Genomic DNA, 144179 nt, shown 5'->3' with positions numbered 1-144179 from the left:
TCTATGAGTCTGCTGAGTATCTCACTTCCCATGTTGGATCACTCTCCCCTTTATTTATTCTATCGGTTAGTGTTAGCAGGTACTAGACTTGTTTATGTGCTCCCTTTGACTCTTAGTCCTTTCATTATGATCAATTGTGAACTGAAATTGATCACTTGGACTAGTGAGATGGCATTGGTACATGCCACCTTGATGGGATTGAATTGGAATCCCCTGGTATGTTTTTAACTACCATTTCGGGCAAGTCAGCTTGAGCATGTCCCAAATTATACATCTCTTCCCTCTCTTATCCCCACTCATATGTTTAACAGGGATCACATTTCAGTTAATTTTTAACACTTAAGAATAACTGTGTATTAATTACAAAAGTTACTAGAGAACATTGGAGAAACCCTTCAAGATATTGGCACAGGCAAAGACTTTATGGAAAAGACCTGGGAGGCACAGGCAGTCAAAGCCAAAATTAACTATTGGGATTGCATCACATTGAGAAGTTTCTGTACTGCAAAAGAAACAGTCAGGAGAGTGAAGAGACAACCGACAGAATGGGAAAAAATATTTGCAAACTATACAACAGATAAAGGGTTAATAACCAGAATCTACAAAGAGATCAAGAAACTCCACAAAAACAAAACCAACAACCCACTTAAGAGATGGGCCAAGGACCTCAATAGACATTTTTCAAAAGAGGAAATCCAAATGGCCAACAGGCACATGAAAAAATGTTCAAGGTCATTAGCAATCAGGGAAATGCAAATCAAAACCACAATGAGGTTTCACCTCACCCCGGTTAGCATGGCTCACATGCAGAAATCTACCAACAACAGATGCTGGCGAGGATGTGGGGAAAAAGGGACACTAACCCACTGTTGGTGGGAATGCAAACTGGTCAAGCCACTATGGAAGTCAGTCTGGAGATTCCTCAGAAACCTGAAGATAACCCTACCTTTCGACCCAGCCATCCCACTCCTTGGAATTTACCCAAAGGAATTTAAATTGGCAAACAAAAAAGCGGTCTGCAGCCTAATGTTTATTGCAGCTCAATTCACAATAGCTAAGACCTGGAACCAACCTAAATGCCCATCAATGGTAGACTGGATAAAGAAATTATGGGATAAGCCGGCGCCGTGGCTCAATAGGCTAATCCTCCACCTTGCGGCGCCGGCACACCGGGTTCTAGTCCCGGTTGGGGCGCCGGATTCTGTCCCGGTTGCCCCTCTTCCAGGCCAGCTCTCTGCTATGGCCAGGGAGTGCAGTGGAGGATGGCCCAGGTGCTTGGGCCCTGCACCCCATGGGAGACCAGGAAAAAGCACCTGGCTCCTGGCTCCTGCCAGGATCAGCGCGGTGCGCCGGCTGCAGCGGCGGCCATTGGAGGGTGAACCAACGGCAAAAGGAAGACCTTTCTCTCTCTGTCTCTCTCTCTCTCACTGTCCACTCTGCCTGTCAAAAAAAAAAAAAAAAAAGAAATTATGGGATATGTACTCTTTAGAATACTAAACCTCAGTAAGAAACAATGAAATCCGGTCATTTGCAACAAAATGGAGGAATCTGGAACACATCATGCTGAGTGAAATAAGCCAGTCCCAAAGGGACAAATACCATAGGTTCGCCCTGATCGGTGACAACTGACTGAACACCAAAAAGGAAACCTGTTGAAGTGAAATGGACACTATGGGAAACGATGACTTGATCAGCATAGCCCTGACTGTTAATGAACAACTTAATACATTATCCCTCTTAGTAGTTTTTTTGTCTGTTCTACTTAATATGACTGGTTTAATTCTGTAATTAATACTCAGTTAAATATTTTTCACTTTTGCAAACAAATGTATGGGGCCAGCACTATGAAGTAGTAGGCTAACCCTCTGCCTACAGCTCTAACATCCCATATGGGCACCGGTTCTAGTCCCAGCTTCTCCTTTTCTGATCCAACTCTCTGCTTATGGCCTGAGAAAGTAGTAAAAGATGGCCCAAGTGCTTCAGCCCCTGCTGAAGAGGACACTCAGAGAAAACTCCTGGCTCCTGGCTTCAGATCAGCCCAGCTCTGACTATTGTAGCCATGTGGGAGAGAACCAGGAGGTGAAAGACCGATCTCTCTGCCTCTCCCTCTATCTGTAACTGTGTCTCACAAATAAATAAATTAAATATTAAAAAATATTTATTTTAATTTTGTCATCAATTCAGTAATTATTTAAATTGTAAAAATGTTACTTCTTGTGTTCTTTTTTCACCTGTTATGTTTGAGCTCCAATATTCCCCTCTGAATTCTTCTATAAAAACCATATCATTGCATATGTATATATGGGTATAAATATGCATATACATGTATGTAAACATATAGTTGTATATGTATATGTGTGTATATATGCATCAAAACTATATCATTATATATCATAACTTATTTTTTGCTTTCATGTAAAATATTTCTGTAGGCATCTTTTACAGCATTTTCTTAGGAATCTTATTCAATATTAAATTTAATTCCTTAAAATTCTTCTGGACAATTAAGATATTATTTATCGACCCATCACTTGGGAGAAGCTTATTTTTCAACTCAAATTTGAGTACCAAATTTGAGTTATTATTGAATTATTATTTGATAAATCTGTTGTAAGAATATTGCATTTTTCTGTCTTGCAGAAATCTCCCCTGGATAGTAAATAATAATCTATTGCAGTGTGTCATTTATTTATTACAGGGACTATGTAAAGTCTTTTTCATTAAGATGTTTTCAGTCCTCATGGTTCCAGTTGCAATATAAAATTATATTTTAGTTGATTATAAGTTGATATATAAGTTCCATTATAGTGTATCAATCTTTATAAATGACTAATGCACAAAAACAAATTTAAATTTGCAATATTACTATCATTCTTTTATTTTCTTTAAAAATCTGAGCATGTGCTGGTGCCGTGGCTCACTAGGCTAATCCTCCGCCTTGCGGCGCCGGCACACCGGGTTCTAGTCCTGGACGGGGCGCCAGATTCTGTCCCAGTTGCCCCTCTTCCAGGCCAGCTCTCTGCTGTGGCCCGGGAGTGCAGTGGAGGATGGCCCAAGTGCTTGGGCCCTGCACCCCATGGGAGACCAGGAGAAGCACCTGGCTCCTGGCTCCTGCCTTTGGATCAGCTCGATGCCCCCGGCGCAGTGCACCAGCCACAGCGGCCATTGGAGGGTGAACCAACGGCAAAAGGAAGACCTTTCTCTCTCTCTTTCACTGTCCACTCTGCCTGTAAAAAAAATAAAAAATAAAAATAAAAAATAAAAATAAAAAATAAAAATCTGAGCATGTAATCATATTCCTATTTCATTTGATAAATGGTCTAAGTCAAAATAAATGTTTAATTATTTCATAGATAATATATGCTTAGAACCATTGTTCACAGTTGGATATATTTTTCCTTCATATAAACTTCTGGATTCCTCAGAATGACTGAAAGCAGTAAAATATAGTGTTTGTTAAATTGGAGAAGCACTTACAGTCCCAATTTTTTTTTTTTTTGATTTATTATATATATTTGAAAGACAAAGTTACAAAGAGAGACAGAGACAGAGAGAGGGGTCTTCCATCTGCTGGTTCACTCCCCAGATGGCCGCAAGGGCTGGAGGTGCGCCAATCTGAAGCCAGGAGCCAGGAGATTCCTCCTGGTCTCCCACATGGATGCAGTGGCCCAAGGGCTTGGGCCATCTTCTACTGCTATCCCAGACCATAGCAGAGAGCTGGATTGGAAGTGGAGCACCCGGGACTAGAACCGGCACCCCCATGGGATGCGGGAGCTTCAGGCCAGTGCTTTAACCTGCTGCACCACAGCACCTGCCCCTAGTCCTAATCTTTAATTATAAATGGGCATCTAATGAAAGTAGCAAGTTTGTACAAGTCTAAACAAGGAATGAAAGATTTCATGAAATTAATAATTTGATGCCATTTCTTAAATAGTTGTTCAACCCATATTTCCTAATGAAGAAAGGGAAATACAGAGGACCACGGGCAGAAGGACTCTCCTTTCTTATGTTGGCATTGCTATGTATGGGATTGTGTCTCCCCAAAATTCACATTTGCAAACCCTGATGCCCATGTGTCTGTATTTGGAGACAGAGCATTTAAGAAGTAATTATAATTAAATGAGGCCGTAAAGGTAGGGTCCTTACCAGCAGTGTTAGTGTTTGCATTACAAGATACACCAGAATGCTCTGGATCTCCTGGTTTGCCTTCTCTCCCCACCCCATACCCTCCCCCTCCTCTCTCCTCCCCTCCCCTCCCTTCTCTCTACTCTCCTCTTTCTTCTCTCTCCTCTTCTCTGTCTCCTCTTCTCCCCTTCTTCCCCTGCCTCTCTGCAGCTTAGCAGAAACAGGAAGAGACTGCTTCTCACAATCTGACCATGCTAGGAGCCTGATCTTGGGCTTTCAGCCTCCAGCATTATGGGTGAATCAGTTTCTATTGTAAGCCAGGTAGATGAAGATATTTTGTTGTGACGGTCCATGCTCATTCATAAAGGCATAAGCAGTTAAGTTCTTGCAAAGGGACTGGCTTTTCTGTCTTCAGATAGGCAATGCTAGAGCATTTGTAGCTTGAGCATGTTGTGTACATGAAAGGATTTCTGTTTGTATGTCTTCTGACTCTATACTGTGTTTTCCTTGTACTCTCTTGTCTGAAACTCCATACCAGTCTAATGACGTTTTAGCACTGCCATATTTTGTTATTAACTCTGGCACTATAGACTCGTAGTTCAGAAACTCAGCTTGCTGACGCAAGCATCTACTGGACCAACCATACCAAATTTAATATTAAAATAAGGGACTCCTAAGCATAAGACATGTCAATAACAAATAATACAATTACCAATTAATGAAAGCATACTTAACAGCACTAAACTTTTTTTCTCAATTTGGGTTTCGTTAGATTTCACACTTCAAATCTTTTAAACTGACTTACTTAACAATGAGTCAAATTGTCTTTAAGAGACAACCAAAAGTGGCAACGCCTTTGATAATTCCCCAATTTCATCTCTGATTACCTTTCCTTTTTTTATATTGTGTCCGAAGCACACTATTTTCTGAGTGTGGAATATTTAAAAAATGAGTACAATTATGTACAGCCCCTCTCAAAGAGGCAGAATCTGTGTCCTTTTCACTTGAATCTGAGTTGGTCTTTTGTCTTACTTTGACTGTGGAATGCTACACAAACAACAACTGGGAGTACCTGAAATTGGACCCAAAATATCTGTGCACCCCTGTTCTCTTGTCTTTTCAACTCTGAAAGCCTCTTGTGAGGAACTCCTGACCAGGCTAGCCTGCGTGGTGAGCAATTACACAGAGAGGGACCCAGTTGTTTCAGATTTCTCAAAGGCAGCCCTCAGAGAGTTAGCCTCAGTCCATCCACCGGTAACCACAGGTGTGTAATTGAATGTAGACAAGGACAGTGAAACAAAGCTGACTCCAGCCCAAATTATTCACCATCTCAATTCAGAATTTTAAATGGATGAGAAATGAAGTCCAATATTTCACCCTTAAAACTTTCAGGGAGGTAGTGTCATTTGAGTTACTTGTCTAACAGTGTAACAATCTCAGCATGGAAATGAAACACTCTGATTGGTTAGGCCTATACCATTTTGCTCCATCCATTCGTAGAACTTAGTGTACGGTGACTGACAAAATAACAAGAACCGTGTAAGATACAGGAAGAACAGTTTTCCCAAAGAAATAAAGGAAAAATCTTTCTAGAGGGTGGAAGTTTTAGATTAATCTGAGCTATATAAACCAGGAGGATCAACAGTCTGCTTTGTCTTCTCTATGTTCGTGTCTATCAGCTCGGGCATGTTTATATATGTAACACTCATGGTTATTTCTATATATCACATATTATCTGCTTCTTACTGTTATTTTACTTTGTTTTCAAAGATTGTTACTGATTTATTTGAAAGGCAGAGTTACAGAGGAAGAAAGGGAGAGACAGAGAACAAGATCTTCCATCTCCTGAGTCACTCCCCAAATGGCCGCAACAGCTGAAGATGGGCTAATCCTAGCCAGGAGCCAGGAGCTTCACCTGGATTTCTGACAGGAGGGGCCCAAGCACTTGAATGTAAATGTCAGTACCCTCTCTTTCCCAATCTGTAAGCATCCATTAATGGTGACCTGTATGGAAATGATACATTTAACATGACAGATAATAGTGTCAATCTCATTAGAATATTTGTAAATTGAATTGAAGAATGAAGGTGAAATTTCCATTCCAGTGTCTGAAAGTGCTAATAATAAAGTACCATCCTCAGTTTTTTTTAAATGTGTACTGATTTCCCTGTAATCACACTTGACAATGAAATCTAGAAATATTTTATGTTCTGAAGTATTTCTCTTAAAAATGAGCTGGATTGAACAAAATCATTCAGTTCAACTGATTTTCATCCTCGACTGTTGAACACAATCACAGAACAATTCTTACATGGACTTGAGACTACTGAGTTGCTGAAATGCTAATTCAAAAGTTCTTGAGAAAATGTAATATGCATTGCCAATTTGTACAATACTTTCGAACTTAAAAGTTCTAAGTCCACTAGCTCTGTCGTGCTGAGGGAGATAATTGTTTTTAAATAAAATCAAATTCTTGATGTTTTTATGCATAGAATAATAAGTCATTAAAAGCAACTTGAAGTTCATCCAATTATAGTTCCATTTCAATGCATTCTTGCCTGAAACTCCTTCAACCACCCATTAACACAAACTGCTTTTTAAAACATTTATACAAATATCAAACATACAAAATATAACAATGAAAATCCATAAGCCATTACTTATTTTTAGGTTAACGTTTTTTCCCTAGCTGCTTTCTGACATAACCCTTCTATTCATTCTCCTAATGTTTCGGACGAGAAACTAAAGAAACCGAGATGCGCACAAGACTCTTGGGAGGAAAGGCACACACTTCATTATGCATGCTGGCTTGACAAGTGTCGAGCCCCAACTTCTGGCTCTCCTTTGTTTTTGTACCCCCAAATCAGGAAATTGCAGTGACATGGTTGTTCCATGAGGCACCTAAGCACATCGAGAAAACTGTCTCAAGAATGTAGCTGGGCTTTTTGCAGAAGCAACCTATTTCGGGAATTGCTGACAGGTGTGTGTAGAACAGCGAAGCCAAAAAAAGACCCTGAAAAGCTCCTGAGCAGACAGTCCTTGGCCACATCCTGTCTGATGCCCTAGAAATAGGCATCATATGCTGTTAATGCTAACATGTAGGAGTCTATCAGAAAAAAAAAAAAACAACAACAACAAAAAAAACTATCGCGATGAACAACGCATAGCAAGCCTCCAGCACTAACAATCCACGGATTCTTTTAATCGTTAATATATTTTAAAATAATTTGCAAATAGTAGCATACTAAATCCTTTACTATGTTTATTATTAAGTAATTTATTCACATTGTATGATTGGCAATCTATAATGTATTTTTATTTCTGTTTCCCAAATGAGTTGAACATTCTTATAGACATTTGCCTACAAAAATGCTAACTTTTTTCGTTGAAAATCTCTAGTTATGAAAACAACTTTTCTTTCAATTGTCAGTTTAAATTTCAACTCTTCAGACATCTTCCTTATGTCTTGAGTTTATAATGTGTGCTTTATGTTATTTTCGGTCAAGGCAGTCTGCTTCTTTTTTTTTTTTAAACAATGTATTTAATGTTAGTTGTTTGTTACATGTAGGATAACTCGACAGACCATAAATTTAATTCTACTTTCCTATATTCTACACATAGCACAATGTGTAGCACTCATTCTTGAAATTTGTTTGCCAAATAAATATATGAAAAATGACAAAAATTATAAGAAATAAGGATTTAATACACTGAAAGATTATATGAAAAATAACAAGTGAGTATTATTATTGAGTAGAAAACTTCAATTGCCTTTCTTTTTTGGAAGATGTGTATGTCTGTTTGTATGTATGTGTCTGTCTGTGTGTCTGTGTAAGTCCCACGTTTCTATTTTATGATTTTTTTTCCCATTTTTGGTTAAGGCCAATTTCTCCTCTCCTCTTCTGTCTTCTCCTCATTCTCTATTTCTATCCATAATTCCTTCAAGTATATCTCTTACAGAGGTCTGAATTTATAATCAAAGGAAGGGAGAATTAACAAAACATAGCAAAAGAAAACCATCTCAAATCAGAAAAATTAGAAAAGCTCCCTGTGAACTGGCAGCACCTCATTTGTGAAATCTACTCCAAATATCCCAACAGAATTAATGTCAAATTAATTCATCTACTTTTGGAAAATAAAATCCTGAGTCAATGCTGGGACAATGTTTTAATTACTTTCCAAGTGTTCTTATTTCATTAAAAGTTCGGTTCAGATTTTAAATAAATAAGCAAGAGAAAAACAAGAAAGACTAATCCAAATCCCCTTCAATATAAATATGTTTCGTGGCTTTCTATTACGAATAGAGAATTCTGTAATAGTCTGGCATGCTGGTTTCCAATATTATCGAAAGATACCCCTTTAATTGAAATTCCAGAAAAGGAGAAAAGATAAACATTTGGGGAAATTGAAATGCAATGTATGTTTGTGATTTTGAGTGCAGGTTATAATTTCAAAATATTTTACAAGTTGTATTGGAAGAATCCTCTTAATCACTTCTAACATTGTCCCAGATTTTGAACAAATAATTCTGTCATATTTCATACTGTTAACTATTAATAGCCTGTATTTTTGGTTCATATTTATGGTTCTCAATTTTGTGAAATAATTTGAGAAATTCTGTACTTAAAAATTTTTATCTATTGCAACTGGAAACCATTATACTTAGTGAAATAAGCCAGTCCCAAAGACAAATGCCATAGTTTTCCGTGATCTGTGGCAACTAATACAGCATTAAAAATGTAATGTATGGAAGTGAGATTGACATTTTGAGATTTGATGATTGTTTACAACATGTCTCTACTATTGAGCGACAGTGCCTTTTCTTCTTACTATTTGTTGAATTCTTTACTTAGTATAGCGCTAATCTTATGAGTATAAAGTGAACTGAAAGTAGATCCTTGTAAAAATTAAGACAGGGAGTAGGAGAGGGAGGAGGAATAGGGTAGGAGCATGGGTGGGAGGGAGGATAGGGTGGCAAGTATCACTATATTCCCAAATGTGTATATATGAAAAACATGAAATGTGTTCACCTTAAAAAACTTAAAAAAAAAAAAAACCGGACAGTGGTTGGCACCAATGGGAAGCAAGAAAGCAGGTTACTTTTATGTCTCTAGTACTCAGCAGGCAAACTTAGTAGGAATCCAGCTTCCTACAGTTGATCCCAGTAACACCATCTTCTCCTTCTCCCTTTGTCTGCAAATTTGGGGATTATTTCCTGCTTTCCTTCTCTCAGGTTTGTACTCCTCTACCCTGTTTTTTTCTTTTGTTAGATTTCTGCCATATATAGCAAAGTCTATTTCCTGTACCGATTTCGATTTCCTGTGTTGTAACTACTTAGAGCAGTTTGTGTCTGTTTTTCTCTTCTTATCTCAGCTGATACAAAGGTTTCCTGAAAGAGGGAAATCTGAACTGAGACCTGCAGTGTACAGTGGTATTGTCTAAACAAATAGGTGGGACATTTGATCAACTCTAAGACAAGAAAAAAAAATCTGAATTTGTTGCAAAATTTTTTGGTGTAATTTTTGGTCATAAATCATGAAAATTTTATGGCGCAATAAGTTGAGCGTTTATATTTTATGGTGCAAAAATAACTCATACTTTCAAATCCCCCCCCCCCAAAATGACCCATGTGTATGAGGAGTATCAATCTTATAGTAATGGTACATTTACATACTCCTGTAAAACCTTAAATGCATTTTTGAAAGAATGAGTATGTTTTTGATATGAAGTCAATGAATTCATCGGATGTTTATTTGTTGTTTGTATTGAAAGTTGTTGTGAAAGTTGTAGTGAAAGTTGTTACAGTTATTTAGTATATTAATACTTTGGTAGTTTGAGAAAAATGCCTTATTTCAGGACTATATTGTCATTTTCCCTCCACCATATATTTTGCATTGGTACCTTACAGTGATATTTATGTTATAGACCTCTAGCACTTGGAAGCATAATGCACACTCTGAAAGAAAAGCACATTTCCTTTGTAAGAATAGTACAACTCAAGTTCGTTAGTGAAAACTATCTTAGCTCTAGTTGATATGGAATATTCTAGGACTAAATTTTTCATCTATCACATATCTACCAAAATATCTGTGTCCCTTTCAGTGTCTGAAGTGTATATGATAATTTAGATAACATATAATGATATAAGAAATCCCTGGGCTATTATTCTATATGATGAAGTCATCAATGTTTTTAAGAATCTTACCTAGCTCCTTTTATTTTTATTATAGGGAAGATTTCCTGACAATTATGAAACAAAATTTTCACGTAGCTATTATTAAATGTTTAGCCTATTTCTCAAAACTGGAATGATTTTGGGAAATATATAAGCTTTGTACAACAAGTAGTGTGCAATGTATTATAGCCATTTTGTTTGGATAGTTCCTGGAAAGGTATCAGAATTATGTTGGTTTTTAATAAAGTGTGAATGACTCTAAAACTGTCATTATTGAAAATTACCATTATTATTTTTCTCACCATTCACTACCTTGATGATATACAGCCTGTCAAAAGTTTTCAATTTAGGTTAAAATTAGTTGCATTCAATTGAAGAACTTTAAAGATATTAGGATAAATGCATCCCATTATATAAAAGCACAAATTGTGCTTTTTAGGTAATAAGGTATTTTTATTCTCTAGCTTGCCATAAAAATCTTATTTAAATAATGAGTATTTTAGAAGATGATATAACATAAAAATTGGGTTCCAATTCCATAAGGGAAAAGTTAGACAATTTAGTACTGAAAAACTAGATTTTTTCTTTTTCAATCATAAAACCCTTCCTGACATTGTAGGCACACATGGACACACACAGAGACACACACATCTGAAAAATGGGAATTTAAGAAGTTCTCTCAGCTGGCTGTAGGAGACCAATTGTCTTTTCAGAAAGAACCAGGCACAGACACAGACAAATTCTAATATGTCTTTTTTTTTTAAGATTTATTTATTTGGAGTTCTGGAATGAGGGAAGAAAAAGAGAGAGAGAGAGAGAGAGAGAGAGGAGATTTTGCATCTGCTGATTTAGCCCCTAGATGGTTGCAATGCCAGGGCTGGACCAGGCCAAAGCAGGGAGCCAAGAGCTGCATGTTGGTCTCCCACATGGTTGCAGGGGCCCAGGCACTTGGACCATGTTCCATTGCTTTCCCAGGTACATTAGCATGGAGCTGGACCAGAAGTGGAGCAGGTGGAACTTGAACAGGTGCCCACATGGGATGCCAGCATTGCAGGCAATGGATTTACCCACAGTACCACAGTGACGATCCCCAGATGTCTTGTTATTTGAAGAATACATAGAAATGCCCATAAACCATTTAATATGTTGATTTAAGAAATGAATTCTATAATTTTAATCCCAAATTATAATCTTTTCTTTATATGCATATATTTATGAATATCTTATAGTTTTGAAGATATTGAGGAACAAACTAATAATGAACTGGAAATGGGCCTTAGGAATGGCAGCAATTAACTTGAAATCATCTAAGTCCCTGATATTGGAATGAAGTTATCCCTGTTGACAAATACCTGTAAACCTCAAATATGAAACCTCTTTAGAGGAAGATAACTGGCGAATTTTTTCATTAAAGCGTATTTTTTCTTTATGAGTCCTGGCAAAGAAATCAGCCAAAACAAAATTGTTATGTGAAGAATCAAGGCAATATGAATGAAGGAGAAAAGGAGCAAAATTAATACAAAGAGATCTATTGGGATCTGCACAGTAGCTAATCAAATTTATTAGTCTTTTCCAAAGAACCAATATTGTATCTGCAATTAAAAGCATTTTATATGAAAACACCAAACCTGACTATCCACATCATTGGATTTTACTAACAAAGAACTTACACAGCCATTTCTAGAGTAAATAATAATAATAGTAATAATATAATTATTTCCCAACTTTGTGAAGCTAAATATATTCTTCAAACTAACAACCCAAAAAATATTTTAGGAGAATGGAAAATGACAGGTTTTCACACTTGGGACTATAGGTGCATAAACCCTTTTAAAAGTCACAAAAATCTATCTAGAATGGGTAGAAATGATGTCACAGAGTGTATTTAGTTTAGAAATTTTTAAAACATTATTTGTTTGTGTGAAAAACAGTTACAGAGAAAGAAGGAGAGAAAGAAAGAGATCTTCCATCTGCTGGCTTACTGCCCAAATGGCTGCAACAGCTGATGGTGGGTCAGATTGAAGCCAACAGACAGGAGTTCCTCTTTGTCTACCACGTGAGTGCAGGGGTCCAAGCACTTAGGCCATCTTTCATTGCTTTCCCAGGCCCATTAGCAGGGAGCTGGATCAGGTGTGGAGCAGCCACTACATGAACCGGCGGCACCTATTTGGGATGCCAGCATGTCAGGCAGTGGCATAAACCACTATGCCACAACGCTGAAAATTTAAGGTAGATTCTTTGTTAAACAACAAACCAACACAATACATGTAAACATAATAAAGGAGAATAGGGCATTTGATTACTTCACTTTATTCACAACTAGTATAAAATAAAACTAAAGGTTTATTTGTTTATTTGAAGGGCAGAGCATCAGAGAGAGAGGGAAGATGAGATGGGAAGAGAGAGAGATTTGGTTCACTCCCCAAATGGCCACAACAAGCCCATGTGAGTCAAGCTGAAGCCCAGAGCAAAGAACTCCATCTATGTGTGCAATATGGGTGGCAAGATGTTAAGCAATTGGAACACCATCCATTGCCCTTCTAGACAAATTAACAGGAAGCTGGACTAGAAGTAGAGTGGCAGGGACTTGAAATGGCACTCTGAAATGAGCTGAGCGTGGTGCAAGTAGGACTTAACTTGCTGAGCCACAACGCCAGCTCCTACAATGTGAAACTCAACACCATTTCATAATGAAACATTATTTAACTTCTTCAAATGAAAGTTTTGTGGAAACTTTATTTAATATTATAGCAGAAGCACGAAAATCATAGAAAAATTTTATTTATGTAAAAATAGTAAAAACTTTTAAGGACAAAAGCTGGACAAAATATATGCTTTTTTAATCAAATATATTGTTTTATAAGAAATGATTTATAAGCAATCCAACCAAATTAAATTTATGCTATTTCAATGGTTCATATAATATTAAGTGTGAACAACTGATGGCAGAAAAGACTAGGTACAGAATTAAATTTGTGAAAAAGGATACTATTTGCCCTTAGATTAAGAAAGAATTGATAAGATTCAATGTATTCTTGAGATTAGTGTCCTTGATTAATTTCATATTATGCTGCCAACCTTTTTGAAATTTATTATAGTTTATAATGTATTAAATAATGTTAAATTTCCTAAAACATTTATAATTATAAAACAGTGATTATTCTCCTAGTTTTGATATATATTTGATATATATAAATATATACATATATTTATATATATATATTTGATATATATTATACAATATAATTGACATTTAATTGAATAAAAAGAATCCATCTTGTTATCATGAGGCACACAAAACATTTTCATTTGTAACCTGATCAAGGCTTTCTCTATACCTATGTTTGTTGCTTGAACTGTACAAGTTATACTTATCCAATTAATAAATATTAATAAAATATGCTATGGATCATTGTCCTCTCACTTGAGGAGACTCCAGTCATAGTAGAAAATGTGAAAAAATATAAAATTATCAGCAGTGTACAATTTAAAATGAGAAGTGTTATTACAAAGGAAAAGAAAAAGCAGAACATATATTCAAAAAACGAGATTTCCTCATCAGTCAGCAATGGTTAAGGATTCTGTGCTCACTATTTATTTAGTATATCCTCCAAATTAGTGCCCTCTTTATTTAGTGGGAACAGGAAGCATTAAAACAGTAAATACAAAATACGTGTTTTCCTTGAGCTAGTGTATCGAAGGATTTCGTCTCTGTAGCAATTACAAGTGTACTAGGCACAATATATATATATTTCAGAGCATTTCTATATAAAATAGAATTTCATTACATTATAACTTAAGTGCTTTAAAAATTGTTCTCCTTGATAGGTGACAACTAACTGAGCACCAAAAAGGAAACCTGTTAAAGTGAAATGAACACTATGAGAAATGGTGACTTGATCAACCCTCAACCTGACTGTTGATGAGCAACTTGATATGTTATCCCTCTTATTATTTTTTTTGTTTGTTCTACTTAATACTTTTGGTTGAATACTGTAATCAACACACAATTCTTCTTAAGTGCTGAAACTTAACTGAAAAGTGATCACTGTTAAATATAAGAGTGGGAATAAGAGAGGGAAGAGATGTGCAGTTTGGGACATGCTCAAGCTGACTTACCTCAAACGGTAGAGTTAGAAACATACCAGGGGATTCCAGTTCAATCCCATCGAGGTGGCATGTACCAATGCCATCTCACTAGTCCCAGTGATCAATTTCTGTTCACAATTGATCATAATGATAGGACTAAGAACCAAAGGGATCACATAAACAAGAATAGTGTCAGCAAATACTAGCTGATAGAATCAAAAAGGGAGAGAATGATCCAACATGGGAAGTGAGATACACAGCAGACCCATAGAATGGCAAATGTCCTAACAGCACTCTGGCCTCATAATCAGCCTTTAAGGCATGCAGATCCGGCTGAAATGCCCATGAGAGTATTTCAGGCATGGAAAGCCAAAGCACTCTGGGGGGAAAAAAAAAACTAAATGAATTACGGCCGGCACCGCGGCTCACTAGGTTAATCCTCTGCCTTGCAGCACCAGCACACCGGGTTCTAGTCCCGGTCGGGGCACCGGATTCTGTCCTGGTTGCCCCTCTTCCAGGCCAGCTCTCTGCTATGGCCCGGGAGTGCAGTGGAGGATGGCCCAAGTACTTGGCCCCTGCACCCCATAGGAGACCAGGATAAGTACCTGGCTCCTGCCATTGGATCAGCACAGCGCGCTGGCCGTGGCGGCCATTGGAGGGTGAACCATCGGCAAAGGAAGACCTTTCTCTCTATCTCTCTCTCTCACTGTCCACTCTGCCTGTCAAAAAAAATAAAAATAAAAAAGACTAAATGAAAGATCTCCATGAGTGAGATCCCAGTGGAAAGAATGGGTCATCAAAGAAGGAGGTACCTTTCTCTGAAGGGAGGAGAGAACTTCCACTTTGACCATGGCCTTGTCTAAATATGATCAGAGTCGGTGAACTCAGGGGGCTTCCATAGCCTTGGCAGCTCATGACAAGAGCCTAGGGTGATTACTGAGGCCATAAACAAGAGTGTCAATTTGTTAAGTCAACAACAGGAGTCACTGTGCACTTACTCCTCATGTAGGATCTTTGTCCTTAGTGTGCTGTACATTGAGATTTAATGCTATAACTAGTACTCAAACAGTATTTTTCACTTGATGTTTCTGTGTGGGAGCAAACTGTTGAAATCTTGACTTAATGTATGCTAAACTGATCTTCTGTATATAAAGAGAATTGAAAATGAATCTTGATGTGAATGGAAGGGGAGAGGGAGTGGATGGGGGGGTTGTGGGTTGTAGGGATGTTATGGGGGGAAGCCATTGTAATCCATATTCTGTACTTTGGAAATTTATATTCATTAAATAAAAGTTAAAAAAAAATACCCTTAATGTTATTTCAGGAATGTTTGCTATCCCAGCAGGATGCCGCCACATCTCACCCTTCACAGAAGGGAATTACTCATTTGTCATCTCTTTTACCATTCCAAATAGAGAGGGGAAGAAGAAAAGAGAAGGAGGAAGAAGAGAGGGAGGGGCTGGGGACAGAGAACAGGGAGAGAAGACAGAGGGAGACAAATAGGCAAAGAGGAAAGGAGGGTAAAAAGAAAGCAGCTGCTGTCCATTAACTTTCTGTCTATAGGGGATGAAAGGAATACCTTAGGTGTGGAAAAATTGATACCTGTAATCCATGTGCTTTTTCATTTTGTTTTGTTTCCCAATATTGATGAAATATCTGAGAATGGCCAACCAAGCTCAGAACAAATTTTGTCTATGGACATATTTAGCTTCAATTCTGTATCTTATTTTCCTTTTTTTCTTGTTTTTATTTACTTTCACCCTCTCATTTCAGCCTTTCTCATTGCCCATGATTTAGACATTTTTGTGTGTTCTAGACAACAGAAATCTTATTGCTGTCATTTTTCTGAAGGTGTTTTAACTAGCCAAGCCTCTACCATCTCCCTTACAATGAGAGAAAGGGAGAGGGAGAGACATATCTTCCACCCACTAGTCTACTAGTTCACTCCCCAAAAGGCTGCAAGAACTGGGGCTGATCTGGGCTGAAGCCAGGTGCTCAGCTCCATCCAGCTCTCCCCTGTTAGTGACTGTGGCCCAAGCACTTGGGCTGTCTTCCATTGCTTTCCCAGGCACATTAGCAGAAAGCAGAGAAGTTAGGATCCAAACCTAAGATAATTCTTTGTTATAATTATCATGCATTGGCTGTGACCCTGAGAATCTACTGCATTACTTTCTGTTAAATTTTTAAAAAAAGTTTTTACAAGACATGTTGAGACTCTAGTTTTATTTTATTTTTTTTCTTTTTCCCATTCCAAGCCAGATGCCAGTAAATAAATCAATTTGGTCGAAACTTCTGGTCAAATTTGCCAATTACATCTTGGCAAATCCTCTAGTTACTAAGAATTTCTGGTATTAGATAACTTCTCGGCATTATTTTCAGTATACCACTTATTTTCTGTGGAGTCACTGTAATCTGCAAATGTTTTTCCCATCTCATCATCTACCTTCAGTGTCTTTTGCTGAGTGGATGTTCCTCAGTGTCTTACACTGGAGTGTCTCAGTGCTCAGTGATCTCCTCTAGTCCCATGGACTTAATAAATCTCCATGTTGATGACTCACAGATTTACTTCCAAGCTGTGACATTTCTGATCTATGGAGCTATCCGTCAGCTGAATGTCTCCTCGTAAACTGGCATCTATAACTTAGCACGTTTAAAGCAAACCTCTTGATTTGCTCATCTGCACTACACACACACACACACACACACACACACACAGACTGTCCTTTGTAGAAGTCTTGACTTGGATTAAGTCCTGCCTGATTAAACCAGATCTTGCAGTCATCCTTGATTCCTTTTTATTCATAATAAATGCATCCTAATATAACCCCTCTCCACTCATTTTTCTAATTTTTATAAATGTATTTATTTATTCATATAGAGAACAGATTTCATGTGTTTCTCCTTTTTAAGATTTATTTATTTATTTATTTGAAAGGCAGAGTTACAGAGAGGCAGAGGCCGAGAGAGAGAGAGAGAGAGAGAAAGAGAGAGGTCTTCCATCTGCTGGTTCACTTTCCAGTTGGCCCATATGGGATGCCAGCACTGCAGGCAGTGGCTTTACCCAATATGCCAGAGCACCGGGCCCTTACGTATTTCATATATACCATTTAAAGACCATAACGATAGTTCTTGCCCACCCTCCTAAGAAACCTCGCATCTGCTATTTCACTCTGCAATGGTCTTCAGCAAAAGGGCTGGGTGGGGACTGGAGCTAGGATCTAGGAATACAATCCATGTAGCAGAGATGAACCATCAGTGCTACTTTCCAGGGACTGGATTGGCAGGAAGATGGAGTCGGGGAAAAAAGCCAGGAATTAAACTCCGATATTCTGACATGAGACTTGGGCATTTTAACTTGCATTAACCTCTAGGCTAAACAGCTCGCTTCTCTACTCACATGTTTAAGTTTATTATTATGCATGGGTCATTATCTGAAATAATATATATTTAACAGTGTTTTAGCCCTTATTTCTGTTAACAGAATACAAGAACCAAAAGGGTGGAGGACAGGGGCCGGTGCTGAAGCACAGCAGGTTAAGCTGCCATCTGCAGCACCAGCGTCCCAGATGGGTGCTGGTTTGAGTTCCTGCTGCCCTGCTTCTGATCCAGTTCCCTGCTGATTTGCATGATAAAACCATGGAAGATGGCCCAAGTGTTTAGGCCCCTGTACCCACATGCGAGACCCAGAAGCCAGTTGAGGAGTGAACCACAGGATGGAAGATTTCTCTCTCTCTCTCTCTCTCTCTCTCTGACTCTCTCACTCTAGCTCTCTCTGTAATTCTGCCTTTAAAAAAAAAAGTGAGGACCTCATTGTCTTTATTTCTGAGAAATTCTGGCACATTATTTGCACTAAATAAATTATTTTTGAATGACTAAATGAGTATTAAGTGAGCAGTGAGTATTTGGCTATAATAGTAGGCACCATCACATTGATGGTAAAATATAAACCACAGTTTTTCATCTTTTCCCATCATTAAGGTAAACTGCTGCTCCATTTCCTGCTTGTACTAAGACTGCCTCTTCCGGTACTTTTCCTGCTGCCCCTTGAAGTTAAGGGGTTGCTCTGCCAGGCTCCTCTAGTTGCTTGTGTACATCTCCACTCCAGTGACGGGGTGTGTTGTAGATCGGTGCTTTCACCTCCTTTTTCAGCCCATGCATGTGCTTCCACCACAGTGTATGTTTTATTTTCCATCTTGCTAGCACACCAAAGGTATTCGCAGAAGTATATGTTAGAACAGATGCGATTTAAAATGTTTTTTTTTTATGAGGATTTATTAGAGAGGTTCTTCTGAAACTCATTTTGTATAGAGTTTACTTCTCAAAGAGCCTAAATAACTTCCTCTCAATAAACTCTGATGGATATATTTATTATTTTGCACTAAAATAAGGGCTCAATGTTCCCATAAATCCTGTCCTGTACTGTGATGATAGAGGGATACTTTCAGAGTTTCCACATGCTAATTTCTGTCTAGAGATGATTTCTAAATATGATACAGTGCTCTAGTATATTTTGGGAAAAGCGATATTCTGAGAATTTTCTCATGTCATGAAATAAGAATAGAGTTTTCCATTGCGTTGATCTATGTTCCATCAGGGAAAATTAAGTTACTTGCATTAACATTCATTGAGAATCTGTCTGTAGCTTAATGATATCTAATACTACAATAGAAACAATAGCAAGCATATCATTTCATGTAAAATTCCTATGAGTGAATTTTCTCACTATAAAATAAATCCTGTAGACTCTATACCATAGGGTATGACAATACCAGTTCTAGTGGTAAAGGAGGCAACTATCAAACAAGCTTTTAGGGAACAGATGACAAATATTACTTTATTCAGCATATTTAAAACAAGGGATGAATATTTTTTTGTGGTGGATCTTCTTTATCTATGACCTTTCTCCTAGAAAAAAGTTGTTTGTGAAACTGGTAGCACTGGGTATGAAAGGAAAAACTAAACAGTTCAAGTTTAGCTGCAATAGTTGAACAATCCTGTTTCCATTTTCTGTTGCAGTGATCAGTAGAGCTCTTGACCCCCACGTGGTACAAACAGTTGTGTCTGAGCCCTGATTCTTCATCTCAAAATAAGCCTGAAAAAGTACTTCTTGTAATTTTGTTTTTCATATCTGATAAGATTTTGTGGCTGTCAGTTGGTAGCGCATCATTTTCCAAAAGATTCTGAAATCCAGTTTCCCTTACATGTGAGAATCAAAATCTGTTTGGCGTGAAAAGTGAACAGGTTGCAGGAAAAGTTGAAGTATTTTTAATGATCTATACTGATTTCTCTATTCCAATTTTAATATAGATAAAGTTACTGCAGTATTTTCATCTTTATCTTGCTCATTCTGCATCTTCTTATTTAGCACAGTCCAAGAAACACATGCCAGGGTCATGATCTGATTTTTAAAAAAAGATTTATTTATTTATTTGAAAGAGTTACAGAAAGAGAGAGGAGAGACACACAGAGATCTTCCACCTATTGGTTCACTCCCCAAATGGACACAATAACTAAAGTTGGGCTGACCAAATGCCAGGAGCTAGAAGTTTCTTCCAGGTCTCCCTCATAGGTGCAGGGGCCCAAGGACTTGGGCCATCCCCCACTGCCTTCCCAGACACATTAACAGGGAACTGGATCAGAAGTGGAGTAGCCAAGAACCTAACTGGAGTCCTATGGGACGTCAGCACTGCAGATGGTGGTTTTTCCTGCTGAGCCACAGTGGGAGCCCTGATCTGATGTTATGATTGGCCACTGGAATTCTAAATTTAACAACAAGTCTAGTCACTGAATAGAGGTTACAGACATAGCCATAAAGTAAATAGTATTCCAGACAAAGGGCCAGGGTCCAGAAGCCAGAAATATGCCAAAACATCTTAGACCATATGATGCTGGAGTGTACAGTAACCATTTAATAAGGCGAACATTTATGTAAAGCATGCCTCCAACCAGGAACACAGTGCTAGGACAATTCCAGAACCTCTTCCAATGCACCCCTCCCCCAAAGTATAAGAATTTTTCTGCCTTTAACAGCAGAATAATTTTTATCTGTTTTAAATCATTTTCATGTGCACTTGTCCTTTTCTTTGGCATATTAAAAATGTTCAGTGGAAAGTGTCTAGTGTATGAAAACATCCCCTATTCTTTGTTTAAACTCATTCTATTCAATGAATACAGATTTATTATCTAGGCTGTTTTGCTTTGCAAAGCTTTCTCAGCTTCAGTGGAAAAGCAAGAAAAAATTTGAATAATATCAAAGTGATGCCTTCAAAAATACTAGATGTATACTTGAGGCATATTTGTCTAAAAATAATAGCATGGCATACTACGAAAGAAAGTTACATTTGGAGTCTACACAGAGACTATAAGATGTTGTTCAAATCACTGAATCTTTGAACTTCAGTTTCCCATCTGTAGAAAAGATCAAATAATACACAGAACATGGGACTATTATGGGAACTAAATGAGAAAACCTATGTGAAGTCCCTTGATTACCTGATTTATTCAGAGGATTTATTTGATCCTCAATGTTATTTGAATGATGTTAATGACTCTCATAAACTTTGTGATGCATATTAGTTGAACAGTTGTGGAATAAGTTACAATTTAATTTATGAAGGTGGTTGAATTTAACCATTTTCCTAAAATTTAAAACACTCTTTACTAAAGAAAGATTTTTGATGTTAAACTACACACCAGGCATTTTAAGTGTGATTTTCTTCATTTCTACAGAGTATAAATTTTAAAAGAATACATAACTCTCTGGGTATTTCATTTAAAGCTTTGTCCTCAGACGTCCTTTGATGAATATTGTATTTATCGCCTCTGATGCCAGCCCATTTAACATACCAGGCTTCTCTAGCCGCTCTTTCAACTGTTGCATTAGAAATGTTCAGAGGACAGGCAGCACAAAATAGCATGATTTGCATTCAATGCAGAATCAGCGCAGTTAAACTTTCAGGTCTTAATGAAAGGTCATAAAATCTTACAGTACTGACCAAATAGATTTCCTAGAACATTAAATCCCCCCATGAATCCTCCTGTACCACTTTAAACACAAGTTAAAATTGCAAATCATAAATACTGAATGCTTTCTTCCTTAATGTAGGTTCACCATTGTAACCTTGTCTGGCAGAGACACTCCACTGTAAGGCCTGTAACATTTTCATTATCAGCGCTATCTCTGAGGGGTTGGTGGTGCAGCTGCTTCTGTTTGTAATGGGCTGAAAATGCTTATGCAGATATTTTTCTAAAAGTCAGCTGCTTGTGTAGCTCTTTCCCATCCTGGTTAAGACAAATGGAATATCTTTAGTTTTCAATTGCCTTTTCTATTATTGTCCAGTTAAAACTACAGTCATGAAATGACGCATGTATGTTTATGAATATGTTATTTCTAGAGGCTTAGCATTCTTTTTTGTATCCAGTTTTTTTTTTTTATTTAATAAATGTGAATTTACAAAGTGCAACTTTTGTATTGTTGTGGCTCCCCCCCAACCTCCCTCCCTCCCGCGGCCCTCCCCTCTCCCACTCCCTCTCCCATCCCGCCCTTCATCGAGTTTCATTTTCAATTACCTTCATATACTGAAGATCAACTTAGTATACACTAAGCAAGGATTTCAACAGGCTGCACTCACACAACCACACAAGGTATAGGGTATTGTTCGACTAGTAGTGTTGTCTTTAAGTTTCATAGTAAAACACATTAAGGACAGAGATCCTACGTGGGGAGCCTGTACCCAGTGACTCCCGTTGTAGATTTAACAATTGGCACTCTTATTTATGATGTCAGCAATCCCCCGAGGCTCTTGCCATGAGCTGTCTAGGCTATGGAAGCCCCTTGAGTTCACCGACTCTGAACTTGTTTAGTCAAGGCCGTATCACAGTGGATAAAGGCGCCTCCTTCCTTGATGGTCTGTTCCTTCCGCTGGGGTCTTGTTCACCAGGATCTTTCATTTAGATTGTTTTTTGCCACCGTGTCATGGCTTTCCATGCCTGAGACTCTCATGGACCTTTTAGCCAGATGCGAATGTCCCAAGGGTTGATTCTGAGGCAGGAGTGCTGTTTTGGGCGTTTGCCATTCTATGAGTCTGCTGTGTGTCCTGCTTCCTCCGCAGGATCATTCTTTCCCTTTTAATTCTATCCTTCATTATTTGCTTGCACTGGTCTTATTTGTGAAATCTCTTCGACACTTACCCTATCTTTTTGATTGTTGTGTATTTATACTTATCACTTTACCAAGTGCACCGGCGTTGGTACTTGCCTCCTTGGTAAGATTGAGCTGAAGTCGCCTGGCACATTTCTAGTTCCACCATTGGAGGTAAGTCCGAGTGAGCATGTGCCGACCTATATATCTCCTCCCTGTCTTATTCCCACTCCTATGTTTAACAGAGATCAGTTTTCTGTTAATTTTAAACACCTAAGAATGATTGTGCATTGATTACAGAGTTCAACCAGTGGTCTTATGTAGAACAAACAGAGCAACAACAACAACAACAACAAAAATACTAAAAGGAATAAAATAGTAAGTTGTTCCTCAACAGTCTAGACAAGGGCTGATCATGTCGCTGTCTCTCATAGTGCCCATTTCACTTCAATGGGTATCATTTTAGATGCTCGTTTAGTTGCCATCAATCAGGGAGAACATATGATATTTGTCCCTTTTGGACTGGCTTATTTCACTCAGCATGATGTTTTCCAGCTTCCTCCATTTTGTTGTAAATGCCTGGATTTCATTGTTTTTTACTGCTGTATAGTGTTCCATGAGTACATATCCCATAGTTTCTTTATCCAGTCATCCGTTGATGGACATTTAGGTTGATTCCATGTCTTAGCTATTGTGAGTTGAGCTGCAACAAATATTGAGGTGCAAATGGCTGTTTTTTGCTCCCCTTTAATTCCATTTGGGTATATTCCAAGGAGTGGGATGGCTGGGTCCTGTGTTAGTGCTATATTCAGGTTTCTGAGGAATCTCCAAACTGTCTTCCATAGTGGCTTTACCAGTTTTTAGCATTCTTTTAATGTATTGATATTCTGTTCTCTCTGTGTGTATGAATACTGTATATGAATGTATATGTAAGAACAAATAGTTTTTTTTCTCAAAGTTTAAGTTTCTTTGTGATATAACAGGCACAAAATTAAAAACGAACGCATTAAGATGTATGAAAACACCTCTACAATTAAGTTCCCTACTTCAGTGGCAAGAGTAGACTATTACAAGGATGAAGTATGCTGGAAGCATACAAAAACTTAAATGTTCTGAACTATATTGCATTTTAACAAAAGCAGTGGTTTCACTTGTTGATGAGACTATATAAAGTATATTTTTTAATAAAATGAAAGGTTAATTGGAAATCAATTTACGTCTATGTTATGTATAGGTGTTTGCTAAAACATCTTTATTCTTAGTAATGGCGCAGGATCCCAGGCTAGAAACTACATTTATAAAAGCTAAACCATCATAGCTGTCAAGATCTTTTGAGGCATTTGTTAATGAATTGGAAGACATAAAAGGAAAGCGATGTTGAAAGTTGAGAAAAGGAGAAAGGGACTCACTGGATGGATGGATTGTCTGTAATATCAGCTCTGACTATTGCATGTTTATGTACATATACTTATTATGAACAAAATTCATCATCCAATTTTACCTGGACTCTTAAATTCCTGATTTAATTTACTAAAAGGAAAGATAATTTCACATTCAAAAAGTCAAAGGTTTTATTAGCTACTTCACATTTCCCAAGCTTTATGTGTCAGATAAAATGCAGACAATAAAATAAAGAAAATAAACCACAACAATATTATACTGCGTTCTCTAATCATCTCCCAGTGCCATTAACTGCCATCATGTATAACTTACAGGTTAGAGAAGTTTTCTCATCTTTGAAATTCAAAGATTTACATCAGCAAAAAATAAGCCATAGTCAGAAGACTTGGGGTACGATACAATATATTTTAATTTAGGCAAATTTTGTATGTTATATAAGAAGCCTCTAAAACATTTACTCTTGCCTAACTAATCCAAGCAAATATTTTTTCCTAGATTTAAGGAAATGTATTTTAAGTGATTATTTTGGAAAAGAAATATTAGAGTGCTTCAAAAAATCATGGAAAATGGAATTCAAAGATAAGCTTATTTTACAGTGAAAAATTGAAATACATGCTCTTTAGAGTCTTTGAGAAGCTCATGGAAAACGAATATGATGAAATAACAGTGCACTGATTTTTATACTAAGCTAAGTCAATTTTTTTTTAAATTAACTTTTTTGTTTTGAGTAGAAGAGTGAGGGGGGAGAGAGAAAGAGAGAGAGAGAGAGTGACAGACCTAGGTCATCTACTCAATAACTTACCAAATAACTGCAACAGCCAGGACCTAGGATTTCTTCAATTGGATTTCCTACCTGAGTGGCAGGGACCAAGGTACTTGAGCCATCACTTGGGCCTCCCAGGGTGTACATTAGCAGGAAGTTAGAATGGGTAGTGTGGCTGGGACTTTAACCAAGGCATTCCAACTTAGGATTTGTACATCCCAAATAGTAGTTCAACCCCTGTGTCAAATGCCTGTCCCAAAACATATCTTATAATCCATTTTTTACACAAGCTTTCTGTAGTACACTTGTATATGGTATCATAGTAAATATTATAGAAAACAAATTGATGCCTGCTTAGACTATTTCACTTTGAGAAGATAATGTCAGCTTTCTACTAATGTTGAATTTTGTGAAATTGAAAATTTCCTGTTCGAATGAATTGGCCTCAATTATATTTAAATATCTACTTACTATTCTAAGGCCTTTAATATGGCAGGCCTCAGTGTTTGTGTGTGTGTGTGTGTGTGTGTGTATGTGTGTCTGTTTTTGAACTTGCATCAAAAAATAAATAGCTCTTGAGTTTCCCTTGGAAGACATTCTGCATTCTGATGCCACTTGAAATCTTTCCCTTCATTTATCAAGTAACAACTTAATTATTCTTTTTATTTCTTCCTTTCACTGAAATACTTGAAACTCTAATAGACTCTGTCTTATCAATTCAGAGTGAATAGTAACTCTGATACTGAGTCAGAAAAGAAGCAACTGGATTTACCAGGAGCTTTTTGAAGATCTTTATGTATGTAGTAAGTAAATGAGAATGTCCTCCGTGTGTCCCTTTCATCCTGTCTTCTGCCCATACCTCTGTCACTAGGAGGGTCACTCTGTGACCCTGCAGTCCACGGATACAGTGAGGGTCACTTATTTCACTCATTTTCTCTTTTATCAAGTTGTCTTTGCTGGTCCTTGGTGTTGAGGTCAAGGGCTTGCCAGAGTCCTGTCTGTCTGAATTGCAAATGTGTGACAGTGGTAATCATTCCTGTCTTCACATTTAGGGTGATTTGCATTTTGGCTGGCCACACTGCCAGTCCTGAGGGTTAGCAATGTCTGGTCAAAGATAGAGTTAAAGATCACAAGAGTAATGCTAAAGTTTGGGTTTCCAGGAAGTAGCTTTGATCAGGAATACACAGTCATTTTCCTAATGTAAGTTTGGAATTTTTTTATCATAATAGGGTGTGTGTGTGTACATATGGCATGCCTTTCTTAATAACTTGCAAGCACCTAGTGAGTAAGACATATAAAAATAAATGTTGTTAAATTTCAACACTTAAGAATAACTGTGTATTAATTACAGAATTAAACCAGTCATATTAAGTAGAACAGACAAAAAAAGAAAACTACTAAGAGGGATAATGTATTAAGTTGTTCATTAACAGTCAGGGCTATGCTGATCAAGTCACTGTTTCCCATAGTGTCCATTTCACTTCAACAGGTTTCCTTTTTGGTGTTCAGTCAGTTGTCACCGATCAGGGCGAACCTATGGTATTTGTCCCTTTGGGACTGGCTTATTTCACTCAGCATGATGTGTTCCAGATTCCTCCATTTTGTTGCAAATGACTGGATTTCGTTGTTTCTTACTGAGGTTTTGTATTCTAAAGAGTACATACCCCATAATTTCTTTATCCAGTCTACCGTTGATGGGCATTTAGGTTAGTTCCAGGTCTTAGCTATTGTGAAGTGAGCTGCAATAAACATTAGGGTGCAGACCACTTTTTTGTTTGCCAATTTAAATTCCTTTGGGTAAATTCCAAGGAGTGGGATGGCTGGGTCGAATGGTAGGGTTATCTTCAGGTTTCTGAGGAATCTCCAGATCAACTTCCATAGTGGCTTGACCAGTTTGCATTCCCACCAACAGTGGGTTAGTGTCCCTTTTTCCCCACATCCTCGCCAGCATCTGTTGTTGGTAGATTTCTGCATGTGAGCCATTCTAACCGGGGTGAGGTGAAACCTCATTGTGGTTTTCATTTGCATTTCCCTGATTGCTAATGACCTTGAACATTTTTTTCATGTGCCTGTTGGCCCTTTGGATTTCCTCTTTTGAAAAATGTCTATTGAGGTCCTTGGCCCCTCTCTTAAGTGGGTTGTTGGTTTTGTTTTTGTGGAGTTTCTTGATCTCTTTGTAGATTCTGGTTATTAACCCTTTATCTGTTGTATAGTTTGCAAATATTTTTTCCCATTCTGTGGGTTGTCTCTTCACTCTCCTGACTGTTTCTTTTGCAGTACAGAAACTTCTCAATTTGATGCAATCCCAATAGTTGATTTTGGCTTTGACTGCCTGTGCCTCCCAGGTCTTTTCCAGAAATTCTTTGCCTGTGCCAATATCTTGAAGGGTTTCTCCAATGTTCTCTAGTAACTTGATGGTGTCAGGTCGTAGATTTAGGTCTTTAATCCATGTTGAGTGAATTTTTGTGTAAAGTGAAAGGTAGGGGTCTTGCTTCATGATTCTGCACGTGGTAATCCAGTTTTCCCAGCACCATTTATTGAATAGACTGTCCTTGCTCCAGGAATTAGTTTTAGATCCTTGATCAAATATAAGTTGGCTGTAGATGTTTGGGTTGATTTCTGGTGTTTCAGTTCTGTTCCATTGGTCTATCCATCTGTGATCCCTGTTAAACATAAGAGTAGGAATAAGAGAGGGAAGAGATGTACAATTTGGGACATGCTCAAGCTGACTTGCCCCAAATGGTACAGTTAGAAACATACCAGGGGACTCCAATTTAATCCCATCAAGGTGGCATGTACCAATGCCATCTCACCAGTCCAAGTGATCAATTTCAGTTCACAATTGATCATAATGAAAGGACTAAGAGTCAAAGGGAGCACATAAACAAGTCTAGTACCTGCTAATACTAACCGATGGAATAAATAAAGGGGAGAGTGATCCAACATGGGAAGCGAGATACTCAGCAGACTCATGGAATGGCGGATGTCCTAAACAGCACTCTGGCCTCAGAATCAGCCCTAAAGGCATTCCAATCTGGCTGAAAAGGCATTCCGATCTGGAAAGCCAAGACACTCTGGCAAAAAAAAAAAAAAATAAAACCTAAATGAAAGATCTCTGTGAGTGAGATCCCAGTGGAAAGAATAGGTCTTCAAAGAAGGAGGTACCTTTTTCTGAAGGGAGGAGAGAACCTCCACTTTGAATATGACCTTGTCTAAACAAGATAAGAGTCGGTGAACTCAACAGGCTTCCATAGCCTTGGAAACTCATGACTGGTGCATAGGGAGATTACTGATGCCATAAACAGGAGTGTCAATTTGTAAAGTCAACAACAGGAGTCACTGTGCACTTACTCCTCATGTAGGATCTCTGTCCTTAATGTGCTGTACATTGAGACTTAATGCTATAATAAGTATTCAAACAGTATATTTCGCTTTGTGTTTCTATGGGGGTGCAAACTGTTGAAATCTTTACTTAATGTATACTAAACTGATCTTCTGTAAAAAAAAAAAAAAAAAAAAAAGAAGAAGAAGAAATTATCAATTCCCAACTTGACTCTCGCTGGGATTAATCATGACAATAGGTCTGATCTGATTTCATCATCATTTAAAAAATCATCTATTATTTTTCACTTTATGTTTGTGTGGGAGCAAACTGTTGAAATCTTTACTTAATGTATGCTAAACTGATCTTCTGTAGATAAAGAGAATCGAAAATGAATCTTGATGTGAATGGAAGGGGAGAGGGAGTGGGAAAGGGGAGGGATGCGGGTGGGAGAGATGTTATGGGGGGGAAGCCATTGTAATCCATAAGTCGTACTTTGGAAATTTATATTCATTAAATAAAAGTTAAAAAATAATAAATGTTGTTTTTCTGGTCTTACTTTCCCCTTTGTCTGCTTTCTTTTTTTTTCAACTTTTATTTAATAAATACAAATTTCCAAAGTATAACTCTTGAATTATAGCAGCTTTTCCCTAATGACCTCTCTCCTGCCTGCAACAATCCCATCTCCCACTCCCTCTTCATTCCCCTTCTTCATCAAGATTCATTTTCAATTATCTTTATATAGAGAAGATCAACTTAGTATATATTAAGTAAAGATTTCAACAGACTGCACCCACAAAGACACACAAAGTATGGAGTACTGTTTGAGTAGTAGTTTTACCATGAAATCTCATAGTACAATGCATCAAGGACAGAGATCCTACATGGAGAGCAGGTGCACAGTGAATCCCATTGTTGATTTAACAATTGACACTTTTATTTATGACGTCAGTAATCACCCGAGGCTCTTGTCATGAGCTGCCAAGGCTATGGAAGCCTCTTGAGTTCACCAACTCTGATCTTATTTAGACAAGTCCATATTCAAAATGAAAGTTTTCTCCTCCTTTCAGAGAAAGGTACTGCCTTCTTTGATGGCCCCTTTAACCACTGGGATCTAACTTACAGAAATCTTTTTAGGACTTTTTTTTTTTTTTTTGGCCACAACGCCTCAATGTCTCGGCTTTCCATGCTTGTAAAATTCTCATGGGCTTTTTAGCCAGATCCGAATGCCTTAAGGGCTGATTCTGAGGCCAGCTTGCTGTTTAGGGCTTTTGCCATTCTATGAGTCTACTGCGTATCTTGCTTCCCATGTGGGATAATTCTTTCCTTTTTAATTCTATCAAATATTTGCAGACACTGGTCTTATTTATGTAATCCCTTTGACACTTAATCCTATCTTTTTGATCAATTATGATCTTAAATGGATCACTTTAGCAAGTAAGATAGCATTGGTACATGTCACCTTGATGGGATTGATTTGGAATCCCCTTGTACATTTCTAGCTCTACCATTAGGGGTAAGTCCAAGTGAGCATGTGCCAACTGTACATCTCCTCCCTCTCTTACTCCCACTCTTAAATTTAACAGGGATCACTTTTCAGTTAAATTTAAACACCTAAGAATAATTGTGTGTTAATTAAAGAGTTCAACCATTAGTATTAAGTAGAACAAAAAAAAATCTTAAAGGAATAAAATAGGGAGTTTTTTCTCAATTGTCAGGACAAGGGCTGATCAAGTCATTGTTTCTCATAGTTTTCATTTCCCTTCAACAGGTTTCCTTTTTGGCGCACAGTTAGTTGTCACCGATCAGGGAGAACATATGATATTTGTCCCTTTGGGGCTGGATTATTTCACTCAGCATGATGTTTTCAAGATTCATCCATTTTGTTGCAAATGATTGGATTTCATTTTTTTTTTACTGCTGAATAGTATTCTATAGAGTACATATCCCATAATTTCTTTATCCAGTCTTCTGTTGATGGGCATTTAGGTTGTTTCCAGGTCTTAGCTATTGTGAATGAAGCTACAAATAAACATTGAGGTGCAGACAGCTCTTCTATTTGCCAATTTAATTTCCTTTGGGTAAAATGCACGGAGTGGGATGGCTGGGTTATATTAGGGCTATATTCAGGTTTATAAGCAATCTCCAGACTGACTTCCATAGTGCCTTTACCAGTTTGCAATCCCAACAGTGGGATAGTGTCCCTTTTCCCCCAAATCCTCTCCAGCATCTGTTGTTAGTTGATTTCTGAATGTGAGCCATTCTAACTGGGGTGAGGTGAAACCTCATTGTGGTTTTGATTTGCATTTCGCTGATGGCTAATGATCCTGAACATTTTTTCATGTTTCTGTTGGCCATTTGGATTTCCTCTTTTGAAAAATGTCTATTGAGGTCCTTGGCCTATCTCTTAAGTGGGTTGTTTACTTTGTTGTTGTGGAGTTTCTTGATCTCTTTGTAGATTCTGGTTATTAATCCTTTAAAGATGTGTAATTTGCAAATATTTTCTGTTGGTTGCCTCTTCGCTTCCCTGACTGTTTCTTTTGCTGTAGAGAAACTTCTCAATTTGATATACTCACAATTATTAATTTTGGCTTTGACTGCCTGTGCCTCTGGGGTCTTTTCCAAGAAGCCTTTGCCTGTGCCTATATCTTGCAGGGTTTCTCTGATGTTCTCTAATAATTTGAGGTGTCTGGTCATAGATTTAGATCTTTAATCCATGTTGAGTGTATTTTTGTGTAAGGCGTAAGGTAGGGGTCTTGCTTTAAGCTTCTGCATGTTTTCCCAGCTCTATTTGTTGAATAGACTGTCCTTGCTCCAGGAATTAGTTTTAGATCCTTGATCAAATATAAGTTGGCTGTACATTTCTGGTGTTTCTATTTTGTTCCATTAGTCTATCCATCTGTTTCTGTACCAGTACCATGCTGTTTTGATTATAACTGCCCCATAGTATGTCCTGAAATCTGGTATTGTAATGCCTCCGGCTTTGTTTTTGTTGTACAAGATTGCTTTAGCTATTCGAGGTCTCTTGTGTCTCCATATAAATTTCAGCATCATTTTTTCCTGATCTGAGAAGAATATCTTTGGTCTTTTGATTGGTATATCATTGAATCTATAAATTGCTTCTGGGTGAATGGACTTTTTGATGATATTGATTCTTCCAATCCATGAGCATGGAAGATTTTTCCATTTTTTTTGGTATCCTCTTATTTCTTTCTTTAAGATTGTAATTCTCATAGTAGAGATCTTTGACGTCCTTCCTTAAGTTTATTCCAAGGTATTTGATTGTTTTTGTGGCCTTTGTGAATGGGATTCATCTTAGCAGTTCTTTCTCAGCCAAGGAATTGCCTGTGTATACAAAGGCTGTTGATTTTTGTGCACTGATTTTATATCCTGCTACTTTGCCAAACTCTTCTATGAGTTCCAATAGTCTCTAATCCCCTAAATAAAGAATCCCATCATCTGCAAAGAGGGATAGTTTGAGTTCTTCCTTCCCAATTTGTATCCCTTTAATTTCTTTTTCTTGCCTAATGGCTCTGGCTAAAACTTCCAGTACTATATTGAATAGCAGTGGTGAGAGTGGGCATCCCTGTCTGGTACCAGATCTCAGTGGAAATGCTTCCAACTTTTCCCCATTCAATAGGATGCTGGTCATGGGTTTTTCATAAATTGCTTTGATTGTATTGAGGAATATTCCTTCTATACCAAATTTGATTAGAGTTTTCATCATGAAAGGGTGTTGTATTTTATCAAATGTTTTCTCTGCATCAATTGAGATAATCATATGGTTTTTCTTCTGCAGTATGTTAATGTGGTGTATCACATTGATTGATTTGTGAACGCTGAATTTAATTATTTATTCCACTTGAATTATTTAATAAATTTTTAAATCAATGAGTTTTTAACTCAAGTGAAGTAAATCAAGAACAGAGATACAAAACGTCTTAAATTCATTGATATGTACAATGTAAACGGTGAACTCACAGAATTTTTGAGTAGAATGATCCTTTCCAGGGGCTGGTGAAGGCAGAGATTTGGGACACATTGGTCTGAAGCCACAAAATTTCAGTCAGAAGGGATAAATTCCAAAAATCCAGTGCAGAACATGATGACATTTAACAAATAAATAATTTGTCATATTGTTAAAAGTGCTAAGAGTAAATTTTAAGTGTTGTCAATATTAAAAAAATAAGTAAAGTCATGGATATGATAATTGGGCTTGATTTAATAATCATTTCAAAACACACAGATTTTTCAGGAGGTGGCTCAGGTAGTTGGGTCCCTGTAATCTGTAGAGGAGCCCAGGATCGGGTTCCAGCTCCCAGCTTTGGATGGGCCTTGCTCCTACTGTGGCAAGAATTTGGGGATCAATCTAGCAGATGGGCATTTCCTCTGTGTGGGTCTAATCTTTCTTTGTATTTCTCTCTATCTTTTAAAAAAGATATTTCAAAATGTAATGTTGTATATAATAAATACATATAATTTGATGATTAAATAAATAAGCCAATTTTAGTCACCTACCGCATTTTATGACATTTAATGTGGACTTTGAGAACAAACAAGATCCATAGACAAATACAGCAGTATAAGACCAAAAAGGTAAATAATGGGATTTGGTGATTGATTAGTCATTGGCCATCTTCCAGAACTTAGTATGAAGGGGTATAATGTGTGAATAGATCCTGAGTTAGGCAAGATTTCCACCAACTCACTAATGATAAAAAGGAGGCATAATCACAGTTTAGATCACTACCATTTCCAAGGGTATCTGCAGTTTTGAAGGTGTGATTTTAAGAACTTGGGGAAGTACGTTGATTGACAGATATTGACAACTTTCACTTTTAAAATTATACTTCATGGGCATTCTCTCAATTTCTATAGTATTTGTTATCAGTAACCTCTATCATTGTGGAACTAAAGCACATAAATAGCTTATTAAAACATAGATTGCTGTGATCCACCCACGGTGTTTATCATCATGAATGTTTAGTGAAGCATGAGAATTATGTTTTCTATTTCCTAAGTGATACCAGTCTGGTGCATGGACAATACTTTAAATATACTCAAAAATACTATTATAAAAAGAATATTTTATTCCATACTGTAGTAGGTAAAGTTACAGATCATGTTAAATTTTGTTCATCTAGGAACAGAAAGGGAAGGGAATATTATTCAAATTATCATGGGTATATAATGCACTGAGAATAAGCACCATCTCACTTAATATTGAAACATAACTGGCCATGCTAAAATAATTACTGAATAATGATTTATCTTTATGTGAGAAAGTGCTGACCTGAACAATATTCTTTTGCCAGATCTTGCTGGTAAAATTTGACTTTTCTACATAATAATATAATAATAATAATAGCAATAATTTAACTGTTAAAATATATAAATACATTATACAACTTTTCAAAGTTTAGAAAATAATTCATGCTTAAATAAATAATTATTTACATATCACAGTAGTGGCTTGCTCTTTGTTAATATCAAAGTTCTTTGTTCTGTGTATCATAATTCATGACTTCTTCACAAGTAACTGGTTTTAACATTTTGTGACATTAAAAAATGAAAGAGTATAGTAGATTTTTTTCATTATTAAAAAGAGAACTGTGCATATCTGGGGCCAAAAAAAAAAAAAAAAGATATCACTTAAGAAGCCTGCCTCCCATATCTCAGTACCTGGGTTTGAGTCGTGGCCATACTGATTCCAGCTTTCCGAAAATCTTCACACTAAGGTAGCAGGTGATGACTCAGGTACCAGAATCCCTTCAGACTGAATGCTGGGATCCTGACTTCCGGCTGACCTTGCCCTGTCTGTTATTGGCATTTGTCAAATTAACCAGCAGATGAAAGATTCCTCTCTGTCTATCCCTATCATTGTCCCTTTGTCTGTGTATTGCTGCTTTTAAAACAGATAAAAATAAATGAATTAACCAATGTAAAAAATCCTAAGTAAATCTGGTGATGTTAATGAATAATCATTTTATTGATCTTGAACTTTACATATATAAGATAATATTTTAGTATATATTCAGCATATGATAGAAATTAAGAATAAAATTTATCATGTTACTGCTTTCTGAAATGTTAAAAAGTAAAACAAAGCAGTCATTATGATCAGATCTTAGAAATGTAAATATTTGAATATTATTTCAATGCTCTTTCCTATCCACAGGTAATAAGACCATTTGATGTTTTGAGCTCACTTAGTGACCCTGGCTAAATCATTTGCATCTTTCCTTTGTAAAAATGAAGGTTTTGACTAAATGACCTTTAGATTCTTCTCAATGACAGCACATTTTGATTTTCTGATTTACTTGATTCTGAATTTGGTATGTTGTGACAAAGAAAAGCTGAAAATTTGGAGAACAGCATTTTAAAAATACCTGTATGATTTTGAAAATCACTAAGACAATTAAATCCTTACAGTTCTTTCTTTGGATTCAAATCCCTGAAACATTCTCTGCACCATTTATTTTCCTATTACATTTTTGTTTTCATGTTTATGTAGCTATATTTTTTAAACATGACACCTATTTGAAAAGCAGAGAAAAACTGACCCAATTGAAATAACATCCTGTGAAATTATCTGATTGTTCCTTCTTCAAATTTGAGCTGTGAACTAGGGAACTGTTAACAATAAGTTTCACATTCAATGTGAAACAAATAATGATATCTTGATAAATGTCTTTGTGGAAATAAATGTAAACAGAGGACGAAGATAACTAATATTTATCCTATATTGTTCTATTTTAGACATTGTGAAAGATACAATGATGACAAACTCTGAAGTTTATGTTCTGAGGATAGTTATTTTTATAGATACTTCTAACTTGCAAAATACGCAATTGGAAAATCAATCTAATGGATATGCCTTGTTTTAATCTTCAGAGCAACATTTTATTAAATATATGTATCCATAATACAATATAATTAACAAATTAACATATATTGATGATTACAGAAAGGAAGAAGTTTTTAAAACTAACACATAAAGAGCTTTAATGGACTTGGCCATGACTGGAGATGGAAGGCTTACTCTGCTCATATAATTCCTTTTCCATTAGTTCACATTGGAGCTTTCATGGCTGTGATTAAGAGTAATAGTTTTTATTAGACTGTAAACATCATGCAGGCATATGTTCTTAGGGTTATTGCTTAATTTTATGTATTGAATTATTCCTGTATGATGACATGAATGTGAGGATAGGACACAGGTGGGTCTCAGGAAAGCATGATACATTTACTTTTCACCACCTCTCCTTGCCTGACATACATCTTTATCCTAATTGTGTTGTCCTGCCTTTTCCAATGATACAAATAAATTAACAATGCTCAACATCTCAAACTTGATTTCACACTTCTTAGTGAGGTCTGTGAAATTTCCATGCTTCATCATTTACACTTACTCACAAAAACTATGTGTGAAATAACTGTGAAGGCAGAGGAGTTAAACATGAAGATATAATAATTCATCTACAAAAAATCTGTATGTGGGCTATGGGCACTGACAGTACTATTTTTGATGTTCAATTCCAACACTACAGAATTTTATATCTGTCTAAGAAATAGCAAAATTAATATTATAGGGCTGCCAAAATGAGGTGACACTGTAATTATCAGGCCTTTTCAAACTTCCCCATATTTTTCCATATATTGACAATGGCTTAGGCATAGTATAATAATGTCTTATCTGGGTGAATTATATGTTTTTCCTCCTTTAAGCTTTTTTAGAAATCTTTTGTTAAACTTTAGTTTCAAAGTAATTTAAAAATCATACAGTTTATCATATTCTACATCTTTAGACTTAACTTATTGAGAAATACTAGGTGTGAAACCATAGGCACAGTCTTCAAAAAAGCACACTTGGTACGGCTATTTATGAATTTACATTCTATAGAACTCATACTCACCTTAATGGAGCAAACATTTACGGAGGCAATGATTCCACTTTTTATATATATATATATATATATATACATATATATATATATTCTGCTTCTCATTTCTGTGTAAGCATGTTATCATACTGCAGGTACACTTACTGAATCATACTCACAAATAGAAAAAAAAGAAGTCTTATTCTATTAATACAATTTTTCTCCATTCTATTAATGAGATTTCAATTAATGAAGAACTAATCACATTTCATTTTGTACTTTTGATTTTTCCCCTGGTCAGCACACAGAAAACAGTTGAGGTGTATAATAATCAAATGATTGTTCATAGTTGAATAAACATAATGCTCTTGCTTCACTAGCTCAGTGTATTCATAAAATCCCCTGGCATATTTAGCTTAATTTTTTAAAACATTACATTGGATTTCTGATATTATAGATTTCAAATAGAATGTGGGTGCAATGAGAAACTGCTTTTTATCTATTTCTTATATGACATGAAAATTGGATAAAAATTATGTTCTTTTCATAAATAAACACAAATTAATAAACCTAGACTCCAATCTTCATCATCCTTGTGGAAAAACATTAGTTTTTTTTTTTTTTTTTTTGATAAGGATAGAGTTCCATACACATCTCAGATATATTTGGGACTACAAAAGTAATCCAGTATTCTTATAAAAGAGGAAGTAAATATTAGCTTTCCAAGCAATCTCCATATTTAAAAATCCAAAATATATGCCTAATTGCATATATAGTCAGTAACACAGTGCTTATTTCCATATCTTCTTAGAGAATTATGTAAACTCATGCTATGCTCATTTTTATTTCCTACACCTTCCAAAATGATTCATCTTTCTTCAGGTATCATTGTTAATGCATACACAGATATATGTTAAAATATTTTATTATCTTTTTAAAATTAAAATAACTAAAGATAAAACAACATGAATAGAAAATACTAATTATTTCATCTCTAAGCTAGTTACAAGTTTTTCCATACAGTTTACATTATCCCATTGATTCTACTTGCCATATGACACAGTGATCTCTTTTGTCAAAAGATATGAACACATTGTATCAAAGAGATACTTGCACTACCAAGTTTATAGCATCACTGTTCACAATTGCCTAAATATAAAATCAACCAAGTTATCCATCATTAAATGAATGGACAAAGAAAATGTGATATGTAATTACAATAGAATATTATTCAACTGCAAAAAAGAATGAAATTCTACCATTTGAATCAAAATGGATGCCACTGTAGGATATTATGCTGAGTGAAATAAGCTGGACTCAAAATGACAAATATCACATGTTCTCCCTTATATGTGGGAAATAAAATTATAAAAGAAAATCAAATTAAAAACAAAAGCAAGAAACCAAATAAATACATATATGTTTTAGTACAGCTACAAATATAATTTGGTCAAATTTTGTTTTATTTCTTTCTCAAATCGGTGCTTGAGAATGATATACAACTATTGTTTTAATGACCTCTGATTATATTAAAATTTACTGTATATGCATTGAATGGCTTTATTTTTATGTGGTTATTGTTTATAGCCCTTAGGTTTTTTTTTCCACTGATGAACTCTATTTTAGTGGAGCATTAAACCTTTAACTATAATGTTAAGTTAAAAATATGGTGTCTCAAAAATTAAGAAAAAAAGAGAAACAAAGGAAGGAAGGAAAGAAAGAGGGAAGGAGGATGGGAGTATCATTGTATTATTGGATTATGTCTATGAACCACAGTGAATCTATTCTCTTTGTAATAATATCACATTAACATGAGAATTCACCATTATTTGTTGTACTAATTATCATTCATTTGCTGTGACCCTGAGAATCTAGTGTAATAATAAATCCCTTAAATAAATAAAAAAGGAATTACTTTGGAAAAAGGAATTGAATATTTTGATTGTTTGATTTTCAGGGTTTACCATAGTCTAATGTAGAGCACACAGTAGCACAATAGAAGGACTTACTGTCTTTTAAAAATTATATTAAGAAAAGGAATATTTTGGAGTGCTAGGATTTGAGTCCTGGCTTCCTTCCAATTTCAGCTTCCCCTAATGCAGAGCCTGGGAGGCAGCACGTCATGGCTCAAGTACTTGTGTCTCTGTCATCTGTACGGGAAAACCAGAAGTTGTTCTGGACTTCTGGCTTTGGCACAGACTCCCCCCACAATACCCCCTTTTCATTATGGGCATTTAGAGAGCAAGCCAGAAAATGAACAAAATCTCTTTCTGTATCTGTATTTTTCTTTTGTACCTATTTCTCTGCCCTTCAAATAAATAAATATTTTAAAAATTTCTTTCTCCCCCCACCTTTTCTCCTCTTCTATTTTTCTCTTCCTTTGCCATGCTCTTCATTCTTTAACAAAATGGACTATGAAAATTAGTATAATTAAATCTTTAGAACAGAACTCTCAGCTGGTATTTGACATCTCCAACTAAAAGAAATACATAATCTAGTAAATATTTATCTTACTATCCACACAGATAAATGTCAAGAGCAGAACATGGCTTTGAACCAAACATCTTGTGTTTGGTATTGTAATGTAAAGTCAAACCAAGTAGCTTGTAGTTATTTTTGAGTAGTTAAGAAAAAGAAAAAAAATTTAGTAGTTTACTGTAAATATATAGCTATAAATTGTATTAAAATAAGCAGATGTACACATTTTCCCAGAGATTAGTGACATCCTGATAAAGTCTTTTATTTTCTGGAGATTTTTATTTGTTTGTTTGAAATACAGAGTTACAGAGAGGCAGAGGCACAGAGAGAGGGAGGGAGGAGGAGAGATAGAGAGAGAGAGAGAGGTCTTCCATCTGCTGTTTCACTTCCCAAATGACCAGAGATGAGCAGATCCAAATCCAAAGCCAGGAGCCAGGAGCTTCTTCTGGGTTTCCCAAGTGGCTACAAGGGCCCAAGAACTTTTTCTAGTGCTTTCCCAGGACTTAGCAGAGAGCAGGATAAAAAGTGGAGCAGCCAGGACTTGAACCAGCATCCATATGGGATGCCGGCACCGCAGGCAGCAGCTTTACCCGCTAGGCCACTGTGCCATTCCCTAGTGTCTTAAGATAACAACATATTTGATGTTTTAGAAACTTTGGACAAAAGAGAAAGATAAAGAAAATGAGTATAGATTTTATATTTGTTTTTCTATTTCGGTGGAATGAGATTAGTGTTTAAAATGTACATTGTAATTATAATTCATCTTAGGGCTCCAATTGGTAAATGCATCTTTCCCCTGTATCTAGAGTTTTATGAAACTGACTTTTCTGGCATATTTCTTAGGTAAATATAAAGGCGTTAAATGGCTTTTGAAATGTTAGCCACCAAGTGGTATTAAACTACTATATTTAAATATGATATTTAATACCTTAATCTTAAAAAGACAATCAGAGAAAATGAAATTTAATAATGTATAATCTGAGCAGCTAATTATAACAAGAACTTAGAAGTGCAGACTTAAATGTGTGCCTGATATTGATCAGTCACCTCAGGAATAGCTAATGCGATCACTCATACTTCCTTGGGAAATAAGCAAAGGGCACTTGAGAATGGATATAGCATTGGTTCAAACCCAATTTTATTACAGTTTGGACATTTAGAAGTAGTTAAAATGCTGTAGAAAGGCAACTGGAAATCATTTGACTCTTCTTCTCTAATTAAAACTGCCTGATATGGATTAGTGATCCATGAAATAGGGGCAAGTTTAGTCCTTCTGATATTATGAATCTTGGTCATTTAATTGGTCCCCAGCATCTTGTTAATGATGCTCTATTCCAAAAGATCACACATCTTTACCATGTGAGAAGGATTTTGTTTTTTCATTCTGGCTGATTCTTTATATTTTACTTTTTAAATCAAAACTAATTCTCTTATACCTAAAAAAATCTTCAAGATATATTCATGTCCTTGATTTCTCTCTATGAACTACCAAAGAATACTCACCATATTGTGCAATAATAGACTGACATTATGAAATTGCCAGTGTTCCAAGACTGAGCCCATAAAGGAGAGAAAAGACAAGATAGTGAACAGTGAAAACTTTGGAATTAGTCTGAATAGGGTCTGAATTTTGACTACCAGATTATAAAGTGCTTGATTTTTGTTTGATTTCATTAACTTATCTTGTTAAGTCTCAGTTTTTTTTTTTATTTATGAAGTGTAGATAGTAATAGCCATTTTGTGTGGATTAAATAATATGGGTAAAATATTTGGACTTATAACTATTAAATTAAATTAACTTATAGTATGTTCTATTGTTAATATGAATAATAACTAACTATTTGGAATCCCACATCGTTTACTTGCAATTTCAACCATAATTGTTCTACCAGTGGGAAATTTCCAAGTCCTACTTTTTTTTCCATAAAGATTTATTTAATTTCTTAAAAGTCAGAAGTACAGAAATTGAGGGGAGGGGGGGACAGAGAGAGAGACATAGTCCATTCACTGGTTTACTTCTCAAAAGGCTGCAATGGCTGGGGCAGGGGTAGGCTGAAGCAAGGAGCCAAGAGCTTCATCCAGGACTCCCAAATGAGTGCAGGGTTCTGAGCGCTAGGGCCATATTCTTCTCCTTTCCCAGGTGCATTATCAGGGAGCTGGATCAGAAGTAGAACAGCCAGGACTCCAAAAACCTCCCATATACGATGCTGGTGTCACAGGCAGCAGCTTTACACACTACCCCACAACACCCACCCTTATGTTGCAATTTTTAATTCTAAGATACATTTAGTCAGAAAAACAGAACAGGGAGTAGTACCTCCTACTGTTGTCTAGAACTTATTTTATTTTTTAATAAACATGTGGTGGTCAATATGTGTCATGTGTTATAGTAGCCACTTAAAACACTAGTTCATTTGATTTTCATGAAGCCCTTACTGGGTAGATCCTCTCCTTCTCCCATGTCATTGTGAGACATCTGGGACACTGTGAACTTATGTAACATGCCTGAGGACAGTTAGTAGCAGGAAATGGCAGAGCAGGGATTTTTATCCGGGCAGTCTTTGGTTTAAAAAACTGTCCTGTACTCTCTTACACAGCTCCACAGCACCAGGTTTTAATGAGACTGCTTCAGGCTCCACTTCCCTCCACAGTTGCTGATGGTGTTTTCAGAGCCAGACCTGCTGTCACCCTGGCGTTTGCTCCCTTTCACAGTCGCTGACAAACCAGTGGCCCCCACCCCCGCTGCTTCCAGTTGCCTATTGCTCTAAGGAAACCTTTAGTTCTTTTTGCCTTGAAAGACAGTAAAATTTCATTTTATGGGTGTTAGCAAAACTAAACACTGCTTTGTATACACCCTCTTCCCTTTATTTCCATCAGTCAGATTCCTAAATTTTGGATTAATAGATTCAAGAATATCTACATTTTGAATATTAATGATGTCAGATTATTTTACAAAATGGTAATGCCAAATTTTACCACCATCAATGACACATGAGAATGCCTTCTTCATTATAACTCACTAAAATATTCTCATTTTTCCCATTATATAGGCAGACTACTTGCTAGCTTATTTCTCCTGATGATAGTTTGTATTAAGGGGGCTATTGTGAGTTTACTGGAGATTTTATCTTTCCTAAATTAATACATGTACTTAAAAAAACATGGACTACATGATAGAATGCTTGTCCTGTGTCTGGTCCTGGGCTAAGAATGGTTTATCACCATTTACAGATGACTTATGGAAAGCTATGTAGCATGCTCCAAGCCACATCAACCAGTAAGGGCAAATGCTAGATACCAATTGTATTAATAACCCAGCAATATAAGCAACTATACTTTTCAAGTTCTAATCAAGTACTTTTATATACATTACCAATTTTCACATGGGGCTCTCATCCTCTGTTCTAAAGATGTTTTCTTCTTGTTTATTCAACAAAGGAGTGTTCTGGAAGGATATTTTAGTTAGAATTTTTCCTGCCATTCATTAATTCTACCTACTAGGAGCAGCAGGGACCACATAATTAATAATGAAATCATTACCTCTCTCATTTGTGAGGCAATAGAAAACTATAGCATGAGGACTCCAAGAATGTCTCTTCCATCCCTTCTTCATTACTTTTTAGCAATAAAAAAGGCATTCCAGAAAACTACCCCTCCATGAAGCTCAATACTCACAACTAATCGAATTATATATCCCTTATTGCTATGTGTACTGTAAGAATCCCACATCTCCAGGTCATTGCTCATCCCCATTGCTCTACTTTTTTCAAGCTTTCCAAAATATCATGAAATTTTTCCGCTCTGAATTTTCTTTTTTTTTTTTTTTTTTTTTTTTTTTTTTTTATTAACACAATTTTTAATAAAGGGATTCTTCAGAATAATCATAAATTAGAAACAATATACCTATCAGTCAACAGAAGAATATTAAGGTGAATTACGGTACAGTCTTAACATTTTTTTTTTTAAACTTTTATTTAATGCATATAATTTTCCAAAGTACGACTTATGGATTACAATGGCTTCCCCCCCATACCGTCCCTCCCACCCACAACCCTCCCCTTTCCCACTCCCTCTCCCCTTCCATTCACATCATGATTCATTTTCGATTATCTTAATATACAGAAGATCAGCTTAGTATACATTAAGTATGGATTTCAACAGTTTGCTCCCACACAGAAACATAAAGTGAAAAATAATAGATGATTTTTTTAAATGATGATGAAATCAGAGCAGACCTATTGTCATGTTTAATCCCAGTGAGAGTCAAGTTGGGAATTGATAATTTCTTTTTTTTCTTTTCTTTTTTTTTTTTTTTTACAGAGGATCAGTTTAGTATGCACAATAGCTAAGACCTGGAACCGACCTAAATGCCCATCAACGATAGACTGGATAAAGAAATTATGGGATATGTACTCTTTAGAATACTATACCGCAGTAAGAAACAACGAAATCCAGTCATTTGCAACAAAATGGAGGAATCTGGAACACATCATGCTGAGTGAAATAAGCCAGTCCCAAAGGGACAAATACCATATGTTCTCCCTGATCGGTGACGACTGACTGAACACCAAGAGGGAAACCTGTTGGAGTGAGGTGGACACTATGGGAAATGGTGGCTTGATCAGCATAGCCCTGACTGTTAATGAACAACTTAATACATTATCCCTCTTAGTAGTTTTTTTTATCTGTTCTACTTAATATGACTGGTTTAGATCTGTAATTGATGCACAGTTATTCTTAAGTGTTGAAAATTAACTGAAATGTGATCCCTGTTGAACATGGTGGTGGGAATGGGAGAGGGAAGAGATGTATAATTTGGGACATGCTCAGGCTGACTTGCCCCAAGTGGTGGAGTTGGAAGCATACCAGGGGATTCCAATTCAATCCCATCGAGGTGGCATGTACCAATGCCATCTCACTGTTCCAGGTGATCAGTTTCAGTTCACAGTTGGTCATGGTGAAGGGACTGGGAGTCAAAGGGAACACATAGACAAGTCTAGTACCTGCTAACGCTAACCGATGGAGTAAATAAAGGGGAGAGTGATCCAACATGGGAAGTGAGATACTCAGCAGACTCATAGAATGGCAGATGTCCTAAATAGCACTCTGGCCTCAGAATCAGCCCTAAAGGCATTCGGAGCTGGCTGAAAAGCTCATGAGAGTATTTCAGGCATGGAAAGCCAAGACACTCTGGCAAAAGATCTCTGCGAGTGAGATCCCAGTGGAAAGAACAGGTCGTCGAAGAAGGAGGTACCTTTCTCTGAAGGGAGGAGAGAACCTCCACTTTGACTATGACCTTGTCTAAACAAGATAAGAGTCGGAGAACTCAGAGGGCTTCCATAGCCTTGGAAACTCATGACTGGAGCATAGGGAGATTACTGATGCCATAGACAGGAGTGTCAATTGGTAAAGTCAACAACAGGAGTCACTGTGCACTTACTCCTCATGTAGGATCTCTATCCTTAATGTGCTGTACATTGAGATTTAATGCTATAACAAGTACTCAAACAATATATTTCACTTTGTGTTTCTATGGGGGTGCAAACTGTTGAAATCCTTACTTAATGCATACTAAACTGATCCGCTCTGAATTTTCCAATCCATCCATGGTTTATTGTCATGAATATCTTTGGCCTTCAAACTGTTTCTGAAAATTCTCATCATTGTTCTGTTCTTAAGGAAAACTAACCTGTAGCAAGTATAAAACACTTCTCCAACATCTTCTCAAGTGGTGTCCTTCTCTCTCCAGCCTTTCACTACTAGGCTTGTAGGATACAGATATGTTTGATCTTCTATTCTGCTCCCCTAATATCTATTAGCTTTGTGTCTCATGTCACAATGTTACATAATCCTCTACCTCTCATATTTGACATTGTCTGTTAACCCAGGTCTAGATGTTCCTCCATGATTCTCAATATTGCTGTCTATCTATTCATGATCATTTTTCTAATATTAAACATACGTGAATTCTTAGCAATTTCAGTCTAAATGCAAATTATTCTTTAGCATCTTAACCTTTAAATCTTTGAACTCCTTATATGCAGATCTTTTTCGTGCAATCTCAGGTGGAAATGCAATACTTTCAGAATATTAATTTAAAGCAGTCTGTCAGAGGACCGTATCCTCAGTATCAACATACTTTCAAAGAGCACTTCAATGAATCTGCTTAATCTCCAACCCCTTAGCTTTAACACTGCTGCATTGTTTCTCATTCCTAGATTCCCCACTCTCTTCCTTAGCCAGAGGAAATTCTGTGGTCAATCATTATAATGACTTGCGTTGTCTCTCAATTTTCTCATAACCTCTCTCATTTTGTTCTATTTGCTTGATAATGAAAATTTATCAGATTCTCATTCTTACATAGAAACAATTTTCAGCCTCTGTGTCCACACACTTCCCTTCCCTTTCTCTTATAGTAGTCAGGGTATCTCAACTTTGGCACTATTGACATTTTGGACTGCGTAATCTTTGTTGTGGGAGCTGCAGGCTGTTGAGCACCATTCCTGCCTTCTATCCACTAAATGCCAATAGAAACAACCTTCCAGTAGTGACTATCAAACATGTCCCTAGACATTGCAAAATGTTGCCTGGCAGGGATAAGTAGATTCTCTCTCTTGTTGAAAACTGTGGTCATAGATGAATAGATATAGACCTAACTAAAACCAATTGTGTCTCCTGTACCTTTAACCCTTTTTATCTAGTTAAGGACATGGTTCTAATAATTCAACTCTCCTTTTTTTCTCTTATTCAATCTTCTTTTGTTCTGTTTTCTTTCATTTTTATAAGTGTACAAATATGTCTATTTCTTCCCTTTAAAAAAGAAAAAAAAAAAAGATTCACTTGATAAGGGTTCCCTCTCCATTGATTTTTGCAATTCTTTGTTTTTTCTCTATTTGAAACTGTAGAAGAGAGAAAAGAAATTAAAAAAAAAAAACTATTATGCACTTACCATAGCAAAGAATATGTAAAATAGACAGACTTCAAACTGGTCTTAGATATGTTGGAAAAAGCAATCTTTGTTATTTAAAGTTCATAACAAACAATTAGTCTTAAGAAAACATTTGGGTCAACTTTGAGTAAAACATACTTCTGTTTAAAAAAAAAAACATTTTCTTTTTCTAAAAAAATAGTTTATTTTTCATAGGTTATCTCAGTGTGATATATTTTCAATGTCCCTGTTGTTTTTCTTTTTCTTTTTTTTTAAAGATTTATTTATTTATTTAAGAGGTAGAGCTACAGACAGTGAGAGGGAGAGGAAGAGAGAAAGGTCTTCCTTCCATTGGTTCATTCCCCAGATGGTTGCAATGGCCGGAGCTGCACCTAGCTGAAGCCAGGAGCCAGGCGCTTCTTCCTGGTCTCCCATACAGGGGCAGGGGCCCAAGCACTTGGGCCATCTTCCACTGCTTTCCCAAGCCACATCAGAGAGCTGGATGGGAAGAGAAGCAGCCGGGACTAGAACCAGCACCCATAGGGGATGCCGGTACCACAAGCGGAGGATTAACCTACTGTACCTTGGTGCTGGCCCCCAATCACTGTGGTTTTTAATGGATATCTAGCATGTAAAGCTTTCAGGAATGTAAACTCTCTCTGATATGCTGTATGCTACGTTGGTCACATTAACTGAGGATAGGGAAAGAAGCCAAACTTTCTTTCTTAAGAAACAAAAGTTCGTGGATGAGTTGCCTAAACTCAGTTAGGATTTGGTTGTCTAGTTTTCCTCATTTCTTGGACTCTGCAATCTTGTTTTGCTCCCATTAATCCACATAAACTACTGTTTTTACAGTCACAGATTATGTTCACAGGACCAAATTTCATTGTTAATTTTCAGGGCTTTCCTTACTACGCCCATGAGATTCAGTTACATTAGGCAAAATGAATTCCCTAATGGATTTTAGTTATGTATTTTTTTTGCCCAGGTTACATGATCCCCAGTTCACTAGATTCACATTCTTTTTTCACTGGTCACTCTCTAGCAGCCTCTTTTTTGGCTTTTCTCATTTTTCTGACTCTAAATATTAGAGTGCACAAAGCTGACCACTTGCTCTTTTTCTTCTCTTTCCTATTTATATCTACCATTTTAGTGATTTCATGAATTTAAATTTCAGCTCTCAGCTACTGATTTTCAAAAGCATTTTTCCGTCACAGATCTCTCAGAAATTCCAAAAGTGTGTGTCCTACTGTTTTCTTGCTGTCTTTACTTGAAAATCTGTTATACATTTTTTTATCTTATTACATCTAAAACCCAACTCTTAATTTCACAACACAGTTTTGAGATTATTATTTGAACTAGACCTGTCCATGTCATTGAAACTTGTGGTCAGGGCCCAGCTGTATGGGTGTGTAGCCTTTACTTCGTTTAATGATCTGCTCTAGTTATCTTGGAATCCCTAATGATTTTGAACAAGGGATCCTTATTTAATTTTGCAGTGAACTTCACAGATTATGTAGCCAATCCTGCTTATTGTATTAGCCCCTGTAGGACAACCATTGACTAAAGAATTGCATGAGTATGTTGGGTAGCATCTCCTGAGATAAGCCTAAAGAGCAATTTGGTGAAGGCCCTGTTTCTTTTCTTGTTTCTACTATGAGAATGACACACTCCAGAAATTAGCTTCCCCTTTTGTTGGATTCTAAAATGAAAGAGACTTCAGGGGCCGTCACTCTGGTGTAGCAGCTAAAGCCAATGCCTGCAATGCCGACATCCTATATGGGCACTGGTTCGAGTCTCAGCTGCTCCACTTCCGATCCAGCTCTCTGCTATTGCTTGGGAAAACAGGGGAAGATAGCCCAAGCCCTTGGGCTCCTGCACCCTCATTGAAGACTGTGGCTCTTGGCTTCAGATTGGTGCAGCTCCAGCTATTGCAATCATCTGGGGAGTGAACCAGCAAATGGAAGACCAATCTCTCTCTCTCTGTCTGTCTCTCTCTCGCTCTCTCTCTCTCCGCCACTCTGTAACTCTGCCTTTCAAATAAATAACTAAATAAATTAAAAAAAAAAAAAAACTTCAGAGAACAGAGCCATAGATGACTCCAGTCAACATCTAACATAAATGAATAATACATGTTTCTTCTATAATCCCTGACAAATAGGGGATTTGCTAATTTTTCTAGTCTATTGAAAGCTAATACATAGCATCTCTCCTTATCATTTATTATGCAACACACTAGTCAAAATTATCCTTTTAATATGAGAGTAAGTTACATTCCTCTTGTTAAAACTATGCAAAGAGTGTTCATTTAACTCAAATGAAAAGCTGACGTTATACAATGCTAAGCATGACTTTCTTGTCCAAGTTCCCTTAGTTCCTTGACCTCATCTCTTACAATGTCCTAATGTTGTCTGCACATATTTGGCATGATATCCTCCTTGCCATTACTTGAATATCTCAGATCATCACTTCAAGATTTTGAACCTTTGCTTTAGCAGCCACATCTGAAAATGTCCTTCCTGTAGATATTTTTCTATCTCCACTTCCTTCAAGCTGTTGCTCTAATATATTACTTTCCTATGGAGATAAAAACTGACACTCTAAATAACACTACATCCTCCCACCTAGCATATCTGATCCCTCTTTCATTCTTCCACTCTTTTATTTTTCTAGTAGCACTTCCTATATACTAACATGGCTTTTAAATGATTATAATTTTTTATTCACACACTATCTCCATCCCTTAGAATGTAAGCTTTCTAAAGGCTGGGCTCTCTCTTTTTTTCTTTTTTTAAAAATTTATTTGACAGGCAGAGTTAGACGGTGAGAGAGAGAGAGACCGAGGGAAAGGTCCTCCATCCGATGGTTCACCCCCCAAATGGCCACTACTGCCAGCGCTGCACTGATATGAAGCTAGGAGTCAGGTGCTTCTTCCCGATCTCCCATACGGATGTAGGGGCCCAAGCACTTGGGCCATCCTCCACTGCCCTCCCGGACCACAGCAGAGAGCTGGACTGCAAGAGGAGCGACCGGGACTAGAACCTGGTGTCCATATGGGATGCTGGTGCCGCAGGCAGAGGATTAACCTAGTGTGCCATGGCACCAGCCCCAGGGATCTCTGTTTCCACTGATGTTGCTAAAGTGCCAAATGCTGCATAGCTAAGACAAGATTATTGACTACATTGTTGAGGACTCAAAGTGGCCCATTCATGAAAATAAAACTTCCTAATCACGTGCTCTGAACTCTCTTGTTCTTCTCTTGCATCTTCATTCTTTGAGCAAATCCCTAACTCCAGTTAAATTGTGTCCTGTGGCGGCTCTGTGACTCTCTATACATAGCTGAAGGACCAGAGATGACATTAGAGGAGAAACCATCATGTTCAGTTGTCTCACTTTAAATGCAGTGGCACAGATAATTTTTGGGCCCTTGCATCTTCATGGCAGGCAAACTGCCTTTCTGTATTGCCCGTTTCCCACTTGAAAATCTCTTAATCTTTGCTTTTATTTGCACATCTAATCTGCCTCTATTTTTTTTTTCTTTTTTAACTTTTTGACAGGCAGAGTGGACAGTGAGAGAGAGAGAGAGACAGAGAGAAAGGTCTTCCTTTTGCCGTTGGTTCACCCTCCAATGGCCGCTGTGGCCCGTGCGCTGCGGCTGGCGCACCGCGCTGATCCAATGGCAGGAGCCAGGTGCTTCTCCTGGTCTCCCATGGGGTGCAGGGCCCAAGGACTTGGGCCATCCTCCACTGTACTCCCTGGCCACAGCAGAGAGCTGGCCTGGAAGAGGGGCAACCGGGACAGAATCCGGCGCCCTGATGGGGACTAGAACCTGGTGTGCCGCCACCGCAAGGCAGAGGATTAGCCTAGTAAGCTGCGGCGCCGGCCCTCTGCCTCTATTTTTAATTCTTACTTACACAGAAATTTCTTGCTTTCAAAATTGTATTTAAAAAAGCAAATAAACTCCAATAAGGGAATTTTCTACATTTCTAACAATTATGTAATTAATATGTTCAGAGGGAAACAGAAAGAACCAAAGGAAACTCAGATAAAGAACAAGGAATTTAATGAATCAACTTCAACAAAATAAAAGCCATATATAAAAACCCGACAAGTAAAATCATACTAAATAGTAGACAGAAAACTCAGTAAAGGTGCCCAGGCTCACCAATTTTATTTATCTAGTGGTCTACACTGTCTTTGAGTATAGCCCCCAGAACCCTGAGGGGAACAAGGTAACTGCTCACCCAGAGAGGGAAAAAATAAATGGCACATCTCTCTCTCTCTTCCCCCCTCCACACACACACTACACCTCCATGCCCTGCAGCCAGCTGTCTGAGGGCTAGCACCAGTTTGAACATAAGCAGGGGGCAGCTGCTCCAGCTTTTGTGTGCACATCCAGCAGCTAGGGAGGACAGCTCCATCTTGTTGGCAGCAGCAACCAAGCAATTAAAATGCAATTGGAAGAGACAGTCTGCACCTTGTTAGTGGGGCTACAGCAGCATCTGTACCCACCTGGATATTTGCCCCACACTAGAGGACTGACCAGAGCTCCTTGGTCACACCCACTACATACTTCTTGGTATTCACTAAAGTGCAGACATTCTGCTAAGCCACAGAGGAGTAGCTCAAAGATAAAAGCCATCACAGGTTAAAAACATAACTCCACAAATGCCTAAGAATAAATACAGCAATTCAAGAAACAAGAATAAGCATGACACCATGACTCCTCTCCACCACCACCAAGGGACACAATAACATTTCAATATTAGACTGTGAAGATAAAGAGACTGATGAAATGCTGAAAACAGAATTGAAAAAAAATCATAGAATTATTCAAAAGTAATCAGAAGCCATTCAACAAACTAAAGAAAACCATACATGACATGAATGAAAATATTCCCATGAAACTGAAATTTTAAAGAGAAATCACTTTGAAATATTAGAAATGAAAAATTCAATAGATCAAATAAAAATGTGGAAGAAAGCCTTAACAAAAGATTTGGTGAGGCAGAAGAAAGAATTTTGGAGCTATAAGACAAATCAGAAATCTTTTAGTCAGACCAAAAAACACGTGATTAAATTAGAGAACTCAGCTATGGGGTTGGAAATTTATGGGATATAATCAAACAACAACACATACAGGTTAAGAGTTCCTAAAGGTGTGGAAAGAGAGAATAGACTACCAGGTCTATTTAGTGAAATAATTATAGAAAACTTCCCCCAATTTGGAGAATGAAAGGGACATACAATACAAGAAGCACAAGAACTTCTAACAGACATGACCTAAAATATCTTCAGCACAACACATTGTACTCAACTTTCCATAGTAAAGCACAAAGAAAACATTCTAAAATGTGCATGGGAGAAATGCCAGAATACTTTCAGAGGATCTCTGATTAGACTCACTGTAATTCGTCCATCTCGCATCAAAACCCTACAGGATAGAAGAGAATGGGGAGATATTGTCCAAGATTTGGGAGAAAAAAAGCTGTCAACCCAGAAAACTATTCTGTGCAAAGCTCTCATTTATGAATTAAGAAGAAATAATGACCTTTCATAACAAACAGAATTTGAAAGAATTTTTCACCACTCATGCAGCCATACAAAAGATGCTTAAGTATGTGCTACACACAGAAATAAGAAAGGTAGCTATTATTATGAAAGAATGTGAAGGCAGAAAATCTTCCAGTAAAAGTACAAAAGAAATCCAAAGAGTAGGAACAATTATGGAAAAATTGCAGGGCACAGTTGTTATTTATCAATAGTTACCTTGAATGTAAATTTCCTCAACTCTCCAGTTAAAAGATACAAACTGGCCAAATGGATTAAAAAACAAGACCCATCTAGTTCCTACCTACAAAAACACATCTCACCAAAAAAGATATATGCAGAATGAAAATGAAAGAATGGAAAAAGATATCCCATGCTAATGGAAAGTAAAACAGGGCAGGTTTATCCACCCTAATATAAGACAAAATAGATTTTAACACAAAAACTGTTAAAAAAAAAAGACAGAGAAAGGCATATGTAATCATTAAAGAATCAATTCAACAGGAAGATGTGACTATAATAAATGCTAAAGTACCCAATTACAAAGCACCTGGATGTTGCAAAGAAATGTTAATGGATCTGAAGGGAGACATAGACTCCAATACACTAGTAAATGGGAATTTCAACTTCCCAATTTCATTCATGGATATATTAACCAAACAGAAAATCAATAAACAGCAGGCTAAAACTATAGGCTAAATGGACCTAACCAATATCTACCAAACTTTTCATCCTACAGTTGCAGAATGCACATTATTCTCATCAGTGCATGGAATTTTCTGTAGGATAGATCAAATACTAGGCCATAAAGCAAGTCTCAGCAAATTAAAAAAATCAAAATCATACCATGCATCTTCTCTAACCACAATGGAATGAAACTGGAAATCAATAACTCAATAATCTCTAGGACATATTCAAGCACATAGAAACTGAACAACACGCTCCTGAATGAATAGTAGGTCATAGGAGAAATCAAATATTTTCCGAAAATGAATGAAGTCAACAATACATCATATCAAAACTTATGTTACACAGCAAAAGCAGTGTCAAGAGGGAGGTCTATTGGGGCAATTGGGGCCTACATCAAAAAATTGGAAAGCCATCAAATACATTAGTTATCAATGTAATGCAAGGACTGAGAAAAACAACAAATCAAACCACAAATTAGTAGGAAGAAAGAAATAATTAAAATAAAAGAAGAAATAAACAAAATTGCAACAAAAATACAAAAGATCAGTGAAACGGAAAGCTGTTTTTTTTTGAGAAAATAAACAAAATTGACAACCATTTGCCTACTAACCAAAAAAAGGGAGAAGACCCAAATCAATCAGATGAAAAAGGGTATGCAACAAGCAGATACCACAGAAATACAAAGAATTCTCAGAAATTATTACAAAGAGCTGTATTCCAACAAATCAGGAAATTTAGAGGAAATGAATAGATTCCTGGACAAACATTATATACCAAAATTGAATCATGATGACATACAACACCTAAGCAGATCAATGATGAAGATGGAGACTGAATCAGCAATAAAGACACTTCCAAAAAAGAAAAGCCCAGATCCGGTGGCTTCACCACTGAATTCTGCCAGTCATTTAAAGAAGAACTAATTCCAGTTCTTCTCAAGTTATTCAAAACAATTTTAACAAAAGCTATCCTCCCAAACTCCTTCTATGAAACCAGTGTTACCTTAATTCCTAAACCAGAGAAACAGCGGAGAACAAGAACTACAGATCAATTTCCCTGATGAACATAGCAAAAATCCTTGATAAAATACTAACCAATTGAATCCAACAACACATTAGAAAGATCATCTACCTGGATCAAGTGGGATTTATCCCTGATGTGAAGAATGGTTCAACTTCCACACATCAATGAATGTGATATGATACACCGCATTAACAAAATGAACGAAAACCATATGATCATCTCAATAGATGCAGAGAAAGCATTTGATAAAATACAACATCCTTTCATGATGAAAACCTTAAACAAATTGGGTATAGAAGGAACACTCCTCAGCCCAGTCAAGACTATGCAAATCCACACTCAGCGTCCTATTGAATGAGGAAAAGTTGAAGGCATTCCCATTAAGACCCTAACTAGATAAGGAAGCTTACTCTCACTGTTGTTATTAAACATATTCCTTGCAGTTTTAGGCAGAGTCATTTGGCACAAAAAATATTTCAAAGTCACTCTCTAGAGAGAGTTGTAGTCGAGAAGAAATTAAAACCAGCACTTACGACTATTTCAAAGGAACAGACAGTTAGTCACACTTTTGCATTTTTCTTTTGGAAACTGAGTTACTTTCTCCTGTTGTCCTTTTCCTCTTCTTTTTTCCTTAGAGTTCTTTGCTTCTGGAAAATAAAATCCTTGCAACAGTAATGTATGAATCATATTCAGTAAAATAATCACATTTTATTTTTTTACACTGTGATTCATAACATAAATCAAAAGAAAAGGGAATATAAGTTAAAGTTTCCTAAAAATGATACAAAAATAAAAGATTGAAATTTATTGATAGGCATATGGTTCTGGGAAGAAATATCAACATAAAGTTGAAAATGATTCCCAACACTTACAACCCAAGGGCTTTTCCTTTATTTTGTAATTTTTGTACACTGACAATTATGCCTTTTCATTTTAAAATGCTATTCACTAATTTGAGTATTAAATGCAAGTTTTAAACTGTATCTCTATGTATGGGAGAAATTATAGATGTTAATGTAATTATGAGAAAAAGCAAAATTTTTATATTCATAAAATTCTGTCTTGTTTCTTTCTTTTCCCCAAGAAAGAGTGAACCCCAATACTAATATATGTGTTTGGACATGGAAGTATATACTCATGTACATTACATGAACTCATAAAAACCCCCACACATTTATCTGATTTTTGTATGACTAGTATTATGTAGGCATGCAGTTGAATACTCTTTCTATGGGAAGACATAACAAAACAACTTTCATATAGCAAAATTCTTTTCCTAACTTCCTTAGTATAGTCTCAGAGATTCTTGTTCAGTCAGCTCATAACTGGCATTTGGATGCTTACATTTAGAATTCTACGAGCTTCAGCAGCTTATTTCATTTTGCAACCACGGCTGCTGACCCAGAAATGTTTACTTATGTGACTTCGTGTGAAGTGTTCAAATTGCACCAAGTAAGCCCTGGAAATATATTACTCTGGAGTATGGTGCTATATAGTTTAATATAGGCCACTGCGTAAGTCATAGCTTAGAATGAAGGCAAAAAAGTGAGTGAGATTTTGTAAGGTTGTTTAAGTTTGTGATAGCATAATCTAAAATCTTATAATTGAGATGGCACAAGGGGTCATTAAGCAGAACTCCATATTTTACACATGTGGTGTCTGAATATCACTAAGGATAAGTGATTTTATTTTTTTAAGTTTTATTTATTTATTTGAAAGTCAGAGTTACACAGAGAGAGAAGGAGAGACAGAGAGAAAGGTCTTTCATCCACTGGTTTACTCCCCAGTTTGCTGCAACAGCTGCAGCTGTGCCATTACGAAGCCAGGAGCCAGGAGGTTCTTCTGGGTCTCCCCCATAGGTGCAGGGGCTCAGGCCTTGGGTCATCTTCTACTGCTTTCCCAGGCCATAGCAGAGAGCTGGATTGGAAGTGGAGCAGCTGGGATTGAACCGGCACCCATATGGGATGCCGGCACCCATATGGGATGCCAGCATCACAGGCCCCAAGTGATTTTCTTAAGACCTTACTACTGATTCAGGTCTGGCATAAGAATTTGTGTGTCCTTTTCAGTTAAATTTCAACACTTAAGAATAATTGTGTATTAATTACAAATACTATTGGTTGAACTCTGTGATTAATACACAATTATTCTTAAGTGTTCAAATTTAACTGAAAAGTGATCCCTGTTAAATATAAGAGTGGGAATAAGAGAGGGAGGAGATGTACAATTTGGGACATGCTCAATCGGACTTGTCCCAAATGGTAGTTAGAAACGTGCCAGGGGATTCCAATTCAATCCTATCAAGGTGGCATGTACGAATGCCATCTCACTAGTCCAAGTGATCAATTTCAGTTCACAATTGATCATAATGATAGGACTAAGAATCAAAGGGATCACATAAACATGACTAGTGTCTGCAAATACTAACTGATAGAATCAAAAAGGGAGAGAATGATCCAACATGGGAAGTAAGATACACAGCAGACTCATAAAATGGTAGATGTCCTAAACAGCATTCGGACTCAGAATCAGCCCTTAAGGCATTCAGATCTGGCTGAAGAGCCCATAAGAGTATTTTAGGCATGGAAAGGTATTGTGGCAAAAACAAACAAACAAACAAACCTAAATGAAAAATCTCTGCAAGTGAGATCCCAGTGGAAAGAACAGGTCATCAAAGCAGGAGGTACCTTTCTCTGAAGGGAGGAGAGAACTTCCACTTTGACTATGACCTTTCTGAGTTAAATCAAAGTCAGCGAACTCAAAAGGCCGCCATAGCCTTGGCAACTCATGACAAGAGCCTAGGGTGATTACTGACACCACAAACAAGAGTGTCAATTTGTTAAGCCAACAACAGGAGTACCATGCACTTACTCCTCATGTAGGATCTCTGTCCTTAATGTGTTATACAATGTGAATTAATGTTATAACTAATACTCAAACAGTATTTTACACTTTGTGTTTTGGTATGGGTGCAAACTGATGAAATCTTTACTTAATATATGCTAAATTGATCTTCTGTATATAAAGATAATTGAAAATGAATCTTGATGTGAATGGAAAGGGAGAGAGAGCGGGAGGGGGAGGGTTGCGGGTGGGAGGGAAGTTATGGAGGGGAAAAAGCCATTGTAATCCATAAGCTATACTTTGGAAATTTTTATTCATTAAATAAAAGTTAATAAAAAAGAAAGGTAGAGTAATAAAGACAGAGAAACAAAGAAAGGGACCTTCCATCTGCTGGTTCACTCTGTGAATGGCCACAACTGCAGCTGTTCCAGGACAAAGCCAGGAGGCTAAAACTCCATCTGAGTCTCCCATGTGGGTGCAGGGGCCCAAGTACTTGGGCCATCTTCCACAGCTTTCCCAGGTGCATTAGCAGAGAGCTGGATCAGAAGTGGAGCTGATGGGACATGAACCAATGCTCATATGGATGCCAGTGTCACAGGATGGTTTAATCTACTGCACCACACACTGTCCTCAAATGATTTTTAATATCCTAAGATAAATAATACAAGAAGTTATATTAAGAATTAAGGTTTTCAGAGTAAAAGAACTATAAAATCAAAGAAATTAAGTAAAAAGAATAATATAAAGTGAAAAAAAAAAGAATTTGTGTGGCCTGATGCCTGGTCCAGGCATATGTTTTTGTCATGAAGCAGCACAGGTTAATTAACAACATGGGTACTAGATGAAGCTAAGCTGGGCAAACATTCTGTTTCTTACACTCCATTGACCTTTGGCACTCAGAAACCTAACTTCTAAGCTTCCATTATCCCTCCATAAAATGTGTGCTAAAACTGTACCAGCCTGTTATGAGATGTGATGAGACAGCGCATGAAAATACTTAGCACAGTGCCTGACAAATGGTAAACACTTAGGAAATGCTTGTAATACCAGTGAACCTCAAGGGTTCTGTTTGTTCAGTAAATATTTTATCATTATTAATTCTAGTTGTCAGTGACTATACACAGAAATGTTAAGAGCAGGCAATGATGTGTTTATTTAAGAAGATAAAAGTGCATAGTTATTTATTGATTTCATTATAAAACACAAACAGCATTATTATATTTTTATATACACCTGTTTGTGGATAAAATGAGAAATTTGCATTTCCTTTGGGCAACACCTAATTCCTTTTATATCTTTGTTACTTGCTGTGAAGTGGTTACTTCATTCCATGAATGTAAAAGAAGTATTCTACAATGCTGGCTTATAAATATTAAAGGCATGGGTATGGCTTTTGGAAAATAGGGTGATCTAGTTTAGAAAGGAAGATTGAACAGTGGAAAAATTAACAAATTTAAGACATTATTTTTGTGCTGTTTGATTATCAGAACAGAGAAATTCTGCAATGAACTCTACGGTTTCTGACCCTGATACTGATATTGAACTGACAATTACAAAAGGCAGCTTGAGGGGATGGAATGATTCATTGGCAAAGAAACTAGGGCATCTGCTCTGCTTCTAGTACCCGTGCTGTTTAAGCAAATATCAAGGGTCTAACAGCTTGATATGTATTCATGGCCCAGAACCCTCCAATTATACCGTGTGTCATGGCACTGATGCAAATATTATCCACAACTATTTGAGAGAATAAAAAGTTTAAAAATGCAGTATTGTCGGAGTGCATTAACCTGCTCTCTGCTGCACTTCCTGAGACAGTGTAAGTACATGTCGGCTGAGCATGACACAAACGTTTGCCTCTGAGCTGAAAGGGGTGTTAAGTTAAACACGGTGCTTAAAAAAGTTATTTATTGTTGCTGTGAAGACTACTATGTCATCATTACATCAAGCTGATGAATTTTGTTATGGTACTAATGATGAGAGAATGTGGGAATCTTTCCTGCAGGTTCTGCCTTTATAGGCAGCATTATCAAACTTTGAGTTCCCCCAGTGTATGCTGACTCCTCCTGGTTTGTACTTTACCATAACATAATAGTTCCATTTGGGAATGAGAAAGGACTTGCTCAAATGCCATAACTGGAAGGAGGAAACTTTCTGCTCCTCTGTGAATGCCAGCTAGCTTAAATGGTGCTCTTCTCTTAATGCGGAGGCTCACTATTATGATAATAATAACTCTTTAATACACAAACTCTTGAAAATCAAAAATTTTTTTTATTTTTTTTATTTACTAAATATAAATTTCCAAAGTACAGCTTATGGATTACAATGGCTTCCCCCCCATAACTTCCCTCCCACTCACACCCCTCCATCTCCCGCTCCCTCTCCCATTCCATTCACATCAAGATTCATTTTCAATTATCTTTATATACAGAAGATCGGTTTAGTATATATTAAGTAAAGATTTCATCAGTTTGCACCCACACAGAAACACAAAGTGTAAAATACTGTTTCAGTACTAGTTATAGCATTACTTCACATTGGACAACACATTAAGGACAGATCCCACATGAGGAGTAAGTGCATGGTGACTCCTGTTGTTGACTTAACAAATTGACACTCTTGTTTATGGCGTCAGTAACCTCCCTAGGCTCTAGTCATGAGTTGCCAAGGCTATGGAAGCCTTTTGAGTTTGCCGACTTCGATCTTATTCAGACAGGGTCATAGTCAAAGTGGAAGTTCTCTCCTCCCTTCAGAGAAAGGTACCTCCTTCTTTGATGGGTAAAAACAATCAACTGTGCCCTAATACTTGACTGACTAATTTTTGATTCTCTTTAAGGTAACTAATTAGGATAATGTGGCTCAATTTCAGCTGAAAATGCATTTTTTCTTACACCAAGTTTCCATTTATCTGTAATTAAGGAAAATGTTACATGTTAATATTTCTGTAAAACTGAAATGAACTTTAGAAAATCAAAGGCACTTTTTATTTGACTTAGAAGAAACCAAAGTGTCCCAGATGATTCTATAGAGCGTTATGATGATTCAAAACTATTATTGTCTCTGATTTATTGTGGTGGTTTCCTACGTAAGAATTAACTACCTTTTTAATAGGACATAGGCAGAGGGAAGTTGTCATATTCTGAGAGGCCATTGTCCCATCTGGTCTGACTTTCCGCCTGGAGCCAACTAATTTTCTTTTACATCAAGCCTATATTACAATCATATGACTTTTGCTGGGTTTAAAGTCCCTGTGATACAATTTCGACACACAGGTGGTAGAAGGAATTGGACATTCACCAATGCCACCAAAAATTAAAATTTGGTTTAGTAATCCTGTGATGTAAAGAAAGTTAGTAACTATAGACTGGATACAGAATCAGATTCATTTCTTGTACAATTGCTTTCTGCAATGTTTTCTGTTATACATACATTTTAGAGTTTTGAGGATATGTAAAACGACATTTAAGACTTTAATCATGTTCAGAACCATGGTGGTTTTAAATATAGATATAGTTAGCTTAACTCTTATGAACATTGAAATTTTTCTTCTTAAATATTAGATTATTTATTTATTTGAAAGACAAAGAGTGAGAAAGACACACAGACAGAGTTCTCACCCACTGGTTCACTTCCCAAATGTTCACAATATCTTGGGCTGAGTCAGGAGCCAAGAACTTAATTCTTATCTCCCACCTGGAGTCCCAACCAATTGAGCTCTCACTGCTGCCTCCCACAGTGCTCATTAGCAGGAAGCAGAAGTGCTGGGACCAGTACTCAGGTACTTCAAAACGGCATTTGTGTGTCTTAACCTCTAGTCCAAACATCCTTCCCTGAACACTGACACTGATACTGACAGAGTATTCACCTGTAGAGAGAGCGGGCATGACAAGTTAGTTTCTAGTGCACTGGTTATGATATTACACTGAGTTTAAAAGTTCATAGAAAACAAACCTACTTCAAATACTATAATTTTGTATGAACGTTATTAGGGAAGTAATTTCAGCTTCATATATTGATGATTTTTCTATTTTTTAATTCTAAAATTTTCTGTATCCAATTTTCCTTAAAACATTTTTTTTTGGTGATCTTATGCAAGAGTCATACGGTCCAGATATGTTTTAAAAGAGATTACAATTCTGAATTGGAAAATCTATGTTTGATTCTTTAGCCTTTCATTTCTTTATCTTTAGATGAGGAACCTAGAGTAGATTTTTTTAGATTTATTTTATTTATTTGCAAGACAGAGCTACAGAGAGAGAGGTCTTCCATCTGCTTGTTCAATCCCCAGATGTCCGAAACGGCCGGATCTGTGCCGATCTGAAGCCAGGAGCCATGAGCTTCTTCAGGCCTCCCATGTGGGTGCAGGGGCCCAAGAACTTGGGCCATCTTCCACTGCCTTCCCAGGCCACAACAGAGAGCTGGATTGGAAGGGGAGCAACTGGGACTAGAACCAGTGCCCATATGGGGTGCCGGTGCTTCAGACCAGGGCTTTAATCCACTGCACCACAGCGCTGGGCCCAAGTAAATATTTCTTAAATAACCTTATATACCAGGTCCTAAGACTATAGTCCTTCCCAATTATCATGAGCATGAAATTCTGTGACTCTTCACTTTGGGTTCCTCTCATCTCAAAATAATTTTGTTTTTGTATCAGAGAAAAAACAGATTTCTTTAATATCATCACATTGGATTATGGATTTTATACCAATTATTTGATTATTAAATTTCTGAGAAGCTCCTCTATATTTGAGAGTTAATTTGTTAATGATTTATTGTCTATTGGGTTCAAAATAATGAAAGTATTGGAAGCCATCAGGACTCATTCTGTTTAGTCAAGTCAATCAGAAACACAGCATGTAAATATTTTACCTTTTTGTACGTTGGCTTTGCTATGTCCATAGGGTATTTTTTTCATGTGTCAGACCTGCTCTCTGTAGAGTCAGGCTTGCTGATATTTCACAGTTTTTTTGGAGATAATTTCTGTTTTCTTTAGCAAGTCCATTGTGTGAGTAGAATACAGTTCTATTATCTAGAGATGATTTCTTATCATCATCCTATCCTGTGCCAACATATAAGTAAGATCAGCCAAGTGAAAATAGGACATAAGAAACCTAAGTTAGAGTTCTCACTCTGCTACTTTCTAAATGCTTCACCATGGACAGGTTACTTAATTTCTCAATGTCTCATTTTCTCATATAAAAATGAAATAATTATATATAACACATAATGCAATTGTGAGACAATATAATGCATATTAGGGACCTAGTATAGTGCCTAATACATATATATTGTTCAATATATGAGCATTAACACAAACATCATTTCTACTACCAGAGTGTTTTAAAATATTTTCCCAACACAGATACAGTATTGTGTTATTTACTAGGGTCAAAAGTTGGTTGTCATAACTCAAATCTATATTTAATCTCTGTTACTCAATCTGGATATAGTTTTATGGATCATTCAATGATTAACATCATAATTTACTTGAATAATATTTTAGTAAGTATCCTGTTTCATGAGCGAATTTATTTTTCAATTTTTTAGATTTCTATGTGAGAGAGATGTTGAGAGAGAGCGAGTGAGAGAGAACTTGGTATTGCAATTTCACAATAATGTGGCTCACAAAGCTGAATACCCAGGACTCTCAAACATAAATTTTATTCCACATTTTTATGACTGACATAATGGAGCTCCTGTACTTTAAAAAATAATGTCTTTCTATCTATTTATCTATCATCTATTCATCTGTCCCTCCAATTATATTTAAATTCTTCATAATATTTCTTAGTGGAAAATAAACCTGCTATCTTTGCCATTCTTGGAATCTCTATATCTTATTTTCACTATTTCTCATTTCTTCATCAACTTAGTTCAAATTTGATGTCAGGAATGTTATTCTTGTCTATTATAATCCACAAATGGCTTCATTTTTCTTTAATATGCAATGTCTACAATGTGTACATTTTGTCTGGTAATTAATCATATGCTATATTTTGTCATCCTTTGACTTGCTTTTGATCTCTCCTGTGATTTCAAATTTATTTGAGCCACAGAGACAAAGAAAAAGTGCTTCAACCTTTATACCCCAAATGCCCAGAACACCTGGGGCTGGGTTGGCTGAAGCTGGCGGCTGAGAATCAAATGAGTTTATCACATGTGTAGGAGGATCACAATGAGGTGATCCATTTCACTGTCTCCCCTGGTCTGCCTAAGTAGGACAGTGGAGTCAGGAGCTGCAAGGAAGTATCAAACCAAGTACTGTGATTTGGGACCCAGGTATTTTAACTGACATCTTAAGTATGAGGTCCCAAACCCATGCCTCATGCATAGTTGCATATGTTTTCAAATATAAGTGTTTAAGTCTTGCTATTTAAATTTTACAGGCAGTAACATCATAGGCTATGACTTATACTTCTTTGCTTTTTCTTTGCTTGTACAATAAATATTGACCAGTTTAATCTAAAAGCAAAGACTGTAGATGCAGACATGTCCATTAATGTCACAACTGAAAACACTAGTACTATTAAAAAAATGATTCACTAGAAATAGGAACTTAATAAAGTCCCTAGAGCATTGATTCTCTCTTTTCCAATTTGGCCAGTGAATGTCAGGTTCTACTTTCTTGTTAGTAGGGCTCAGGAAAAATAAGTGTGTGGTCTAAGCACAAATTAACAAAGCATGGTTTAAAATTACTAGAAGACTTGGTTTTTGTGTCTCAAGAAAAAATATATTCATGACAGCTTAAATCTCAATTTAACTACTAGTAACTCTCCTTAAAATGTGTTTTGGCCAAAAACCACTTAACATTTCTCCTAGCCTGAGTTCGACTTTGCAGACTGTACCTCATTTCTCTACCTACATTTTTCTGCAGCTGCTGAAGTCTCTAAGGAATGTCACTCCACAGAGACAGAGCCAGACGGCCCAAGTCTCTGCTGTTCTTGAGTTCCTGTTTTCAAGTAATGATTCGGATAAACTAGAGATCAGTTTCCTTTCCTGCAACTCTGGCAGCTGAAATTAATTCTCCAAAGACTCCTCTTTGGAGGCAAGCAGATGGTACACATGCACGTGTTTTAGTTTTGATTGTACCAGTTCTGAATAATTTAAAGTTCCAAATCTCTATAAAACTACTGTATTCCCATTTCCCAATACAATTTTTTTCTTTTGCCTCAGAAATTCCTTCGTTATATTTTGACATTTGGCTGAAACTTCGTTCATTTTGTACTGGCTTCATTGTCGCACACCTCCTGCTGTTCTTTGTTACAATTTTAGATAAGTATGGCTTTAGAAAACTAAGATGCTTTTAGAAACTATTCTGCTGGTGATTTTCCCCTTACCATTTGCAAAGCATTTTGTATACATAAACAGCACATTAGCCAAATGATGTTGTTATCACAGTTCCTGTTGGTCTGCACTTGGCTCTCGCTTTAGAATTACCCCAAATAGGTTTGCAGAGTTTTATAGTTGCAATATGAGGCACTCAATAATATGTATGAACTTAGGCTTTTTTTTTTTCTTTTTCTATCATTCCGTTTGAGAAACTGCCAGTTCTATCTCTGTTGAAGATTCACTGCTACTCTAGATATAAGGAACGCAAGCAGGTAACATTCACAATCATCTTCAAGTGGATTTGAGCTTTTCCATCCAAATTTAAGTTTCCTCATCTTAATTTTAGAAGTATGAACATCAAGTTTCAGAATTACATGTGCAACCTAGTGATTTGTGAACATGGATGTGTAGGCTCACTCTTATATATCCCCACACATCCACAACTACCCAGCTTAATTTGAAAACAATGATGTTGTAGGCACTAACGTTATGTTTTAGATGAGCTTTACTAAGTTTATCTCCATTATATTCTCCCCCTTCCATGGCTAAGACACAAGAATAGGTAGAAAAAAAAGTATGCTATATTAGCACAAGTCATCATCAGGTGCAAGAAAACAGAGACTTAAATATATAATCACCTTAAAATGATTGTCATCTCATCTGTGAAGATGGAAAATGGTGTTATCTACAATATGTAATTATCCTTTACCAAAAGATGTTTTTATATTTTTATAGTTCACATAAACTTTATAATAATTATACCACTTTTAATCACTAAATTTTGAATGCAGAAACTAAGCCTCATGAAGATTAAGTGATGCATTGTGTACAACCATCCTTGTAAGCAAGGACACAGATCATAAGCAATGATATCCATCCTATTTTTTTCCTGTATAAAGTAGAATAAAGGACATAGCATTTATAAAACAATCAAATAGATGTGTCTAGTATAACATTCTATTATTGTAAAGATAGAACTACTTAGGAAATAGGGTTCAAAGCATAGTATTTTTGTTATATATCTAAGGGAAGTTAGGAAAAGAGAAACTCAGAACAATTGAAGAGAGTTTCAGAAATCTCATATATTTAATGGAACACTTCCCTAGGGACCTTAACAATTGCTATGCAGAATCAACAAATAAATAACTTTCATTGGTGTTTTGTCTCTCTTGATTTCAGCCTTTCAATTGATGTGACTTCTACCACTTCCCTTGAGGGACAATTCCATAATCCAGCAGTTACCACTGCCTGGAAGTTTTTCATATATTCTTTTCAAATAGACTTTTATCTAACACAATTTCACTTCTCATAGTTATACCAAATCTGAGCATATCACTAAATGATTTCTTTTTCCTAGTGAGGATTACACTTTTAAACATTTGGCCAACTGGTGTTTTCTTCTATTGTTTCTCACTTTCCCAAGAGTTGCTTATTTACCTCTAACACACTTAACTCCAGTGGGTCCTGCCCCTACCTTCATCATTTTTGAACTCTTCCCTGAATAGTCTCTAAAACTGTTTCCTCAATGAGTTGAAGTCAGAAGTATGAATATTGTTTCTCTTCACTACAAAAATGTATTCTAAACATACCATTGAAAGTGTTACAGGGTTGGTGTTGTGGTGCAGAAGGTAAAGCCTCTGCGTGCAAACCTGGCATCACATATGAGCACTGGTTCCAGTCCCAATGCCTCCAGTTTCAATCCAGCTCTCTGCTAATGCACCCGGAAAAGCAGTAGAAGATGGCCCAAGAGCTTGGGTCCTGCACCATGTGGGAGACCCAGATGAAACTCCTAGCTTCAGCCTGGCCCAGTCTTACTGTTGGTGAGTAAACCAGCGAATGCAAGAGCTCTGTCTCTCTGTGTTTTTCCTTCTCTTTCTATAACTGTGTCTTTCAAAGAAATAAAAAACACCCTTTTTAAAAAAAAAAAAAAAAGTAGTACTGATTTAGAACAACCTCCAAAACTGGTTAGAGTGATTGCTATAGAACCCTCCAAGCTTGGGTCTACTCTCCTGATGCATAGAAAGCCAATTTCCAGACTTCCTAATGGGTTAGGTAAGAAGGGTCTTATGGACTAAAGTTGTGATGAGTGGTGACTCTTCAGTGCATATTGAGATTCCTGGATGGCCAGCAGTGCTAAAGGTCTTCTTTCATTGGTTTGTAATATCATGTTCTTTAGGGAATTTTTTTGGTGGCCAAGTGGGCTTCAGTCAATCTCATGGTTACCTGCAATAACTTTCTGCCTTGGACCTGGAATTCCCCAAAATAAACCCCTTGAGACAATATTGACCATCAAGTTGTTTTCTATCGGAGAAGCAAGTGACCTCACAAGTCTCATGATTAGAACCTTGTAGGCCTGGCTATAACACTCCTCTATACTGTGAGTTAATTTTTGTTATTAGTTGATTTGGTATTAAAAAGACAGGACGGCCGGCACCGTGGCTCACTAGGTAATCTTCCGCCTTGCGGCGCCGGCACACTGGGTTCTAGTCCCAGTCGGGGCACCGGATTCTGTCCCGGTTGCCCCTCTTCCAGGCCAGCTCTTTGCTGTGGCCAGGGAGTGCAGTGGAGGATGGCCCAAGTGCTTGGGCCCTGCACCCCATGGGAGACCAGGAGAAGTACCTGGCTCCTGCCATCGGATCAGTGCAGTGTGCCAGCCGCAGCGCGCAGGCCGCGGCGGCCATTGGAGGGTGAACCAACAGCAAAGGAAGACCTTTCTCTCTGTCTCTCTCTCTCACTGTCCACTCTGCCTGTCAAAAAAAAATAAATAAATAAAATTAAAAAAAAAAGACAGAACAAGGATGCTTTAAGCTGAGGGAGGGAGGCTAGGAGGCTTGGGACTGATGGTATCAACCATCAGTATAGGGGCTCATTTTCATTACCAATATTTATGCTTGTCAATTCAGAACAAAAAAACAAAGCATAAATATGAGAATCTGATTCTGAAACCATGCAACGAAAGTGTAATTTCAAAATCTCTACAGAGTATCAAGGTGAGTCATGTGCAGAAGGATCCATGGTAAGAGACTTAAGTATTTCCGTGACTACCTTAGTGGTAGTTACATTTAATGTGAAAATATTAGCTTGTGTGAGATTATAATTAGAATAAGAAATAGAGGATTACTATTGACCTTTTAAATACTATATCTAGAACCCTAAGAATATCATACACTGATAGTTATTTTTCTTGTTTCCATGCCTTCCTTCAATTCTGATTCCATCTGAGATTTATTTTCCATTTGTTTTTATTTAAGCTTTCTAAATTGTGTTTTTCTTGCTGTGTCCTCATGATTTATATTTTTAAATTCCATTTTGATTATCTTAAAGCTGAAATGCTCGTATTGTGACAGATCATGTCTTACATGTATTATTTTTAGGATATAGCTTCATTGTGCCATATTTGATATAAGGTTACATATTACAAAGCTCAACAGAGCCAATCTTGGTAAAAAATTGTTTTCACATTTAAATTGGACTAAAATTTATTTTGTCCAAAAAGCAATTATTAGATGTTTACGATATTCAGGAAAGGTGCTATGTTCTTGTTAGTTACACTTCACACTTCTTGTTCATGTCTACCATGAGGGACTATGTGAATAAATTTCATTTTTGTACATATTTAAAATTTTATACAGCAATGGACACAGGGCACACTGAGGCATAGCAGAGGGGCAGTGAGCCCGAGATCAAGGAGCAGGGAAGGAGGAATGGGGACATTTTTTAAGGTGATGCTTCATTTGAGTGTTCAATGGGAGTAGTCTCTGCTAACACCTGGAATCTGTTACCAGGATGGAGCTGTGTAAGGAAGGTCACAAAGCATAAACCAAGCTGATACATTCAAAGAATTGTAACCATTTTATATTCCACAGGACACAGTGAGGTTTAGATAAGAAAGACAGTCAGGATAAAGCTGAAGAATTGAAAACAATCGAATATATATCATAAAAAAGTCTAGGATATTTAACTTCAGGTTCCTTCAAACAATGACCTCCTGCCAAATCTTGTCTTTCCTAGTTTTGTGAATGCATATGGATTTGAATACAAAAACTCCGCTTGCTTACATATTGTCTGTAATTGTGTTTAAAGTACAAATGTGGAGTTGATGTGGCAGAGACTACATATCTCGTAAAGCTTAATACAAACCATCTGAGACTTTAAGAAACAAACTTGCCGAGCATTGTTCCAGGGGATGTGTAGCACCAAAAAGACTTGAGCCCAGAGATTGCATGATTGCTTCTTGCTTTCAGAATGTTGGATTTGGTGGCAGTGGGATCTAGAATAGAGATGTCATAATACTTAATATTCTGTCATGCATTGATTTCTTTATGTTCATTGTTTCTTATCCCTTTCCTTTCTTTTTCTGTTCTATCTTCAAATTAAAGCCCATTATACACTAATGCCACCTAATATTTGTTCTCTTGCTCAAAACATTAATTACTAAGAATTTTATTATACAGGTTTGTTGAAAAGCAATAGTTTTACAAGATTAATTTCTGAAATAATCCTTGATCTATGGTATATAAAACCTGAATTCCCATTCTTGATTGTATGCATTTTATATTTTTATAAAAAATAAGCTGTAGTAGCCATAGTGCTTTATTCTTTACCAACTTTATCTAAAATATTTTCTTGATACAAATTTAATATAATGGAATTTCTTAATAGGGAATAGAAATATAATTGAGAAAAATACTTCTTTGAAATTTTTATCAGAAAAATATTCTTAAATTATACATCATTCTAACTCAAGATTTCTCAACCCCAGCATTATCGACAGTTTGGGAAAGAGGATTTTTGGTTGTAAGAGGGTGTCACATGTGTTGTAGCATGTTCAGCAGCATTCCTGGCCTCTACCTACTCAATGCTACAAACAACCTCTTGCCTCAAATCTTGATAATCAACAATGTCTCAGATGTCCTGGGTGCCAGACAATCCCTGGGGAGCAAAATAATGCTGGTTGACAACCAGCAAATCTTATTCTTTTCTGTGCCATGTTCTCAGAATGCATCTGATAAAATAACAAAAAGAACAAAATATATATATATATATATGTACACACATATATATATATCCAAGAAGTTTTTAATCACAAAGTTGAGATCACAAGCTAATGGGATGGTGACAACGGATACAATCCACGCTGTGTCCCAGTCTTCCTGAAAATTGACTTCATGTTGTAACATTTTGAATTCTTACAAAATCTTCATCATAAAAGCAAAGTATCAGATTTCAATTGTCTCATTTTTATATTCTATTGCTGTAGTTTGTTGACCTTTTCAGTATTCTAAGCAAGATTTTGAAAGAGCTGACCATTCTCTTCTCTTCCTATTAAAAAGTACAGTAACCTGTTGCTAGGATAGAAATGACTGGCCAACCAAATGAAGAATTTTAAAAAGGTCAAAATGGTTCAGCACACTATATATTACATAGTGTTTCTAAAGCGTTTTGAATGTGAGCTTTAACAATTTTTAATGCAATCTAAGCCATTGGTTAAAAAAGTAGAATACGATCTGATTAGTTCTCCTCCTACAGTCAAAGTAATTTGTTGTTATAGCCTTTGCCTGGTGGTAAGTTTGAGGCATTGGACTTTATATAACCCCCAGTCCAAATAACAATTTTTGATACTGTAGCTAGGCTGCCTGAGCCCTGAAATAAGTACATCTCTGTGAGTCTACTCAGCTACATAGAATTTCCAAGAAAATGGTAAAGCTCATTCAAATAAAAGACAGTAAAATTTCTGCTTCTTCAGCAACACTGCAAGAATTTTCACTTAATAAAGTGTCAGCATCAGCAATACCATTATCAATGGACATCTGGTTTTCATTCTCATACACATAGGCAGCAAATTCAAGGTCCAGTTTTGCATATTCAGTGAAGAAAATGTGTTTGAGAGGGGTAATGGAAAGGTGGATGAGCTTCCATACTTTTTTGAGTTGGAACTAAATTTGAAATTACATAGATATGAAAAAAATGCATTAGAACACAAGACTTGTGCCAGCGTAGGGATTTTAAAATGCAATATTTTTGACATATGTAAATGACATGAATTCTTGAATACAATAATCATGTAAAATTGTACCTTTTCTCTTTGTATTTAGTACCTGCAAGTACCAAGGGAAACAGCTGCTGCCTGAAAACTCAACTGTACAAATACTGAATTCAAACAAAGAGTGGGAATTCTATATCAAAATGTATTTTCTACTTACAGCATGTGAAATCAATTTACAGGTGTCGTGGGAACAGAGGGAGAGGAGTGGCAAGAATAGTGTAAACTTAAAACAATGTTTTGGGGCAAGTTTAGTGGTTTCTTTTTTTATTGTAGAAGGGAAATGACTTCATCTTAAGATTTAACCTTTAAAATTTTAATAATGAAATTATCTTTTAAAGATTTCATTTATTTATTTGAGAGGTAGAGTTACATACAGTGAGAGGGAGAGACAGAGAGAGAGGTCATCCATCCACTGGTTCACTCCCCAAACAACTGCAATGGCCATAACTGGGCAGATCTGAAGCCAGGAGCCAGGAGCTTCCTCTGGGTCCCCCATGTGGGCGCAGGGACTCAAGTGTTTGGGCCATCTTCTACTGCTTTTTCGGGCCATAGCAGAGAGCTGGATCAGAAGAGGAGAAGCTGGGACTAAAACTGGCACCCATTTGGGATGCCAGCACTACAGGAGGAGGATTAAACTACTGAGCCACAATGACGGCCCCATGAAATTATTTTTGACTTAGGAGTTAGCATACTGAATCTGCTAAGATCGAAATTTGATAGTAGTAAATAGGGTCAGTGCATATGTTATACAATTGAATGTCAAGAGTTCCTTAAGAAGAATGAAAGGAACAATTGTTTGTACAATTAAGGTGTTGCTTGGAATACTGGCTCCATGGTCCTGGCATGCCTGTGTTTGATACCCGCACCATTCCAATTCCAGCTTCTTGTTCTTGCACACTGTAGAAGGCAGCAGGTATTGACTCGAGTACTCGGGTCCTGCCACCCACATGGAAGATCTGAACTGAATTTCAAGCTCCTGGCTTTGGTGGGGCCCAGCTCCAGATCATGTAAGCATTTGGGAAATGGATGGATCAGCAGATGGCATATCTTTGTTCTTTCTGCATCTTTGTCTCTTTGCTTTGCAAATAAATAAATTAGCATAAAAATTAAAAATCATAACATAGTGTTAGCACAATGGTTTTAAACTAGAATTTAAAATATTATGAGATAGTGGACAAAACATGGCTTAAAATTTAGGGTGCACACTTTTAGTTCATCACCAAATACATAAATATATATACATATAAAATTCACACACACATATATATATACACAGAGAGAGAGAAAGAGAGAGCGAGTTGCACATACACAGACACACCTACTGACCTCCACGTTGCACAAAAACAGAGCACTGGAATCGAGACTATTAGATTGTTTGCTACAGAAAATATCACAATAGAGAGCCTTATGAACAGAATGGGTAAAGCATAAGAGAGAATATCGCACTTAGAAGACAGAGAACAGGAAAGGATACAGTCAGACCAAAGAAAAGAAGAGGAAATTAGAAATCTAAAACATATTGTCAGGAATCTGCAGGATACTATTAAAAAAACCAACATTCGGGTTCTAGGAGTTCCTGAAGGCATGGAGATGGAGAAAGGATTAGAAGGCCTGTTTAGTGAGATATTAGCAGAAAATTTCCCAGGTTTGGAGAAGGACAGAGAAATCCTAGTACAGGAAGCTCACAGAACCCCTAATAAACACGACCAAAAGAGATCCTCACCACGACACGTGGTAATTAAACTCTCCACAGTGAAACATAAAGAAAAGATCCTAAAATGTGCAAGAGAGAAACGTCAGATTACTCTCAGAGGATCTCCAATCAGACTCACAGCTGACTTCTCATCAGAAACCCTATAAGCTAGGAGGGAATGGCGAGATATAGCCCAGGTACTAAGAGAGAACAACTGCCAGCCCAGAATATTATATCCTGCAAAGCTCTCATTTGTGAATGAAGGTGAAATAAAGACTTTTCATAGCAAACAGAAATTGAAAGACTTTGTGGCCACTCGTCCAGCCCTGCAAAAGATGCTTAAAGGTGTGTTACACACAGAAACACAGAAACACGGTCTTCAATATGAAAGAAGGTAAAGGAAGGAAACCTCACAGCAAAAGATCACAGGGAATTCAAAGCATATATTAGAACTTATCTTTGGCAAATGGCAGGGCAAAGTTACCACTTATCATTAATCACATTGAACGTTAATGGCCTGAACTGTCCAGTTAAAAGACACCGATTGGCTGATTGGGTTAAGGAACAAAACCCATCTATTTGCTGCTTACAAGAAACACATCTTTCCAACAAAGATGCATACAGACTGAAAGTGAAAGGCTGGAAAAAGATATACCATGCCAACAGAAGTGAAAAAAGAGCGGGCGTAGCCATCTTAATATCGGACAATATAAACTTTACCACAAAAACTGTTGAGAGAGACAAAGAGGGACACTTTATAATGATTAAGGGATCAATACAACAGGAAGATATAACAATTATCAATGTATATGCACCCAACTACAGGGCACCGGTTTATCTAAAAGATTTGTTAATGGACTTAAAGGGAGACTTAGACCCCAATACAATAGTACTGGGGGACTTCAATACTCCACTCTCAGAAATAGACAGATCAACAGGACAGAAGATCAACAAGGATACAGTACATTTAAATGACACTATAGCCCAAATGGATCTAACAGATATATACAGAACTTTCAATCCTACAGCTAAAGATTTTACATTCTTCTCATCAGTACATGGAACCTTCTCTAGGATTGACCACATACTAGGCCATAAAGCAAGTCTCAGCAAATTCAAAAGAATTAGAATCATACCATGCAGCTTCTCAGACCATAAAGGAATGAAGTTGGAAATTAGCAACTCAGGAATCCCTAGAGCATACGCAAACACATGGAGATTGAACAACATGCTCCTGAATGAACAATGGGTCATAGAAGAAATTAAACGAGAACTCAAAAATTTTCTGGAAGTAAATGAGGATAACAGCACAACATACCAAAACTTATGGGACACAGCAAAAGCAGTGTTAAGAGGCAAGTTTATATCAATAGGTGCCTACATCAAGAAATTGGAAAGGCACCAAATAGATGAGCTTTCAATGCATCTCAAGGATCTAGAAAATCTGCAGCAAAGCAGACCCAAATCTAGTAGGAGAAGAGAAATAATTAAAATCAGAGAAGAAATCAACAGGGTTGAATCCAAAAAAACATTACAAAAAATCAGCCAAACGAGGAGCTGGGTTTTTGAAAAAATAAAAAAAATTGACACCCCATTGGCCCAACTAACTAAAAAAAGAAGAGAAAAGACCCAAATCAATAAAATCAGAGATGAAAAAGGAAACATAACAACAGACACCACAGAAATAAAAAGAATCATCAGAAATTACTACAAGGACTTGTATGCCAGCAAACAGGGAAACCTATCAGAAATGGATAGATTCCTGGACACATGCAACCTACCTAAATTGAACCAGGAAGACATCGAAAACCTAAACAGACCCATAACTGAGACAGAAATTGAAACAGTAATATAGGCCCTCCCAACAAAGAAAAGCCCAGGACCAGATGGATTCACTGCTGAATTCTACCAGACATTTAAAGAAGAACTAACTCCAATTCTTCTCAAACTATTCAGAACAACCGAAAAAGAGAGAATCCTCCCAAATTCTTTCTATGAAGCCAGCATCACCTTAATTCCTAAGCCGGAAGAAGATGCAGCACTGAAAGAGAATTACAGACCAATATCCCTGATGAACATAGATGCAAAAATCCTCAATAAAATTCTCGCCAATAGAATGCAACAACACATCAGAAAGATCATCCACCCAGACCAAGTGGGATTTATCCCTGGTATGCAGGGATGGTTTAATGTGCGCAAGACAATCAATGTGATACACCACATTAACAGACTGCAGAAGAAAAACCATATGATTATTTCAATAGATGCCGAGAAAGCATTTGATAAAACACAACACCCTTTCATGATGAAAACTCTAAGCAAACTGGGTTTGGAAGGAACATTCCTCAATACAATCAAAGCAATCTATGAAAAACCCATGGCCAGCATCCTATTGAATGGGGAAAAGTTGGAAGGATTTCCACTGAGATCTGGTACCAGACAGGGATGCCCACTCTCACCACTGCTATTCAATATAGTTCTGGAAGTTCTATCCAGAGCTATTAGGCAAGAAAAAGAAATTAAAGGGATACAAATTGGGAAGGAAGAACTCAAACTATCCCTCTTTGCAGATGATATGATTCTTTATTTAGGGGATCCAAAGAACTCTACTAAGAGACTATTGGAACTCATAGAGGAGTTTGGCAAAGTAGCAGGGTATAAAATCAATGCACAAAAATCAACAGCCTTTGTATACACAGACAATGCCATGGCTGAGGAAGAACTTCTAAGATCAATCCCATTCACAATAGCTACAAAAACAATCAAATACCTTGGAATAAACTTAACCAAAGACGTTAAAGATCTCTATGATGAAAATTACAAAACCTTAAAGAGAGAAATAGAAGAGGATATCAAAAAATGGAAAAATCTTCCATGCTCATGGATTGGAAGAATCAATATCATCAAAATGTCCATTCTCCCAAAAGCAATTTATAGATTCAATGCAATACCAATCAAGATACCGAAGACCTTCTTCTGAGAACTAGAAAAAATGATGCTGAAATTTATATGGAGACACAGGAGACCTCGAATAGCTAAAGCAATCTTGTACAACAAAAACAAAGCTGGAGGCATCACAATACCAGATTTCAGGACATACTACAGGGCAGTTATAATCAAAAGAGCATGGTACTGGGACAGAAACAGATGGATAGACCAATGGAACAGAATTGAAACACCAGAAATCAATCCAAACATCTACAGCCAATTCATATTTGATCAAGGGTCCAAAACCAATCCCTGGAGTAAGGACAGTCTATTCAATAAATGGTGCTGGGAACATTGGATTTCCACGTGCAAAAGCATGAAGCAAGACCCCTACCTTACACCTTACACAAAAATCCACTCAACATGGATTAAAGACTTAAATCTACGACCTGACACCATCAAATTATTAGAGAGCATTGGAAAAACCCTGCAAGATATAGGTACCGGCAATGACTTCTTGGAAAACACCCCAGAAGCACAGGCAGTCAAAGCCAAAATCAACTATTGGGATTGCATCAAATTGAGAAGTTTCTGTACTGCAAAAGAAACAGTCAGGAAAATGAAGAGACAACCAACAGAAGGGGAAAATGTATTTGCAAACTATGCAACTGATAGAGGGTTGATAACCAGAATCTACAAAGAAATCAAGAAACTCCACAACATCAAAACAAAAAACCCACTTAAGAGATGGGCCAAGGACCTCAATAGACATTTTTCAAAAGAGGAAATCCAAATGGCCAACAGACACATGAAAAAATGTTCAAGATCACTAGCAATCAGGGAAATGCAAATCAAAACCACAATGACGTTCCACCTCACCCCTGTGAGAATGGCTCACATTCAGAAATCTACCAACAATAGATGCTGGAGAGGATGTGGGGAAAAAGGGACACTAACCCACTGTTGGTGGGAATGCAAACTGGTCAAGCCACTATGGAAGTCAGTCTGGAGATTCCTCAGAAACCTGAAGATAACCCTACCATTCAACCCAGCCATCCCACTCCTTGGAATTTACCCAAAGGAAATGAAATTGGCAAACAAACAAGCTGTCTGCACATTAATGTTTATTGCAGCTCAATTCACAATAGCTAAGACCTGGAACCAACGCAAATGCCCATCAACAGTAGACTGGATAAAGAAATTATGGGACATGTACTCTATAGAATACTATACAGCAGTCAAAAACAACGAAACCCAGTCATTTGCAACAAGATGGAGGAATTTGGAAAACATCATGCTGAGTGAATTAAGCCAGTCCCAAAGGGACAAATATCATATGTTCTCCCTGATTGGCGACAATTAACTGAGCACCAAAGGGGAAACTTGTTGAAGTGAAATGGACACTGTGAGAAACAGTGACTTGATCAGCTCTTGTGCTGACAGTTGATGTACAATGTAATACTTTATCCATTTTAGTATTTTTTTTTCTTCTAGTACCATTGGTTGAACTCTGTAATTAACACACAATTATTCTTAGGTGTTTAAATGTTAACTGAAAAGTGATCCCTGTTAGGAATTTGGAAAACATTGTTGAGTGAAATAAGCCAATCCCAAAGGGACAAATACCACTTGTTCTCCTTGATAGGTGACAACTAACTGAGCACCAAAAAGGAAACCTGTTAAAGTGAAATGAACACTATGAGAAACGGTGACTTGAACAGCCCTCACCCTGACTGTTGATGAGCAGCTTAATATGTTATCCCTCTTAGTTTTTTTTGTTTGTTTGTTCTACTTAATACTTTTGGTTTAATACTGTAATCAATACACAATTCTTCTTAAGTGCTGAAACAACTGAAAAGTGATCGCTGTTAAATATAAGAGTGGGAATAAGAGAGGGAAGAGATGTGCAATTCGGGACATGCTCAAGCTGACTTACCTCAAACGGTAGAGTTAGAAACATACCAGGGGATTCAAATTCAATCCCATCGAGGTGGCATGTACCAATGCCATCTCACTAGTCCCAGTGATCAATTTCTGTTCACAATTGATCGTAATGATAGGACTAAGAACCAAAGGGATCACAGAAATAAGAATAGTGTCTGCAAATACTAGCTGATAGAATAAAAAAGGGAGAGAATGGTCCAACATGGGAAGTGAGATACACAGCAGACCCATAGACTGGCAAATGTCCTAACAGCACTCTGGCCTCAGAATCAGCCCTTAAGGCATGCGGATCCAGCTGAAAAGCCCATGAGAGTATTTCAGGCATGGAAAGCCAAGACACTCTGGAGGAAAAAAAAAAAAAAAAAAAAAAAAAAAAAAAAAAAAAAAAAAAAACAAAACCTAAATGAAAGATGTCCGCGAGTGAGATCCCAGTGGAAAGAACGGGTCATCAAAGAAGGAGGTACCTTTCTCTGAAGGGAGGAGAGAACTTCCACTTTGACCATGGCCTTGTCTAAAAATGATCAGAGTCAGTGAACCCAGGGGGCTTCCATAGCCTTGGCAGCTCATGACAAGAGCCTAGGGTGATTACTGATGCCATAAACAAGAGTGTCAATTTGTTAAGTCAACAACAGGAGTCACTGTGCACTTACTCCTCATGTAGGATCTTTGTCCTTAGTGTGCTGTACATTGAGATTTAATGCTATAACTAGTACTCAAACAGTATTTTTCACTTTATGTTTCTGTGTGAGAGCAAATTGTTGAAATCTTTACTTAATATATGCTAAACTGATCTTCTGTATATAAAGAGAATCGAAAATGAATTTTGACATGAATGGAAGGGGAGAGGGAGTGGATAAGGGGAGGGTTGCGGGTTGGAGGGACGTTATGGGGGGAAGTCATTGTAATCAATATTCTGTACTTTGGAAATTTATATTCATTAAATAAAAGTTAAAAAAAAAGAAAAAAATAAAATAAAATAAAATAAAAAATTTGAGGAAACACTGTAAAAAAAAGAAAATATCACTGTTCTAGAATCCTGTATATTCTTTTATTCTTCATATTTTTGTTCATTTTCTTTTTCCTTTCCCTTTGTTTTACAAAGAGAGAAGAGACAGAGAGAGAGAGAGAGAGAGCAACAGAGTTAGATCTCCTATCTGCTGATTCACTCATTAAATGTGCACAATAACCAGGACTGGGGCAAGCCCATGAAAAGTGCCAGGAATTCAATCCCAGTTTCCAGTGTGGATGTCAGGGACCCAACTACTTGTGCCATCACCTGCTGCATCAGCGGGTGCACATTATCAGGAAGCTGGAATCAACAGTGCAGCCAGAACTCAATCCAGTTCTTCTAGTGAGGAATCTGGTTGTTTCAAGTGGCATCTTAAGTCCTACAAGAAATGCCCACATTTTAATTAATAAAACTATTTCATTTATTTATTTAATTTATTTCATTTTAATTAATAAAACTATTTTCATATGCTTCTATTTATGAGGTACAAAGTAACATTAAGAATAATATAGATTTCATACATATTTTGTTAGATTTATATCTAAGTTATTTTCTTTTTGAGAGTGGCAATGCCTTTCCAATTTAAGTTCCATTTATTGTTGGTTCCTTTGTCAATAATCAGTTGCCTGTAAATACATGGATTCATTTCTAGACAAATGGGGTTATATCAAATGAAGGAACTTCTGCAAAACAGAAGAAATGACCAACAGAATGAGAATCCAACTGACAAAAGAAAATATTTGCAAACTCTGCATCTGAAAAAGGATGAGTATCCAGAATATATATGAAGCTCAAAAAACCTTACAACATAAAAACAATCCGGTTAAGAAACGTGTAAAGGATTTGAATATACATATATCAAAAGAAGGAATGCAAATGCCCAGTGAATATGAGAAAATACTTAATATCACGAGGCTTTAGAAATATGAAAATCAAACCACAATGAGGTATTATCTCATTCCAGTTATAATATTATAAAAAAAGACAAAAAACAAATGATGAAGATATGATAAAAAGAATCATACATTGCTGATGGGAATGAAAATTTGTACATCCATTGTAGAGAACAGTATGAATGTTCCTCCAAAATCTTAAAACAGACCTACTTTATGCCCCAGCTTTCCCACTCCTTTTCTCTTGGAGAGCAGAGGCATCCTAGGAACCCATCCCACCTCCCCATTGCTGCAACTGCACCTCAGCTTACAATGTGGCCTGTAATAACTGGGGTGGCATGCTTCACTGCACTGCAGGCCCTTCCAGCCTGTGTCATAGGAGCAGCCATAAGGGTCTGCGAGGCAGAACACAGAGGACTTGCATCCCTCTGGTCCGCTACACCTTTCTTTACAAGTTCTGCCAACTACGTGCAGTTCGCAAGCCTTCACACATGTCCTTCCCATAAAGCCTGGAGGGCAAATGCATTCTCCAGTAGTTTCATGGCAGACACCATTGCTCATGCAAGCAGTACAGAGGTGGTTACATTCGGGTCCCCATTTCTGAGCCTCACATTCTGGACAGTTAGCCAGGTGAAGGCTGAAGTGAAGAGGATGCTGTACAGTCCAGCATCCTGGGGCTGAGCATGAGGTAAGTGCACTTCTAAACTTCTAAAATATCAGGTACCTCATGCCAGGGCACTGTATGGATGAAGGAACCAGTCTTGTAAATCACGGTATCTTCTTTAATCAATGCCTTTAGGAAGGGTATATTCACATTATCCCCCTTGTCCACAGTCATATAAAGGAGCTGGTAGGAAGGAAGCTTGTGGCCTCATCTTCATGGTTCATATCCTTATTGCCGCTCCTCGAACTTGCCCTTCACAGAATTAAGCATCATTGATCTTCCTGGCTCTCTTCTTCACGACTTTCTTAGCCCACTCTCTGGTCACATCTTGAGTGACTTCCAGTGGATCCCGGTGTTGTTTCATTAAAGCTTCGAAGTCCCTTCCTATGGTGATGGGTTCATGGGGGCGCTATACAGAGGCATTGCAGATGGGAATGTTTCAGTGTCAGATACAAGAGGCAGGGAATTGATCAAGATCAGGTCCATGGCACCTTCCATTGTTTCAGAAAGGAGCAAGCTGACTCCATGGACCAAAGAATGGACCAAAGAATCCATGCTTCCCCAAATCTCTCCATCCAGTGTCCACAGGTGTGCATCAGGTCCCAAGGATCCCAGCAAAAACCCAGAGGTTTGTGCCTTTCCGTTCGCATGTTCCGCTCGGTCTTGTTTAGAACTTGGAGCGAAGAAGGAACAGCAGCAAGCAGGCTGTACTCAATTTCTGTCGGAGCACAGCGAGTTTTAAGTTCCCTTTTCCTGTTTCCTTTGTATATTCCATGGAAAAGGCTGTATCTTAAAGGCATTTTGTATCCACAGGGCTGTGAGCATGGCAAGCCCTATCCATCTTGCAATTCATTAAAACACTTATCTGTTGCCATTGCTTCTGACCTGTGTGTGCGGCCATTGTGAGATAAGGGATTTTTGTTGAGAGTATCTTCTGGGAGGGAAAAGGGAGAGGGGAGAGGGGAAAGGAGACAGGGAAGAAGGGAGAGGGGAGGGGGGAAAGGGAGAATCCCAGATTCTCAGATCCCAGGGGTGGAGACCTGAGAATAACAAGCCCTCCACCTAGCTATGGTACATGCTGATGACCAGCCCTCTGCAGGCTTCCAGCAACAGCTCTCTCCAGAGACTGCTGAAGATTTTCCTGCCACAAGGGCTCTTCCTCAGCACAATTTGAAAAGCAATGCTTGGAGAGAAGAGTCGTGCTTTATTTTCCTGATTTTTGTAGGAAAATATTGCGTTTCCATTAAGTGGGATGTTAGCTATTGGAATTTCTTTATTAAGTTTAAAAATTTGCCCTATATTCTTAACTTGTGAGAATTTTTATTGTAAATTATAAAGCTGAATTTTGCTTTCACATGCTATTTGTACATCTATTATTTTGGTCATTTCTTTTTTTTTTTTTTTTTTGTCCGTAAGCTATGGATATTATGGATTAGATAGCTTGATTTTTGAATGTTGATGCAGCTTTCATATCTGGGATAAAGAAACACGATCTTTTAAACTACATTTTTAAATAATTAAGATTCAAACCAGAAATCACTGACTCATAAAGAGAGGCAACATATAATAGCTACTGAAAATGGAATACGGCAGTTTTATTAAAACAGACAACTGATTATCCTGTCTTATAGAATAGTATCTGACAATAAAAATCAGTATTTCTCAATCCCTTTAAAACTATGTGTATATACAAAGATGCCCATATATATATGTATAGACATACATACATGTATATGCATACACATGTGCAAATATTTTATGATGTTAACTCATGACAACAATTAAACTAGCTTTATAAATATTCTTAATATTAGTTATGTATCCAGTACTCCTTCTTTGAGGAGATACATATTTTTCTTGAAAAACATTTCACAATCAACAACACAAAACGTAACTCACTGTATTATAGATCATGAATGAAGAATTAAACTAGTATAGTCTCTTTGACTATTTCAGTAACTTCAAAATAGAAACTAAATAAGCAACTGCTTGAATCACTTCTAATGTAAGTGAAGAAAGTCTAAAATAATAACAAGTAAATAACAATAGTTAATTAAGTTACTTTGTAAATCCATGATAAAAGTTATTAATTTTAAAAAATGCTTTGTGTGCTTTGTGGCATGAAAACATTTGTGAAATTAGAGCTTATACCCAGGGAAATATAGTATAAATAATGTTAGGCAGGGTTCAAGTTACTCATATCAGAGCTCTCACTAAAACTCCTGAGCCCTCAAATGAGTGACTTTCTGCCTTGGTCATCTCAGTAGTAAAATAAGTTGATAAAAATTTTTAAAGACTTATTTTATTTGGAAGGCAGAATTATAGAGAGGCAGAGACAGAGAGAGAGAAGGCAGTGTTCCATCTGCTGGTTCAACCCCTTAATGGTGGCAATGACAGAAGCTGGGCCCATCTGAAGCCAGGAGCCAGGAATTTCTTCTGGGTCTCCCACGCAGATTCAGAGGCCCAAAGACTTGGACCCTCTTCTACTGCTTTCCCAGTTCATAGTAGAGAGCTGGATCAGAGTGGAGCAGCCGGTATATGAAACTAGCGACCATATGGGATGCCAGCACTGCAGGCAGTGGCTTTATCTACTATGCCACAGCGTAGGCTACATTAATATTTGTTTTATTCATTTGAAAGGCAGAGTTACCGAAAGAGGGAAGGAGAGATAGCCAGAGATCTTCTATCCTCTGGTTCACTCCCCGTGATGACTGCAACATCCAGAGCTGGCCAAGCTGAACCCAGGAGCCAGGAGCTTTATCCAGGTCTCCCACATGTGTGAGAGGGTCCAAACACTTGGGCCATGTTCTTCAGCTCTTCCCAGGCCATTAGCAGAGAGCTGATCTGAAGTGGAGCAGCCAGGACAAAAATCACCACCCATATTGGGTGCTGGCATCGCAGACAGTGACTTTTACCCTCTGTGCCAGAATGTCAGCCCCTCTCATTCCCTCTTTGAATGAAACAATACACTTGTATTTCCACTATAACTTTGGTATCATTTCCATATGCTATCCAGTCAACTCTATTCTCTATTATTAAGTAATATGGCATGCAATGTTGCCTACTTAAATAACTTATACAAACTCTTACACATGTAATATATTCTGAATATGTAATATAAATATATATCATATTAATTAAAGATATCCTTCTTCATTCTGCATAAAATATTAGACAGTGGATACTTCATCAAAAAGATCTTGTCTATCATTAATTTGAAATTTTGTTTCTATTGACAATGACTTCTTCTCTCCAATAATGTTTCTTTTTAAAAGATTTATTTGTTTATTTGAAAGTCAGAATTACACACAGAGAGAGGAGAGGCAGAGAGAGAGAAAGGTCTTCCATCAGATGGTTCACTCCCAAATTGGCTGCAACGGCAGGAACTGTGCAGATCCGAAGCCAGGAGCTTCTTCCAGGTCTCCATTTGGGTGCAGAGGCCCAAGGACTTGGGCCATCTTCTAATGCTATCCCAGGCCACAGCAGAGAGCTGGCTCAGAAGAGGAGCAGCCAGGACTAGAACTGGCGCCCATATGGGATGCCAGTGCTTCAGGACAGGGCATTAACCCGCTGCGCCAGAGCGCCGGCCCGCCAATAATGTTTTATAAAGGACTGCATGTATCATATTTATAATGAAACTGGGATATGATTTATATCTTTTCTTTTTTAAGATTTATTTTTTTTTTACGTGAGAGGCATAGTTACAGAGAGAGAGAGAGATACAGAGAGAGAGAGAGGACCTCCATCTGCTGGTTCATTTCCCTAATGGTTGCAATGGCAGAAGCTGGGCCCATCTGAAGCCAGGAGCTAGGTGCTTCTTCCGGGTCTCCCACACAAGTGCAGGGGCCTAAGCACTTGGGATATCTTCTATTGCTTTCCTAGGCCATCAGCAAGGAGTGGGAACCGAAGTGGAACAGGAAGGACTCTGAACCAGCACCCCTGTGAGATCCCGGCGCTGTGGCGTTAACAGGTTAAGCATCCTTGCTGGCACTGCAAGTGGGTGCTTAACCTACCACTCCACAGCGCCGACTTCTATTATTTTTCAATTATGATTATGCCATGGGAACTTCTATAAATCTACATTTTTCATAAATTCCTGAAAAATCTTTTTAAAAATTATAATTAATTACTCTGTATTGGCTATCATAATGAGCTATACAAAATCATAAAGTAATCACCATGCAAAAATGCATAATATGTATATAGTAATTGTGGTTTTTTTTTAATGATAACTTGCTTAATTCAGTAGAAGTAACTAGAATGATCCAAATATTATCATCTTATCCCTCTTGCCACAGGGAATAATAGTCTATGAAGTTCGGGAGAAATGTTCTTCAGTTTAGACCGCAGAGGTACTATTTAATGAACTGCCACTTCAATGTGCTAAATGATACCTTAGTGGACTAAAAGAGAATACCTGCATCGAAAACTGGAATTTGCACTGTGGGAGCAGTTTACTTACCTGCCAAGTGATGACCTAATACATCATATTCTGAAATGCCAAGAGATCTATGCAATTATAATTGATAGCAAATGAAAGCTGCAGAAACTACTTTTTTCTCTTTTGGGACTTCTAAACATTAGGTCATCCATTCACCAGTGTATGATTTTACAAAGTAGGCACCTTATTAGGGCAGAGGGACTTCATATGACATTATCACTCAATAGCTCTTCTCGTGATTTATTATGTGATATGATTGAGATTTTTTTTAAAAACAGCTCAGGTGTTCCCACTTAAAATCAATTAACTTTCCAACAAGTGATTCTTTAAAAAAAATACAGCTTGATACTGTGGAAATCTATTTTTATACAATTTTTCGTGATGAATATTTTATAGAATAGAGAAAATATGGCACACTACAAAAATAGAGTCTTGCAAAAATTTTGTTTTTAAAAAAAAAACCTTAGAAACTATTTTAGACTCTACCAACATGATGACAAGTACTGGACCATTAGCACTGTTCCAGCTCTCTGGAGATGAAGTACAGTTAATACCAATTTTATAATGTACCCAATAAGGCATTTTAATATTAAATGTACTCACTGGCATATCATTTTGGGTACATTTTAGAAAATGTACATGAGAATATCCATAAAAGCTAAAATAAGTAACTCTGGTCAAGTTATCCAAAGGTTTAGTCCAAGGAGACAATGGAACAGAAAGAATGCTATTTGGATGGCAATGAAAAGCAGGGTTGAAAAAGTCGATGATAAATTCACTTTGTTTTCCATTATTTTTGACCTAAACCCCCATTTAAAAAAAAAAAAAAAAAAAAAAAAAAAAAAAAAAAAAAAACTCCTCAAAAGTTCTTCCTATTCAGCTACCATGTAATCTCTAGTAGTCAGTGGAAACAAGGAGTTATAAAAATATAAAAGAAATTATAAACCATCTATTTAAAATAGTTTCTAATTATGGATGAAGAAACTAAATCAAAGTGAAGAATGGAATATGGTAAAATCTTATACAAACTGTTGAAATCTTTACTTAGTATATACTAAGTTGACCTTCTGTATATAAGGATAACTACAAATGAATCTTAATGAAGAATGGGATGGGAGACGGAATAGGAGATATGATGGTTTGAGGGTGAAAGGGTGATTATGGGGGGGAACCACTATAAAACAAAAGTTGTACTTTCAAAATTTATATTTGTTGAATAAATGTTTTCTAAATGAAAAAATATTATACAGTTATATAACAGTACAGCCAACCAGCCACAGAAATCTGTTTTTCCCCTCTTGAGCTGAATAACATTTTAAAATAAATTGAGATAGTTTAAAAGTTAAATCAAACAAAAATGAAGGTGATATTGTTTTAGCTAAGGAGATTCTGTATTTTTTTTTTTTTGACAGGCAGAGTGGACAGTGAGAGAAAGAGACAGAGAGAAAGGTCTTCCTTTGCCATTGGTTCACCCTCCAATGGCCGCTGCGGCCGGCACACCGCACTGATCCGAAGGCAGGAGCCAGGTGCTTCTCCTGGTCTCCCATGGAGTGCAGGGCCCAAGCACTTGGGCCATCCTCCACTGCACTCCCTGGCCACAGCAGAGAGCTGGCCTGGAAGAGGGGCAACCGGGACAGAATCTGGCGCCCCGACCGGGACTAGAACCCGGTGTGCCGGCGCCGCAAGGCGGAGGATTAGCCTAGTGAGCCGCGGCGCCGGCCTAATTCTGTAATTTTTATTTTATAAATCTTGAACCCCTTTTCAAGAGGCATAAGGAATGTCCTACTTACCATGTTTCTTTTCCTTTCTTTAAGCATGCTGTTGGAAATAATGCACTTTGGGAATCTTTAGACCCTTTCTAAATATATGTCTGTCTGTCTGTCTGTCTATTTATCCATCTGCTTATCTAATCACCAGTCATCATTTGATTTGGTGGCCTGAGGATAGATTGTGAGGGAGAAAGGGCACAGGATTCATGGGTGTGATGACACAAAAACAGAGGGACATGTCTGTGAATGAGCCACATTATGCTCCTGATTTTCTCCTTTCTGCATCCCTATTCAAGTAATCTAGAAGTCACATTCCCATGTAAAGTAATACATACGTAATGAGAGGGCAGACGGGTCATCAAGTGATTGTGGGTACAACAAACAGACTACACAATAAATCAATTTCTAAAGAGATATAAAAATTGAGTGTTAAAGTCTTCAGATGTGAGTACTAGCAAGACATTACCAAAGGTCAGTTATGACACATCATGACCTGACTTGTCCAGTCCAAAACCTGCAAAGATGCAATATCAATCCACATGACCATATGGGCACCAGGTGTTCCTTTCTTCACTGCTGCTACTGGGTGCAGGCACCTATATCCACATCCTTTATCAACCTCAAAAAATTAGGAGGAGTAGGACTGGGAGCGTTAACAACTCCTCCGAAATAAAATATCTAAAACAAAAAGATCCCCATGTGAATTCCATTTATATTTATAAATGTAAAAATCTTATTTAATTTAAAAAATCTATTTAATTACTTTAGTGGAGTGTAAACTCAGAAAATATCACAGTAATTACAAACAACAAAGAAGTATATGTTCATACACATTTGAGATATTTTGGTGGTTCAGATTTTAATGTTGTTATCTGGCATGAAATATAGATGAGATGAAGCTATGTCAAAGTATATTTAAAAGAATTCGTATATCAGATCAGAAAGGAGGAAAGAGCGATCCTTGCACATCTCTTTAAGTATCTTGTGATGATAAAACAATAGCTAGAAAAGCCAAAATTTCTCATCTCTCAATTTGGTAGTTTTGTTGATTCGTTGAAAGTAGCACCTATATGATATAGAACACCTCAGAAAAATTATGGTATTGACAAAATAAACCAAAATGGCTATGTATTTTATAATGTAGAGGGGTTCCAGAAAACAGGATAACACATTGAGTAACCAAATTCAGGAAAGCAGTAGAAGAAGCATCTTTCTTCCCTAGAATATAGAGTACAAGAATCCGAATGATCTTCATCCACCAGCCTCTGTTAATGCCCTCTCTGAAGGGGTTAGAACCTTCATGACTAATGAACAGCCCTCTATATACTCCCAGCATCCTTCATGGCTTAGCATTTTAAAGACCACAGAGAAATATTCACAGTATAAAGCAGAACATTTGAATTAAACAGATGCAAAGCTGTACCAAAGTATGTGGAAAAGCAGCACTAAGAAAATGGGGCATTAAAGACAGCAATGAATGAACTAACAATGAAAAATACATAGTAAACACAGAAACACTTTGACATTAGTACAATTAACTTACTAAGAAGGACTTGGGAGGATACTAAGACCATGAAACAAAAAACTACAGGGCAGGCACCTTGGCACAGTGGGATAATCCTCCACCTGCAGTGCTGGCATCCCATATGGGCACCTGGTTCCAGTCCCAGTTGCTCCTCTTCCAGTACAGCTATCAACTGTGGCCCGGGAGGACAGTGGAGGATGGCCAAGTGCTTGGGCCACCGAACCCACATGGGAGAACAGGAAGAAGCTCCTGGCTCCTGTCTTTGGATTGGCGCAGTTCCAGCTGTGGCGGCCATTTGGGGAGTGAACCAACCTTTCTCCCTGTCTCTTTCTCTCACTGTCTGTAACTCTACTGTCGCTCCCCGTCTTCGTGGAGGAATGACACAGGACCCTGCGTTGTTCTTTCGTCTGCTCGGCCCTCCCCGGGTTTGCTGCTGGTTCTTCCCGGGTTGGCTGCCGTCCTTCCACCTCCGTGGAAGGGCGGTTCCCCCTAGCCACTTTCCCCACTTCCGCAGGGGAGCGGCATACCGCCGGCCGGCTCTCTCGGGGGCTGCACAGGTGTTACTTCAGATAGATGTTCCTGGTGCATGTTGTCTCTCTCCTCCTTTATAGTCCTCTTCCACCAATCCCAACTCTGCTACCCACACGCCAAGTACGCTGCTCTCCTCCAATCAGGAGCAGGTCCTACAGTTTATTGGTTGAACTGGAGGCAGCTGTGTAGAAGCTGTTTCTCCCTTCTCAGCGTCATATTGTGGGAGAGCAGATGCATAGAATAAGTCTTAATTCCAGTAACTTAGTCTAGTCCTGGTTGCTCCCCACAGATCCCCCTTTCTTTTTATTTTTTGGCGTTGATATGCGCCTGTCTTCGGTGCCCCGCGGCACACACTCTGCTCTGCTTGCTGGAGTTGCCCACAGGTGCTTACAAGCCCTACCAATCAGGCAAACCGAATCCGGGTCCTCTCTTCGCCATGTTGTGAGGAGGTTTTTAGGCACTGATGCATGCCTGTGTTCGGTGCCCTGCAGCGCATGCTCTGCTCTGCTAGAACTGCCTGCAGGTGCTTACAAGCCCTACCAATCAGGCAAACCGAATCCAAGCCCTCTCATTGCCGTTGTTGTGGGGAGGCCTTATTTTTCTGTTATTTCTCTATCTCCGGGCATTCCTATTTCTCCTATTTTACTTCTATCTGCCAGCATTCCTATTTCTCTCATTTTACTTCTAAACTTCTATTTCTCTTATCCCTGCGGTTTCCCGGTGCCTGCCCCGAGGCTGCTTCTCGGCGCCTCCCCCGCGGCGGCTTCCTAGCTCTGCGCGGCTTCAGCCCACGCTTCTCTCATCTGTGCGGCTTACCGGCTTCGCGCACACTCCGCGGTCTCTGAGCCCCTTCGCGCCCGCACCACGGCCTTCGCGCTAGCCCCATGTTCCCTATCTATTCACGCCCCCTGCTCTCTCTGCACATGGCGGCTTCCGCGAATCACACAGCCCAGCTCACGTTTCCGCCACTGGCATTCAGTCCAAGTTCCCCGGGCTAACCTGGCGAACTCAACCTATAGCTTACATTTCCACCTTATGGTTTGGCTTCCCGTCTTTTGCTCCCCGGGCTAATCTGACGGATTCCAACCTGGCTTACGTTTCCGCTTCTGGTTTTAACTTTTTGCCCCTTGTTCCCGGGCTGACTCGACGAATCCCAAGGTAGCTTTCGTCTCCGCCTCAGCCTGCCCCCGCGGCTTCATCCTCCCTAACATATTTTTCTCTACCCGGTATGTTTCCCTAACTTTTCTTCCAACAATATTCCCCTCTCATTTCTCCTGGCTTCTCCCCACAGTCCGTGTCCGAGTCTGTTTGTTCTAGCTTTCACTTTCGCTTTCAATCTTAGAGATTTCTCCTAACTTCTTTCCCACAGTCCATATCCGAGTCTATGCCTAGGCTTTCGATAGCTTCTTCCGGCACCTTTTCCGTCCGGCTTTTCCCTAGGCTCTTTGCTAGTCTCTCTCTCCAGTATTTTTCCACTTCTTCCCGCTTCTTCCCTCCTAGGTTTCCTATCCGAGTCACGGCACCATTATGTCGCTCCCCGTCTTCGTGGAGGAGCGACATCTACCTCTCCAATAAATAAATAAATAAAATCTTTACAAAAAAAACCACTACTCTACTTAAAGGAAAGCAACCACAAAATCCAGAAGTAAAAATTTGAGTCCAAAAAATTAAATGGGTGGCCTGAAGAGCAGAACAAATATAATTGAAGAACACATGATTATGTCATGGTAACTCAATTAAGGGATTCTCCAGGAAGACTAGCAAAGGAAAAGAGGCTTTCCCTCTTCTATACTATGGGAGACTAGAGACTAGATTGTTCACTTTTTAGTATGCAAATAAAAAAATCATATTACAACAAAATTAAAATTATGTTACTGAACTTGGAATAAAATAATAACATTCCTGGTAGAGGTGATAGTAGCATTACAGTAATATCAGGTGCTTTACAAGTAAAGTTGGGGTGTTTCTAGAATAATCCAGGGAGCAATAGAGCAGTAGGAGTTAAAATTTCTGCCACCAAATGATAATAGCGGAGACTTTGAGCTTGTTTAAAGGAAGGGAGATGAATTTTGCATATAGGACTATATCTGAACCACACAAAGCAGTTATATCCTTAAAGAATACAAAAATAAAGAGCCTGGAGCCTGGAAAAAGCAAACACAAATACTTTTTGAAAAAGGAGTATCTTGGCCGGCGGCGCCATGGCTCACTAGGCTAATCCTCCGCCTTGTGGCGCCGGCACACCGGGTTCTAGTTCCAGTCGGGGCGCCGGATTCTGTCCCAGTTGCCCCTCTTCCAGGCCAGCTCTCTGCTGTGGCCTCGGAGTGCAGTGGAGGATGGCCCAAGTGCTTGGGCCCTGCACCCCGTGGGAGACCAGGATAAGTACCTGGCTCCTGCCATCGGATCAGCGCAGTGCACCAGCCGCAGCGGCCATTGGAGGGTGAACCAATGGCAAAGAAAGACCTTTCTCTCTGTCTCTCTCTCTCTCTCTCTCTGTCCACTCTGCCTGTCACAAAAAAAAAAAAAAAAAAAAAAAAAAAAGGATTACCATTGCAGGTCTATCAATATCCTGCCAAATTAGATGCCTAAGGCTTAGGCTCATAATAGAGTATCACCAAACCCAAGAAGAAATGTTCCATCATTAAAGGAAATAATAACAATATTTATATTTCCAAAATACTTCAAAATTGAAAATATGATTTTCAAATCATAAAATAATTATATATGCACTAAAATTTCTGTTATAATTTATAATACATATCATTTGGATTTTTCGTCCCAAATCACATAACACACATGGTTGTTAAGACTTCAGATCGTGGTTAATTTTATTTTTGGTTAGTATTGTCCTAGTGGTTTGATGGGTGTAGGAACAAATCTTAGAAAGTAATGAACTTTGCGATATAACATTGCCTCTTAGAAAGAGGGAAAGAAACATGTACTCACAGTCAAAATGCCCTATATATGCATAGGTGTATGTATCCTCACTCACATGCAAACACTCTCAAATTACGATTACAATGAAATTGATATCATTAATGAGAATCAAGAGAAAAATATTTTTCCTAAAATTTCAAATATAGGAATTATAAAAAGCAAAATGAAATAAATATATGATTGATTCAAGCTAAAAATAAGAAGGAAACTGTCTTTTGAAGTGAAAATATAAAGTAGATTTGAAAAAAATGCTTCCAAAGTATAAAATGTAATCAATCCAATCATCCTTAAAATTATTAATGAAAACATGAATGTTATACATGCTCTATATTTTTCTTGGTCCTGAAGACAACAATTAGCAAAGCATACAAAAATTCTATGCATTTGTTGATTACACTCCAGTGCATTTGTTGGTAGACGGCAAATAAAATAAGCAAAACAAAAACAAGCAAAAATGTTATATATATATATAAAAGTTAATAAGTTATATACACATACGGTAATGTATATATAGTAATAAGTTCAATGGCAAAAAGGTAGATCAGAAATAGTAGGCAGCACATAAGTAGACAATAAATTTATCTATAATTAGGTTATCAAGAAAAACCTTAAAGATTATGACATTGAACCAAAAACATGAGTAAGGCAAAAAGTGAGGGTTTTGATATTAAAAAAAATGACTTCCTAGATCAAATGGAAAGTAGTTATCTATGGCACTGTTTTGTACAGCCTGGGAGTGAAAATGGATTTTCTTTATATATATATATATATTTTGTTTAAGGATATAAGAAGTAAAGAATTCTCATAATTTGACAGAATCAGATAGCTTGGAAAACTGAAAATATTTATTATCTAGTTCTTTAAAGAAAGTACTTACTCACTCCTGACTAGAATAAAAAAATTTGATGGAAGGAAGAATAAATCAAAAATATATATATTTTAAATGGAACCTGTAAAGCTAATGACCTCTTTATGAAATAATGAATATGGGTCCTATACTCATAACACAGCGAAGTCCATTTTAATAGCTTAAATAACAAAATATAAAAGATAAAACTCTAATAATCAAGAGATTATAGGAAAATGTATTTAGTATTAAGGTTGGAAAATAATTCTTAATTAAAAGTAAAATGTGTTAATTGTAAAAGAAATAATAGAGATGATTATATTTTTATATTTTACCAAATAAAATACATAAGTTTCTCGAACTGTATCAACTACATGGATCAGTATAAAAAGTAGATGACATTTATAGTATATGTAAAACAACCAATAGTTAGTACATTGAATATATTAGTGATTTATAACTACTCATGGAAATAAAACAAGCAGTATAAGCTAGCATTAACTAGGCAATGTTATAAACAAAACTTGTTGTGAAGAGGAAACACAATTAGCATTTATATATGTGGAAAAATATTTATCCTCATCAATCATACAATATGGCTAATTAATAATATAATGATATAAAATTTTTCAAGAACTAGGTTGACAGATACTAAGAAATTTGGGTTGAGGTTGTGAACCAATGGAAACACTGTACATTATATTGGTAGCATGAATTAAATAAATTTTTTGCAAATTATTTGTCTCTTCCTTGTGAAATTAAAAATCTCTATAATCTGCAATACTCCTGGATATGTTTCAGTTTAATTTGAGACCACACCAGTAAGACAGTGGGAAATTGAGACCGAGAAGGTGGAAGATAAAGATAGTAAGTGGTAACGAAGTCTGTGCATGACAAACTTAACATCACATTGAATGGGGAACAATCTGACAGTATTTCCTCTAAGATCTGGAATTAAGACTAGTAAATTTACTCTCCCTGCTTTTACTCATTCTGTTAATGGATCTTTTAGCCACAGCAATTAGGCAAGAGAAAGAATTGGCATTCAGATAGGAAAGAAGAAGTGAAATTATCCATACTTGCAGAAGAGATGATTCTATATAGAGAAAGATCTAAGAACTCCATAAGAGACTATTAGAACTGACAAAAAAAATCAGTAAGGTTGTAGGTTGCAAAATCAATACACAAAAATCAATAGGAGTTTATAATCTAATAATAAACCTGATGAGAAAAATTATAAAGGCAATCCTACTCACAATAACTAGGAAAACATTGAAATAGCTTGTAGTGCACTTAAGCAAGGATATGAAAGATCTCTACAGTTAAAATTACAAAACACAGAAATAAATTGAAGAAGACACAGAAAAGTGGAAAGACACCTCACCACCAGGTTTATGGATTGGAAGAATTAATAGTGTTTAAGATGCACATACTACCCAAAGCAATTTACAGATTCAGTATAATTGCCAAGAACATATATTATATTTTTCACACCACTAGAGAAAACAGTTCTGAAATTCATATGAAAGTATGAAAGTCCCTGAATAGCCAAAGCAATCCTCAGTGAAAAGAATAAAACTGAAATAATCACATACCAGTTCTCAAGACATACTATGCAACGATTTTAACCTTAACAACATAATGACAGCATAAAAACAAACACATAGACCAATGGAACACAATAGAGATCCCAGAAATGAATTCATGCAATGACAGCTAAAAGATCTTTCACAAAGTTGCCAAAAACCTACAGTGCAGAAAGAACAGTCTTTTCCTCAACTGATGCTGCATAAAATTGATATTCATATACAGAAGATTAAAACTTGAACCCTCAACTTTCACTCCATACAAAATTCAACTTGGAATGAATCAAAAATGTAAATGTAAGACCTGAGGGACCGGCATTGTGGTATAGTGGGTAAAGTTACCTCCTGGAATGCCAGCCTCCCATATCAGCACTTGCATGTGTCCCAGATGTTCCATTTCTAATTCTGCACCCTGCTGAAGGTGTGGGAAAAGCAATGGAAGATAGTCCAAATGCTTGGGACCCTGCTACCCATGTGAGAGACCTGGAAGAAATTTCTGGCTCCTGGCTTCAACCTTGCCCAGTCCACGAGAGAGAGAGAGAGAGAGAGAGAGAGAGAGAGAGAGAGAGGAGAGAAACTGAAACTATGAAACTACTAGAAGACAACATTTGGGAAACAACTCAAGGCATCAGTATAGGAAATGACTTTTTGAACTCCAAAACACAGACAACAATAACAAAGCTAGGTAAACAGAATTATATCAAACTAAGAACTTCCTGCATAGAGAAAAAAATCAACAGAGTGAAGAGACAAGAAACAGAAAGAGAGAAAATATTTGAAAACTATGCATTTGAAACAGGATTAGTAGGCAGAATACATAGGAATCTAAAAAAAAACCAAAAACTCAACAATATAAAAGTAATCTAGTTAAGAACTAGGCAAAGGATTAGAATAGACATTCCTAAAAAGACAAAATGTAAGTGGCTAATGACTACATGGAAAAGTGCCCAATATCACTGGCGATCAGAAATTGCAAATCAAAAACCACAATGAGGTATCATCTCATTCCAGTTTGATTGGTTATTATAAAAAATGCAAAAAAATAACAAATGCTGGTGAGGATGTGGTGTAAAGGGATACTTGATACACCATTGGTAGAAATGCAAATTAGTATAGCAATTATGGAGAACAGAATGGAGGTTGACATAAGACTTAATTATCAATTATCACATGTCTGTATATTTTTCTGGAATAAAATAATTTGTAACACTGTTCAAATCTCCAAGATAGATAATTAACCTAGTTTTCCAATGACTGATGAACGGATAAAGAAAAGGTGGTGGGTATATACAATGGGGTATTAAACCATACAACAGAATGAAATCCTGAAACATGCAATAAAATGTATGTAATGTATATAATTAGGGATTTTATGGTAAGAGTAATATACCAGACGTTACAAGACAAAAGAGTGTATTTTCACTCTCACATGTTGAGATTTAAAAAATAATTATCTGAACTTATAATAGTAATTACTAGAGTATTGGAAGAGTGGGAAAGTGGGGATAGAAGAGGATTGAATATTGGATACCAAAACAAAGTGATATAGAAGTAACAAGTGTTCCATAACAAAGGTTCATAATTGTCACTCATAATAATGTATTAACAGGAGCAAGCATTGTGGCATAGCACATAAAGCTGCTATACCTACACTGCTCCATTTCAGCTTTCTGATAAGAGCCTAGGAAAGAAGAAGATGGCCCATGGACTTGGGCCCCCGCATCCATGTGGGATACCCATATAAAGCTCCTGGCTCCTGGCTTGATTTGGCTCAGCACCAGCCCTTGCAGCTATTTGGGGAGTGAACAACAGATGGAAGCTCACTCTCTATATCTCTCTCTCTTTCTCTCTCTCTAACTCTTCTTTTCAAATAAATAAAAATAAATCTTTAAAAAATAATAATGTATTATATGCCATGTGAAGAGCTGAGAGAGAAGCAGGTGGCCCCAAATATAAAGAAAAAGTAAAGAAATTGAAAGATTGTTTTAATTGGTTAAGGACACATTGTATATCTTTTTAAATATTGGACTGTGGCTGATAAGAATGTACAAGTAATAAAAGTTAACAAAAATCTATAAAATGAAATAATTTGTATAAAGCAGAGAAATTGTAAAGCATGTTGCCACTATTGACAAATGAAATATCATTATACTGGTTAACTCCAGGACATAGAGTAGCCTCTAAGGTCATCCCACTTGTTCTGGGATAAATGTGAAGCTACAGGCATTAATTTATACTTGAGTTTCACTCAGTTACTGAGTTCTACTTCCCAGCAACATTCATTTCCCAGGGCTTCTGACTTGCTGGATGGAAAAGCATGCATCAAAATCCAAAGGATATCATCAGCCAAGTTATACATCAGGATGTGTTTGATGAATACTCATAATAGACAAGGTAGGCCCGCGCCGCGGCACACTAGGCTAATCCTCCCCCTTGCGGCGCCGGCACACTGGGTTCTAGTCCTGGTCGGGGCACCGGATTCTGTCCCGGTTGCCCCTCTTCCAGGCCAGCTCTTTGCTGTGGCCCAGGAGTGCAGTGGAGGATGGCCCAAGTGCTTGGGTCCTGCACCCCGTGGGAGACCAGGATAAGTACCTGGCTCCTGCCATCGGATCAGCGCAGTGCACCAGCCGCAGCGGCCATTGGAGGGTGAACCAACGGCAAAAGGAAGACCTTTCTCTCTGTCTCACTGTCCTCTCTGCCTGTCAAAAAAAAAAAAAAAAAAAAAAAAAAAAAAAAAAAAAAAAAAAGTAGACAAGTAAAGTTTGAGGTATACAGACGGTACATCAGCCATGTACATACAGGGAAATATCTCACATATGTTTGAGAACATAGCAAAATACACATTTAATCACACACATCACTAAATGAGTTCTCAAATAAAACTCAAGTGAATTAGAGATCTTACCCAATATCCTATTTTACTAGTAATTTCAAGGGTAAGCCAAGTGAAAAAGACTAAAATAAAGCCTGTTGAACTCTGGAACACAGTGGCTTCCCAATTCCTGAAACAATTGAAAGACCAAATCACATAATGTTTACAAAGGACTTAGAGCAGAATGTCCTGAAGAAAAGACACATAATTTTCTTTTTAAATAATTGGGTATTATTTAATAATTTTTATAGCAAATGAAAAAAATAAAACATCAGCCACATACATAAATCCTTGCTGCTCATTAATTTGTATGAAACAGTAAACAATTGTTTTTTTGTAAAAGCATCCAATTGATTATTGTGGTTGGTAAAATGGGTTTTTGAACTTTTAGGAGATAAATTTAAAAATGAATATATGGATATATTCTAATTTTGATTTTCAGCTTACCTCCAATTTTGATTTTTTTGTTTACCATAGACATTAAATATCACAATATGCATGACTGGTATTGGAAGTATTCAAATAGCTCATATTCAAGGCAGGTGTTTGGCAGATCAGTTAAGAAGTTCCTGAATTCATATCACAGTGCCTGGTTTCGGGTCCTACCCTGTTTCCCAATTCCTGATAACGTACACCTGGGGTTGTGGAGAGGGACAGCAGTGATCACTCAAATAATTGGATACTGAACACCCATCTCAGAGACCCAAATTGGGTTCCCAGCTCCCAGCTTTGACCTGTACAGGTGCCAGGCATTTGAAGATGAACCAGCAGATTGGAACTTTCTCTCTGTGTGTGTGTGTGTTTGTGTGTGTATCTGTCTGTTTCTCAGTCTCTCTGCCTCACAAATAAATAAAAATAAAAAAAATTAAAATTAGCACCTACTTGTATAACACTGATTAGTTTGTCTCTGCATAAAAAATTTGAAAGTGAATGTCCTCTATTGATCCCGAGTGCTTCACCAGAGACTCAGTACACAGATAGATTGAAATAAATCAATTCCAAAAACATTATTTTTCTAAAATCTCCTTTTCACCAATTTCAAGTTCATTCAATGATTTTTGTCCATTCTACTAATAGCATGAAACAATGTTGTAGAGAATATAAACATGAGTTTGGTTAATATTGTAAGATAATATGTTCTGGAATCATTTGAGCATTGGCTGTGGAGAAAATCTGATCTTATTATCTTGTATATAGAGAAAATATTCACTTGAATACATTTTAGCATACAAAATGAGTCTCTTTAAAAAGATGAAGACTTAAAATGTCAACTCTAAATATATTTATGTACTCATTTTGAGGTTCTAAATTTGAAAAATAGCAGCCTTGTAGTCTGCTTCTTTGTACTTTATGTTTTATTTTCTGTTGTTTTGCTTGTACCTGCTTCTGTACTTGGTGAAGACCCTTCAGATCAAAGCCATTTCTGTTGAATGAACCACCACATAAGGAAAAGTGATTCCAAAACTGAACGAAAAGCTTGAGGAAAGGGTGGGGGATTATATAGAAACTCTCCCCTAAAACCATTTGCCATCTCGGCAACTCTGGAAGTCTCTTTTGGAAGACTTGTTTGGAGGTAGTTTATGCCTGCCATGAGTGTCTTTTCTGAAAATCAGTGCCTATTTTGCCCCTCTCCTGCTCTCAAAATTTGGTGACACTCTTTTTTTCTTCTCCCCATACTATTTTTTTGACTGAGAAAATTTAAGACTATTCATTTTCATTTATGTACATACATGATAAGTATCTACCTTAGGTTTTAGAAATAATATTTTACTCTCCTCAGTTATAATGGTATATTGAAAACTACTCTTTGCATGAACATAGATGATTTCCACTGCAGCAGACTTTTAAGTGGAAGTGAGATTTCACATGTGTCTGTATAAACATATATTTTCATTTTAATTAATAAAACCAGAGATATGTGATAATTCGTGCCTCTTCTGAAAGTCTTGCACCCCTTTAGTACTTCTATTCTGTTGTTTACTAAGCAGCTGAAAATTCATTTATTATTTTTGTTTTCCTTTATTTTTATTTATCCATTAGGCTATTAGAATGTTAAAATTAGAGTTTGGATAGTCTCATATATAAACATATCAGAAAATGTTCTTAAATCCAGTGTGTCCTGAAGGTCAAATAACCCTTTGTCTCAGAGATTGTTTACATTTTTAAAGAATTTTAAAATGTTTTTAAATTAATTCTAAAATGTTATTCCTTATTTGTTACATCATATATTTTGAGGTGTAATAATAGTTCTTGAATAAATATTACAGTATACTTTTATTTTCCCAGTATATTTGAATTCCTTAGCAACCCACATATTTAATACATAGCAACACATAAAATAGAGTAACCTGTTTCCGTCAGTATGATTTCCAATTATAACCCAGGATATTCTTTGGAATAATTATATTCTATATATCCTGCCAATTTGCATTATTTACAGTTTTACTTTCCCTTTGGAAGACACAATTCTTTATAAATTCACACTTCATTTTTTGTTTGTAGAAAACAGCCATACTGACTCAAGTATTTTCTGAAATCCTTCTGCAAACTGCTACTTAAATATTGGCATGGACAAATGTGAATGACTTTGGGCAAAGTCATGAAGCATTCTATACTGCCTAGTGCAAAATTACATTAACATTGCTGTGTTTATCTTTATTTATATGTTAGGTACTGAAATAGATTCTTATTGGAAGAGAAACCTTTGACTTTTATATGTGAATTCAAGTGAATTCTTTATATCTATAGCATTTTGATATGAATAGAGATAATAGATATGATGGATCTAATTTCCCAAGAAGAATCTTATTAATAAAAGTGTCTGGTTAGAATTATACTTTATATCTTACAGAATAATAACTGAATGGGTCTAATATGCTTCTAAACATTACATGTGTTAAATGAATCTTTCTTTTTCATTGCACAACTGTTATATACTAGCTATATTGATTTAATAAGTACTAAACTGAATTATTAATTTAGGATTGATATACACAAATGCATATATCAATTCTTCTAATTTTAGTTAAAATTTAATTAACTCTGTAATAGGTTAGAAATGAAAATTTAAAAGCCATTGACAAGTAATATATTTTAATGTCACTCTCAAATTATGATCATAACCCTTTCTGTTTTTATTAATACAATATCATGTCTCTAAAAATAGCCAAACAGAGCTAAAAGCTTATCAAGTTTGTTAAAATGAAATTGTCACATAACTTGGAATAAAGAAATAGTATGAAAATTAGAGTAAACAATATTTCCTTTCATATATTTGTAAGCTAATGTCTGCTCAAATTTATACCTTTATTAATGCATCTATAATTGCCTTTAATGGAAGTGCTTTAAAGAACTATTTGAAACTGTTCATTATAAAGACATTTTTCTTAGCAATTTTTCTAATTTTCAGCATGACAAGAAATAAAAATATTTTCTCTCCATGCCCCTCACATCCCATCTTCTCCGTCATCCTCTTCTTCTCTTGCGTGCCACTCCAGGATAAGCGTGTCTCTTCTTTTTCTCTGTCCCTCCAGATTTTCACATGTGAGCATTTGCACACACTTACACACAATAGAGTAAAAAGCAGATTGTAAAGCAACTGTGTTTACTCTGAGCGCTAGCTATTATTATTTCTAGATGTGTGACATTGGGAAAACACTGACTTGGTGTATCGGTTTTCTCATCTTTAGCATAGACATGATGTACAAATCTGTCTCACATAATTGTAATAAAACACGAACGAGTTACATGAGACACTGTTGGCAACAATGCAAGATCCATAAAGAAACATTGTTATCACATAAATAACACGTGTTGACATATGAATAAAATCAAAAATGAATAATTGGTACAAATATATTTAAAAATGGAAATAACTTTTCTGATCAGATATTGAAGTTTATATGGTGAAAAGTTGGGAATTTTCTTCAAGACTAACAGTACAACCTAGGCTTAGTGAATTTAAAGATGTTGTATATATAGATGTTTGTGCAGATACATCAATATGTGGGGCTAGACAGGTAGACGCTGTAGGCCTTTAGGTAATCAGAATTAAAATAATTTTGGATTTTTAACTTGGAGGTAACATTCAAGGACCCAATGATAATTAAGCTTAAGATTATGTTATTTTAATATAGACATGGCCTATATAATATAAAATAACACATAATATAAAATAAAACACTGCTTTGCCATCAAGCTGAATTGCTTTGAGAATAGGTGCTAATTCAGTTTTTATGGCTGTGATTTCTCTAAAACAACGTAGATTCTCATCACTTTAAGATTTTGCAAAGAATTATTCTAGTTTTGCAAGTTAAAACATTATACTCTATCTTTTAACTTGAATAGGCAAGGCATTGATTATAGTAGATAGTATTAATTCCTTCCTGTGCTATAGTTACTCCTGTCTTAAGCATCTTCCTTTGATTGTAATTTCTAACTTCAACCTTCTTATCATTGATTACAAGCATTCAGCTCTCTGATCAGGTTTGGACAATTCTCTATCCCAGGAATTTGGAATCTGGACCCAGCTGTAATTATTCTCTACATGTTAGTCATCTTTTTGCTTCTGTATGGAAATACCTAAAGCACACTGAATTTATAAGGAAAAGATTTATTTTGACTCACGATTCTGGAGGTTCAAGGTCTTTAGCTTCACCTGGCAACAGCCTGGTCATGGTAGAATCCCAAGGTGTTACTCAGTATCACATAACAAGAGACAGAGAGCTTACATATTTGTTTATGTCTGTGTGGTCTCTCTTTTTCTGTGAATACAGAATTCAGTCAAGGTACTTACCCTTATAATCTAATATAATCACTTTCCAAAGACTGCATCTCTAAACATTATTCTCAGGGTGGACAATGGGGGCATTAGTGAAGACATCATTTAGGATATACGCATCCCATTTTGAAGTGCTTGGTTCAGGTCCGGGATTTCTTTCCATCCAGCTTCCTGCTAATACACACCATGAGAGACTGCAGATGATGGCTCAAGTGCTTGGGTCCCTGCCAACCACGTAAAGACCTGTATTGAGTTATTGGCTCTTAGCTTCGGCCTGAATGAGTCCCAGCTATTGTGGGTATTTCAGATATGAAGCAGTAGATGGAAAAACTCCTGGTATCCCTCTACCTCTCTTTCTTTCCTGTAAAATGAAAATAAATAAATAATATTTTAAAAAAGGAATCACCCAGATTAAGTTTTCACTCTGCTGATATTGCTGACAGAAAGCTTTGAGGATCAAAATTCTGTCCAAGTTGTGGGAAAAAGTGCTATACACACTGTAGCACTCTCGTTCATTTTTTGTGGCCATTATATAATACAAGAGATTGAGTAATACATAACAGAAAGAAACTCATTTATTTAAAAATCTGTTTTTTTATTTTTACTTCTTTATTTTCAATGTATTTGAAATGTGTAGAGATGGAGAGACAGGGGGAGAGAGAGAGAGGGAGAGAGAGAGAGAGAATTTCCTTTCACTGGGTTCCCTTTCCAAATGCCTGCAACAACTCAGTACTAGGCCATGCTAAAGCCTGGAGCCTGCAAGTTGCCCAAATGGATGGCAGAGACCCAAGTATTTGAGCTGTTATCTACTACTTTCCAGGGTGTGTATTAGCAGAAAACTTTATCTAAAGAAGAGCTGTGACTCAAATCAAACACTGCACTATGGAATACAAGTGTCTTAAATAGTGATTCCATGCCAAATATCCACCCCAAGGAAAGAAATTTCTCACTGTCCTGGAGCCTAGAACACCCAATAACATGGCTATGCTCTGGTGAGGGACTTCTTGTTGCCTTCTATCTCAAGGTATCACAAGGTGAGATTGTGACTGCATATTTTTTTTTTTTTTTTTTTTGACAGGCAGAGTGGACAGTGAGAGAGAGAGACAGAGAGAAAGGTCTTCCTTTTGCCGTTGGTTCACCCTCCAATGGCTGCCGCGGCCGGCGCGCTGCGACCAGCGCACCGCGCTGATCCGATGGCAGGAGCCAGGAGCCAGGTGCTTTTCCTGGTCTCCCATGGGGTGCAGGGCCCAAGCACCTGGGCCATCCTCCACTGCACTCCCTGGCCACAGCAGAGAGCTGGCCTGGAAGAGGGGCAACCGGGACAGAATCCGGCGCCCCGACCGGGACTAGAACCCGGTGTGCCGGCGCCGCTAGGCGGAGGATTAGCCTAGTGAGCCGCGGCGCCGGCGTGACTGCATATTAATGCAGGCTTCTCACCTTCTTCTTATAAAGCTACTCATGTTATCCTGAGGACTGCAGACACATGAACACATTACTTCTTAAATCGCCTTCCAAAGGCCCTGATTTCAAATACTATCAATAAGTGAATTTTTGGATTGGGCTTTCAACACATGAATTTGGGGTGGCAAGGGACACAGTCAAACCATAGCAGTTATGCTTTAGTTAGAACTAAACTAATGTGAATGTACGATTTGAAGGCCTGCCATGTATATGGAGAAAAAAGCAGAAGAGACACAGTTTGTAGAGAAAAAGGAATAAAACAAATAAGCAAGAAGGATCAGAAAGGCAAGGTCATGTTGTCACCGTGGATGGAGAAATGCTAAGACAATAATTTCTCCTAGATTTCTGGCAATCCTATTCCCTGATCCAAACTGGGTCAGGGTTAGTAAAGCTTTCATAGAATACTATAAGGTACAAGTTGCTCTCTAGAATAACCCATAATTTTGCTAAAACTAGCAAATAGCAATGATTGAAATCCTGGATATAGTGCAAGAAAAGCTTTGAAGTCCGCATACTTTATTTTTGCATTTTGAAATAATGAAAATCAAAATTCCATAAAGATAATATGAAAAATATGATAAATGTGTTTTTGACAGTATAATAAATTTGGGCAAAATTATGAATCAGTAAATAATAGCTGATAGACTGATTAGTACAATGAATCAGACTCTCTTGAACATATTTTTGTTAACACTGTTAATTGTTTTTAGACATTTGATCCTTCAGTAACTCTACTCAGGAATTTTGCTGGTGTTTGCATGGAGGACCCCTATAGAACCTCTTCTGGTTAAGATCAGCTGCTTTATTGCCTGGAACTGGAACCTCCTCCCTCACCCCCTGCCCCCAGGGCCTGTGGCTTTCAGTGCCTCTGCATTCCTTTATCCTTTAAAAACAGGCAACTTCACACTGTCCATTTGCAACATGGTGAAGGGACTTCCTGGAGTTATTTTTTAAGGGCAGTCTGGTGTACAAATATACTCTTCCTTTGTGTCATTGCTGTTAATGAAATCATATTCACTCATTATTCACAAAACCTTCCTAGCAACAATCCTCCTTCCCCTCTGGCAGGGCCCTCAGATGAGAGGCCCTCTGGGCCACCACTCTGTGCAGTAGCAGGTGGTGCCCGGTTTAGTACAGGCGGTGCTGAGGTGGGGGTGGCAGGTGGCTGCTGGGTCCTGGCCTGGGGATCATGTCTGGTGAAGGTGAATCCCACAGCCTGTGGCTGCTCCTGTAATCTGGTGGTAATGAAGCCCCAGCCCTGCCTGTGTACAAGGCTTCTTTAGATCCACTTTCTGCTCTAGCTATGGATGGAGCTCTAATGCTGTCAATATAATACAAACATTAATGCTAAATAACCAGTAATCAGGTGACCCGGGAAACAGTGGTGATAAATGTGCAGTGTTTGATCTGAATACTTTTTTACCATTGCATTTTGCATGACAATCATTCCTTTCAGTTTGTCTTTTATCTCAGTAAAGCATTTTAAATGTATAAAAAGAATGGAATCCTGTCTTTTTAGATCCAAGAAGTTTAATATCATTGGATCTGGTTGCGTGGCTAATGTTTCTTATTTTTAATTAAATTTTATTTATTAAAGTTCATTTGTTAAAAATATAAAGAATTCAAATGATAATGTAAACATTATAATATTTTGGACATTTCTAAATAAGATATGTAATTTCATAAAATTCTGAAGACAATATAGAAATATTATCTGATTGGATTACAATGAAATATATATTTAGTGGTAAAAAGGAAACATTTCCCATTAAGTTTAATTTTTCCTTTTTAAAAAATTTATATAAAATGAATAAATTTCATGTTTTTCATATATACATATTTAGGACCATAGCGATACTTCCTACCTTACTTTCCATCCTTTTGGGTGATCCTGTGCCTGGCTTGGAGACTGCCTGCCTACCATGCAGGAGGTTAAGAGAGCATGGCACACCATGCCCCCTGGGCAAAAGCCCTGGTCAAGGGCTCAGCACACTGAGATTCCCACATAGGACCTGACTGCTGGCAGACAGTAGGAGCCCAAGGCACACTTCCCCCACCCCCCATTTCTTGTTAAGAGGTCTTGTAAAACAGCTCCTGAATATGGCCCAGATCCATAAGACCACCTGGAAGTTTACGTAGGCTTGACCTTCATGCTGATTGGAAAAGCATAGAGGTGCCAGTATCTGCTTTATGCTATAGAATTAGTGTTGCTACCCTGAGCTAGCTACTCTCCTTTGCCTGCCCTATAAAAGCTTGTGCCCAACTTTTAATAAACAGACATGTTCACCAAAATTGTCTCTGGTGTTTCTTGTCAAAGAATGCTTTCATCCAACCATCCTGGCAGTGTGGGCCTTGCAGGATGAGGCCACACCCTCCTGCCCACACTCTTATACTTCCTCAAGCTTCCTTTCTTATTCTTTCCTTCAATTTCTACAACAACATACTTCCAGCATATTTTATAAAATTAGTTATTCCACTAAGTAAAGAATTCAACAAATAGTAATTCATAATAGCTAAGAAGAAAAAAAAATTGTTGCTCAACAGTAGAGACAAAGGTTTGTAAACAGTAAGCAATTCTCCAAATGTCAATTTCACTCATATACATTACATTATTTTGTACTCTATTTGTTACTACAGATCAGGGAAAGCATATGGTATTTGTCTTTTGGGGACTACCGTATTTTACTAAGTATAATGGTTTTCAGCTCCATCCATTTTGTTGCTAAAGATAGGATTTCATTTTTATATAACAGTTAAATTGCATTCCATAGTGTGTACTTACTACATTTTGTTTATCCAGTCATTGGTTTATCAGCATATGGGTTGATTGCATATCTTAGCTATTTTAGGTTGAACTTCCATAAACGTGGGGACACAGATAACTCTTTAATATGGCAATTTCATTTCTTTTGGGTAAATTTCCAGGAGTGGCATGGCTCTGTCATATGATATATCTATTTTCACATTTCTGAAGAATTTCCATACTGATTTCCATAATGGTTGTACTAGCTTAAATTTCCATCAACAGTGGATTAGGGTACTTTTTTTCTCACATCATTGCCAGAATTTATTGTTAGTTGATTTCTGAGAATTGGAATGAGAGCCATTCTAACTGGCGTGAGGTGAAACCTCATTGTGGTGTTATTTTGCATTTCCCTGATGGCCAGTGATCCTGAGCATTCTTTTCATGTGTCCATTGTCCATTTGAATTCATTTTTTTTAAATGCCTATTCGGATCCTCTATCCATTTCATAACTGGATCATTTTATTGTTGTTGAGTTTCTTAAGCTCATTAACTCTAATTAAAGTACTTATAACAATTAAATAGTAATTAATGATATAATTAATATGTAAACACCAATTTTTAAATGTGTGTCTAATTTTCTTAAATTTTCCATTTATTATGATAATTAGAATAGAGCACAGAGTTAGCAATGTCTTATATTTCATTATTATCAATTTATTTTCTGTGATTGAATTCTTGAGAGTTTTAATTTTCTCATTTAAAAAATTTTAACAGCCAAATAAAACTGTACATATTTAAGAGATACTATGTGATATATCAGTACATGTATACATTCTGTATTGTCTGATCCAAATATATATACATATATATCCTTTGAATCATTTAATATTTTCCTATAGTGAGAACATCCAAAAAATCCCATCTTCCATTTATTTTGAAAAATTTGCAGTAAATAAATATCTATCTTTTCCCTACTGTGCCTTAGAACCACAAAAGTTATTACTGCTCTCTACCATTAACCTGGTAACCATCGATCAACTTTTCTTAATCTTTTCTTCTCCACCTTTATTATATGACTTTTGTAAGGACAATTATATAATTTTTTAAAATATTTTTAAAAATTTGAAAACCATAGTGATAGAAGGAAAGAGAAAGATCCTCCATCAAATGCCCACAATAGCCAGAGCTGGGGTAGATTCAAACCAGGAGCAAGGAATTCTATCCTCATCTCCCCCACAGGTGGAGGGACCCATGTACTTGCAACACCATCTGCTGTTTTCCCAGGTACATTAGCAGGAGGCTGTATCAAAATCAGAGCATCCCATACTTGAACTGGCACTGTGATATGTAATGCCAGTATTGAAAGCAACATCTTTTTCTTTTTCAATATTTATTTTATTTATTTGAAAGATAGGGTTACAGAGAGAGGTAGAGACAGAGAGAGGTCTTTCATCCTCTGGTTCAGTCTCCAGATGGCTGCAACTGCTGGAGCTACGCCAATCTGAAGCCAGGAGCCAGGAGCCAGGAGCTTCTTTCAGGTCTCCCATGGGGTGCAGGGGCCCAAGGACTTGGCCGATCTTCTACTGCTATCCCAGGCCATAGCAGAAAACTGGATCGGAAGAGGAGCAGGCGGGACTTGAAGCAGTGCCCATATGGGATGCTAATGCTTCAGGTCAGGGCTTTAACCCACTACGCCACAGCACTGGCCCCGAAAGCTACATCTTAACCTTCACCACCACAACACTGGCTATCACAACTATATTTTCAAATTTTGTGAGATCATGCATTTTTCAGAATCAACATACAGGTAGGACCATGTGATATTTGCCCTTCTGTGCTTGGCTTATTTCACTTAATATAATGATGTCCAGTTCCATCCATATTGCCACATGTGACATGGTTTCAGTCTTTTTATGTCACATAATATTCCATTGGGTATATGCACAATATTTTGTTCACTCATTCATAAATTGATGGACACATAAATTCTTTCTATTTCCTGCCTCTTGTGACTGGTGCTGCAAAAAGCATAAGAGTACAGATGTGGATTTCATTTTCTTTGGATATACACCCAGAAGTGAGTCTGCTAAATCACCTTGTAGTTCTATTTTTCTGTTTTTGGGAACCCCCATTCTGTTTTCAACAATGATTATATTAACTTAGACTCCTACCAACAGTGTGCAAGTGTTCCCTTAACTCCACATCCTTGCTAACACTTGTTATCTTTCGTCTTTTTAATAACAACCCAGTGAGGTACTGTCTCATTCTAGAATGGATTTGCATTTCCCTGATGATTAGTGATGCTGAGCATTGTTCATGTACTTCTTGGTTATTATGTCTACCTTTGAAAACTGTCTGCTTAGATCTACTGCCCATTTGTAATTTTTTGTCATTGAGTTAATTGAGTTATTTATATATTCTGGGTATTAACTCCTTGTCAAGATGTATAGGTTGCAAATATTTTCTTTCTGTAGGTTGTTTCATTGCTCTGTTGATTTTTTCCATTGCTGGGCAGAAGTTGTTTAGTTCAATGAAAACCCATTTGTCTATTGTTTAATTTTATTTCCTGTGCTCATAGAGTCTGAGTCAGAAAATTCCTGTCCGTTACAAAGTCTCAAAGGATTGGCTCAATATTTTTTTCTAATATTTTCAAAGTTTCAGGTCCCACATTCATATATTTAATATATTTTGAATTGATTTTTCTAAGTGTTGAGAGATAGGGGTCTAATTTCATTCTGTCACATGTGTATATCCAATTTGCCATCACCATCTTTTCCCAATGTGTGTTCTCAGAACCATTGCCATTGCCCTGGCTGCTCCACTTCGGATCCTGCTCCCTGTTAATATACTTGGGAAAGCAGCAGAAAATGGCCCAAGTTCTTGGGCTCCTGCACTCACATGTAAGACTCAGAAGAAGCTCCCAGGTCTTGGCTTCACCCTGGCCCAGCATTGACTGTTGTGGTCATTTGGGGAGTGAACCAGCTGATAGAAGGCCTCTCTCTGTCTCCCCCTCCTCTTTCTCTGTAACTGTGCCCTGTGCCTTTTGAGTAAATAAATAAATCCTAAAAAAAAAAAAAAAAAAAAAAAAAAAAAAAAAAAAAAAGACTCATAGAATTCAACAGTGAGGCCATCTGGCCCTACACTTTTCTTTTATTGGAAATATTTTTCACTACAGATTCAATCTTGTCACTTATTATTGGTATGTGTAGGTATTCTATTCCCTCATGACCCAATCTGGTAAGATGTGTGTCCAAGAATTTGTTCATGTCTCCTAAGTTATCTAATTTATTGCTGTATAGTTTATTGTCTTTCTGGTTTGGGATGCAGGCACATCTCTTCTTATAACGTCGTCTTAATATTTACTACAGTAGTTATAATTTTATAAGCTTTCTCAGTGAAGATATAGTAATTTACACTTTTTATAATACTAGAGTATTCTTAATTTGGTGTATAATTATACTTACTAATGATTTTTCTACCTTCTGTATTTTCTTCTTACTTGTTATTATCTCTTGCTTCCTGTTGGAAGAACTCCTTTAATATAGCTTATAGCACAGATCTGGAAGTGATGAATATTCTTAGTTTCACACAAGCAATGTCTTTATCTTTGATATTTGAACAACAGCCTTGCTGGACATAGAATTGTTGGATGACGGTTGTTTTATTCTGTGATGTAAAAGTTTCATTTCACTTCTTGTGGTCTGTAAGCTTTCTATTGAGAAATTTTCAGTCAGGGGAATTGGGATCCCATTCTCTGTTATTTGCCTTTTTCTCTTGAAGATGTGAGAATCTTCTGTTTATCTTTAACCTCATAAAGCTTGATTATAAAGCGTTTTGGGTGAATTTGGTTAGATTGAACCTGACTGCTAACCTTTGACACTCCTATATCTTGAAGATTTTATATTTATCAAGCTTTGGAAAGTTTTTTGTCATTATCTTTTTGAATTTTTTTAACCTTTCTGGCATTCTCAAGATTTTCCTAAATTCCAGCATTTCAAGAATTCATTAGTTTCATGGTATTCCATATTTGCTCTAAGTTTTCTTGACTTTTCCTGACTCTTCTTATTTACTCCTCCAAACGTATCTTTTCAAATAGTCATCTTTATCATTGATTCTTTTGTTAGATCTTTCTCACATTGATGCCTTCTATCACATTTTATTGCTTCACTTAATGTATTTTTCAGATGACCTATTTCTGCTTGATTTTGCTTAATTACTCTGCTCTCTTTACCAACTCTCTCTGTTGGAATATTAAATTGTTTCTCTGTGTTGTTTTAAAGTGTGTTGTGTTTCCTCAAAACAGTTGTTTTTAAAACTTCAAATGAGCATTTGGAAATTTCAGTTCCTCAGTGGTTTCTGGCACCTTATTTTGCTCCAGAGAGGAGGTCATGGTTCCCAGGAAGTTCCTGATGCTTATTGGAGTATATTTCATCTGGATTCCATAGCGCTTGTGAGGGTAAATTGGCTTGTGTATAGCAGTTAACATTTGTGTCTCTGTGGGTAGATGGTCACTAGAGCTTCTTACTCAGCCACCATTGTGGCTCCACCTCCCATGACTAATATTTAAACATCTTGCAGAACATAGACCTCTGAGCTAAACCTAGTCTCCATACAAGTTTGGGATATAAAAGAATCAGACTTTCCTTATCATTCTTGGATTATTTCTCAATTTCTAGGCTCTTGTAGCTCCTTCTTTTCTTTACAATTTTACTGATTATTTATAAAACATTTTTTTATATTTCATCCAGAATTCCTAAAGCTTCAAGAGGGATAGCAACCCATTATTTCATCTCTATCAATCATCTTCCAGAAGTGTTTTACATATTTTGACTCTAAAATTTGTTATTGATTTTAATATACTTTTTGTGGTCTTCCTTTTTATTATCATCCTAAAATATTCTATGCACATAGATACTTAAAGTATGGCATAAATTCATAGTGGTATCCAAACCACTCAAATATCCAAATGTTCTAGTCCAAATCTGATGTGCAGATTTTAAGGTTTAAATTGCAGTAAGCCTTTCTCTTTTTCTTTTTTTTTTCAGATTTATTTATTTGAAAGTCACAGTTACAGAAAGGCAGAGGCAAAGTGATAGAGAAAGAGAGAGAGAGAGGTCTTCCATCCCCTGGTTGACTCCCCAGATGGCTGCAATGGCTGGAGCTGTGCCAATCCAAGCCAGGATCCAGGAGCTTCTTCTGAGTCTCCATGCGGGTGCAGGTGCCCAAGGACTTGGGCCATCCTCTACTGCTTTCCCAGGCCATAGCAGAGAGCTGGATGGGAAGAGGAGCAGCCAGGACTTGAACCGGTGCCCACATGGGATGCTGGTGCTGCAGGCAGTGGCTTTACCTGCTACACCACAGTGCCAACCTCAGTGCTATATTTATTCAATATATAGCTGCTGGATTTATGGTCATACATTGCCATTCCTGACAAGCCATGGTTGACATCACCCAGAGTGTCCTCTCTCTTGGACACTTACAAGTGAGCCACAATATACCCGCGCTTATCAACACAGATACAGATATATAAGAAACCATGGACAGATCCTTTATCCTAAGAATAGAAATTCACAAAACTATATAATCCTTAGTTGTTTTTAACTTTGATGGCTGAGACACTCAGAGGCAGGAAATGATCTTCTACCTACTTGTTTCAACTCTAAAGTTTCCCAAAAGCTGGACCAGCACTGATTAAGCCAAGTGGTGAAAAGGCAGTCTGGGTTTTCCATTTTAATGGCAAGATCCAAGCATTTGAACCACCGCCCGCTGTGTCCCAGTATGTGCATTAGCAGGATGCTGGAATCAGAAGTGGAACTGGACAGAAATCTGCATATTCATACCAGAATGCAGACATTCCAAGTGCTTTATTAAGCATTGCATCCAAGACCTTGCCCCAAACCAATTAACTTGAAACCTGAATCCATAATATAAAACTTCTTCACAGCTGGCCACCTGTGTTTCTACTCAGTGGACCTGTATGATCTGTTCCATCTGTTCTTCATCACCAGGCACATTTTAGTATGACAAAGCTACAGAGCATTTTTCTTAATTTGGATTGAATATGCCAGTCACTCTTACTACTCACTCAAGTTAACAAGGTTATGAAAAGATCAGAGAAAATATCCAGTGATACACCATGGCCTCAAATTCCAAATCTCAGGAGATGAGTTGACAGCACTATCTTGGCACCACAGAGTTCAATATATAGACCAACTAGCTCATATTAGCCACCTACTCAAGGCAGCACTTTCTTCTGTGAACTTGGTTCCCCTCTCAAGTTTTCATGCCCTCACTCTTTCTCCGGCCTCAAGTCCCAAATAAGCCACTCATATGTGCTCTATCAGTCTCAGCCTTTGTATAGCTGATTTTTACTCTTGATTTTTCCTTTTGCTACACTGGGAGTACAAGGAATAGCAGTGGCACCAATCCACATGCTGATCATGGATTTTGCGTTGGTTTTGCATCCTGGGGAGCAATTTGATTAACAATACGTGAAATCTCATCACAGTCTCTGGTGTAAATCTGTGTTTTTTTCTTCCTTTACCTAACTGTCATTGGGGAATTTTGAGCCCAAAAGCTATCATTCTGTCCATTTGGGTCATTAGGAGAACTGAATGTAGATGACAAGTCCATTTTCAGCATTCTTGTTGGTGTCCCGTGTTCTTGGGGTTACTTTCACTGCTCCAAGGCATCTGCTAGACGTGCTGTGGCTGCTGCATTGTTGTGCAGGGTCCGCTCCAGCCACGTGGGACCCTGAGACGGGGGCCAACCTCAATGGCCTCCTCCAGGGCCCAACCTCCTGGCTGCAGTCCTCAGCCGCTGCCGTTTGAAAGGCGCGTTCTTCCGGGCAGGGCTGTCCCCATATTTCTTTTGCCAACTCATTGCCTGTGACTCCCGCCCCCCCCCCAACTAGTCACTTCTTTCATATTTTGTCACGGGAAAAGTAAAACGACGGCCGTTACAAACTGGACTCCGCGCCTAAGGGCCCCGCCATTTTGGCTGGTGGGGCGTGAATTAAGAGTCAGCCGTCTAGACAATTTTAATAATGAATTTTCTAAGTCTGAAATGTGAATGTTTCTCTTGAATTTTCAAAAAAATTCAATAAAATCCTGTATTGTTAATTATAACAATGCATTTCCTCTTATTATAGTATGCCCATTACAATTATCATGTTGGATTTGATTTAAAAACTGAATTAAAATGGTGATTGTAGCATATTTCCTTGATTTCTCCTTAACGTTAAATAAAGTTCATAATTTGGCCCTTAAGTATGATGATGTAACTATTACAGATGCTTTTTAGCACATTAAAAAAGTGTCTCAAAGTGTGTTTCATCATACATATCGCTAAGAATGTTGTTTCCTTCTTAGTTATTCTGTTCATTTAAAATCCATTTTTCACACAATGATATCCACAACACTGATATCTTTGCATTTCAGCTATGAACATTTTGAAGTATATTAATATATTTTCCATCTCAATCAGTTATTTGTGGATTGAACTCTACTTCATCAAGACATACTCATTATTTACTAACAAATAATTTATTTACAAATGCTTTAGACTGACACTAAATATGTGTTATTATTGTGATTGATAATATGTGTGGATGCATGTGCATACATAAACATGTGCATACCTCTACTTATTTCTTGAGGTACTTCGAAATGTTTATAAATAGTGAAATTAAAAGTTAAATTTGTTTTTGTGCAAATTTTTGAAACCCACATCTATTATTCAACCATCCTCCCTTTTGTGGGAAGGACATGTTTGAAGATACCAAATAGATTCCTGAAACTATAAATAGTACTGAACTCAATAATCAATTTATAGTATGTTTTTTTCCTATACACATGACAAAGTTTATTTATAGTTCAGGTACAATCATATCTTAATAAGAATCAGTAGTAATAAATAGAGCATTATAATATTATAATATAATACATATTATTTAGAGCTTATGAAGAGTGTATCTATGGAATTGTTCATTGAATATTTTCCAACTGCATTTAACCTACAATAACTGAGAGTGCAAAAAGTGATAATTGAAAATATGGGGATTGGAAAACAGGTCTGATATCAGCAAAAGTATAGTTTCTTTTTTCTTTTTCTTTTCTTTTTTTTCTTTCTTTTTTTTTTTTTTTTTTTTTTTTTTTTTTTTTTTTTTTTTGACAGGCAGAGCTAGACAGTGAGAGAAAGACAGAGTGAAAGGTCTTCCTTCCTTTGGTTCACTCCCCAAATGGCTGCTAAGGCCGGCGCACTGTGCCGATCCGAAGCCAGGAGCCAGGAGCCAGGTGCTTCCTCCTGGTCTCCCATGCGGGTGCAGGGCCCAAACGCTTGGGCCATCCTCCACTGTACTCCTGGGCCACAGCAGAGAGCTGGACTGCAAGAGGAGCAACCAGGACAGAATCCAGTGCCCCGACCGGGACTAGAACCCGGTGTGCCGGCGCCGCAGGCGGAGGATTCGCCTAGTGAGCTGTGGCACTGGCCAAAAGTATAGTTTCAAACAATAGAAAATAATTTTCAAAATATTTAAATATCTTACCATAAAGGGTACTTAGTCAAGAACATTGGGCAGTTGAATAATGTCCGGAAGAATTAGAGTAGCAAGAATTGAATTGAAAAGCAAGGAATGATTCTAAGATGCAGACTGGTTACAATTAATAAATCTCTACAAGTACCTGAAAATGTTGTATGACTACCTTTCACCACACCTCCATTATCTGCACTTTTTTCTTCAGTGAAATATATGCTTTATTTACCTCTAGAGTGCGTCAACATAGAAAGAACTCAATTACTAGGTGGTAAGTAGGAAGGACAAACTCCATAGTTGTTATGTTCTTAAATTGCCTATGATTGTTATTTGGGACAATAGAGTGATGAAAATGTGTAGCTTTATTATTATTCTTATTTAGAAACTCACTTTCTTCTGAGTATAGGAATCAGTACAAGAATGCAAACTGGGAAGGTGATAAAAGTGATAACCCTTGTTTCAGGTGCTGGTTTAGCAATGGGCAAGTCACCTAGTGTTGTTCTGTTATGTAATTTTCTGAAGGGACTGCTCAGGAAGATGCCCTTTCTTCCTGATCCTAACACAATAAAGAAATGGACCTAAAGGGACGCTATGCTTCCAGGCCATGGAGGCAAGCAGCAGAAAACATAGCAGGCATTCAGACAGGAGTGAAGACAAGAGATCAAAAGAGAGTCTCAGAGATCCAAATATATAATCTATATTTGTCCACAAGTATACCAGTTCCCATGGTGTGAGGCATAAATCCACTGTGTGCTGTGTTTTTTGCATGCTTGGTACTACAAGATTCATGACTAAATTGTTCTTTTTCAGCATTTTTCAGGACTTAAGAAGTATATTTTCAATGTTGACTTGATTTTGAAAACATATAGAATATTTCCATTATCATTGATTTTTCAAATACTTTGTGATGAAGTTTTAAATAACCTTGTACTTCAAAATTTAGGTCAATTTTAAGTTAATTTTTCTATATGATATGTGATAAGGTCATATACCCCATTATTCTAGCCTTTTTGATGGCAAAATGAATCCTTTTTCCAGTTGAATGTTGTTATATCTACTGTGAAAATCATTGGACCATATAGACATAGGTTATTTTTCCTAAGCTAATTCTATTCTATTCTATTGTATTTTAATTTATATATCTGTCATTACGCTATATCACAATGTCCTGATTATTTCAGGCTTATGCTGAAGCTTGGCATCAATAGTATTTGTTTATTACTGGTAATCAAATCTTAGATAAAATATATATTATACTTTTTCAAATGTATTGATATATATTTTTAATTCCTTCTCTTTTCATTATTTTTATCCTTTATAGTTTTCTTGATTTTTTAAATATTTAATTTAAATGCAGAGTGATTGAGAGAGAAAGATGACAGAGAGAGAGATGGAGAGTGAGAGAGATAGTGAAAGAGAGAGAAGGATCTTCCATCGACTCGTTCACTAACAAAATAGCAGCAGTAGCCAGTTCTGGGAAATCCATTCTGGTTTCCTTTATGGCTGGCAGGGGCCCAAATATTGGACCATTTTCTGCTGCTTCCCAGGCTCATTAGCAGGAAACAGGGTTGGAAGCAGTATGGCTTGGACTTGAACAAACACTCTGATATGGAATGGCAGAATTGCAAATGATGAATTAAACCACTATGACACAGTGCTAGCCTAGATTTCTTGTTCTTTTCTAATTTGGAAGCCTGTTGACCTAATCTATTTTTTTTTCTGATTTTAAACAATTGAAACCTTATATTTATAAGTTCCTGTAGTCTGTATTTTATCTTCTCAAAATAGGTGGTTTATTGCTTTCTTCTTATTTTAGCAGTTTGCCAAAAATATCTGTGTATGTTTTACATTTACTCAATGTCTTATTTTTTAAAGCAATTATTTTTTATTTATTTATTTGAAAGGTAGAGTTATAGACAAGTGAGAGAGAGAGAAAGAGAGAAAGAGAGACAGAGAGAAAGGCCTTCTTTCCGTTGGTTCACTCCCCAAATGGCTGCAACAGCCGGAGCTATGCCGATCTGAAGCCAGAAGCCAGGTGCTTCTTCCTGTTCTCCCAGTGCATACAGGGCCCAAGCACTTGGGCCATCCTCCACTGCCCTCCCGGGCCACAGCAGAGAGCTGGACTGGAAGAGGAGCAACTGGGACTAGAACCCGGTGCCCATATGGGATGCCGGCGCCTCAGGCAGAAGATTAACCAAGTGAGCCACGGTGCTGGCCCCTCAATATCTTATTGATCTGTATTTATTATCATGATTAAATAGATGCCTTCTTAATTACTGAATTTTTAATTTTGTTATATCTCACTTATACAAAGTTAAATTTGCTAGTTTCTGGAACATATGGTTTTGAATGATTCACTTTCATTAACATCTCCATACGCATCTCAAATATTAGTGAAAATCCACACATATTTTGGAAATTTCCATATTTCATAGAAATATTAACCTGTACCCAACTCAAGGTATTAGAACATGACATGCAAAGGTCAAAAGAAAATGAGCATTTGCAGTTTGGATAAATGACATTATAATTGTCTGTAGCAGCCAATAAAACAGGAAGGCAAATACTCTGCAATAACTCATTAATTTTAAATATAAAATACATCTGCAGAAATTATAAACAACTGTCTTAATGTATCACTTAGCCTGTGTAGTTTCAAATGTGCCCAAGGACTCTAATATGCAGTAATAAATCAATCAAGAGAGAAGACATCTGAGTTTTGATTTGTGGGAGAGATTTATGACCTTTTTCTGCTTTGTAAGGAGAACATACTGTCATCTAAAAGTACATTTTTGCATATGACTGATGAATATCCATGCATGCCTACAGCAAGGGAAATTTAATTAGAAAAGATTCTAATTTTAATTGAAGAACAAGGTTGTTTGCTTTTGATTAGAATTTCCTTTCACATATTCTTATATCTTTTCTCCAAAAGCTACATTTAAATAACTTTAGTAAAATTCAGGGGCATGTACCTTTACAATGGGTAAAGGTGCATATGTGAAGACAAAACTTAGGCCATTAATTAGAATAGAAAGACAAAAAATCAGTGCCTAGAAGATTTATTTCAGCTTCCTTGTTTTTTACCCAAATTAGGGTATTGAGTTTTGATGTTAACTTAAAAATATGTTTTCAAGTCAATCATTTTCTTCTTTTTGGTTTAAACCATCCTAATCCAAACACCATGAGTTTTATTAGAGCTATAACCCTTAATAATAATCAACCCTGTTATTTTTCTATCTCAAGTACTTAAATGTGGATAATTCCTCACCAAACCCTCTTATATGCAGTGACATTTGGATTCTATTTAGGTACTTTTCATGTCTTAGTATTTAATTAATTCCTGATTATATCATGCAGTGTAATAATTGTACAGTTATTAGACATGTATAAGTAATGGCTTCCATTGCTGTTTTTCTGGGGCAAAGAGACTGACTTGTCTGAAACTTGAGAATTTTTTATGTAATTATTCTAGTATTTATTGTAATTATTCTTGTATTTGTTTTGGGTGATTGTAGCACAAGTGTGTTTGATTGTCAGAATGCATTGAAACCTAAAAGTAATGAAGTAACACTCTATGTAATATAATTACACCTTGATTTATAAAAGTAATAGAAATACTGAATTTAAAAAGGAACTATACTTTTGAAGAGATTTCTTTTTAGTTGGAGTAGACAACCAACAACTGACAAATTCTACAAAGTTAACAAGTGATTTATTATTATTATTATTATATATTTTTATTGTTAGTTGACATATAGCTGTAAACTTTTAAGGGATTCAATTGTATAATTCAACATAAGAACATACTGCCTGATGATTAAATCAGAATAATTAGCATTTCAATCTCCTCAGACTTTTATCATTTCTTCTTATTGGGAACTTTCCAACTCCCTTCTTCTAGATATATATCAAACATGTAAAAAATGTTGTGAACTTTAGTTACCTTACTATATTGTATAAAATGAGAATTGATTTCTCTTTCTCTATCATTGTCAGCATTTTTCCTTTTGTCTTTTTCATAATAGCCAATCTAACTAGAGTGAGCCAATATCTCATTGTGGTTTTGATTTGCATTTCCTTGATGATGTTGAAGATTTTTTTTTCACATGCATGTTGGTCACTTGTAAATCTTCATTTGAGAAATGCATTTATTTTTATTATGACCAATAGTGGAGAAATAATAGAATTTTTTTTCTGATGAAATGCATAATATAGAAATAAATAATGATGATGCTGTAAAAGCAGTAAAGTAGTAACAGTGCTCAGAGGCCGCAACCCAGTGCTATACCTGGGTTGGCCACAAGGAGGGTCATGTACCCATGATAATGAGATAGAAAGCAAATATGCAAATTGTTAAATTTTTAAGTACTGAAAGTTTCCCAGTTATTTTCTAATTGCTTGTATTTTATTTTAAGATTTAGAAGCAAGTATTAGAAAATAGAAGAAAAATAATAGAAGGGCCTGGAATTATGTTTACAGAATTACTTTGAATTTAACACAGATTGAAAGAAAAATCAGTTGTTATTTCATCTCATTATTTTTAATGGATCCTGTGTTCTAGCTATCTTTTGATGAACATCAGAAACTCCCACAGTAGTAGTGACTTTTTTAGAATTAGTTCTCCATGCTATTTAAATTCAAAGCATTGGAAGAATATTTTTTATGGAATTTTTTTTTCAGCTTTTTGAAGAATTGAGAGAGATAATATAGTAAAAACTTGAATACAATGATGTATAAATTTATATGGTCCTGTGAGTTACTGAACAATAGATTAAAAAAAAAAAAACACACACACATTCTTTTGTTTTGAGAAAATGGCTTCTCTTGATTTGTTCTAAACCCAGCTGAAATGTTAATTGTCTTCGCAGGCCTTTCTGTTACTCCTTTGCCACATAGGATTTGAAGGTAACTGTATGTGCCCACGTCAGGCGTGTCTTCATCATAACACTCATTGTACCAAATCACGGTGATTCGTGCCTAGTTCTGTGCAGTGATCCTAATCTACTTATAAAGCAATGACAATCTAACACATTTGCATTTCCACAATATGTACAATAAAGATAGCGCACCAAAGACGCAATAAAAGCTTATTGCAATGAGTTGAATACCCTATCCTCTTACAAATAAACTTCACTTCAGCATGACTAATGGACATAGATTTGTACTCTTTCAAGCATATGTTCTTTAACAAAATAACATAGTAATTCAGTGGCAGAGCTGGCAAAATCAATAGCAAAACAATTTCAAAATGCAAAACAACCCCAGACTTCTGCTATGCCAAAACTCAGGAAAATATTTTTTACATATGAATTTTACTATGAAAGAAAATTCTGTTGTCTGGAGAATGAATATCAAAAACTCAGATATTAAGAAGATATTTTAGTGCTAAAATATATTTGTTGTGACATTAGATACGAATTTATAATGCCATAAGACATTGGGTACAAATACATTTTTATGCTTTCAAATACATATCTTCATGGCACTAAAGAATATAATCACATTCCATTTTATATAGTATTATACAAATAAAAGTAATTTTATTCAAAAACACTGTATTTCAAGTAAAATTTTTCATAGAGTCTGGGTTTTTCCTACTAAAAAGAAATTTTTTCCTTCTAGTTTCATGATGTTTTGGAAATGAATGGTTGTTGAGTTGATCTGTATAAAAATTTGGAAAGATATCACCAAAATGCTTATGGCTATACTCTATTCCAGAGAAAAGAAACTGTCAAAGATTTTTCAGTGCATACAAGAAGAATGGTATTGTGATTTTTATAGGTGCTCATATATGCAGATTCTAAGCTAAGGTTGAAATACTAACCATGTTGAAACTGGAAAAATCTTTTTAAAAAACTATAATAGTAATGATACACTGTCATATAATGTCTAAAAGAACATTATAGAATACTGCATTCTTATATGTGAAGTTTTAGATATATTGATACCTATTGAAAGTGCTATATTTTTAGCTCCTCCCCCAAATTATTCTGTCACTATTCACCAAGAATTTGGCGAATCCCTGGTTGAATAATGTTGAGTGGATATCTCACGGTTTTCTCTCTTCGATTTAACATGTAGAATGCTGTTTTAAAGGTAAAGTTAGAACCTGACTGGGATCTTTTTGTGTATGTCCAAAAAAGTCCTAAACAGAACTGATTCCTAAAGAATTGACACTGTACTCTATTTAAGCAGGACTGCTATGTGTGTCTGTGTGTATAACTTCAGTTTAAGAAAAACAAACACTCAGCAGCAAGCCTTGCTTTACCTACAACAGAAATCAGTGTCATTCATTCTGAAATAAGCAGCTGTTGCCATGGTGAGGATTTGACTGAGATACAACTTGCTCTCCAGTCTACTATTTCAAAATCCTGAATATAGTCTCTATGTGACCATGGCAGCTGAACATTCTCGAAGGATTTACTAGTAGCAGAAATACATTCTCTGCTTAGAGTAACCATAGAGTATTTAATAGATTATTCAGTATTAAAAATATTAAATCTTTACCATAAGTATGATACCATTGCAGGCTCATTTGTATGGAATCAAAGTTAGAAACTCCAAAAAAAAAAAAATACATTCAAGATGAATAGATGTCATACAATTATAAATATTTAAATTCAACATGATACATGATTCAAAAGATCACAAAAATATGGGTTCTTCAAAGAATGATAAATATAATTAGAGCTGAGGAGAAATATATAGCTCTTAGATTAGGTGAAAAGAAAGAAAGACTTTCTTGGGGTAGAAATTGAAACAGATCTTAAAGAACAGTGAAGATTTGGATGAGCTAAACAAAACTGTCTATACATACATACATATATATATATATATATATAATCTTTTGAAAATTACCGCAAGGGAACCTAGCAAGACTGGGGGGTGTAGATTACAAATTTCAGAATGCATGTCTTGATCAACATATAGCATTCCAAATAATGGACTTTGGAACAAGATGGAAAGTGATTTTCAAGGTCGAGCAGAAGTACCAATGTTAGAATATAGCTGAAGTTGTGAGCAAAAAGAAAAATTTTACCTTTAAAATTTATATATTTATTTATTTATGTCAGGAGGAAAAAGAGACACAGAGAGAGCACAGTTCCATCAGCTGCTTTCCTTCCACATGCCTGCAATGACCGCAGGTTGAGTGCTAAAGCCAGGAGCCTGGAACACAATCCAGATCTCCCAGGTGGGTGGCAGAGACCCAACCACTTGATCCATCACTTGGTGTCTCCAGAGATGTACATTAGCAGGAAATCGGAATCTGGAACAAAACCAGGACTCAAAATCTGATACATTCATTTGTGATGAGGGGATCCCAATCAGTAGCTTAAATGCTATGCTGCAGTTATCTGTCAGGGATACATATCTTTAAAAAAAAAAATAGATTTATTTATCTGTAAGTCAGAGTTACACACAGAGAGGAGAGGCAAAGAGAGAGAGAGAGGGAAAGAGAGTGTCTTCCATCCGCTGGTTCATTCCCCAATTGGCTGCAACGGCCAGAGCTGTGCTGATCTGAAGCCAGGTGCCAGGAGCTTCTTTTGGGTCTCCCACGCGGGTGCAGGGGCCCAAGGACTTGGGCCATCTTCTACTGCTTTCCCGGGGCATTAGTAGGGAGCTGGATTGGAAGTGGAGCAGCCAGGACTCGAACCGGTGCCCAAATGCCAGTACTGCAGGTGGTGGTCTCAACTGCTAGCCACATCGCAGGCCCTGGGATGTATATCTTTAACATTGTTATTTGAAGACCTTATTTAACTGCAAGCATAAATCCTTTTATGATTTAAGTTTGCTAACTGCAGAGGTGTTTTCATAGGTACTGTGGTGAATATATTTTCGCATGCATTTTCTCAGATACGAGTGTAAAGGCTGCCTCTTAGTTTCTACAGAGAGCCAGCTGAGGCCCAGTGTCTCTCGCTGACTGCTCTCTATGCTCTCCTACTAACATTTTTCCATAACCCCACTTCACAAAAGGCTGGCAGGAGATGATTGTGATAATGTTGATTACTAGACTGAATCTCAATTTTTTTCAACTCGTTTCTGTTCAGTCTACTCCAAAATATCTTAACCACTGATCACAATTTAAAGTAGCTGCTCCTTTACTACTCATTCACTCCTTCAAAAACTGATATTTTATTTATCTACATCAGAGTGAATTTTTCCCTTCATTTTAGTGACCATTTCTGCAGCATTTAGTATTGTTGATAACACCCTCTCTTTTGAAAAACTCCTGATTTTTGCATCCCACATAAAATGTCTTGTTATGTTTTCTTCATGCCATCAGGAACATTCACTTTTGCCTTCTTAGGGGCTCTATTTCTCCATCTTACCCCTTAATATTTGAAATTCCTCTGATTTTCTCAAATTCTGACATGTACATATTCCCTGGATAACTTCCTTTAGTGAAATTATTTGACCAATTAACATACGTTCTGATGACTCAAAATTCATTTATCTTATTACATCAATTTGCCTGTCACTTTCCTGTCTAACTCATAACAACCACTTCTCATGAACAGATTCACAATCTAGAAAACAGGAATTTATCACAAGATGTTTCATGGTTCTGTCTGTGCCCTCTCAAACTCTGTCTTTACAACTACCTATTTTACACTTTTGTCATTCCAAATGTACACTATGCAGCTTCCCCTTTTACGAAAACTGCCTCTTCTGCTTGTAAAAACCCTCCTGTTGTACACCATTTCATACAGTTCATTTGTCTTGTTAACTCATATTGAAATGTCTGAGATACATTGCAATTCTTTCAGTCGCTATTGATTTTCTACATACCCCTTCCATGTGCCCAACTTCCTGGTATACTAAACTCCTTAATTTCAGGCTTCGTTAATGACTATTTGTATTGTTTTGCCGTTACTCTGATGTAATCTTTGATAAATAACTGCCTCAGTACTTGTCTCACTGCAGTGTATGCTATGTTCTTTAAAAAAGAAAAACTAAACAAAATAATACAAAAAAGTATGCCTTCTATAGTTTTTGTCCTTAGAAAAACAAAATACCAAATAAAAAGTATAGTAAGCTGCTCAACATTGAATGAACAATGCAATAATGAAACTATGGCCCACCATTCAATTAGAAATATAACCAGTGGAGAAGGTGGTATCTGCCTCCTTCCATTAGTTTCTACATATTCAGAAACAATGAACATCATATAAAGCTTATAAATTGTATTATGAATATTCACATGCATTATTTAAAAAATCACAAGGCATGCTATGAGGGAAAAAATAGACCAAAAATAGAGATTTTGGATTTAATAGAGATTTTATCTATTTGTTTGAGAGGCAGAGTTACTAAGAGTTACTAAGAGACAGTGCTCTTCCATTCAATGGTTCACTCCTCGAATGGCCGCAACAGCAAGAGGTGGGCGAATCAAAATCCAGGAGCCAGGAGCTTCCTCAGGGTCTCCCACATGGGTGCAGGAGCAGGAGTACTTGGGCCATCTCTGCTGCCCTCCCAGGGACATTAGCAAAGATCTGGACCAGAAGTGGAGCAGCCAGGACTTGAACTGGCTCCCACATGGGTTACTGGTCCCACAGGCAGCAGCTCTAACCTCAGCGCTGGCCCCACTAGATAGTTTTAAGAGCAGAGTGGACATAGCAAAGCAGACATACAACAAACTACAAATATGTGCTTGCATAGTATCCAGTGTTAAGTACAGAATCAAAAACACATGGAAAAATACAGAAAACTGAATATGAATGATGTTGGGCCCAAGAAAGTTTTGAACATATGTAGTTGTAGTCATGAAGGAAAGAGGATAACATAAAATTTGCAGATACACTGACATAACCCTGTCTCTTTAAATGTAAGAATGGAAGATGACATCCATATTAAGAGAAAAAGAGAAGAGCTTTGTTTCTGGATCTTCATTCTAAGAGAAATATGAATATCATGAGTATTAAAAAGACACCTTCATGCAGAGATTAAAATAGACATGTAGAAAGTATAAGGAAATACAGATGATGACGAGGTGGTTGGGAAACTTTATTATTATGTTGTGCGTTTTAAAATATATACAAAATTAAAATGCATGTTAATAATATAAAAATTCATTTTATTTATTTGAAAGTCAGAGTTACAAACAGAGGGAGAGAAAGGTCTTTCATCTGTTGGTTCACTCCCCAGTTGGCCGCAATGGCCGGAGCTGTGCTGATGTGAAGCCAGGAGCCAAGAGCTTCTTCCGGGCCTCCCACACGGATGCAGGGGCCCAAGCACTTGGGCCATCTTGTACTACTTTCCCGGGCCATAGCAGAGAGCTGGATCGGAAGTAGAACACCCGGGACTTGAACTGGCGCCCATATGGCATGTTGGCACTGCAGGCAGCAGCTTTACCAGCTTCGCCACAGGTCTGGCCCCATGTTAATAACATAAAATCTGGGATGTGTTTAATAGAATTAAATGGTTCTAAATTTCTAGTCCTGTATGGGAATTGATAAAAGTATCATTTATATTATACATAAAATTAAGAGAATGTTTTATTTCTATATGATCTCTAAAATTATTATAAAATGGATTATTTTAAAGTAATGAAAAGGAGAAATGAAATAAAAAAGTACATGTGAGTAGTCTTGAAGGAAGGAGGGAAAAGTACTTACAACAGGCATAATAAACAGAAAATATAGCTTATCTCTTAAATTGAGATTAAAAAATGTCAGCATTTATATGAAGCATATTTAAATTCCAAATAAAAAGAAAGTTTACAACAAGAGGCACATTGAATAATATTCTACTTATAAGAAACAGTCTTTCATATAAGTTATGGAAATTTCATAGGGGCTGGCACCATGGTGTAGTGGGTAAAGCCTCCACCTGCAGTGTTGGCATCACATATGGTCACCGGTTCAAGTCCCAGCTGCTCCACTTCCAATCCAGATCCCTGCTAATACAATGGGAAATCAGCTCAGGATGGCTCAAGTGCTTGGGCCCCTGCACCCATGTGGGAGACCCAGAAGAATCTCCTGAATCCTGGCTACAGCCTTGCCCCCAGCCTTGGCCATTGTAGCTATTTAGGGAGTAAGCCAATGGAAAGATCTCTCTCTCTCTCTCCCTCTCCCTCTTTCTCTCTCCCTCTTTCCCTCCTGCCCTCTCTCCCTTTCCTTTTCTCTCTAACTCTGCCTTCCAAATAAATAAAAAATCTTTAGAAAAAGAAATTTCATGGAAATATTCCATTAAACATATGGAAAAGATATTCCCTGCAAACAGGAGATGCACTCTTCCTCTCTTCCTGAAATCACACAAAATCTGGAATCCGTATTATGTGAGAAAACATAAATTTAAAAGAGGAGATGGTTCAAGAGAAGTAGGTGTGTTACATTATTGCAGAAGGGAATAAAATAATGATACATCTGTGCGTATGTGGTAATTATAGCCTCAGAATATGTATAGCAAACATTGACAGAATTAAAAGAAAAGAGACATACACATGCTCATGCTGGGGAATTTAACAATAGATGCAGGCAATAAATCATAAGGCACATAGAAGATCTGAAAAACCATTACATAACATTGATGTAATTGTCATTTTGGAATACATTGTCCAATGTCAAACGAATATACATGTTTTTAAAGCACCCATGAGATTCAGAAACTGATCACCTGCTGGTCACGAAGCACATGTAACCTTCTTTTTAAGTAGGGGTCTTAGACAAAACCTAACCGCTGTCAATAGCAACTCTGAGCAACTTACAGCAATTAACTACTGTGTGGAAAACATGTCCTTCCGTGTAGGAGACAGGTGGCATACTTCTCTAAAAGAGTGATAGCAATTCTCTTTCTAGAATATAATCAGTCAATACTCAAAAAACAATAATTAAAAAAACAAAAAGCAAGGTTTTTTTTTTTTTTTCTTTTGCTAGTTTAAAATAGGGTGTGTCCGATTTTCTGCCTTGCTGTATTTCATCTTTTTTGCATTTTGGATTTGTGAGTTTTACTAAGGTTAAGCCCTCAGCACTAAGGGATTCTGGCTGAGGCATTTCTTAAACCTCTTCAAATGCATTACTCTTGAGGGAGGAATTAGAGTTTAACACCAAAGTTATTTTGGTATTTATATTATCTTGGGGAAGACAGAGGAGATTCTTACACAAATATGGAAAGAAAATTAAAATTTCCTATCAAAATTTCTGGTTATAAGATTTTTCTAGTGAGTTGGCTGAATTATAAATACCCTAAATGAGGATTTGCTATCATTTATAGAAAATATTTGGCTTATTGGTCAGTTATATTAACAATGTAATCTATAATCATCAATATTAAAATGTTATAGGGAAGAGTATAAATTAAATAGATAATAAAACATATAATCATTATTCAATGTAAGTGAAATGATAGAGAAATTATTTCCTTTATTGTAGTCATTATGTTTTATTTCCCCCTTACTGTAATATTTTCATGATGTTTACTACACAGTACATCCTAAGACATATTTGTTAATTTGTTGAACTAAATATAATAACCTGAAAAGTAAACAGTAAGAAACTACAAAATGTGGAGAAACTTCGTTTGCTTTTTGTACTAGAGATTTTTTACCTATAAATATGGATTTAATATCAAATATTGGAATATTTTAATATTCTCAGTAAAAACATTTCATTACGTTAGCTTTCAATCAAAGAGGTTATAAGGTGTCCTAGGCAGTTTAATTTGGGGAACTGGAAAAGCAGACATTAATTGACATTTATTCTGAACATGCCCTTCTATCTTCTGCGTGCAAAATGTTTCACCTGTTTGGTAAACTCTGTTAAAGATCATTCAAAACCATTTTGAAAGTAAATATCGGGGCAGGCACTTGCAGCAGTGGGTAGAGCCATTGCCTGCAGTGCCAGCATCCCATATGGGTGCCAGTTCGCGTCCCAGCTGATTCTCTTTAGATGCAGCTCTCTGCTATCACCTGGGGCAGCAGTGGAAGATGGCCCAAGTGCTTGGGCCCCTGCACCCACGGAGAAATCAGGAGGAGGTTCCTGGCTCCTGGCTTCAGATCGGCCCATCTACAGACGTTGCAGCCATTTGGAGAATGAACCAGATGAAAATCCTCTCTCTCTCTCTCTCTCTGTGTGTGTGTGTGTGTGTTTCTCTGTTTCTGTCTCTCTCTGTAACTCTGCCCTTCAAATAAATAAATGAATCTTTGAAAAAAGAAAATAAATGTCAATTAGATCAAGAAAAGTCATTATTGCTAATGTGTCTCTATATGTATTTATCATGTAAGTATTTGTTGATAATGGAGAGTTGGTGTTTAATATCTTAAAATTATGAGTGTTAACAAACACATGCATACCCTTTAACTGTACTATGCTGTCACTTTAATTTGTTAAAGTTAACCAAGGGAATTTGATCATCACTTTTTGTTCTTTTCCTCTTATATTCTCTTACTGAGTATAAAAGAAGTGTACCATTGTAGTAATTCCAGCTCTCACAGATTTTTAAAAGATTTAGTATGTATATTTCTGTCTATAATGCATTTAAATTTTAAAGGTTCTCAGGGCATAATAACTAAATGATCTCAGTCTCTCTCAAATTAAGACCAACCATACAGATTTTTTTCTTATTATTCTTGCTTATGAAGTTAATCCTCACTGAGCTCTCATAAAGACTTCTTTAAGTCTCCCAGGTGAGGGAGAAACAGCCCTAATGAGCATGAATCGGTGGCATTTGATCCCTACCATGGTAAAATGCCCACACAGATATAATCTTTTGCTCTTCCAAGGGCTTTTAACTCTGAGAATAAAGAATTCAAGATCTCCAACATCAGCAAGCCTTTAAACTAGTTCCTTCTTTCACCAAAAAGCTAACCCTCCATTATTTTTGCAAAAATAAAACTACAAGTGTTTTATGGGTTTCATTTGGCGAGCATGTGGGCATTGTAGTAGAAAAGGGACCTATATTCCTCCTATTAGAGTTCCTTTTCTTCCATTTGAACAGGGAAACATTTCCTTCCAGACCTTATTGAGCCAAATTGGCGAGTAGGAAGAAATGAGTTTATGCCGTGAGTCAGTGAAGTTACCACATAAGTGTGGATTTATATTTGAAATATTTTAGATGAATTAAGTGTTCTTTTGGGAAATATCTAGGAAGTACACACAACATAGATGCACCAAATGGAAACAGCGACTATAAATTAAGGACTTTCTCATTACCTCCTGACTAGAAACAATAACCTCTCCTCCAATAAGCACACAGTCTCAGAAAAAAAAGATTAGTGTACCCAAAGGGCAAAGCAAGCAGATATATCTTGTGATATGTTCAAACAATCGTAAAGCTGTACCTCAGGCTGATGAAAGGTGGGAATGAATTAGAGAGGTCTAGGTGAATTATAGGGGTGGGGATCTTCCATAAAGGAGGCCCAGCTGTCTGCCTCTAGGTGCATGACCCTGGCAACAGACAACAGGAGCAGTCTAACAAGAGACAGCTGTTGCAAAGGGGAAAAAAAGGAAATAAGTGAGATTCTCATAATTGAGTTCTGGCCAGGGCACAAAGTGTACTCCATCATGAGGTCTTTCAAGCTTGGGTTAAATTCGAAGTCTCATAACACAAATAGCATTACAGTGAGTCTGTCACTGGTTGTACAGTGCATTTTGTATATAATGCCTACATATACCTATACATAATGGTGATCATAATTACTGTCGAGTTTGGATATTCATAAGAAGAGATTTTATTTTTTCCATCTAAAAAATACAACAGCTAAAAGAAAGCATAGCAAATTATATGAGAGAATCTCAACAAACTTGAAGAATTCTTGAGAATTTCTCTCTGACACTTACTCAGTTCTTGATGCTTTCTGTGGCTGTTCTCATTAAATTTTACACAACAGAAAGCCTGAACAAAAGCCTGTGCAATGATAGGGAACAATGATTCACTTTTGCAAGGAAAAGAAGATTTATGGAGGAAATCACTTCTAACTGACAGTCGCTGTTATCAGTCCTTAGTTCATAGAAAGTGACTGGGACCTGATAGATCCTTCTCTGTTCATCATAAAGTCTGTTTTTCTTGTCTTAGCAATGAGTCGAAAAATGAATAATGATCACATTGATGTGGGGAAAAGGACTTCATTTTACAGCTGGAGAAAAAGTTTTACAAATTCAACACTGAAACATTAAAATATGCAGGTTAGACACCTGAATGTATTTCACAGAATGGTGTCCTTACACTTTTGAAATGAAAATGTTTGTACAACACTGGATCTTAAATGCATATACATTTAGAAATAAAAATAACTGTTAAAATACGCCAGGTAATCCAATAAATGTGAATTTTTTGAAAATTATGTCACTGATATTTTAGTATTCAAAGCAAATGAAAAGCACATAACAGCTCACTCAATTTCTCGCGACCAGAAGTCTGTCTATTAAATAAATACTGATGTATGTCGCTAACTGGACTGCATTATTTGTATAGTAGTCTCCCCTTTTTGCAGTTTCATTTTCCATATATATAATTTCCCACAGCCAATGGTGGTTTGCAAACAGCAAATGGAAAATTCCAGAAATAAATGGTTCACAAGTTTTAAGTAACTGTTACTACAGCATGTTGGCATAGTGTTCTATTTAATTAATAGTTTTTAATCACTTACTACAGCTAATTTATATATAAAACTTTTTTATAGGCATTTATGTATGGAAAAAAAGCATTTGTGATGGTTTATTACCATCCACCCATGATTTTAGCCATCCATCAGAGAGTCAGTCTTTGTGAGGGAACAAATTAGGCTTCTTATATGAACTTGCAACTTGACTGGAGAAAGGAAATTTCTAAAACATCTCTGTCATTTAATTTGCTTTTTTTTTTTTTTTTAAGATTTATTTATTTATTTGAAAGTCAGAGTTACACGGAGAGAGGAGAGGCAAAGAGAGAGCGAGAGCAAGCGAACGGTCTTCCATCCACTGGCTCACTCCCCAATTGGCTGAAACGGCTGACAATGTGCCAAACTGAAGCCAGGAGCCAGGAGCTTCTTCCGGGTTTCCCACGCAGGTGGAGAGGCCTAAGGAATTGGGCCACCTTTTACTGCTTTCCCAGGTCATAGCAGAGAGCTGGATTGGAAGTGGAGCAATCGGGTCTCGAACTGGCACCCAAATGGGATGCTGGCACTTCAGGCCAAGGCATTAACCCGCTGTGCTTCAGCGCTGGCCCCTTAATCTGTTCTTAAAGATACATCATTTTCATAGGATACCTGTACTGTTGCCAAGAATCATATCAAATATGTTGATGACAAATGACTACTCTATTCATATTCATTTAAGAAATGAAATTTATTGTAAAAGAACCACGTTGAGTGATAAAAAAATTCCATGAACTACAGTAACAGGAGTAATAGCTATAGTAGACTCCTTAGTAAGGAGTTTCCCTGGAGATATGAGAGTACTTGATTTAAGATGATGTAGGTGATGTGCAGCAACATCTGGCTAGGAAAAACTCCCTTGCTATGTGAAAACAAATGGAATCATCAATCAATACAGTACTATATAGCATATAGCTATCAAAACTGGAGATTTTTTAAAAGACTAATGTAGACTACAGTCTGGCCTTGACCATACCTTGATACACATTTCCTGAGAAAGTAGCTCAAAAATCCAGGGGGAGGGTTATGTATTATGATGCAATTAAATTGTTGCTTGAGATGCCCTTAAGGTAACCCTTATTGAAGTTCCTAAATGAGCCTCAGCTACTCCACTTCTGATCAGCTCCCTGTTAGTGTATCCTGAGAGGCAACAGCTGATGGCTCAAGTAGTTGGGTCTTTGATACCCAAGTGGGAGATCCAGATTGAATTTCTATCTCCTGGTTTCAATCAGGCCCAGGCTTCCCCTTGGCTGTTGGGGAATTTGGGGAGTAAAACAATGGGTGGAATCTTTCACTCTCTCTCTCTCTCTCAGCCTTTTAAACAGGTGGAAACAAATAAATAAACACTACAAAAAAAAAAAAAAAACTCAGAGGGAATGTAAAGCAAGTACATTAGTCACATAGGAAAAATGAACTACCCATGTATTTTTATCAGAAACATTAGAACAGAAAAATAGAATATTAAACAAATATGATAAAATATCTAGGGAGATAAATAATGTCATCTATTTCAAAAAACAATTATATTATATGGATGTCTTAAATATAAATAATATATCAAAAAGACCCAAATAGATAAATACTAGAATATAAAGCCAAATAATAAAGGAATGATTAGAGATATGAGCCAATATCTCTTACATAGTAAAACTGGAAATAAATGAGACAAAAAGAATGCTTTTTCAAAAAATAACATACAAAAGCACTTCAAATATTTGAAGAAAAATAGATTTTAAAGCTGTTTATTTTGATGCCAAAATATTTGGAATGCATGCATAATTTTTTCATAAACTTTTTGAAGACCCCTTAAATATTTTAGATACAACTAAAAATCCAAAATTCTAGAAAGAGTTGTTAGAAGAAGACAGTGAATACAGAAACAGAGAACTATTTGAAGACACATGGGTCTAAAACTCTGAGGTAGACATACCTCAAATATATCTCAATAAATACATTTACAATTCCAAATAAAAAGAATTACAACAAAATCTAAACACATAGTTAAATGAAGTTTCAAAAAGACAAGAAAAGTCAGTTTTGATGAAAGATTGGACATAGACTTGTTGGATAAGACCCGGTGAAATATAGGGAACTAAACAAATACAGACAAATGAGATTACATCAAACTAAGAAACTTCTTCACAGTGAAAGAAACACTCAAGAAAATGAAAAGACAACTGAAAGAATGGAAGAAAATATTTCCAAAATATGCAATTTTTTTGACAGGCAGAGTTAGAGAGAGACAGACAAAGGTCTTCCTTCCGGTGGTTCACTCCCCAAATGGCCACTATGGCCAGCGCTGCACCGATCTGAAGCCAGGAGCCAGGTGCTTCTTCCTGGTCTCCCATGCGGGTGAAGGGACCCAAGCACTTGGGCCATCCTCCACTGCCTTCCCGGGCCATAGCAGAGAGCTGGACTGGAAGAGGAGCAACTGGGACAGAATCCTGCGCCCTGACAGGGACTAGAACCTGGAAAGCCAGCGCCGCAGGCAGAGGATTAGCCAAGTGAGCCACGGCGCCAACCCAAACTATGTATTTTATAAAGGAGTAATATCCAGAATGCATAGAAAGCTCAAGAAATTTAACAACACAGCAAACAATCCAGCTAAGGAATGAGAAAAGAATGTGAATAAGCATTTTTCAAATGCTCAACAGGTATATCAAAAGATGCTCAGGATAACTAGCCATCAGAAAAATGCAAATAAATTCCACAATGTGGTTATACCTCACCAGAGTTAGAATGACTATCGTCTAAAAATTAAAAAAAAAAAATTAAACATTGGTGTGGATGTGGGGGAAATAGTACCCTAATACATTGTTGCTGATAATGTAAACTGGTGCAACTATTGTGTTGCACAGTAAGGAGATCTGAAAATAGATCTACCATATGATACAGCCATTCCACTCCTGGAAATATATCCGCATGGGAGACCAGGAGGAAGCACCTGGCTCCTGGCTTTGGATCAGCGCAGCGCCAGCCATAGCGGCCATTTGGGGGGTGAACCAATGGAAGGAAGACCTTTCTCTCTGTCTCTCTCTCTCTCACTGTCTATGATTCTACTTGTCAAATAAATTAAAAATTATATGTGCAAAATATAGATATGTAGCAATGAAATTTATAAACAGAAAAAATAACAACATATCCAGAGACAGCTCAGCTACATGATAAATTATTATGCGTTCATTAAGAAAAATTTTGAACACTATTAATGATATGGAATTTTTCATGACATAGTGAAAATACAATAAAACTATGTTGTCATTTCATCATCTTCATAATAATTTTTATGACTTGTTAACATACATATATATAATAGATATATGTGAATAAAAAGGATGAGTAAAAGAGTTATTTTTAAGTGAAGAAATCAAGGGTGATTTATGCTGACATCTTTATTATTTTGCTATTCTAATACAAACATAGAACCTATTTTGTCTTATTAATGAGAAAAAGTCAACTGAGTGTAAAGAAAATTAATACAGATTGCAGCTTAGAAGAGATAATTTCCTTGAACATGTTCAGTTGGAGTTTCTTGAAGTTATTCAGAAAATACTTTGGAACATGGAAATATACTCCAAGTCATAGAGATTTGGAAGTGTCCATTCATCAGTAATTCACACCACAGGTAGTCAAAACAATGGGAATAAGTGTGATAATCCTGAGAGAGTCTATAGACAAGGACAGAAACTTAATATGCACACACCCTGGGATATCTCAGCCTCTGGTGCAGAGTAAGTTAGAAAATATTTTTGGATTTTATTATAAGAAATTGTACAATTTTAATTGTTTTCACACCATTATATGGTCCTTCATACCCCTATGAAGCAAAACAAATAAATCTAAATCTTTAAAGTAAGTAAAAAAGGAGCAGACTGGATCAGAAATGGAAGTATATTGAAAAGCTCCAAAGGTTTTGGCAAGTATGCATTGGTTGTCAGCAAAGTATAAAATTTCTCAAGTTCTGGATTGCAGTTTGCACCCAGTATTTCTATTGAGGTCATTACCAGGAGCATTCAACCTGTCATTTAGAATAAGTGAATATTATCATTTTATAAATGTACAATAATGGGAGAAGAAATTATCAAAAACACCTTTACTGGGGCTGCCATTATGATGCAGCAAGTAAAGCCACAGCCTGTGATACTGGCATCCCAAATGATCACAGGTTCAAGTCCCAGCTGCTCCACTTTGGATCCAGCTCTGCGCTAATGACCTGGGAAAGCAGTAGAAAAGGCCTAAATGTTTGAGACTCTAACATCCATGTGGGAGACCTGGATGAGGCTCTAGGCTCCTGGTCTCACCCTGGCTCAGCCCTGGACATTTCAGTTATTTAGGCAGTAAACCAGCAGACTGAGGATCTGTGTGTGTGTGTGTGTGTGTGTGTGTGTGTTACTCTCTCAAAAAAAAAAAAAAAATAAATTGTCAAAAAACCCAGTTACTTCCATTCAATACCTGTAATAGTATCTTTCTGTAATTTAACTCAATAATGAATCATAGGCTACAAAAACATATTTTTATGGTACTTGTGTTTGAGTCAAGTGTTTTAACCTGCTGTGCTACATTGCCCACTCCCCAACCTTTCAAAAAAAGTTTTTATTTATTTATTTACAAGGCAGAGTAACAGACACAGAAAGATAGAATGTTCAATTAAACGTTTATTCTGTAAAAGATATTTACAATATTTTTATATATATATTATTTTTTTGACAGGCAGAATGGACAGTGAGAGAGAGAGACAGAGAGAAACAATGTCTTCCTTTGCCATTGGTTCACCCTCCAATGGCCGCCACTGCCTTCGCACTGCGGCTGGCGCACCACGCTGATTCAAAGCCAGGAGCCAGGTGCTTATCCTGGTCTCCCATGCGGGTACAGGGCCCAAGCACTTGGGCCATCCTCCACTGCACTCCCTGGCCACAGCAGAGAGCTGGCCTGGAAGAGGGGCAACCGGGACAGAATCCAGTGCCCCGACTGGGACTAGAACCCGGTGTGCCAGCGCCGCTAGGCAGAGGATTAGCCTAGTGAGCTGTGGCGCCGGCCGATATTTACAATATTTTTACATATTTATCAATTATAATGAGACATTACAATACATGTATACCTTATATATTGATCCAAACAAATTAATCAAATTTCCTTTCTGCTGCAATTACTTTATAATTATAGCTTAGAGACTCTTTCTTCTGTATTTTCACAAAATGTATACTTGGTGATTATGAGCCCTAGTCTTCCTGCTAGGCTGTATAACACTGGAAACTTATTCTTTCTATCTGAATCTGATTTAGTGCCCATTATCCTAACTACCTCAATACCCTAGCTTCCTGTCTCTTATTCTGTTTCAGACTGAGTTGTGTTTTAGCTTCTGCATTAGAGGAAGAGCATGCAGCATTTGTCTTTCTGGCTTATTTCACTTTAACAGATGTCCTCTAATTGTTGAAATAACAAGATTTTATTCTTTATATTGATGAATTATATTCCATTGTGTATGTATGCCACATTTTCTTTATCCATCCATCCAGTGATAGACACTTTGGTTAATTCCAAGGCTTGAATATTGTGAACAATGTCGCAATAAACATAATGAAGCAGGTATCTTGGATACGATGATTTCAATTATTTTGTATATGTTCTCAGTTTAGAGATTCATGGATCATATGACAGTGCTATTTTTAGTGTTTAAAGAAATCTCCATACTGTTTCCCATAGTGTACAAGAGTTCCCCTCACACCACATACTCCCAAATATTTGTTGCTTTCTGCCATTTTGGTTGTAGCCATTCTAATAGAGGAGGGGTAGTTTGTAGTTTTGATTTGCATTTGCCTTATAATTAGTAATGTTCAGCATTTTTAAATATGTTTGTTGGGGGACCGGTATTGTGTTGCAGCAGTTAAAGCCACTGCCTGAGAAGCCACCATCCCATATGGACAATTCTTCCAGATCCAACTACTTTACTTCTTATCCATTTCCCTTCTATTGTGCCTGGGAAAGCAGCAGAATATGGCCCTAGTGCTTGGGCCCCTGCACTTACATTGGAGATCTGGAAGAATTTCCTGGCTCCTGGATTAAGATCAGCCCATCTGTGGCCTTTATGGACATTTGGGGAATGAACCAGTGGATGGGAGATCTGTGTGTGTGTGTGAGTGTGTGTTCCTCTCTGTGTAACTCTGCCTTTCAAATAAATAAATAAATCTTAAAAAAATATTTGTTTGTCATAGTCCATGCGATGCTGATAAATACACTGGCTTACCACTGCATAGTCCAAGTGATCAATTTCAATTCACAATTGATCACACTGATATGTCTAAGAGTCAAAGGGATCACACAAACAAGACTAGTGTCTGTGAATATTAACTGATAGAAAGAATGAAAAAGAGAAAGAATGATCCAACATGGGAAGTGGGATACACAGCAGACTCATAGAATGGCAGATGTCCTAAACAGCACTCTGGCCTCAGAATCAGCCCTTAAGGCACTCAGATCTGGCTGAAGAGCCTATGAGAGTATTTTAGGCATGGAAAGCCAAGACATTGTGGGAAAAAAATAAAAAAAGAAGCAACCCTAAGTGAAAGGTCTCTGCGAGTGAGATCTCAGTAGAAAGAACGGGCCACCAAAAAAAGAGGTACCTTTCTCTGAAGGGAAGAGAGAACTTCTACTTTGACCATGGCCTTGTCTAAATAAGATCAAAGTCAGAGAAATCAAGAGGCTTCCTTAGCCTTGGAAACTCATGATAAGAGCCTAGGGAGATTTCTGACGCCATAAACAAGAGTGTCCAATTGTTAAGTCAACAACAGGAGTCACTGTGTACTTACTCCTCATGTGGGATCTCTGTCCTTAATGTGTTGTCCAATGTGAATTAATGCTATAACTAGTACTGAAACAGTATTTTACACTTTATGTTCTGTGTGGGTGCAAACTGATGAAATCTTTACATAATATATACTGAATTGATCTTCTGTGTATAAAGATAATTGAAAATGAATCTTGATGTGAATGCAATGGGAGAGGGAGATGGGAGAGGTGTGTATGGGAGGGAAGTTATGTGGAGGTAAAGCCATTGTAATCCACAAACTGTACTTTGGAAAATTATAATTACTAAATAAAAGTTTAAAAAAAATATTTGTTCATCATTTGCATTTCTTCTTTTTTGAGAACTATCCACTCATTTTCTTTGATCATTTCTTAACTGGTTTCATTGATCTTTTGTTGATCGGTCGGGGCGCCGGATTCTGTCCCGGTTGCCCCTCTTCCAGGCCAGCTCTCTGCTATGGCCCAGGAGTGCAGTGGAGGATGGCCCAAGAACTTGGGCCCTGCACCCCATGGGAGACCAGGATAAGCACCTGGCTCCTGCCATTGGATCAGCGTGGTGAGCCGGCCCAGCACGCCAGCCGCGGCGGCCATTGGAGGGTGAACCAACGGCAAAAGGAAGACCTTTCTCTCTGTCTCTCTGTCTCACTGTCCACTCTGCCTGTCAAAAAAAAATGCATTTATAACCATTTATTTTCTTACTGAATCTATAAATGGAGAGTCAACAAACTCCTAGATGATAAGATTATTAAAGAAGGATATTTTGCCTACTTTGAACATGATTAATGATAAGACTATAGGCGGTATATTATCAAACTAACAGTATGAATCAGAATATCTGACTTGACTTCAGTAAAGTCACTTTCGCTGTTCTATAATACAATAATTCATTGATTGTGTCCCTAAGTCAATAACTGCTGACAAATGTATGTGTTTATGAAACTAGCTTAACAATTGACATATAGAAAGGTTTATGTCACCCCAAAGATTTCTCATACCACTTTGAAATTAATCTCATCCTCTGATAGCTGTTCTCTGGAAACCATAGGTATGATTTCTGTCAAAATTATTTTGTCTTTTCTAAAATTTTACATAAATGACATCATTATACTTCCATTGTGTCCGAGTTATCTCTTACAGCACAATGCTTTTGAGATTCATACATGCTTTTGCATGAATAAGTAGTCTTTTTATCATTATTAGTCAGCAATAATGATATGTTCTGTTAAAAGGATCTGCTTTAGTTCTTGATGATAAATGTATTGTTTAAAAAAATTTAAGGTGTATTTATTTATTTGAAAGGCAGAGTGACAGAGAGGGAGAGGAAGAGATTTTCCATCTGTTGGTTCACTTTCCAAGTGGCTGCAACAGCTGCAGCTGGGCCAGGCAGAAGCCTGGAACATGGAACTCCATCCTGATTTCCCTCATGGGTGGCAAGGTTGTAAGTACATGGGCCATGCTCTGATGCTTTCCCAGGCATAGTAGCAGGGATTTGAACTGGAAGCAGAGCAACCAGGCCTCAAAACATGCTTTGATATGGGATGGCAGCATTGCAAGAGACATCTTAACATGCAAGGCCATGATGCCAATCTCTATTTCCAAGCTTTTTTTTTTTTAACAATTATGCTGAAATATATGAACATTTGTGTTTAATTGTTCTATGTATATAGGTAGTTGCATTCTTCTATGGCTAGGAGTTGGACTGCTAGGTTGTGTAGTGTGTGTTTTAACTTATAGTGAAAATAAGTGTATGTACAGTTTTGTGTTTTCACATGAAATGTAAGAAAGATAGAGTTATTCCACTTTCTTTCTTTTAAACATGTGTATTGTTCATCCTTTTAAATTTTATTCTTTGCAGGGGGCATACAGTTGTATTTCAGTGTTTTCTTTTTTTTTGTATTTTCCAAATAACAAATGATATTAAGAATCTTTTCATATGCTTATTAGCCACTTTTTGGTGAAGTAGCTCTTCAAATCTTTTGTTTCATTTTAAGATGGCTGGTTCTCTTTTTATTATTGAATTTTAAGTATTTATGTTTAATGTTCTACACAAGTACTGTATCAGATATATATTTTATAAATATTTTCTCTACATTTGTAGTTTGTATTTTCATTTTCTTAATTGTGTCTTCTATTGAAGAAATGTTTTTAATTTTGTTGAATTTCAATTTATATTACTCTGGTAACAAATTCATACAAAAATAATCCAAGATTAAATAGCTTTCTTCTTTTTTTCTTGAACATTTATAGTTTAAGCATTTATGCTTAGGTCCATTATTCATTTCATAATACATTTGTCCATGACACTGTTTAAAGAAAAATTTGTTTTAAAATTCACTCTTTCTATTAAACTACTTTGGTACCTGGGTGAAAACAATTGTCTGAGGATCTTTCTGAACTTTATATTCAGTTCCATTGATGTATATATCTATATCTTTGGCAGCATAGCATTCTATTTAGGACTGTAGTTTTATGGAAAGTTTTAAAATTAGATATTATAAGTTTTCTTTCTTTTTATTTTTCAAAATTGAATATTTAAAGAAGCATTTTCCACTAAATTTAGAATCAAATTGTCAGTTTAGACTTTTTTTAATTTCTAGAAAATTGTCAATTCTTAAAATAATCTCCCATACTGAATTATCTTTGTTATGTTTGACTCCTATGGGATTTATCAAAATTATGTTTCAAAATAGACATAATCATATCAAGTTTGCAAACCACTCACTGAACTAATGAGACAATGATGATAGATACCTCTCCATTTATTTGGAATTCTAAAAATTCTAAATATTCTATTAATGTTATTTTCTTTATTTCTCTTTTTCTTCTTTTCCTCAAAATTTTATCAGTATTGGTTCCAATACTTTTATAAATGGTGTGTTTTAACAGTTTAAATCACTTAAGATGATTTTTTGTGAAATTTTCTCTGTTTATCCCCTCTCTGTGTCACTTTGCCTTTAAAATGAATGAATTAATAAATGCATAAATATGTAAAGTGTTTTGGGAGAAAGAAGGGAAGATGTTTTGGTACAGCAATCTAAACCACTACCTGGGTTGTTCCCATTTCACACACATTTCAAAGACAGGAGAAAAACAATTCATGATATGAATGAGAAATTCAACAGAGATAGAAATCATTAAAAAGAATCAAACTGGAATTTTGTATCTGAAAACTTCAATCAATGAAGTAAAAAATACAACTGAGAGCATCAGCAGAAGAAAAGACCAAGTGAAATAAAGAATTTCTGATCTTGAGTACAAGAACTAAAAGAATTCAGTGAGGGAAAAAGAAAGAGAAAAGAATGAAAAATAATAAAGAAATCCTATCAGACACAAGAAGTACCATGACTGAACAAATATCTGTACCATTGGTATACCTGAAAGACAAGAGAAGAAAAAGCTATTGGAAACTCAACAAAATGAAAATGAAAATCATACATGAAAACTTCTTAACTCTTAAAAGAAATATGGACATTCATATCAAAGGAAGCCAAACAGTCTCAACGCAAATAAGAAAAGGAAAAAAAAAAAAAAAACCTTATTCTTGGCATGTTACAATCAAATTATCAAAATTTCAGGATGAAGAGATAATCATAAAGACATTGATAAACAACATAAACAACATTACTTATAAAGGAAAATCTTAATGAGAGGAGATTTGGATGCTATACTCAGAGTCTTGAGAGGAAAATTTCCAACCAAAAATGCTATTCCTAGCAAAGCTATATCTTAGAAGCAAAGGATAAAAAAAGTCTCTCCCAGAAAATAGAATTTATCATCACCACATCATCCCCTACAAGAAGTCCTGAAGGGAGTCCTATATTAGAAGTTAAAGAATCAGGGGCCAGTATTGTGGCATAGTGAATTAAGCCACTGCCTGTGATGCTGGCTTCAATTCCTATCTGCTCCACTTTCAATCCAGCTCCTGGTGAATGGCCTGAGAAAAGCATCAGGGGATGGCCCAATTATTTTAGCCTCTACTACCAATTATTTTGGTCTCTCCTAATGTGGAAGGCTGCAACTGAAGGATTAAGAAAAGGTACACCTTACAAATACATATTTTATATATATATATATTTATATATTTTATACATAAAACATATATATAAAATATTATATACAATTATATATTTATTTATAATTATATAATTATATATTATACATTTATATATTTTATATAAAATTTATATATTTATATACATGTATATTTAGGAAGTGTATATATATGTATATATATGCATATATATGTGTATGTATATTTATATATTTATATATATATTTATATATATCTTCATTAATGGAGATATAGACTCCAATACAATAATAGCGGGCACTTCAAACCAAACTGTCTTCAATGGCCACATCACTCAGTCAGAAAACCAAGAAAGATGCATTAGATTAGAACTATACTATACATCAAAAGGATATAACATATAATAGCAGAACATTTCATCAAGCAGCTACAGAATATACAATGTTGTCAGCATATACAGTGTTTTCAAAGAAATAAAATATATTAGGCCACAAATCAAGACTCACTGTTTTAAAAAGTGAAAATCATTCTACATATCTTCTCAGATCATAAAGGGATAAAACCAAAAATTATTAGCAAAAAGAATAATGGAAAATTTGCAAATATGTGGAAATTGAATTATATGCTTCTGGATGACAAATGGATCATTCAAGAAACTGTAAAGGAAATTTAAAAATTTCACCAAACAAAATGCAAGTTGAGATTGAATGTATCAAAATCTGTGGAATATAGCCAAAGTAACATTAAGAGGGAAATTTATAGCAATATGTGCATACATAAAACAAATAGTGTTTTTAAATATTCGACCTTACAAGATATCTCAAGGAGTTAGAAAATCAAGAAGGTATTGAAACCAAAATTATTAGGAAGCAATAAATAATGGAAATCATAATAGAAATAAATGAAATTAAGACCAAAAATCCCATAAAAGATCAACAGAACAAAAGGTATTTTTTGAAAAGACAAAGAAAATAATACATCTTTATCTAAATTAATTAAGAAAAAGGGAGAAAAGTCAAGTAATTAAGTTAGAGGTGAAAAATGAGATAATACATTTGATACCACAGAAATATATAGGGTTACAAGAAGCTACAACTATATGCTAATTGGAAAACCTCAAAGAGATTAATGAATTCCTAGATGCACACAACCTATCAGATTAATACAAGAAGATATAGAACCTTAAACACATCAATAAAAAGTAATGGTATTAAAACATTAATTAAAAGTCTTCCAACACTGAAAGTTCCAGGACATGACAGCTTTGGACCTGAATTCTTTATTTAAAGAACTTACTTGAATATTTCCCAAGCTATTCTAAAGTACCAACCTTCTTTAATTAGGTCAGCATTATTCTGATATCAAAACCAGGAATACAACACAACAAGAAAACTACAGACCAATATCCTTGATGAGCATGGATTCAAAAATTCTCAAAAAGCTAGCAAAAGAAATCAAACACTAAATTAAAAAGTCCAACTTATGCTCAAGTTGTATTTAACAGAAGGATATAAGGATGGTTCAATATTCATAAATCAATAAGCATAATAAAACCCATCAACAGGAGGAATAAAAATCACCTGATCATCTCAATGGATGCAGAAAAAGCACTTGATAAGATTCTACATTGCTAATGGGGTTGGCACTGTAGTGTAGCGCATAAAACTGCTGCTTGCTGTGCTGGCATCCCATATGGGTGCTGGTTCCAGTCCCAGTTGTTCCACTTCTGATCCAAATCTCTGCTAATGCCTGGGAAAGCAGAAGTGGCCCAAGTCCTTGGGCCCCTGCACCCATGTGGGAGATCTGGAAAAGCTCCTGGAATCTGGCTTCAGATCAGCCCAGCTCCATCCATTGTGGTCATTTGGGGAGTTAACCAGCAGACAGAAGACCTCTCTCTTTCTCTCTTTCTCTCTCTACCTCTGTGTAACTCTTTCAAATAAATAAATAAATCATTAAAAAATTAAACATTACTTTATAAAAAAAAACTGTCAGCAAATTAGGTATATAAGAAACATGTTTCAAAATTATAAAAACGGTATATGACAAACCCACATCCAATACCATATTGTATGGGGAAAAGGCTAAAAGTATATCTTCTCAAATCTGAAACATGTCAAATGGCCACAATGTCTTGTGCCAGGAGCCAGGATCTTCTTCTGGGTCTCCCACGTGGGTGCTAGGGCACAAACACCTGGGCCATTCTCCACTGCTTAAACAGACTCATTAGCAGGATAGGAAAGGAGAAGCCAGGTCTCGAACCAGTCCCCAAATGTGTTGCCAGTATTGGAGCTGGCAGCTTAATCCTCTACATCTCAGCACTGGCCCCAGAAGTAGTATTTTTACCATGATGATAAACTTGCTGAAAGAGAAATCAATAAAGAAAACTCGTTAGCAATGGCTAAAATATTAAATTTCACCAAAAACTGAGTATCATCTTCAACTAATATTTAAAAAAAATTAAAGAAAGAAATTATCAAGAACACAAAAGTGTGGAAAGTTTTCATTATTCACAGATTGAAAAACTAATAGTGTTAAAATGCCCATACTATCTAATATAACCTAACAGATTCAATGTAATCCCTATGAAAATATCAATGTCATTTTTTACAGAGCTAGAATAAATAATTCTAAAATGCATATAGAATAGCAAAAATCCCAAAAAGTCCCAGAAATCCTCAGGATAAAATAAAAGCTGGAGGAATCACAATATTCGATTTCAAACCATACTACATAGCTATAATAATCAAAACAGCATGGTGCTGGCATGAGAAACTAACACAGAAGATCAATTGAGAAGAATAGAGAATGAAAAGGTATTATTCACAAACATAAAACCCACTGTTTTTTGACTAAATAATAATAATAATAGAGATTATTTAAAAGATATGCCAGGCATATGTTCACTCCTTTTTAATTCTATCAGTTACTATTAGCAGAAACTAGTCTTGTTTATATGATCTCTTTGACAATCCTATCACTATGATCAGTTAGGAACTGAAACTGATCACTTTGACTAGTGAGATGGCATTGGTACATGCCACCTTGATGGGATTGAATTGGAATCCCTAGGCACGTTTCTAACTACCATTAGGGGTAAGTCGAGTGAGCATGTGCCAAACTGTACATCTCTTCCTTCTCTTAGTCTCACTCATATTCAAAAGGGAACACTTTTCAGTTAAATTTAAACAACTAAGAATAATTCTGTGTTAATTAAAGAGTTCAACCAATGGTATTACTAGAACAAAAAATACTAAAAAGGATAAAATAGTGAGTTGTTTCTCGATAGTCAGGACAAGAGCTGATCATGTTATTTTTTCTTAGTGTACATTTCACTTCAACAGGTTTCCTTTTAGGTGCTCAGTTAGCTGTTACCGATTAGGAGAATATATGATATTTTTCCTTTTGGGACTGGCTTATTTCACTCAGCATGAGGTTTTCCATATTCCTCCATTTTGTTGCAAATGATCGGATTTCATTTTTTAAGCTGTATAGTATTCCATAGAGTACATATCCCATAATTTCTTTATCCAATCTTCTGTATGGACATTTAGGTTGATTCCAAGTCTTAGCTATTGTGAATTGAGATGCAATAAAGCTGAGGTGCAGACAGCTCTTTTATTTGCCAATTTAATTTCCTTTGGGCAAATTCCAAAGTGGGATGACTGGGTTGTATGGAAGGGTGATATTCAGGTTTCTGACGTATCTCCAAACTGACTTCCATAGTGGCTTTACCAGTTTGCATTCCACACCAACAATGGGTTAGTGTCCCTTTTTCCCCACATCCTTCCCAGCATCTGTTGTTGGTAGATTTCTGAATGTGAGCCATTCTCGCCAGGGTGAGGTGAAACCTCATTGTGGTTTTGATTTGCATTTCCCTGATTGCTAGGAATCTTGAACATTTTTTCATGTGTCTGTTGGCCCTTTGGATTTCCTCTTTGGAAAAATGTCTATTGAGGTCCTTGGCCCATCTCTTAAGTGGGTTGTTTGTTTTGATGTTGTGGAGTTTCTTGATCTCTTTGTAGATTCTGGTTATTAACCTTTTATCTGTTGCACAGTTTGCAAATATATTTTCCCATTCTGTCGGTTGTCTCTTCACCTTCCTGAATCTTTTGCCGTACTGAAACTTCTCAATTTGATGCAATCCCAAATGTTAATTTTGCTTTGACTTCCTATGCTTCCAGGGTCTTTTACAAGAAGTCTTTTCCTGTGCCTTTGTCTTGCAGGGTTTCTCCAATGTTCTCTAGTGACTTGATGGTGTCAGGTCGTAGATTTAGGTCTTTAATCCATGTTGAGTGGATTTTTGTGTAAGGCATAAGGTATGGGTCTTGCTTCATGCTTCTGCATGTGGAAATCCAGTTTTCTGAGCACCATTTGTTGAATAGACTGTCCTTGCTTCAGGAATTGGTTTTAGATCCTTGATCAAATGTAAGTTGTCTGTAGATGTTTGGATTGATTTCTGGAAATTCTATTTTGTTCCATTGGCCTATCCATCTGTTTCTGTACCAGTACCATGCTGTTTTGATAACAACTGCCCTGTAGCATGTCCTGAAATCTGGTATTGTGATGCCTCCGGCTTTGTTTTTGTTGTACAAGATTGCTTTAGCTATTTGAGGTCTCCTTTTTCTCCTTATGAATTTCAGCATCATTTTTTCCAGATCTGAGAAGAATGTCTTTGGTATTTTGATTGGTATCGAATTGAATCTATAAATTGCTTTTGAGAGAATAGCTATTTAGAAATATTGATTCTTCCAGTCCAAGAGCATAGGAGATTTTTCCATTTTTTGGTATACTCTTCTATTTCTTTCTCTAAGATGTTGTAATTCTCATTGTAGAGATCTTGGACATCCTTGGTTAAGTTTATTCTAAGGTATTTGATTTTTTTTTGTAGCTATTGTGAATGGAATTGATCTTAGCAGTTCTTTCTCAGCCAAGGAATTACCTGTGTATACAAAGGCTGTTGATTTTTGTGCACTCATTTTATATCCTGCTACTTTGCCAAACTCTTCTATGAGTTCCAATAGTCTCTTAGTAGAGTCTTTGGATCCTTTAAATAAAGAATCATACCATCTGCAAAGAGCAATTGTGGGGAGCAACTGAGACTAGGCTAAGTTACTGGAATTAAGATCTATTCTATGCATCTGCTCTCCCAAAATATAGCGCTGGGGAGGAGTAAACTTCTACGCAGCTGCCTCTCACCAACTTGACAAACTGCGGGAGCTGATCCTGCTCCTGATTGGAGGAGAGCAGCGGTACTCGGTGTGTGGGTAGCAGAGTTGGGATTTGTAGAAGAGGACTATAAAGGAGGAGAGAGACAACATGCACCAGGAACATCTAAGAGGAACATCTATCTGAAGGAACACCTGAGCAGCCCCCAAGAGAGCCGGCCGGCGGTGTGCCGCTCCCCCGCGGAAGTGGGGAAAGTGGCAGGGGGAACCGCCCTTCCACGGAGGTGGAAGGGTCGGTAGCCAACCCAGGAAGAACCAGCAGCAAACCTGGGGAGGGCCGAGCAGACAAAAGAACAGCGCAGGGTCCTGTGTCGTTCCTCCACGAAGAGGGGGAGCGACATAATGGTGCCGTGACTCGGGTAGGAAACCTAGGAGGGAAGAAGCAGGAAGAAGTGGGAAAATACCGGAGAGAGAGACTAGCAAAGAGCCTAGGGAAAAGCCGGACGGAAAAAGTGCTGGAAGAAGTTAGGATTGAAAGCGAAAGTGAAAGCTGGAAGAAACATAGACTCGGATGCGGACTATGGCAGGGAAGCTAGGAGATTGAAAGTGAAAGTGAAACCTAGAAGAAACTTAGATTCGGATACGGACTGTGGGGAGAAGCCAG

This window comes from Oryctolagus cuniculus, chromosome 7 (assembly GCF_964237555.1).
Source record: "Oryctolagus cuniculus chromosome 7, mOryCun1.1, whole genome shotgun sequence".
NCBI classification, from domain to species: domain Eukaryota; kingdom Metazoa; phylum Chordata; class Mammalia; order Lagomorpha; family Leporidae; genus Oryctolagus; species Oryctolagus cuniculus.
This window is presented reverse-complemented; position numbering follows the sequence as displayed.